This window comes from Dermacentor albipictus, chromosome 8, assembly GCF_038994185.2.
Source record: "Dermacentor albipictus isolate Rhodes 1998 colony chromosome 8, USDA_Dalb.pri_finalv2, whole genome shotgun sequence".
NCBI lineage: Eukaryota > Metazoa > Arthropoda > Arachnida > Ixodida > Ixodidae > Dermacentor > Dermacentor albipictus.
In genome coordinates, this window is record NC_091828.1 from 62958769 (window position 1) to 63102947 (window position 144179).

At 46.4% G+C, this 144179-nt stretch overlaps 2 protein-coding genes across 20 annotated transcripts in view; both read right to left on the reverse strand.

Annotated features, from left to right (window-relative positions):
* Positions 1 to 648: 648 nt before the first annotated feature.
* Positions 649 to 61562, reverse strand: LOC135921781 (uncharacterized). Of its 16 annotated transcripts, none has more exons than XR_010570623.1 (12): positions 61470 to 61562; positions 55616 to 56015; positions 46846 to 46964; positions 40699 to 41084; positions 31654 to 31689; positions 24895 to 25004; positions 20146 to 20163; positions 18298 to 18339; positions 12901 to 12933; positions 12406 to 12548; positions 10498 to 10700; positions 3116 to 3239 (listed from the first exon to the last, which is right to left on the reverse strand). XR_010570623.1 is itself a non-coding variant. In XM_065456097.2 (10 exons), exons 2-10 carry the CDS (start codon positions 55974 to 55976, stop codon positions 3133 to 3135), a joined length of 1212 nt encoding a protein of 403 aa, XP_065312169.1. In that variant the 5' UTR covers positions 55977 to 56015; positions 61470 to 61562; the 3' UTR covers positions 2181 to 3132. The 16 variants fall into 16 exon arrangements, 4 of the variants coding, with proteins under 4 accessions (XP_065312169.1, XP_065312170.1, XP_065312171.1 ...); XR_010570626.1 differs by having other exon boundaries at positions 10498 to 10693; positions 12406 to 12558; XR_010570625.1 differs by having other exon boundaries at positions 12406 to 12558.
* Positions 61563 to 91790: 30228 nt separating this feature from the next.
* LOC135921776 (uncharacterized) overlaps positions 91791 to 144179 on the reverse strand; it is a 67531-nt gene continuing 15142 nt past the window's right edge. Inside the window, exons 5-14 of one of the 4 annotated variants that reach the window (XM_065456079.2) lie at positions 141286 to 141392; positions 121816 to 121934; positions 119249 to 120566; positions 111544 to 111799; positions 109961 to 110114; positions 107365 to 107477; positions 104941 to 105079; positions 97519 to 97710; positions 95968 to 96096; positions 91791 to 92980 (exon numbers count right to left, since the gene is read on the reverse strand). In XM_065456079.2, the coding sequence (XP_065312151.2) occupies positions 92753 to 92980; positions 95968 to 96096; positions 97519 to 97710; positions 104941 to 105079; positions 107365 to 107477; positions 109961 to 110114; positions 111544 to 111799; positions 119249 to 120566; positions 121816 to 121934; positions 141286 to 141392 (2755 nt within the window). In that variant the 3' untranslated portion in view covers positions 91791 to 92752. Of the gene's footprint in view, positions 92981 to 95967; positions 96097 to 97432; positions 97711 to 104940; positions 105080 to 107364; positions 107478 to 109960; positions 110115 to 111543; positions 111800 to 119248; positions 120567 to 121815; positions 121935 to 141285; positions 141393 to 144179 lie in introns of all 4 variants that reach the window. The other 3 variants (XR_010570617.2, XM_065456080.2, XM_070523494.1) reach the window with 3 other exon arrangements.

Here is a 144179-nt window from a genome sequence, read left to right on the forward strand (position 1 = left end):
ATCAGCTGTGCTACTTACAAAAATGGTACACGGACGAGTAAACACTGATTATCAATGTAACTCGAATTGATCTTTTAGTTCAAGATCTCATTAGGAGGCATGCCGTGGTGGTGTACTTCGCATGCGTTCGCGTAACGTGCCCCCAATGCGTGTTACACGGATTTTCGCATCCGGGATCTAATTCCCAATCACGTGCTTATCAGCGCCACGGCATAGTGACTGAACTTCAGCGATGCGTCAGCCTGATGGTGCACAGAGTGGAAATTTATGCGTTACATTCAAAAGCGTCATACCGGCTTGAAGGAACAGTAGTGCATTACAAGCGCTGAAATAATGTAAGCGACATTTAAAAGGCAAATATATTTTTTGCGTATAGCAAAAGTACCAGTCACGAACACTGAGATTGCATGAAATGCTGCTGCACATGCTAGTACGGCGTTAAGATGTAAATGCCAACTTTCCTAATGTGCATGTGTGAACTCTAGTACTTTTGATATACTTTTGTCATTTGAGATCAAGCAATGGGGTATAAATCGACATGTCATTGTTATATTTATTGCACGTGTTTATTCACTACTTAGGAAATTCAATGAGATCAACATTACATATTGCCATTGCATTTTGGATTTTCCTCAATCATATGCACAGATGAAAGTAGAAGCTGGAGGGATACGTGATTTCTTCATCGGGTAAGGCGCACGTGCATGTGATAGCGGAAAAAGTTGCCTCATGTAGCTTGAACATTACAATGGTGTTCGGCTTGTTACCCTGAAAAGAAACCGCAAGAGAGATGACACAATGTACATCATCATGGTGGTGATTGTCATTTAATTATCACCTTTTTGTGTAGAACAGTAGCAGCTGCATTTCTTAATGTGTACTCTGCGTGATAATTTGTATATGGCAACGCACTCTCCCGGTTATGAATATAGCACCAAGCCGCAATCTTGCGAAACATTCCCGAGGGTGTTTATTATAATTACCTCAAGCGTGAACTGCTTCCGACACTCTTTCTTCGTAAGAATACGCGCAGCATGTCGAGAAAGAGTTTCAGTGAATGGTGTGAGGAATGTAGGCGGATTTCGATCCTACGTAATAACGCAATACTTGTTTAGCGTTGCCTTTTGGGGCGTATTTCGTAGACACAGCAGAACCGTGACTTCAGCATGTGCCGAATGAATGTGTTCTCTACCACAAAATACTGATAAGAACCAGTAATTGCTGCTCTATGCTTTCAATACGATTGCTGAAAAAGTTTTAAAGAATGCGGCAAATCTTGACTTCTTTTTTTGCCTGCGATAGCTTCCTTCGATCCGCACCGGAGGAGGGATCCCTAAAGACGAGTACCCTGCTATTGACTAGGCTGTCGATAAATTTCATCTCAATCTGTCAGGCCACACATTTACCGTCATAAATGACATTCGCGCCACACGCTGGCTTTCTCCGCTCAAAGATCCCACAGGCCGCCTTCGTCATGGAGCTCTCAGCCTACAGGAATACTCGTTTTCGGTCGTGTACATGTCCACTAAGTTTCATAGGGACGCCGATTACCTGCTTCGGCATCCCGGGCAACTCCGCGACGTCATCGACCCACCCACTCACGTCTGCGTCTTCTATGTTTGTCAGCTCCCATCCCGCGAATTGGTTTCACGTCCCAACATTCAGCGCTTGAGCTCTCCAACATCCAAACCCTGTCTCTACGTGAGTTGCCATCACGATGGCTGCACACACGACTGCTCTAAACGCGTTCTCGTTGTGTGGAGATATTTGCGATGACCTGCCCTCTGTATGATGAGGCAACAGCCGGAAATCTAAGTGTCAACTGCACTTATGATGAAGTCAGGCGTTGCTCTGTCTGGCCTGACCTCTATCACTTCACCGAATGGTACATCGGTAGCTGGGATCCATGACATGAAAGAAAACGGCCAGCAATGTTTCTGAATCATCTCTTTCATCCAAGTAACATTCCACCATCCATTATTTCGCATTCAACACGACCTCCTTTCTTGTATTCCCACCTCAAGATCGTGAACAAGTGGGGCGTCATCGCGACTACCTACTTTCATCCGTGCACTTTCAACTGCCTACTTTCATCCCAACCAGCAGCCCTATAGATGTCGATGCCTTTTTATGATGACGTCATCTTTCACAATGGCACTTGTCGACGGCCCCTGCGTGGTGCCATGAAGGACAATCTTTGTTGATGCTTTAACAACCACAAGCTGATAACCACTGACCACATACAAACAGACATACACGGGGCATGAACTGAACTGTAACCGATATTCTGTCAGTATACACTTTCGCCGGCCATCACAACAAATGCTACAGTGGCCAGCGCTGGCTCTATTTAAGCTAAAGTGGGAGTTTTGTGACAAGAAAAAGCAACTACTCTGGCAAACGTGAAATCAACGTTAAATATTGTAAGGAATATGAAACTGCAGGAAAATGACGCTTCCCGCCAGTGGTAGCCTATATGCCGCATCTTCTGCATCAAGCACGCGATGCTATAACATGGTGCAATAGCGAGAGCCACCCTTGCATCAAAATTTTTGTGTATTCGTGTATGCATACTAGATGAAGATCTAGGAGTGCAAGCCACTGCCACACAAGACCATGACATTTGATGTGCACCTTTCATTCAACTGCAAGCATCACTAATCCCCCAATGCAACAGTAAGCAGCTTATTGTACACCCCAGCATGCCGCTTTATGGAATCAGGGATGCGAATATAATACCTTGCATCGATAGAAGTGTGATTAGGTGCCATGTTATTATTAACAGAACAAGTTCGCGCACCTTAAGACACGCTACAGGCTACGCTTTAAGGGCGATTCTTTTTTTTTGTTGTAGCTTGGGATCGGTTTGGCAGACAGGGCCTTGCTCAAAAGCTTTGTGTAAAATCCTAAAGGTAGGCGCTTTAACTTTGTGAGGTAGCGAGATGAATTATATATGCAATGCCACCTTGCAAAAAAATACATTTGCTAAGACGTGATATTTTTCACTGCCCCTTTCTTCAAGACTACCTACTTACGCAAGGAATAATTTCTGATCAGTCTATCATTAGACACCATTACATTACACAGAGCGGTGTTGTATTATTTTTCGTCCGTAGGAGCTGGTCACCAGGATCAAGTCAAGAACACCGGTTTTCTTTTCATGTGTCGATAATATGTGGTTGATTCCGTAATGAAACAGGCAACGAAGCAGAAACATATACATAGCAGAAATGGTTCATCTGTAAGGAACACAAAAACAGAGTTAAACAAGATATGTCTATGTGAATAAGCTACTACGAAACCTACATAGACACCGAAATGCATCATATGAAACGTGTTTCATCAACATCAACCACAACATCATTGGCGCCAATAAACGTTGAGCGAATTTTTTCCTTCCTACCATGCATATGCAAAGTTTCGTAAAAGTCTTCGCACAGTAGTCGATGGCGCCAGCTAGACCAAACTGCCGGTTAAGCTGCACAAAGTTGGGCAGGCTGCCAAGGAAGGCTCTCCGGATTTCGCATAACCCTTAAACTCGTAAGTAGTGGATAACTGGAGTAGCGTACGAAACGTTTGGGACTATTTCAACCTAGCTCATGCATTATCGTCCGGAACTATAGCTACCGTTCACTGCTACATATGTATGCACTTACCCGTTTTGCTCTGGAATCATTCGTCAACATAATGTAGCAAAGTTGCGCTGTTGACTGTTTGAGGACGACACTTGTACTTTTCTGTTTCTGGAAACAAATGATTGCCTCACCTAGATTGGTGATGACAAAGTCGTTTTCACTTCAGAGAATTTCGTTTCGTCCTATCCTCGGCGTGTTACACAACTTTGGCCCATTTGGCGATGTGCCATGACTTCACCCTCATTTACCCTCGTGACTTTGAAATCCCTACAGATTTTTATAAAACACGGTTATGGGCCTGGTCGGCGTAGTCTATAAATTGTAATAACATTGATCTCCACTTTCCCCTTACTAGAGCTTCTCTAAATGCTTCATACGCTATTAAATGATTCGCAATGCCGTGAATTATTTGTCATGTATATATATATATATATATATATATATATATATATATATATATATATATATATATATATATATATATATATATATATATATATATACACTTGCTGGCAGTGGCTGTTCTCTACTTAACCTATAAGTTCACACTTTTCTTTTGCGGCCCTTTCAAAATGACTATTAAAATTTCTAAGCATAAAGGCCTGCTGTTCTTATGAGCCACGTTTCTTATATGTGGAAGCTTGTACGTTTCTTATCTTGGTGCCACAGCACTGCAAAAAGATGCACGACAATGTGCACAGCCAATGAACGTTTGAAAGTCAATGTGAAACAACGCCTTATTGAAACAGTTCCTTCTTTGGCGCGTACTGCACATTTAGCAGTTTCTCATCTCTGTAATGAATTTGTGTACACCGTTCATGTTTACGTCATTTATATCATTATGTTTATCGTAATTTGGGCAGTATCGGGCAGTATTGGGCAGTATCCGACTACGCTGAAAAAAGTAAGCTTTATTCGGCATATTAATGCATCTTTCGCACTTACAGGTCACATTTACGCGGTGAGTTTTTGCGGTTTTGTGACGGCGCGTTACAAACAGCTAAAGTGGGCGAAGCCAGAATCCTTTTAACCAATAGCAGACGGCTAACAGGAAATATGCATCGAATGAGAAATATGTATTTTTTTTCCTTCGTCTTTTCGTACATAACCATTGTTCAGGCGTTATATCAGATGGGTAGTAATCACCGTTTTTGTGGCGTCGCGTAACGCACCAGCGATGTTGGGGTGGCCCGACGTATCTTTTCCCAATCGTGAAGGCCTAATTTCAGAATTGGAATAGAAAAGTTTGGAATAATTTTACGCTATAGCGTCCGAGGTTAAGTGATGAAATTGTGAAATTTGCAGGAGCAATTTGGAATCAGCCTACGCAAGACAAGCGTAATCGGAGATCGCTGGGAGAGGTCCTTGTCATGCAGTGGAAGATGCAGGATGATGATGCACCTCACGCCATGTTGATGTTTACAACCTTCGAACGTTGCAACTTTGTGCAATCCAATATCCCCACACAACGCGCCACACCGTTCACAAGTTATGTCAAAATGAACGCACTAAATAAGGCGCTTGCATACCATCGGACGTCGACGCAGCAGTGTCATGAGAAAGAATACGGTGCATGGTCCTTGTCGTTGAAATCATGGTGTAATGCAAGCCACTTGGACAAAGTATATGCCACCTAAGTAAACACATTTGATACTGCGATACAGCATTAAAACGCATCCCTCCTGGAGGTTTGGGCAACATTGCACAAACACATTGACACATACCCCATGGGCCAAAAATGGGGCAGCGGAAAAACAGAAAAATAACAAAATCAAAGGAACCACTCACTATCATGCGGTATTCCAACATAAGAGATGTGTGGCCTCAATTTTACAAACAATTGAAGTTACAGCAACATATTTTTACGGCCTTTATGTCTTAATTCAATGTTTTCTTGAACAGGGCAGAGGTCCAGTCACTGGCACTCTTCCTACAGCAAAGGATATTTACTGTCATCTAAGTGTAACCCTGGAGACGTATATTCAGCTGCCAAAGAGTGTCGTAAGCTGCACAAAGGAAAATTTAAATCAAAGAAGCCGTTGAATATTCTGCGCTCTTCGATTGAGACATCTGTTTGATTGAATGCTTGGCGTGAGCTGATATTAAACCTAAATAATTTATTACGGGATTATTATCCTAAATCAGAGCACAGGGAGCCTGGCTGAGTTCATCTTGTGGACATTTCTTTTGTTATTTCGTTGTTATATAATTTTGCTTCTTCGTTACTACCAGGCGAGGTACCAACCGACCACCAACAGTTGTGCAACCGCGGTGGGCTAGCTAAAGAAAACTCTGTTTCAAAGAGAACAAGTGTGAGAGTGGAACGTACTACCTTCCTTTCAACACTTTTTATATCCCTGTTCTTGAGAAATGGGTTCCATATTTATAATTCGTTACACTTCGTGAGTGGGTATGTTCCAAGACATGTGGAAGAAAAGATACCAAAGGAAAAGGACGCAACCCTAACAGCTTTTCCAACTATTTTTCAAGCTAGCGACTACGAATAACTCTTTGAATATGGAGACCGGTGATGCAGTAAAACGTTAAGGCGGCACTTCACATAATGTCACCTGACAAAAAACATACAAAACTTGCCCACCTACATTTACTAATATAACAGGTATCATGGGTAGCTTGAAATATGTTCTTCGCATTTGACATCATTGTTTTTTTCCTTATCTTGACAAGCTGGTGTTAATACTCATGATGGGCTTCCATCTTCTAGCTGATCAATGAACCTGCGTGATCTTTTAGTGTGTATGCAACACTATTTCGATAAAGATTACTCGCAGTATCGCACTATTTATTTATTTATTTATTTTATTTACAAATACTGCAGGCCCTATTCGGGTCCAAGCAGGAGTGGTTACATCAATAGTAACAAACAAGGCTAGAAATAATAACAAAAAAAACAGAATACAGAACAATAATAAAGATATATAGAATATAATATACAGGAACATCAGCCTTTGAAATTTAGACCTATGAACATGAATACGATATAGGAACAACAGTTGTAGTTTGCAACTCAACAACAAGTACTGACAAACCATGTACACACAACAGGTCACTCAATTCAGCATGTTCACCTAATTTATTACAAAACACAGACAATGATTAATTAATTTCTTTCCCTATGTGCATGCTATTAATCAAAAGAAAAACCATTCGCAAGATGAACAAACGATTGTGTGGTATTAGCACTAACTATTTCTTGTGGTAATTTATTCCACAATGAAATAGCATGAGGAAACAGGGAGTATTGATGCATGCTAAGGTGACTGAATGGTTGCCTAACTCTTTTGTTGTGTTGTGTACGGGCAAAGCGTATTGGCGGCTCGGTTATGTGACGTTCGCGCTGTATGTTAAAGTGACCATGGTAAAGCTGATAAATAAATTTTAATCTGGATACCATTCTGCGATGATCGAGTTTTTTCAGCTTCGCTTTGTCTCGAAGAACTGACACGCTGGAGAAGCGCGAATAGGTAGAATAAATGAACCTCAATGCCATGTTCTGCACCCTTTCTATTTTTTTAATTAAATATTGCTGATACGGACTCCAGATTAGGTCCGCATATTCTAATTTTGGCCTAATGAGAGCTTTGTATGCTGTTAACTTTACAGCAGGTGACGCATGACGTAGTTTTCGTTTTAAAAATGCCAGCTTTTTCAGTGCGTTACTGCAAACATTATCTATATGAGGTTCCCAACTCAAATTACTTGTGAGTGTAACACCCAAATACTTCACCTGGTTAGTTTTTTTAATATAGGCATTTTTAATGGTGTAAGCAAATTGTAAAGGTTCTTTTTTGTTACTAAATGTTATGCTTGCCGTTTTCGAAGTATTGAGTTTCAAGCCCCATTTATCACACCATGCACTGATTGATTGCAATGCATCATTTAGTCTGACTTGATCAGCGTGTTGATTTATGCTGGAATAAAGGACACAATCGTCCGCAAACAGTCGGATCTTTACAGGAGGTTGCACTGAAAAATAGATGTCGTTGATATAGACCAGAAACAACAATGGACCGAGCACCGACCCCTGTGGTACTCCTGAGTGTACATCTAGTGTATCAGAGATGCAGTCGTTAACGGCCACGTATTGTTTCCTTGAAGCTAAGTAACCTGCTATCCAGCGAACAATGTTGTCTTCAATACCAATAGCATGCAGTTTCGTTACTAAATCATCATGTGGAACAACGTCGAACGCTTTTGAAAAGTCTAAAAACACTGCGTCAATCTGACCCTTCAAATTTAGGGAATTTACGAAATCATCGGTTATCTCGGCTAGCTGAGTTGCAGTGGACAGACCGGACCTAAAGCCATGTTGATTGTCATGAAGCAGTTGGTTATTTTCTAGATGTATCATAATCGCCTTAAATATAATATGTTCTAACATCTTACAAATTGTGGATGTTAGGGAAACTGGTCTGTAGTTGTTTAATTCTAATGGTGATCCAGTCTTGTGAATTGGGACTATCCTTGCGGAGCGCCAGTCATCGGGTATCACACAAGATTCTAACGAGACTGTATATATTTTATACAAATACTCTGCTACCCAGGTCGCATATCTGTTAAGAAACACGTTTGATATTTCGTCAGGACCGGGTGATTTTTTTATATCCAGTGTACGCAAAAGGTGAAGAATGCCCTCTTTGCTTAAGTTTACTTCAGGCATCGGTTCAAGAAGTGCATAAAATGGCAAATGTGCGTGTGACGCCGTCAGCGTGAAAACGGACTGGAAGAATGCGTTGAATTTTTCAGAAATTATGGAGGGGTCATCGATGATTACGCCCGATTCTTTTATTTCTGTGATACCGCTTTTATCTTTAGACAAATAACGCCAAAATTTTTTGGGTTGTTCTAACATGAAAGAGGACAGAGTGCAGGAAAAAAATTGGTTTCTTGCTGCGTGCACTTTTTCCTGAAATGTTTGTACAAGACTTGGAAGCTGCTGTTTGTCACCACGTTTGCGACAGCGTTTAATCTTGCGTTTTAGATGAATCAAATCACGATTCATCCATGGGTAGTCCCTGTTGACACGTTTCTTTTTTAAAGGCGCATAACTGCGCTCACAATGAAATATCATTTCTTTAAAACATGACCATAGCTCCTTGACATCTCTTATTTCATTAAAATATGGGAACATGGATTCCATATAGCTGACTACTGCATTGTCATCCGCGTGCGTGTAGTCCCTGATAAAAATGTCAGAAGGCTTGACGGGTGATCGTGAGCCAGAAATAGGACATGTTAACACGAGTAACTTATGATCAGATATCCCATCTCTGATACTAACAGAGCAGTTTGGGAGCGAACTGCTTGCAAACGCAAGGTCAAGAATAGAAGAAGAATTGGAAATCCTGGTAGTTTCGGAAACAAGTTGGTTTAAGGAAAAGGTAAACGCAGTTAGTAGTAGAGGCTCAGCATTTTTAGAATCCTTGCCGTCGTGGGAAAGACTGGACCAATTAATGCCGGGTAAGTTGAAATCGCCAGTGATAAGGATGTTTGAGCGTGAATTGGTATTTCGCAGCAAGTAATCATATAGTGCTTCTATATACTCAGGGGGAGCATTCGGAGGACGATAGACACCACCCAAAGTTATATTCTTATCGAAAAATTTCAATTTGCACCATATGCTTTCGTGATTGTTGATACCATCTAAGCGAGTAAATTTAATGTTGTTTTTTATCGCAATTGCAACTCCGCCACCACGTGATCCTCTGTCTCTACGTATTAGTGTGTAGGAAGATGGAACTATTTCACTATTTTGCACATCTGAATGTAGCCAGGTTTCTGTAATCACTAAAACATGTGGCTGATAAGTCAAAATTACATCTTCAAGTAACTGTACCTTATTAAGAACGCTGCGTGCATTGAGTGAAACAAGCCGGAGCGTCTTGCTAGACACTTGTCATTTCTTAGCTCTCTGACGGGTGGTCGCACGAGTGGACTGAGAAGGCAACTGTTGGGATTTCGCAGACGCAGTGGATTGGGATAACTCTACTCTGCAATTTCTAAGTGTGTCCCATACATACAGCTTGCCATCGGCTTTCAGCTTATCAAAAACTAGTGAAACTTTAGAACCACTGTCCTTTGCTTCAGCGGCAGACCGCCATAATTTCGCACGTATATCGCGAATCTTTTTAGAAAAGTCCTCCGAAATGGCTATTTCCGTACCTTTTAATTTGAAGCACGAAGACAGAACCTTAGTTTTGTCGATGTAGTTATAAAACCTCAGAATGATAGGACGCGGACGCTGTGTGTTTTTGGCGCCAATTCTGTGGATGCGCTCTATGGAATTGATTTCAACACCCAGGACGTTCTTGAAAATTTCTTCGTTTACTTTCCGTTCCAGTTCTTTTGAGTCTTCTCCCTCTTTTTCTTTTACGCCATAAACCAAAATGTTGTTGCGCCGACTTCTATTTTCGAGGTCTTCGACCTTTGCAGTTAACTCAAGAACTAGTTTGGTAGCGTTTCTGCAAGCTTCATCACACTTTTCCAACCTTTGCTCGCTTTTCTCGATTCGGCAAAGTTCTTGCTCAATAGTTGTAATCTTAGCTTGAATACCTTCGACCGTTGATTCAACCTGTTTCAAGTTTGTAGTCAGTGCGACTAGAGTCTTATTTGGCTTGGTTTGCTCTTTCAAAATTTTTTTCAATAATTCACTGTTTAAGTGCGTTTCGGACTCAGAATCAGAAGGACCAGGGTTTAGTTCTACATCGCCGGAGGTTACTAGCAACAATCTGACCACATGCACGCAATCAAACAATAAACAGAGCAAACACTGGGGGCTTGGCAACACCGTCAATGTGACTGAATCGTCTCTAATAGAAGAAATTAAATATTTGTCACCAACCTGGACAAAAAGAATTGGGATAAGCATCCGTCTGCCAGCGGTGTCACCAAGCCCACTGAAAGAATCTTCCAACAGGCTCCGGTATTTATACTTGAATTCGCCAGTGTTCGATGATGTCACCGAGTTGATGAGATGACACGCCTGGTGCACATAGGGCGTCGGATCTTGAAGGTTGCTTGACGATGCCGCGATGATCCTGTCAGCTGGCGCATGCTCGTCAGAGGAAGCAATTTCCACGGCAGCACTATGACAGTATCTATGCTACATTTATAAGTATTTAACTCTCATGCACAAGGAAAGATGAAAATTTGACACTTAATCGAATTGGTTGTACTAACTACAGCATAGAACCCACACACTGGGCCCTATAACGTAAAACTATTCCAATATGTTTCTATTCCAATTTCCTGACGTCAAATTTGCGTAACCAGCGACGCAAGCACCGGGCGGTCACCCACAGGGTTGTCTGAACAGACCAATCAAATGCTCTCCTCGTTCATAGGAGGTCACTTTTGTTTGCTTGAAAAACGAATAACATTGCTTACACTGAGCGGCTTGTCGTATCTAATTGGCTGACAAAAGGCGAGGAGAACGCTCAGGTGGACAGGAATTCACTGGGGCAGAGCCAGTGCACTGAAAATCGATAACAGGATGAAGAGGGTGGTGGCGGTGTCTGCGATTGGTCGGCTTTCCCTTTCTCAGCTTGTGGTGGCTGGTCGAAAATCACGGCGGCATGTAACGGAAGCTTAAGAAAGACGCTAAAACTGACCTTCAGCAAAGTAGAGTTGGCAGAATGAGGTAGTAAACGTGCCGAAAGTGCTTGAAAACGTTACACGGTCCCGCAGGAACTTTTATTATACGCAAATACACCCATGCTCTCTGGCAGGTGCAAACAGCCAGCGTCTCAGCGATCGGCGGCAGCCATCTTTTATTGCTTTCGAAATGGGGCAGCCTGCGGCTATTCCGAAAAAAGTTCAGTTTTGTTCGACATATTGATGCATCTTTATCGCGTACACGTCACTTTGACGCGGTGAGTTCGTGCGGTTTTCTGACGTCGCGCGACAGGCAGGTGAAGTGGGTGCAGCCCGAAAACTTTTTACCAATAGCCGAGGGCTAATGGCGAAAAGGTGTCGAATCAGAAATAACTGTTTTTCTTTTTTCTGTCAAATCATGCGTAGTCAGTGTGTGCACATCATGTCAGATGGGGAGGTATTGCGGTTTTCGTGACGTCGCGTGACAGACAGGTGAAGTGGGGGGGGGGGGGGTCGGAAAAAGTTTTTCGCCAATCGCGGAGGGCTGATAGCAAAATTGGAATAGAAAAGTTTGGAATAGTTTTACGTTATAGCGCCCACTATATGCAATAATGTAAATGTATACGGTATAGTAAAACCGGCCAAATGTTTACGGGCTCTTCAGCAACGAAAGAAAGAGAGAAGCCGTTATAACAAGAATAGTGGTAGCGTTAGTTTGCTATCCTACAACAGCTACCGTGGAATGAAAAAGAGAGAAAAAAAACGGGAAAAAAAACTCTTGCAGCATAATTTTTTAACGAAGATGGACGAGCGCCTAGAAAGATCAATACCCCTCCTGTGATTGTAGAGGCATTGAGCTAGCACCATTTTAACAGTGGCTTGATACATTCGCAAAATTACAAAGATTTCAGGAATGAGACAATGGTCAGCTTCGTCACAGTCCACAGAAACACCTTAAACAAAAAAATATTGCGCTCATCTCGCCACAGGACAACGTCACAAGCGTATTGCGCTTTCCCCCTTACAGCCTGCAGAACCTTATAGAGGTCAATATAATTAAGCACTTACGAGTCTATTATAACCTTACAATAACAGTCCATTGACTTGGCCGCATAGAAGCTACTCGTGCACAAAGAAAGGAGGCACGTGGTCTTACCTCGACTCAATATGCCGACAAGGAATGTGCGCGCTTGCGTTGGATATCAATACCACCAATAGAAGGGCTCCAACATTTCCAAGTAGAACAATGAAATGCAAGTAGAAATGGATCTTGACACAATAGGTGCTTCCTCCACGTATCTGAAATGAACTGATTCAGCGCTAGGCAGCGTGGATGTTGAAACTGTAACGTTAGCCATGTTTTCTGTGCTGAAATGAGAAAGCGCGCATACAAAGCACTCCGGACACACTGTCGCAAAACTTACACCTAATATGAGAGAGAAATGCCATTGTTGTGCTGGAAGGTGCCACTACTGTCACAATTCGCTATGGAAAGGTAAACCTTTACACTTCCCGCACTCCTCCCACCAGTTGTTAACCGATATACTTTTTGCTCATTTTGTACGATCCATACCAGCTTAAGAACAAAACACAGGAACGGGAACTACGTCATCGAAGTATAAGGGATTGGCAATTGCTCGCATTTACTTACTCGTAGTGCTTGGTTTTCTTGTAGGCTCGATGACTTCAATAAAGCAGAATGCAAATCAGTCTTTGAAGGCCACGGGTGAGAAATTTCAATGCACGACTCAATCTCTAGTGTACATATGGTGCTCTGTGTTTCTGTGTGTTTCACCCTAGCGTGTCTATTTAGCGCTCTTAAATCGTGTTTCCCGAAATGTTGAGTTCATTTTTGCCATGTTTTGGCGCAATTAAGCCGAACAAAATTATTGCTGATGCCTGTAATCTGTTATTCGTGTAATCAGAAGAGCCTGCAAGAATGTTCCCGTTTTTAGGTTCAGTTCCCGGGGAAGAAGAAATTACTTGAGAGAATGGACGTACACGAAATTGACGGGTGCAAGGAGGGATGCAAGACAGATGCTCGCTACCCTCAAAATATGTACTAACACGCCGGACAATCAATCTCAATTGTCGTGATTGAGCCAAGTATTGTTCGCGTAACATTGACAAACAAACCCTTATCTCAGCCACCCCTACCTCCCCCCCCCCTAAAAAAAACATAACTACTAAGTTTTATGCCGAATTGAGCAAACTAGCACAGCCGAAAAAAAAAAACCGAGGCCATGCATGGCACTTATCACACTCATCGTCACTCTATAGGGGCCTGTTTTGCAAGCGCCTCCGACCTACCCAGAGCTTCGCCAAACTCCCACAACTGTGAAATTCCTTCGCTATAAACGTAAGCTTTTCAAGCGCGTAACTATATTTTAGCATCATATTTCTATAATAACCATTATATTCTAAGCATGTGCCCGCATGCGGCGCCGTGGCTGTACCATCGTTGGTGTCTGTATAAGCGTCTGCCTGTCCATTCCAACAGCCTCGTAGCACCGGTCTGCCGGCTTTCGTTTGCTTTAACTCATAAGTCATAACCAGCTGCGCATTCTCATCGATGCTCTGGCCATGCGGCCACTTCGGGGCTTCAAGATAGGCTGCGTTGCTGGCTTTGACATTTCATACTGAGCGTGGCAGCTCAGGCCGCCATTCGCTACGTAGGCCTTTTTCCGCCTTCTCCACACCGCCGCAGAACCATCGAAGAACTAGGCTTAAGAACTTCGCTGTGAAAGTATCAACTTGATATTCGGGCAGATTTTTAGCAGATGAAATGACAAAGACGATAGAGCAGCTAACAAGGACAGTGCTTACTCGCAACTGTGTATCTATTGCTAAGTGGTTCTACAAACGGCATCCAATAAATAACTGAAAGCGGCCAAATTTAGTATGTCATTTTATATCTTGCGTGAATTTGTTACGTTCTGTACAGCGGTTCTGCAAAAGCTGTACTTCAATATTAGTATATTTTTTCAGATTCATATGTAGCATGTTTATTTACTTCGGATCATATGTGCTATTAAATTTAGTTGACATAACTGTGATATCATTCTTCGTTGCCGAGTTACAGATTTCTAAACTTGACAGTTTCGCTTTCTGAAATTTTAGAAATTTTGACACAATTTAGTGAAACATTGGCGATCTAAATCATGCATCCTAAACCAGCATTCACTACATATTCAGTTTTTCTTTCAAATGGAACAAAACCTCTTAAGATTTGGTTTAGTTGTTACCGAGAAATATTAATCCTCCTTTTATGTGCATTTACAGAGGAGCACCCGAGCTAAAACTTCCTCTTAAGCGTCCTCCGATTTTTTGTTCGAATGAACGTTCTAATGCTCGCACATTAAAGAAAACATACGCTACAAGAAGCAGAAAGAGCCGCGTAGTTATGTGGCATAACTGCTAATCAGCAGACTACTTGCATTCAACAGTCTAAAAGCACGCAGTTGTCTAGCGGTGTAGGAAAGTTTTCATTTTCACAGGCCTTCATGCATCACTGCATGCAGGCTCGGCTGCGTACATATGCTTAGAATGATAAACACAAAAGCGCCCACCCCAAACAACCGTGGAAGTGCGAGCGAGTACAACACAAATCATAATGCATAGATAACAAGGCAACATCGTGTCGAATGGTGCCAACCGTATGCAACTGAAGAATCCGAGCAGCTATATTTGATGCGTAGGCGATCGGTAGCGCTGGATGCCAAAAGACATTTGAATAGCTGGTCTTATGCCTTTTCGGTTTCCCATAGCATTCGCGTCTCTATGAAGCGGCCTCACTCTCAAGTGAGAAAAAGCACTCCGGAACGCAACTTCTTGGGAAACAATATTTCCATTGTTTACCATTACGTCAGCAAATAAAAAGCTATCATATTTATCTGTAAATGTAACGGTACGCATTTACTGTAAGTCCTTGTGATAACAAAGCGTGTCCTAACAAAGTAAGAACTATAACTGACTGATCGTAATTCCCCTCTTTCTTGTCTGCTTCTGTTTGCCTCTGTTTACATTGCTGTTGCTGTTTGCTTACTTGTTAATGCTTATTTTAAGGCATTTTTGTACTTTATTTTTTTCTGTGTATATCCTGCTGATCACTAATTGTGACAATATTTGACAGTGACCTACGTTGTTGGGTTCGATGTTCCGCCCTCCCACCCACCTTTATTTAATGCCCCTTTCAGGGGTTTTAAGGGCCAATAAATGATGCTGGTGATGATATATTTTGTGTAAAAACATGAATTTCAATTTACGTCATAGTCAAGCCTAATTTTTCTATAACTCTATAGCAAAAACATTTACTACATCATAAATATTTACCCATCATTTACAACACATTAGGCCACAATCTGGCCTATAGTATGGCTATTACAAGGCCTATTGATTAGTTAAGAAAGTCCGAGAACACCTTAACGCTCATGATCTTTCAATGCGAAGCCAATAATGTCCAGTTGTACGTAGCTGAGAGGTTCTTCAAGTTACGCACTCTACGTGGCCATACCAATGTAGTGAGACGCTTTGCCAAAGCCGCCTAGAAAGCACAAGGCCCGTGCACTTCGATCCGTGACGTCATGATACCTCGGCCGACTGCCATAGAATCTAGTGGAGACGCTGCCGAGTAGGCCGCTGTGATTTTCATGCCACCGCTTTCGCCATGCCGGGCTTGGCAATGGACATTTCTGTCCAACTAGCACGATGGCTCCTCGCGGATAACGTATGAAAACCACGATATAATTATGAGACATGCCGTAGAGATGAACTAGTCCATGATAATTTTGAGTTCCTGCAATTCATTTCCCTTGTTAAAAATCAATGGCCAAGCTTTTTCGCATTCTGCTCCCATCAGGATGCGGCCGCCGCAACGTGATCGCACTCATGTCTCTGAGTTCAGCAGCGGAACTCCAGAGCATCTGGGACACACCCCTAGAACCTGGTTTTCCAAATTATTACCCGCGAAACTCGAAAACCGCGTGCCTCATAATTATGGCGTGGCATTGGCCACGTAAAGCCCCTGTATTGATTTTTAACTTAAGGTTCCCAAGGCGCACGACTATTATCGCCGGAACAAATGACTCGGCGTTACGAATGATGGAAGGTGAAAATAAAACGGGTCGCTCAAAAATACGACCGCGATTACGATTTTCAGGCAGATTTCATGTTCACGTTTAATAATGCGAGAGCATTATATGGCTCATGAAGCAGAAAATCTGGCGGAATGGCCGGAGAGAGTACAAAAAGTCACGTGGTTTCCGCCAATCAACGGGGGGCGCGCGCCGCGTGAGCCACTGGCTTCTTTGAAGAACCACCAGATGGCGCAGACGCGGCGGCGGTGGCGGCGACAGTGCGGGGGAAAGAAAGAAAAGAACCAGAGAGCTCGCCTTCGCGCATTGCGCTCGCTCCAATCGTCTCCCAGTGAATGGTATGGTTGCATAAGCTGAATTGCAAGGAAGCGGCAACTGTGTAGCCAGTCTATATAAAGCGCCGCTTATCGCGGCACTACCAGGCAGTGCGGTGATTTCGGTGAGTTCTGCCGTGAGCTCCAATGGACGAACATTCGGCTTCTCAGACAGTAGCTGCTCTTGGCTCCTTTGGACGTCCACGCAAGTACGCTAAAGAGGCCGAGGCGTCATCAGAGAGACGTCGCAGTGCTATCGCATTCATCCACGTAAGAATACCCAAGTGCCCTTGATTTTTTTCGCATTTTTTAAACGTAATAGCAGACGATCACAAGTCTATTTTCTCTGCATCATCTGCCACTGACGCCTACCAACGAGCGTTGCTGCATGCTTGCTTGGCGCAAGCGTGCATAAAGCGTGTTCGTTGTCAGAAGCTTGCGTTCGACTACAGGGTTGAGCAATGCAAGAAATCACATCTATAACGCTCATTCCTATGTGTTGCTGGGATCGTTGGTTCATACTTATTACGTTGTGTATATACGCGAAGCATTGCGAACGGAAGGATAGTAAAATACAGTCTTTTGAATGCATCGTATTAAGGCCTTCAACGGCACACTCACGATACAGTGACGCCTTTAGCACCGCGACGACGGCAAAGACGAACTATTATTTACAACAGCTTTGGAGAAAGCGCGATCTTTTTTGGGGAAGATGCGGAGGAGAACATAGCCGATGCGCTTCTGACATTTCATCGCCTTCACCTTCAACACTAGAACATTTACCATTCCGGTAACTGCATAAAGCAGCACAGGCGTATTGCCCATGAAAGCGTACTAAAGTTATCACCATGGGATGAATGTGATGACGTAACTTCGGCTACTCCTCCTACAATGTATTTCAAGGTATAGTTCGACACCTATATCATGTTAGCGACATGTGAGTTTGAGAGAAAAGCTTCTTGCTTAATGCGCGCTGACCAAGTCATTCACAACGTCAATTTTTAGGGCAGGCGTTCTGGAATTCGTGGCACGTAGGTTGATTGTAGGCTCAGGTTTTTTATGCCGAGACTATTGTCGTACACTAACCGCAGATTCTAGGCCATGTTTCCAGCTACCTAATAAACTACGTCTGCTTTTTCATGAATCTTATGTTTTCAAGCCTTATATGCTCAGAGTTAACGGGGTTTGGAGGATTCAGGTTCGGTTTCATGGTTCACTCGACTTCCTTTTGTACGGACAAGAGCCATCATGCGCACTGAAAATGTCGTTCACATATAAGTCCGACATATCCGATTGAGAACTAGTGCCTGAAGCAGCCCCATATGCGAAAGACTCACCATCAGGCCCGTTACGTTACGACCACAGCTCAGGGTCGCAAAAAGCAGCCACATGGTAGTGGCCTGCATGGGGAAAGCATTTCCACCTGGCTTTTCTATGTGACTGTGGATCCCGCCAGACAGCCCTGGCCCATCCTCCAAACTTATTGCCCTATGATGTCCCCTACCGCATCATAGATTCCGTCTCCACTGCCAACTATGTAGTTGAACCTGTGACAGCATAGCATGACCTGCGGCATTGTGGTGGCAACACGCTCCATTTCAGCAGGCGTAAACAGTATTAGGACCCCATCATTCTACCTACACCGTGAATCGCCAGGACGGCTGAGCTTCGGTCCCAGGGCCACTGTAACAATGAAGAAGATGCGCCTTTGGTCTGTTGCTGCACGCGATACTGCCGCGCCACTTGGCAGTCGTGGCACTCTGCATGTATTCACCGGCTTCATTCATGCGTTGAAATATAATTTTATGTAGCACGTACTGAGCAACAGAGAGTTGTATCAGCAGTTTTTCATGTTGGCCTAAAATTTTCTCATAGAAACCTCTAATCTAATTGCAATATTTGAGAAGTTGAATTATTTATTACGACTAATGATGGAATTAGGCGGAATATAAAAACAATATCTGAGTATGTCCAAGCGACGGTAAACAAGATTACCTTGGTTCCGTCCAGCTAGGCAGAATTTGCATATTTCTAAAGTGTCGCTCAAGTTATGCGTGACACCCTATATATATAAACACAGCCAAAAACACAGCAGTGTTATTGACTGAAGTACCACAATGTCCCGAATAATAAATAGCTCTACCTATTCGTTTCTTCAGAATTGACATCACAAAGACCCCGTAGCACGTGTCCCAACAGAAACTTTGTCGTCTATGGTCTATCAGGCCTGTAGAAGCTGAAATAATACTAGAGACATGTAAGGGAACTAGTGAAATATGCTCAATAAACCTGCCTATCAATATTATTCACCAAATTTATTCGTGGTTTTAGCTGCTTGCACGGTCACTGAACGTGTGTCGTGTGATTAGTGCCCCCAGTTCATGCTCATCAAAACGATTTGTGGCCCGCTCTTACTAGGCCGCCGCTTTTTTATACTTCTAGTAGCACAGAAGTTCGCAATGTCGATCTATCTTAAGTAAGCATACATTCAGGATTTAAATTATTAACAAGCTACTGGTGATCACGGCTTTCATTTCCTCTCCGCACACAACACCATCTGCAACACCCTGGTTTGTAGTCCGCACCAATATGCTGAAAAGTCGAAGCGCGAACAAAAATCTTGCAACAGTGGCATTCAAATTCAAAAAACAAACATTGCTTCTGGGTCAAAACGCAATTTACTTCGATTGAAATTTCTGTGGCGAAAGTAGTTCTGAATCTCAATTGTATCCACTTTGATGCGTATATTTTCACTTGACCACCTTAGTGTGCTAGCGACCTGTAAACATAGGCCAAAATAGTACATGTGTCATGTTAAGGCACTTATTTTAGGCCCTCTGCTCAGCACAGAGCCGAAAATAATATTTTATAAGGTAGTGCATGCTAGGGACAGTTCTATGAAAAGATTGCAGGGTTATTCCATTTCTTGTGATAAATTTCCCCAAAAAAGCTATGTTTTACGCGTCCTTACCTAGGTGGTTAAAAAGGAAGTTCTTTTAACTTTCCTAATGAAAGGAAAATGTTCAGACTGCGCAAAAATGCAAATTTTGAAAAACGTGCGCCAGATGGTTTATTAACGGCAGATTGTGCTTCCCACGAGGATTTTCGCCGTATTGTGAAATTCAAACGCAAAGGATTGTGGCCCCTGAAAATATAGTGTGAAAATACTGTGCAACTAATGCTTTACACGTGGACTTCTTCTTGCAATGTTTTTAAAGAAATGGATACCGGTGTAGCGCCACGCGGTTGGGAAACTTGACGTGGAATGACCCCATTATATATATATATATATATATATATATATATATATATATATATATATATATATATATATATATGGACCTATGGAGGGTTGGTCATGTTAACACACAACGCAAACTAATATCCGCCGCTTTGTGGTAGTCCACTGGATAACACCTCAGCGCCACTATTTTAACTAGCCAAAATGCACTTCAGGTAAGAACTAGTGATATTAAACCTTGTACTTACAGAAGTGTTTCTGCGTCACTGAAAGTGGGGAAACAATTTAGTAACATATTTAATGAAATGGGTTTGCGTAAAGTCAACAGTGCAAGGTCACCCGTGTCGCACACGTGAGGTTTACGGAAGGCAAGTGCTGGCGTGAACAGTTACTTTGGAGCTACGCGTCAGTAATAAGCACTTGCTTGCTTAGTGCATTTACTATAATAAATGACTGAACCAAAATGTAATGGAAATGCGTCTCATTTGATAACACAAATAAGACATACATAGAAGTCAAGTGCGACGAAATTGTTAAGCACCTAAACGGAGCAGTTTCGGATATCGTATAGAAGGAACAGAACTGTAAAACACATTCCGAGCTGCGTCCTTCGCATGAGTTCCGCGATTAGAAGCCGTCACGGTGCGCTTCAAATCTTGGAGACCACGTGCTCGCATCGGCGTCACATCCGCTCACTACCATATACACCCGTTGTCTTCTAATATGCATTTGAAGGCTAAGATAGTCGAAAACTAGTCAGGCTAAGGTAGCCACCTGCCGGGCAGTTTTGCCAAGATTGCATAAACAGAATATATGACCTATTTCTAACCAGTTTAGCCAAAGTAGGATTTCATTGCAATAGAAATCTGTGTGTGTGTGTTTGTGTGTGTGTGTTTGTGTGTGTGTGTTTGTGTGTGTGCGTGTGTGTGTGTGCACGAATGCAAGCTCGTGTCCGCGCGCCTAGCGCCTGTGCCGCACCTCGCGAGGAATGGCGATTTGCATCCACAAAGACGCGCGACAGCGCGCGTTCACTGGGCTCACTTGCAGACACCTTGGTAGGCGCCGTTTCGTACTTTGCTATTGCCAAGGTTTCAAAACCTCCTGAAGGCGGCCTCCTCACGGCGACCCTTCAGGAGGCCGCGATGGCTGTGGAGAGATTTTCGGCAGTGAGTGGGATGCATTGAATGTCCGAGAAGTCCGAGGTGATGCGGGTACACGGAGGATGAATCTACAAGTTGACCGGTGCTATCGACCTCTATCTAGAGGACGAGAAGATCACGGAAAGCAATAAGACTAGGCTTCTGGGTTTCTGGATCCAGAGCAACCTAAAAGCCTCCCACACCATCCAAACCCTAAGGTCCGCTACCTACCAGATCTCGTGGATTATCAACCGAATAACAACAATCCGCAAGGGAATGCGCGAAGAGGACACGCTTCGCTTTGTCCAAGCTTAGGTGATCGACAAACGTATAGCATGCCGTGTCACCACCACTCGCTAAACAAACGCGACCATCGTCAGAGGCGCGTACAAAACGGCCCTGGGTCTCCCTGTCACCGCCTCAAACGAGACGTCAGTGGCCCTCGGGATCTACAACACTTTCGCTGAGCTGTCGGACGCGGTTATGGCTTCGCAAAAAGCCAGATGATAGAACACGGCGCTGGGCAGAGCCGTCCGCCACCGGACCGGAACGGCAACGGAGCTCCGTTCCCTCGATGGGCTACGATCACTCCCACCTGAGCTCAGAGGTGTGAAGACGATTTGAAGACGAACCCCATACCGAAGCACATGAGCCATGAACTCCACGAAGGACAACGCGAGGCTCCCGTTGACCGACAGCGCCGACTATTGAAGGTTGACCCGTACGTAACGAAGGTGGATGTTTTGGCGTACCCTGTAGGGGGCCTCTTCGCGGTAGCCGCCGTGAATGGGAGAGACAACTCCTTGACTCTCGCGGCCTCCGTCGGGGCAGAGACCCCAGCTGCGGCTGAGACCATAGCTGCGGCACTAGTAATAAAATAACAAGACAGGGTAGGTAGGAAAGTTCATATCATTACCGACTCGCAAGAGGCCTGCCGTAACTCTTATAACACACGAACACCGCTGCTCGCGGCTCAAATTCTAGGCCCGAGGCTGCAAGGATCACTTCAAATCACGTGGACGCCGGGCCACGCGGGACTGCAGGGCAACAAAAGGGCGAACGCCTTTGCTCGAGTGTTAATCAACCGAGTGGGGCAAAACCAATCGTCTCATCAATCCCTTCACCTTCGTGCCTGTGCCATCCAATTGCTGTGACCGACTCGAGATCCAGCGACTCAACCGCAGGATTTATCCTTCCCCTAAAAGAGAGATCAGCACTCAAGAGGCAGTAGCTCTCAGACTTATTCAGACCAACACATTCCCAAACCGACGCAGATGCAGCAAAATGTGCCCACATACATATCGCGACATCAGCCCCTGGTGCGGCGACGCACGCCCTACAGTCGTTCACATCTCGTGGGGGTGCGGGGACAAACCTGAACACTTAACGACGCCTAGCGCGTCATTTGAGCAGCGGGAGGTACAGCTGACCGGCGATACCCTGGCGGGACAGGAATATCTCGTCCAGCAAGTACGTCGAGCAGCCATGGCCAGTGGATTCCTGGAATGAGGACACCACCCACTCAACCTCAAGAGTAACGACCTCGATGGTCCAAATAAATAGTGCGTTGCTCTTGAGGTCGAGTGGGTGATGTCCTCATTGCAGGAATCCACTGACCATGGCTGCTCGAGGTACTTGCTGGAGGAGACACTCTTGTCCCGCCAGGATATTGCCGGTCAGCTGTACCTCCTCCTGCTCAAGTGACGTGCTAGGCGTGGTTAAATGTAGAGGTGTGTCCTCGCACCCCCACGATATGCAAACGAGTATATGTATATATATATATATATAGCATCCCGTACTCAGCGGAATCGAAGCCGTGCCACTCGCGGACTTAACAGCGGAGCCATTGGAGGCAGCATGCAGTTACTGCATAGCAACGGGAGAGGATCCCGGCTGTGTTTTCACCAGCCAGCTCTACGATTACCGAAACCTTTCAAATTTCTCCCATGCTGGGAAAAATGGAATACACGTGGCACCTTGCAAGTGGCCCGATGCTTTAGCAAGGTGCGTCACAAGTGCACTGGGTGCCGCTTGTCAATGAACGTCTTTCACGCCAACAATTTAGTGAGCCGCGCCATGGATAAATGCATTGGGTATGTCTCGCTCTTCAATGAAGCGTTCGCCAACTTTGGTCACAGAATATAGGGCACTGGTTGTGAACCCAGTGAGGGAACAATTCTCAGCCGTTGCAGGCACTGCTAGGAGGTCCCGCGTGGACTTTTCGACAACGCCACTAGATGGCATAGCGTGTCCTGAAAGAAAGTGCGAGAGAGGAGCCCACATGCTGCATGATGCGTTTCTCAGCACACGCACCAGCGCGCCAAGCATTTCATACATTATTCGCAGGCTTCGCGACGGTACTAGTAGATGGCGCACTGTTCATATTGATGGCCAAAAGAGCGTCATGTGCTGCAGTGTACGAGTCATACGTAAGGAATTCGGGCGGTGGCAATACGCGGTGTTGTTTCAATACGAAGCGCGTTGTCGTATACAGACATCGTGACATGGGTTCCGCCGGATTTTCCTATTTCCATAGGTTGTGTATGCGACACCCGTAGTTTCTTTGGTGACGTAAACAAGTCTCGTTGTTCATAATAGACGCAAAATGTTGTTTGGTTTTTGGCATAGCCAAAAACCAAGCTCCACGCATGAGGCTTAATTACAGCCTTAGTCGCAAATTACCGGTGCAAGCGCGCACTGGCGTTTCATTCGGGTTTTAGGCACATCTTACAGTTTACGTACCTGTAAGAAAAAAATACAGCACCCAACAAAATGAAATTTGCTGATAACGGGGGAGTCATTATGAATGATTTGCACACAGTTAAATGTGCGTAGGTGATGTACGTAATTTGATAAGAGTTCCTTCAGCAAGTCTTCGAAGGCGCTATAGGCTGTGTCAGATGCAAATAACGTTTGAAAATATGGAGTCTTTTGCGTGATAACTAATTCTGTATCTTTGTATAAAAAAGCGGCGTCAATAGAAACCGGACTGTGATTCGGCAAGGCTGCATATACCTGCTTTTTTTTTCAAGGAGCCATTCTCGCATTGTGATTTGTCCCACAACGTCCGCCTCTTCAATAAGCAAAATCAGCAGGCTGAATTGTACTATGCTCATCAGGAAAATTGTGAAAATCTCTAAGAAAGCACTGGAAATCACGGCAAGTTGAAAAGTAAGGAATGCACACGTAGTTATCAACACTATAACTTTTCGCTAGTATATACAGCCTGTTGACCTGAAGTACCAATTTAGACGCAAATATTTCACGATGAGTAATGTTCTTGTTTCTTCTTCTTCTTGAAGAGCTTCACCCATCACTGTCCAACGTCCTAGATGTCGCGTTAAATCTGTGTTTTCGAGATGCTTCACTAGATGTATCTAATAATTACCAATTGAGTACATCTACTCACTTTCGAAAGAAATTTGGCCATCCTTAATGGATAAATAATTTCGTTGTCCCACGAAGTTACTGTAATACGTCTATGGCGGTAACGTGTCGAAATGGCAGATCGGTCACGGTACCCTGTTCATCCTTATGTACTTTTACTTCATTTCTGGGCACTCACTTAAGGCAAAAGTCAAATATTCGGTATTCCAGGAAACGCAGCTACCGATCCAGATAGACTCAATGTCTCCCTGTATAGTCGGTCTCGTGAGCAGTTTATTAAACAAGTGCAGTGTTCCACAGTGCCATGTATTTGGAACCGGATTGCACTCTTAACCCACTCTCTGCATGATGCACAATGTTTGTGACGGCAAGGCTTTCTCACAGTACTAAACATATTTTTCCTTGTCACCTGCAGCGTTGACGCTGTTGCTCTTTGCCATAAAAAAAGGCACACGATTTCACTTCACTTACTGCCTTCCGCGAAGAGAAATGCCAAGATAACCAGGAGAGCAACGGAGATTAGCAGGAGGATGAGGCTCAGACAGGTGACCGCACATTTATCACTCGTGTCTGGGAGTTGACTGTGGGAGAAAAAGCGAAACAGATCGAGTGAATGGGACGCCATATCACGGTGAAGTTCATAGCTTAGCAAATAATGATTCGCGATCTCATAACATTACCAAAAAAGAACGTCGCACATTTCGGTTACTAGTTTCTGAGCTTACAAACTTGAATGTTGGCCTGCTGGGGGACCTGAGGCACCTATTTATCTTTATTGATTTACATAGTCTAATGACCGTACTGGGCATTACATAGGGTGTAGCCAATAATAATCTCATGATCTGTAGCAAATCAACGCATAAACTAGAGCAGTTAACAGTTTGTCCAATCACATAAGCATATTTCAAAAAATCTCCCTCCTCACCTTTCCTTGAGAGTCTTTGTTTGCGCTTGTGTTATGCTACAGGGGACTGCTACACCAAAAAAATCGCCGCCCGACTACTCTGCACAGATGGTTAACCAGTGAAGCTGAATCGTGCGGCCCTGCTGTTTATGAATGGGTTATTCCCTACGGTTGATTAAATGATGACTTTGTAGGCCGCCGCATCCTCGGTACGCAGTTGCTGCTTGCACTCGGCTGCACGAGCCTGTTGTGCCCGGGCTGCAGCTCGGCACGGCCTAGGCGAGCTCGTTCCTGGTTCTGCTCGAGGCGTTCCTTATCGAAAGGTGCCTGCTGCTAAGGAGTACGTATGACACGTGGCATACCCATTTCGGAGTCGGAGAGAAACTGCTGCGCGCGCGCTCAGCTGCGACAGAGAGCAACGACGTCAGTGCTGGCGTAGCTAATCCAACAGCACCTAGATAGCACAAGACCTTTTCACTCAGATCCATGACGTCACGCTGCCTGGCCCGAATGCCCTAGAATTTATTGGCGATGTTTCGGAGTAGGCAACAGTGAGTTTGACTTAACTGCTTTCATCATAGCAACCTTGTAAAAGGAAATTTCGGGCCAGGCGTAATGAAGCCATGGACCGGAGTAAACAGGCCTAGTGCAATCTAGGTGGCGTTGCCTAATGGCGCGTCTCTTTTTCTCCGCCTTTATTTTTCGCACATGCGCATGTAGTTGCGCAGGAGGAGTTTTCAGGGTACAGGTGACCTACAGACAGACAGACCAATCAGCTAACCACATAAAGCTTCGCCGTAAAAATTGTTCGTTGATCTGAAGGAAATGCGCCGGCATAAACTTTTCGTAAACCTTATTTCAAAGAATTTATTGCTCCAATGAGCAGAAGGCGTTAGCAATCCGCCTCTGCGGCCTTTTCGGATCGACGTTTCGCTATTTGCTCTTGTCATGTGCGCCGCATTAAAACAGCTTCAGCTCGTCGTAATTAGGTACCTGCATGACGCTTAGCCCTTCTCGGCTTGCCTTCAGCCTGAAGCATATCAGTGTCCTGCTGACACAAAGCCTGCTTAGCTTCAGCCTGCACTGCTATCCGACGTTGGCATTCCTTCTACGATTGGGCAGCCCACTTTCAGCGCTTTTCTTCAGCTCCTGCAGTCAAACTAGCCTCAATGGCTTCCTATGATTCGGCCTGTCGTCACCTACACATCGGCTCGGCCTTCTTTTGGCGACGTTTCTCCGGGCAACTTTCCATGTTGTACGTTGACAGCACTGCACCCATCTTAAATTGCGCTGAAAGACCCGCAGCTCCGCAAGTCATGTCTGAACTTGTCGAACGCCACAGGCCATTTGCCAAGTAGGCCGCGCCGGTGGTACCGAGAGCCCCGGTACCACCGGTACCAGATCTATCTTTGGAATCAAATAACACTGAAGAGTGGACAATATCCTGGAGGGACCCACGAAAGTGTCTATAAACATGCTCCATACTATAAGCAGCGGCAACTTAGAAAGACATTGTTTTTTTTAATATAATGAGAAGTAGCAAAATAACCATTGACAATAATTTAAAGGAGGTAATTATTAAAGCAGATAATTAGGTGGATGACCAGTGGACCTCTAAAATTAGTGGAAACAAAACTTGTGGCAAAGACTTTTATTGCATCCCCCATTGTCTCTTAGTAAGGACGGTCGCAATGGCTTTGTGGAAGCTGTGGTATACACTGATCGGTATGGTCGCAACTGCAGACACACTCCATACAAACAAACTACAAATTGCAGCGGTTCGACCTGCCGTGGTGGCCAAATTGAAACGAGCCAAGTGTGTCAACGCGCTGCATTTACCGCGAGAAATTCATAGGGGGGTTCTATGCCAATTGTGGATGCGTGCGTCCGTGGTGTGATGATTTCAATATTGGGCTTCTGTGCTCGACGTCCTTTGTTGGAATCCTGCCATTGCACAGTGATAATACTGTTTATTTCATTATTTCTTACGCAGTACTTCGCTGAAATTGGCCAGTCTACAAAGTCGCGAAGTCGTTTGAAGCCAGAAGGAAGAAGTTTACACATATCCATGTCCCTCCCATAATTCTCATGCTAGATCGACCGTTCCCATTGCCGCACCCATAGGCACTTGCGCCACAGTTCCCTATAGCAATTATTGTAAGAAACCATGTATTCCGTGGTTCCTTGTCTGTTCTCTTGCTGTGCCAGGTGTAAACACAAGCCTAACAGGTTTGCTTGGCCCCCTTATCGAACACGCGGGAGCTTTGAGGCACGGAAATTGAAATACCTATGAGACGGTAGGCACATCCAGCTTCACTGTAATTGCTGCTTTTTCATGAAACCGCTGTTTTATGCATTGAAGTACAAAAGTAATTGGAACACAATTCGTGTCGACAGACAATTTGCAAATTAATATTTCGGAACTGGTGCTGCCCACAGTATTAGTTTCAAGTGCATACGCCATGCAAACTCTGCGGCTATAGTTCATACACCGAAATATGGGGCGCATACTAAATAATGAGAACTTAATTAGCGTAATCACGTTAACTATTCAATTGAACACTTTGATTTCTCGTAGATGTAGTGGTCGCCTTATCGAATAATTTAGATCAAGGGTTAGACTTGTGCTGTTTGATATAGGCAATGTTTAAAAAATCTTGTGCAGCTAAAAGAAAACACCCATTTAATCCGAAGGAGCACTTTTTAGGGACGAGGAAAAAAAAGAAAAACTGGATTTATATACAAATTTTTCGGAATCCTAAACAATTTAAGAGCACGGATGTATGTAGTAACCACACCGGTTTCGGTGCAACACACGCTTCACGGCCGAGCAAGGCGAAAGCTGTCAGCAACATGAAGGCGACAGAAACTTTAACAGTTCTGCTTGACTGAAGCTGCTCGTAGCCACTGCAGCGGTAAAGGAATCAACTGTGTAGGTTCCCCTATTTCGGCACAGAAACGTTTCTGTCTGTTCTGTTCACTGCTGCTCCCAATGTCACCCTAAAATTATTCTTTCCCTAGACTACGGACACTAAGTGCTTTGTGACGTCAAATTTAAGCTTCATGAGATTACACAAAAAACCATCCAAAAACGAAAAATTGTAAATATTTTCCAAACAGTGAAAACGTAGTAATAGCTACTAATCCAATTATGATTGTACGCTATTTTTAGTGAGCGGTTTGCCTTCTCTAGACCGATAGAATATTTTCCTCTCACAATGAAGCAACTTCTATTTTGGCAATCCATTTTTTAATGCTTAGCTTCGTAATTTAAGACAAATACGAGGTAGCTGCTTGGGTCCATGAAACTTACTTCTGGAAAAATATTGTAAGGAATTGTATTTTGTGTGATGCCGAAGGTCTTAAATTTTGGAGAACGAAATCGTAGTTATTCGAGTTCCGTTGATCCGACAGGTGGCACGGAATGACCGCAGAGCGATATCACATTACTAGGCACAGCACGCGCCCAGTGGTAGCCTGTTAAGAGTTTCCACATCCGATTTCATACCATAAACTGTTGTGAAATGATTGATGTTTCTCTGAGCGTTTACCAGTGCATTCTTCATTCCCCTCACCATCATCAGCACATCTTTATTTGCACTGCAGGACGAAGGCCTCTCGCTGCGATTTACAATTACCCTTTTCCTGCGCCAACCGATTCAAACTTGCGCTTGCGAATTTCTTAATTTCATCACCACACCTATTTTCCTGCCGTTCTTGACTCCACTACCCTTCTTCTCTTGGCACCCGTTCTATACCTCTAATTCCTCTATGACTACTAGTATCTTTACTGAAACTGCCTTTTCGTATTTAATGAAAGACATATGGAGCGGCTGATTGACGTGGATGTGATCCATTGTAGAGATTACCCATCCTACACATTACGTGGCCTGCCCAGCTGCACTTTTTCTCTCAATGTGAATTCTAATATTCGCTGTCCTTGCTTGCTCTCTGATCCACACCGCTCTCGTCCTGTCTCTTAACATTACTCCTAACATTTTTCGGTATACCGCTCTATGCCTGTTCCTGATCTTATTATAGAGCTGCTTTCTCTCCAAATTTCTGCCCCGTGCCTTAGTACTGCTAGAATTCAGTGACTGTAAATTTTTTTTCGCAATGACAGTCGTAAAGTCCCAGTTAGGATCTGGCAATGCTTGCCGTATGCACTCCAAGCTATCTTTATTCTTCGGTAAATATTCTTCTCGTGATCAGGGTCCCCTGAGAGTTATTGACTTCCATAAACTTACTTCAGCACAGACTCTAGAGGCTGACTGGTGATCCTCAACTCTTGTTCCCTTTCCAGGCTATTGACCATTATCTTTATCTTCTGCATATTAATCTTCAACCCCACTTTTACACTTTCTCTGCTAAGGTCTTAAATCATTTGTTGTAATTCATCGGCAGTGTTGCTGAACAGTACAATGTCACTTCCAAACCAAACGTTGCTGAAAAATTCACCGTTGATCCTCATGACTAAGCCTTCCAAGTTTAACAGCTTGAATACTTCTTCCAAACACGCAGTGAATATCATTGTAAAGATTGTGTGGCCTTGTCCGGCCGCATTCTTTATAGGTGTCTTTCTAGTTGTGTATAATTAAGGTAGCTGTGGAATTTTTTTAGATATTTTACAAGATATTTACGTAAGCTTCCTATACTTATTAATTACCCATTGCCTCTATGACTACTAGTACCTCTACTGAAACAAATGCCTTTTCGTATTAAATGAAAGCCATATGGAGAGGCTGACATGGATGTGATCTATTGTGCAGTATTCCTTCCTGAAGCCACCCGGTTCTCTTGCTTGACCGATGTGTTGCCTTCCATTGGAAATTGTCTTGGCGAATATTTTATACAATACCGGTATTAAGCTAATGGACCAATAATTTTTAAATATCTTCAGTTGCCTATTTATCACTATGTCACGCAAAGGTGCCCAGAATGAATATGTACGCTGTCTTATGAATTAGAAGATAGCAAATCTAGGGGTCCTACATTTATTCGTCAAACTATCAGTAATGAATCTTTCATTTTCTAATCATTTCTCTCTCTCTCTCTGTCTATATATATATATATATATATATATATATATATATATATATATATATATATATATATGTGGACATATATAATGGTGGGGGGGGGGGCATGTCAGTGGAAATAAAACAGAAGGGACCCAATTTTATTAGCAAAACTCTAAGAAACCAACAACTAATGACGAAGTACCGCATAGCAGAAAATACGTGTAGCGCTTCATCGCACTAAAACAATAAAAAATTGAAATAATAGCGGATGACGAAACAAATGGCCGCAAGTGGGAGAGAAGCCACCGTCTACACATTATTTGTGTGATGCCCTTAACAATTCAGGTATTGAGGCGTGTATATATATATATATATATATATATATATATATATATATATATATATATATATATATATATATATATATATATATATATATATATATATATATATATATATGTATATATATATACACACATATCAATCACGTGACTGGATTCCTATTCGTCACATGCTGGCATACACTTTTTGCACTTTGAACTTCCTGATGCTAGTATATCAAAACAAAAACGCCCTGATTCGGGAAATACCGAAAAATGGCTACAAGCGTGCGGCAGGCTCGGACCGAGCACTTCGCAGCCGCGAACTCACTGCTATCATTCAAGCATCAGGAATCACGAATGGGAAGAGCCACTACTAAAGGGCTCTGTATTGTCGGCTGCTGCCCTGTCAGAATGGTGTTGCGACTACACTCTACTGATGGGTCCCCTCACTGTAGTCACTTATTTATGGTTTCACAACAGCAGCAAATAGAACCTCATAATCAATGGTCTGCCGACGTCGCTTATTCAATGTTGTTCATTTACTGAGGCAGCTAGCAATTTTTAATATTTGACGAAATTCAATGCAGGCTCTTTGTTCTCTGGGGAGATAACAAAACGCACAGGTAGCTCCCTCAGGTGACGTCAGTCATCACCAAATGCCTGGAAGGATTGACATTTCGGTGGCTTTGATTTTGCAAGACTGTCGCTAATGCACACACGCAAGTTCCAACAGCAACTGTAGTGAAACAGGCCACAAAGATTTATCTCAATAATTTGCCATGTGAAAGTTTGTGTAGCGGAACTTGACAAACGTCACTGTAATTAGTATTTCTTCGGATTTACTCGGTTTCGGCCAGTGATAAGCAGAGACCCCCTACCCTGAAAGTAGCATGGAGGTACTCTAAAGTCGTTTTAACATTAATACCGTTAATAATATTAAGCACAATAGCACGTAAGGCTATTGCGTAAGGCTAATACTCACTGCTCTATGCTCACGAATTGTACTTCCAGCTTGTCTCTGAAAAAAAAAGTGAGAAAAGAAACTTCTTCAGGAAATAAGTTTTAATTAAACCATTCACAATGCAAGTAAAGATGCAAGTTTGCAATTGCATGATGCTGCAACCGCAATTATATTCCCAATAATAATCGGCAACTTTCCGAGTAGTAAACAAAACATTTTGTGCCATATGCGACGCAAAAAAAAACAGGAATGGCGCCCCTCTGCATGCTGATAATAGTAGGCTCAAATTTCAGTAATGGCCACCACCAAATTTATAAGTGGGTGTTTTTGCAGGCCAAAGGACACGCCAATTTTTATTGATGCTTTGTTTTTGGAGAGTAGTGGGAAGACGGTAGTATGCTGTCAGTTACCCAAGCGACCCGACCTTGCAACGTGTAGGATCAACGAGAAAAAATTAAAGATCTCACTCTCTGTGGCAAACGTTGAAGCAACGCTTTCGTGGGCGAGCAAGGTAGAATTACCCGCCACGACAACAGACGCTCCGCAAATTTCAGCGATGAGCGCCTCGATCAGCCACCACGGTTGACATCGCAGAGAAACCGTAAGATTTGTTCACGCATTGAACCTGTCGAATCGTACGACACGATTTTTTGGCGAGATAGAAATGGTTCACAGCGCCATATTACTGTGAGGGGCAGGCACAGAATCTTGGTGACGAGCGCACCCCATCACTTCTATCGTTTACCACCGACCGGCTACTACTGCACCGATCTTGATAAGGCTTGGTGCGCTTTGAAGCAAAAGATAATGCATAGTGTCGCGTAGTAGTGACGGCAAAGGACACATTAGCAGTACTGTGAACGACGACACTAACTCTTTATTCGGCGAGCCTGTGCCCACACAAGCAAGTTAGACTCAAAGCACAAGGGTAGCGGCGAACACAGTCGGCGATCGTGGAAAATCTGATCTGCCGGTCAAGAGCGTCGGCTTTTATGCGCGAGCCATCAGACATTTCAGAGTAGTCGCTGGTGCCCGAGTGTCTTCCACAAAATTCTACGCAATTCACGTCGCACATGCAATCAGATTACACAAGATTCTGTGACGACACCGGGTAGAAACATCGATAACGTTCGACAAACCTCCGATAAATGAGAACGTGTCCCGCACTGAGCGATAACGTTTGTTATACGAGAGAAAACCGGTCCGCCGAAAAAGATAAATAAGTACAGCTGTCACTAGTGGGAGTAGCAAGGAATGCTTTTATTCAAGGTGCCAGTTGTGTTTGTTTCTTTTTTAATTCCAAAATAAAAATATATTGGCTATCAAGTTTCCAATTCCATAGCTCTGCAATAAGGATATCACAATCGAGTAAACGGCCCCTAATAATACACCTAAATCGATAATTTTGAAGCGTCATACAGCGCTTTCACATATTTCAATTATTTCTGAGCAACACTTCTTCAAAACCATCGCAGACATTATGGCAGCTCATGTGAGCTATAATTTCATATATCAAATTTTTCTGCTTTAGAACCTCCAACGGAGGCAGTTTACACGACAGCGTGTTTGTTTTCATGCAGAGTTAGAGATTTGTAAATTTCATGCTTTTCTTTTTTGGAAACTTACCATCATTCTGGTACTTATACGAGAAATTCCCGGAAAATATGACTTCGTCTTCATAGTCACTCTAACATAGCACTCTATTTTATATATCAAATGTTATTCAAATTGGTTGAGCGGTTGTACTTAAAACAATTTTTGCGTTCTCCACGGTAGCGATTAAAAAAATTCTCTCACCTGCTACAAATGTTACGATATGTATATTAGGTGATCGGAGAAAGCAATTATATAAATAATCGCCGCAGCATTTCGCAAAAATATCAATTAAGGAGATTAGTTCGTGAGAATAATATTGTTCTATTGGATTTGTCCGTCGACCTAAAGCACGCATCAATATAGATGTGCAGGGTGTCTCAGCTAAGTTTACCCACAGTTTAAATATATGCGAATGCCACGTAACTGGACAGAACCAAGGTAGGGTTGTTAGCCGTCGCTTGGAGATGTATTTTTTTCATGCCGCCTAATTTGATAATTGGTCTTAATTAATTAATCAACTTCTGAAGTGCTATAATCAGATGAAAAGTGTCAATGAGAAAGTTGTAGAGATATATTTCAGAGCGATCCAGGCAGCAAGTAGCACCTGCCACGTACTAAACCCGGACCTTGCATCTTTGCAGCATTTCCCAGTGAGCGGATCAACACGGATCTAGCGTCGCCGTGACTGCTGAATCCTCTTCTGACGGCGCAGCTGTGAGGCATATCTGCGAAAGATTGCTTAAGAAGAGGGTGACTTCACTGGTGGCCTAAGACGGACCTATCGCCCGAACGGCTGATCGCGCTGTCATCACAGGAGCTGGTGCGCGCAGCGGCTATTCCGGCAAACGACGTACCTTGGCTTTGCTATAAGAGCCCTGTCTGGATGGAGCCAGCATCACTTCAGAGCGATCCAGGCAGCAAGTAGCACCTGCCACGTACTAAACCCGGACCTTGCATCTTTGCAGCATTTCCCAGTGAGCGGATCAACACGGATCTAGCGTCGCCGTGACTGCTGAATCCTCTTCTGACGGCGCAGCTGTGAGGCATATCTGCGAAAGATTGCTTAAGAAGAGGGTGACTTCACTGGTGGCCTAAGACGGACCTATCGCCCGAACGGCTGATCGCGCTGTCATCACAGGAGCTGGTGCGCGCAGCGGCTATTCCGGCAAACGACGCACCTTGGCTTTGCTATAAGAGCCCTGTCTGGATGGAGCCAGCATCACTTCAGAGCGATCCAGGCAGCAAGTAGCACCTGCCACGTACTAAACCCGGACCTTGCATCTTTGCAGCATTTCCCAGTGAGCGGATCAACACGGATCTAGCGTCGCCGTGACTGCTGAATCCTCTTCTGACGGCGCAGCTGTGAGGCATATCTGCGAAAGATTGCTTAAGAAGAGGGTGACTTCACTGGTGGCCTAAGACGGACCTATCGCCCGAACGGCTGATCGCGCTGTCATCACAGGAGCTGGTGCGCGCAGCGGCTATTCCGGCAAACGACGCACCTTGGCTTTGCTATAAGAGCCCTGTCTGGATGGAGCCAGCATCACTTCAGAGCGATCCAGGCAGCAAGTAGCACCTGCCACGTACTAAACCCGGACCTTGCATCTTTGCAGGTACGTAAGCGTTCAAACGTTCATCTCGAGTTCAAATTATAGCTGCTGGATCGCCCTGCATTGTTGCATTGTTGCTCTGTTGTAGGGAAATTGTAATGGGTGAAAATCCGCTGAAATCATTTGGACAGGTTCTTGCGGACAAACCGCCGGGTACCATTAAAGAACTAGCTAAAGTCTTGCTTGACATAACCTCAAAGCTGGAAAGTATCACAACAAGCATCAGAGCTGACATAAGAAGCTTAGTAGCAGACAACAAACAGTCCCAGAGGGACATGCAGGACATTAAGACATCCATGGATGTAATGAATAGGACATTTGAGCAACTAAGGACTGACGTACACAACGTGCACCGCGAACTATCAGAAGTGAAACACCAGCAGGCTAGTATTATTGGCGATGTGCACCAGTTGCAGGGGGAAGTGAGGGAAATGCGACAGGAAATAATCGAGCTCAAGCAGTACAGTCGTCGAAACAACTTGGAAATAAGAAATGTTCCAGTGTCGGCAGACGAATCGCTGCCAGACATGATGCAAAACATAGCGACTTGCTTGAAGATGGAACTTCGTACCGAAGATATCGATGTAGTGCATCGAGTTCCGACCAAAAACAAGGCTCAACAGAATATTTTGGTAAGGTTTACATCCATTGCAGTCCGAGACAAAATGATAAAGAATGCCAAGAAAGAGAGATTGTCTACATCAGCCCTTGGCTTCCAAAAGAATGAGCCTATATTCAATAATGAACACCTCTGCCAAGAGAATAAGATTCTTCTCGCAAAAGCTCGCCAAGCGAGAAGAGAGAAAAATTGGAAGTATGTATGGGTATCCCAGGCCAAAATTCTAATGCGGAAAACCGAGAATTCTCGTGTCTTGCACATCATTTCTGAAGACGACCTGAAAAAGGTAGTTTAGAGCCTCTAGTGCTAAGTCTTGCTTGCCACACCAATCATGGCGTTCTCAATCCGTGATGTTGAACGGGAATTCCACAAAACCCAGGGTATATCGATACTTCACTGTAACATTCGAAGTTTTCGAAGAAACAAAGATACATTGTGTTCCTTTTTAGCACAGCATAATTTTACCTTTGATGTAATTGGCTTAACGGAAACTTGGTTAAAAGAAGGTGAGCACATCTCAATTCCGGGATACAGTCTTGTAAGCAATCCCAGGAATACAGTATCTCGTGGGGGTGGAGTGGCTCTACTAACCACGCAGACAGTACCCTTTAGGATAATCACCAATACTGAAATAAGTAACAATACGGTTGAATCTCTCTTTGTTCTTTTAGATTCACGCATAGTTGTTGGTACAATATACCGGCCACCAAACTCGAGTCTGCCCGTTTTTTATCAATCGTTGGAATCTATCCTTTCCACCCTAAGCAGTAAGAGCTATGGTACCATCACTATTGTTGGCGACTTTAACATTGATATCAGCAAAGACACGAATTGTGAATACACGCACCTACTGGATTCATACAACTTCAAAAATACAATCCAAGAGCCTACTAGGTTGTCACCAAGGGCATCCACAACTATAGACCATGTATTGTGTAACAGTGATAACATACGTTCTGGCGTATACGATACGAGTCTCACGGACCACTGCCCTATTTTTGCGTTATTACACAGCGCAAATAATACCATTGCAAAAAAGACTACCTTGGCAAATCGCAGGATTAATTACAAAATACTGCGACAAAAAATTAAAGAAAAGGAATTTCATGATGAATTTAGCAGTGACTCTCATATCGAATGCGCAAACTTTACAAATGCATTAGCCCACATGATATCTCAGAGTACCACATATAAACAAAACAAATACGAGGAACCTTTGTGCCCATGGATGAATAACACCATACTTACAGCAATAAAAGAAAAGGACTGGTGGTACCAAAAATGGAAAAAACATAGAGATAACACCTATTATTTGCAAAATTATCGAATATCTCGTAACCACGTAGTAGCTGTTATCCGGAGGCGGAAAAAAGAATACAACGCATTCCTAATAAAACAAGCACAAGGCAATACCAAAAAAATGTGGGAAATTATAAAAGCAGTAATTGATAAACCAAATAAAAAACCAATCGCTCCTGAACATGTCGATGCCAAGTGCGCCGACACTTTTAATGCGTATTTTACTAGCATTGGCCCAAAACTAGCGGAGCGTATTCCAGTTACTGAAAGCAATGTCGATTGCTCCATCATCCATGCATGTTTTTCCTTGGTTCAAGTGGACGAGCATACCATAACCTCAATAATATTAGGCATGCCTTGCTACAAAGCTACTGGCCACGATGGCATTACTGTAAAAGCATTGAAAGACAATATGGATATCCTTGTGCCAGTACTCACTAAAATAATTAATAACTGTATAACTCGAGGCACATACCCTGATATATTAAAGATAGCAAGAGTTTCTCCTATATATAAAAATGGTGACGTCAATGACCCTGGAAGCTATCGGCCTATCTCTGTGCTTAGCATAATAAATACTGTATTTGAAAAGGTAATCGCGGCTCAACTGAAGCACTACCTAAACGAAAACAACCTTCTAACAGATTGCCAACATGGATTTAGAGCCAATCGATCAACGTCTTCAGCAGTGTTAGAATTAACCCAGAGTATAAACACAGCCCTACACAAAAACGAGATTGCCGTAGGATTATTTTTAGATTTAAAGAAAGCATTTGACACGGTCTGTCATTCCATACTTCTAAAAAAATTACGAACTTATGGTTTTATCGAAATGACAATGGACCTCTTTTCAAGCTACCTAAATGGTCGAAAACAATATGTAAAATTTGGCTCCTTTGTTTCCCAGTATACTACTATAGTCACAGGAGTTCCGCAAGGATCAGTATTGGGGCCCATACTGTTCTCGCTGTATGTAAACGACCTCCCAACAATACTAAAGTCACCAAAATGTATCATGTACGCTGACGATACCACGCTATTATTTTCAGGTAAATCTCCTGGAATATTGCAGAACACTATAAACAGCGAGTTATCCAACATATCAACTTGGTTTGCTTGTAATAAATTAACACTTAACAGAGATAAGACAAAATACATAGTATTCAACTCCCGTTATTCCAGGGGTGACACAATTGGCATGCAAATTCACCTTCTAGGTGGAACAATAGAACAGCTCGATCACATAAAATATTTAGGGGTATTATTGGACTGCAACTTGAACTGGAGACCACATATATCTAGTATATGCGCGAAATTAGCTTCGGCTTGCTATTTATTAATAAAATGCAGGGAATATCTTGACCCTAGCGTACTTAAAGTTGTTTACTTTTCCATATTTCACTGTCACATCACATATTGTTCTGAATCATGGTCAAGCACATATAAAACATACATAGATCCCGTTTTTCGGTTACAGAAAAGGGCCTTGCGCATTATGACATACACAAGCCCACATGATAATACTGACATGCTGTTCTGTCGTCTCGGTATATTACCTTTATCTCTAGCATGCGAAATGAAAGTTGCAATTTTGATTAACAATATCTTACATGGGAATCACTCATTATCACCAAGCCTGTTTGTTACACCTAATCGCAATACAAGGGGTGCAACAAATATAAATTTTAACCTACCAATCGCTCGTAACACGTATGGCCAACGACTACTTGAGTTTCATGGTGCTAAAATTTGGAATACAGTACCTCTTGAGGTAAAAATGGCCAACAACATCGTGTCTACTGTTAAAAAGCTATACCTATCAAAAAGTACGTGATTTTTTGTCAGTCTGGTTCTCCACCTGTTTCATACTGTGCTGAATCTTTTCAGAAAGCCTAAACACTTCAACACAGACCCTTGCAAATGTGTCACTTCTACGTATAATATGCTATCTCGGTTTTTTCATTGTGTATGTGCATGTATTCTCCTGACAGTTCTGTTTTATTACCATTGATTGATATGCACTGTTTTTCTTTTGTAATGTTTTTGATTGCATGTATCCACCTAACTATATTAGGTTGTATCATTAAAAAACTAGATAAGCGCATGACATTGTAGCTGCTACTACAAATATGACTATGGGCCTACACTAGCCTTTGGCTACAGGCCCAACAGTTCCTTTGTACAAATTATTATCAATGAAAAATAAACTGAATTGAATTGAATTGAAATTGAACATGAAAAACTTCCGATACAGCTTCCTGTTGCTCAATAGATGCAGCATAAAAGTGTGTTTCCGAGCGCGAAAGAAGCCCACGAATACACGCAAAGTTCCACGACCGGCCACTCGCGCAGGAATTTCTGTTGGTATACGACTTGTATACCGATAGCCACTAGGCATTGCTAATATTAAGGCTCCCAAGTTTAAAAGAAAACACATTCTTATACAAGTAGCGCTATGCTGACTTTAGTAAGTACGTACAATGAATAATGCATACCGACACTCAAGCAGCATCAATCCCCTAATACATGAAATTTAAATGTCTGACATATGATGCAGGCTTAACAAAGACGAGACCAATCATCAAAGGCGGCAGGAATATTTCTATAAACATTGACGACGGCTACGGCAATAGTGCGAGGCCATTTAAAACTGCCTCAAGTTTCGCAATTTCCTACCCAATTGACCATCTTACACAGAACGCGAATGGCCGCACGTCAGCTTCAATTGCCGGATTCAAATAATTCACCAAAACAGGTAAGTTCGTTAGCGACTCCTGCTGCAACTTGAACGTGAGCTCTCCAAGGCTAACTGTGAACCCTACAAGAAGGAACAGGTCAGTTGATTATCGAATCTGGGCGCCTATAACGTAACACTATTCCAAGCTTTTCTATTCCAATTCTGCAATCAGCCCTCGGCCATTGGTGAAAAACTTTTTGGGCCACCCCCAATTCACCTCTCAGTCACGCCACGTCACGCAAACCGCGATAGCTCCCGACCTGATAGGACGTGTACATTCTGATTATGCATGATTGCACCGAACAAAAGAGATATACTTATTTCTGATTCGACGTCTTTTCATCATCAGGCCTGGGCTATTGGTCAAAAGTTTTCGGACTGCACCCACTTCATCTGCCTGACACGCGACGCCACAAAACCGCGCAAACTCACCGCGTCAAAGTGACGTGTGCGCGTTAAAGGCGCAATAATATGCCAAACAAAGCTGATTTTCGTTTCTGAATAGCCGCAGGCTGCCCCGCTCCGATAGGAATAAAAATGGCTGTCGTCGATCACTCGGGCACTGGCCACCCGCACCTGCCGGAACGCATTGGTTTATTTGCGTACAATAAAACCTTTAGCGCGGCCGTGTAACGCTCTCCAGCACTTTTGGCACGCTTATGACTTCGCTCGGCATACTCGTCTTTGGTGAGGATACGTTTTAGCGTCATTCTTAAGCTTCCGTTGCACGCCGCCGCGATTTTCGACTAGCCACCTCAAGCTAAATAAGGGAACGCGGACCAATTGCAGAAGCCGCCACCACCCTCTTGATCCGGTGATCGATTTTCAGTGCAGTGGCTCGGCCCCATCGAACCCCTCTCCACTTGAGCGTGCTCCTCACCTCTTGTCAGCCAATCGGATAAGACAAGCCACTGAGTGTAGGCCGCATTATTCGTTTTGTAAGCAAACAAAAGTGACCTCCTATGAATGAGGAGAGAGTTTGATGGTTCTGTTCAGACAACCCTGCGGGTCACAGCCCAATGCTTACGTCGGTGGTCGCGCAAATTTGACGTCAGGAGATTGGAATAAAAACAGATTGGAATATCTTTGCGTGATAGGGCCACTGCTCTCGAGAACCGATTCATAAAATAAGGTAAGCAACGTCGACAAGAAAAAAAATCACCGTTTGCACATGCTGCGGTAAAATTTACTCGTCGCACATTTACCCAGAGGCATTGGTGGGCTCTGACGAGACGTCTCCCGTCGATTGCCGGTCGTACTCGCGTCTCTGCTTCTTCCTCTTCCGTTTCTGCCGATCCTTCGCGATACGCACAGCCTGTATCGCTTGGAGCACCTGCTCCGCCTGCTCCCGCGTTCCTATCGTGGGCGGAGGTGACGGAGGTGCCGCAACGGTCTCGACGGCCAGAGATCTTGCAGTTTCACCAGAGGTCATATCCCATGTCGCGGCGGCCAGAGGCCCCGCAGTTTGGCCGCCTTCCAGATGGCCCACAGTTACGCCGCTGGCCGAAAGACCTGCCGTTGGGCCAGCGACCAAAGGCAGCGCTGTTGTACTGGTGGCCACTGACTTCGCTCGTGAACCTCGTGAAGTCATCTGCGAAGAAAGCGTGGGTCTATATTTAGCATGTAAGAAAAATTTTGTACTTCGGCCAACATGGACATCATAATTCCACTTCAATGAAATGCACAGTAGTATTTGCACTTTTCGTAGAAGTATAACAAAGCACATGTGGACTGCTACCATGACGAAATTCATAAAAAAGAGGAAGTTCATTTTTTTCTTGATAACTGAGCATAAAAGAATCGTTCAAAATTAGTCATTGCATGTTTTCAGAAAGCGTCTAGGGACATAAAGTGGACGCCGTCGCTTTGGAATGATCACTTATAGGTCCGCCAGGTCTCCAAAATATACAGAATTTAGCTCATTTATCTCACGCTGTAGTCTTCACAACGGCCAGTGAAACACGCGCCATTTTACTTGACGTATTGGGACATTTTGAAAATGCTCTATGACACCTACCGCAGCACCCGTTCTATTTTCCGTGTACAGAAAATTTAGTTTTACTAGAAAGACTACGGCATATTATGTCTTCATTTACACTAGTGAGTACATCGGCTCCACTCGGTTCCTGCACAAGAGAAATAGCTCTGTAGCGCTGTGACGATACTTTGGTACAGCGCCTGCATTCCCGTTCACCACTAGCCAGGTTGAACTTTCTACAGTTGGCGATCGTTCATGCACATATTGGGGCCAAACCTTGAAAGAAGGGCATTTCTTCTCGTGGAATAGATGTCCTAATAAAATATTTTTCATTTACTGTGTTTAGTAACATTAGCTTGCATAACCCGCTGCGTGATCACTCACTGTTCCCCAAAACCACTTTGTTGTTAGGCCGATAGCAGAATGATGATGCTTCCGTGTAACCTCTGTACAATGTCCTAGAAAAAAATAATTATACCTAACATTTTTGTCTCAGCCACAATGATGGCCATTCCTTCTTAGATGTGGCGTTTACCATTTCATGGATCACTGTGTAGGTTGCGAAAGGTATAGCCATTCGAACTTTTATCCTTGCGAAAAGTTTGATGTTTACCATATGACCCATCCACTTAGTGTTCTGAAATGCTACACTGACATTTAGTAATAAAAGAAGAATTAATTTATTTGCATTACTCGTTGAATGTTTCTTCACGTAAGAGTATTATTTGTCTCAGGTAATAGAAAACATGAAGGTTCGCTCTCTTTAAGGGCATGATATCCAAATTTCATTGAGCGTAGCATGAGTGTGCTAGTAACGACATGTGAGAGAATGAGCGAATTGCTAAATGCAACTTAAGGCAACGTGACCCAGCCTGAATGAAAACATGGTTGATCTTGATCATAAGTAATTATTTTTGTATCTCTGAAAGGCAGTGACAGTTTAACATAAGGAATGGGTGAACGTTAGTACAGTATGGTGTACGTGCACTTTTCCAGTCTTATAGTAGAATTAGAGGTACAAGATAAAAGCTAGTGGTCACTTGTAAGCGAATATGCTACCAGTAATGGTATTGACGATAATCTCAACATTTAAATGTACCGACGGACAAGTAGGAAAAAATTGGGGCTTGTACAGTGACATTTAGCTATGATTGGCAAAACCACAATACAATTCCATTTTTTTTTTTACTTCACACACTTTTTAGGAAAGATTTTAAAATGACATAACAAGAGATGAATAATATCCCCGGGCTAAAAACCAAAGGGGTCCATTCACCAAACTAAATACTTATAATGATTACCTTTTAGTTACAAACATTACGGCACATGTTTTGGGGATGCACGATTCTGATGCGTCTCCTGTAATCCGGCTTCGCCGCGTGACCTGCGTGATGCCCGCGGCGGTCGATGTCGTTGGGGCGCAGTGCGAGCAATGGCGCGAGTGTTGAGCTGCTAACGTGCCGAGAGGCGGGGTTACTCGGGCCCCGAGAGACAAGATGTTCCTCTTGATTTCGGGACAGCAAGCGGGCCGGACGTGCCGTGCCGCGCGTGCGCCGATCCATGCTTCTGCGAGACCGTCTCGCGTGGCCGCCTTCGAACGCGCCACCATTCGCGTGACAGTACGCGCGAACGACCAGGCGTTGGGATCCAGCATGGGGCGAACATATTCGCTCGCTATCCGGTCGCGGTGAGCCGGACTTCTAGATTATTCGCGCTCCCATCGGCATATTTTGTGGATAGCAACTCGGCTAGCAGGCATTGATCTATGAAAGGTGCAATAAATGCCCTTGTGATTGTTTGCACTACTGTGTTGTCGTTCCTTTATCCCAAGAGCATGAGAGTCATTACCGCCACGGCAGTAGCCACCAAGGGCCGCTCCGTGGCGTCACTAGCTCCGCCCTCACCGCGAGCCACCGCGAGTGGGGCGCCACCGCTAAAACTGGGCGTGGGTGTGAGAAACCCACAACGTTTACAATGGAAAGTTTGATAGAATCATCACAAAATTAACCTACACGTTTCCACATTTCAAAATAACTGTACTAAAATTATTCGTTCAGTTTTTGATCGCCTCATGCAGGACGCATTCTCAGAGAGAGATAAAATTTTATTGTGTCCTCGTAACATTGGTAATATTCATGGTAAAATTGGTTAAATTTTATAGTGGTGCAGGGGGTTACGAGACTGACCCCCTGTCCCCGCTTCCTCAGACAGCGGCAAGTCCGTTCTCTCTGGCGGCGTTTTCGGCCGTATTCTATGAGGATCACTTTCGGCGACGTGCCCTGCAGTGTTGGCTTAGCGGGTTTGACGTCACGCTGCTAAGTCAGAAGGCGTGGCCTAAAATTCCTACCGTGGCAATTGCCTTCTGGTGGCAGAAAGAACGAGAAGAACGCTGGCGCACCATGTATTGAGTACACGTGAAGTACTCAATACATGGTGCGCCAGCGTTCTTCTCGTTCTTACGTCCTGGTGGTCAAAATTTATTCGGAGTCCATCACTACAGCAAGTGTCTTGATCATATTGTCGGTTCGCGTCGGAAAAACTTAAAATTAATTTTTTGTTTTAACTTTTGGCGATACTACACGGCGCGTTGTAAAATTTTCAGTGCGTTCGCCAGTCCAGCCAGTCAGCACACGTTGGCAGTGATATCACCGAAAGTGACCGTCCGACAATACGTTGTACAGCACTGTGACGCGGGGCTCGTAGTGGAACTCTCCTGCGACGTAGAAGGGTGGCCTAAAATAGAGCTTTCTGATATGGCGCGATAAGCTCCGTCTCGCGCCTGCTGCTGAAGCAACCATGCCCCAAATCTGGAGCAAGGTCCCTAGAGAAAGCCAAATTCCAAGGTAGTGCCACTCCACATTTCCTTCTCGTTTTCTCTTCGATCGCCTTCCTGTCGCTCTGTAGAAGTGCCCCCAAGGAGGCTGAAAATCATAATCAGGGCATACGGAAAACTATAAATATTCCTTATTTACTTTCACATCGGTAATACATACTTCTTTCATAAAAGAGTTACTTCACATGCATATCAATTATTCGTTTAGTGTCTAGTACAAGGTCTAATATGTAAATACGCACAATCTGCGCTTTCTAACTGCCAACGCTCTGCAGGCTTTATTTTACACCACAAGCCATGGCGTCTTGCTTGCTCCCTCGCGTGCGTGCTTCCTCGATGCAAATTTACTCTTTTTATCTGCTCTATATCCCGACGGCAAGAAATAAATGGTGAAATCTCTCATCGCTTAGTCTCATCTCATGCTCAGGGCAGGACATTATGTATGTTTTGTCATTGTAATAAAAATCACCTCTTTGTTTCGATGCTTCTAGGCCTATAATCGATGCTTCTAGGCCTATATGGAGGAGGCTGAGGTGTAAAAGTTGTTTGGTTTGAAATTAGCAGATGACGCCACTTTGGCGTCATCTGCTAATTGGCGATCTTTGGTGCTGGTGTTGCATTGACGATGCAGAATGCTTTAGTAGCGTAATGGTTGATTGCATCACAATTTTATAATTCCACTCTTGTACGGTACGCGATGACGGTGCAATAGGATGGATCAGTGGGCTAGTTGGTAACACATAATAATAAAAACTTATAGCGCTAAAAACACGAAAGACGTGGAGAAAAAAACACTCCACACGCGCTCGTGTTTTTATCGCGCTAAGTTTTTTATTATTATGCGATGACGTTGGCGACGAAACGCCAACTATACGCCGAGCCACTGACGGGGCGTGGGGGAGGACATTCAGAGGGGCATTTGCCCCTCTTGTAGGGTAAGCAAACCTCAAGCATTTCCTGAGAAAAAGTTTACTGCAAATCAAACGAAGCCCCATCATTCAAGTGGCCTATAGATTACAGCTCCGAAACATTTGTTTCTGTGATTTATTGTACCACCGCCGGTGTCTGGCAGCATGTTCGCACCAGTGGTTCGCACCGACGACCTGGTCATAGAACAGTTTCATGGCTCTGACGCCGGCTGCGTTTTGTTCTAGAAAAGATTACCGGAACTTCACTTAATTTCATAGGCGTCGTGTAGCAGAGCCAAGGCTGCGAGATATGGGAACGCAGGTGCTAGCGCAAGGTGAAAATAATTCGCATGTCTGGTTGTACGCCCCATTTACGTAGTGATGCGCAACGAATGACGCATTGTGGACCCTTCTAATGCGATGGACGTCGGTATCATGCGACAAAACGTGGACAACATCTCGATGTGTTCGCCTTCCTCTGGCCCAGGCGTCGGTAGCTTCCACAGAGCTTCACGGAGGTTCTGATTCAAAACTGTACAGCGCTGTCTGCCTTCTTATGCCGCTGCTGCTGTGTTAGACTATAACACACTGTCCTTCTTCTCGGCTATGACTACGTAAATGAAGGACAACAGAGAGTAAGCACGAGAGTGAGGAGGATGGCGCAATGAACAGAGAGTGCCGATACCTAGGAAACGTGTTTCATCTGGGGACCTTATTCGTGAGTTGTGCACACGGTTAATGGGGATTTTAACCGTAAAGCGCGACGGCAGCTTCATATGACGTCACGCTTTACGTCGTACGACACAAAGCCACGTTACAAGGCAGTGCGTGCGCTATGACGTAAACTGAGCAAATATTTTGTCTCCAATTATATCAAATTACATGACAATTTTGAAAAGAAAACGTACAAATAGACTTAATGATTCACTTCAACTTAACCAATATAAACAATTGCCCTAAACTTTGTGACTTGAAGGTTAACGATTCAATAAGTTTAAACAGAAAAAAGTGCTTTGATTTTTTTGGAAATAGCGCCCGCCTCGGTACATACTTCATTTTTACTGACGTAATTTGCGAGAATTTTGCAGGAAGTTTTAAAAAAAGTTGTCTAATTAAAAATATAACATGCTGTATATACTTCCATAACGGGCTGTAAACATAAACGAAATCTGTGATCAACTGTGGGGCGACTAGCCAGTAGAACAACATCACCGTTAGAATAAGGCGCATCTTAAGAAAAGTCATGTCCTATACTCCCAGAATGAGAAGCGCCAATAAAAAAAAAAGGTTAATGCCCCTACTTTAGCTCTCGTCTTTGTCTGACATCGTCGCCATTTTGGCCAGTTCGTTTCGATCTGAGGACGCATCACTTGACGAGATTGATCACATAGTGACGAGATCTGTGCTGCCACGGCTTTGCGCTCTCGCGCAAATAGCAGATGCACTGCTCTCCGTCCTGAGGCTTCCCTGTCGTCCCATTCTATGAGTACAGTCCAAGCACCGGCAATTCATAGTCGGCGAATATAATGAGGAGGACGTGCGAAACCAGTATAGGAGGATTCGTAGGCTTTAAAGTTTCAACAAACGGGCTCCAGCGTTTCCCCGGGTCTAACGTTTTAAAAACACTACATACCTGGTTCATCACCCGGCTCCATAGATGATTAGGAATTAGGCCAGAAAATGGAAGTGCTGGCATGCCGCTGCCGCTGCCAGGGTGGGACCTGGTCGTTAACGATGCCTTCCCGATGTGTGCTGTCAAAACAAAGACAGGTAAATCAGGCCCAGCATTCTCGCAGGCCCCCCTTGCCTTCAGAATTATTGATGCAAACGATAAAAAAAGCTAGGCGATAACGTACCATCACGGAAGAAATATTCGCCACATACCACACAGAAGAAGCGAAATGATTTTAGTTGAGTAGTTTGCTGAGCGAGTTGGTGCTTGGTGAATGCATAGCGGTTTCTAGCAAACACGGCCGCGAGCACAAGAAGTAGAAACGTACAGGACAACGCTGGACTTACAACTGAAGTTTATTGTGAGTACATTCCACAAATCTCCTCCACGCATGCGTATACACCCAAGAACAAATACAAGATAGGTAGTCAAATAACAAAAGATATACACGTACAGAAAAGACAAGTCACAGCCCTTCCCGACAAAGGCAACAACACTTGGAATAATATGATAAATTTCGAAATTGAAGTTCTTTATTATTGATATGAACCAAAGGTTCACTCACACATGTATGCCTCCTGACTTTTTCATGTGGAACACTTCGCTATTTTTTCTCTCCAGTTTACTGCCTCCTCTCCCCACTATCAATACACTATCAAAAACTGGTCGGCAATTGTGCTTTTTGCGCTGAAAAGGCAAGTTACCTTCTGTACCTGTAGGTAGCAAATAGCGATGCTCACGTATGGTTGTGTATCGCACACCTCTCTCATGCGGACTGTCCTATATTGGCCAGATAGGTCGTTGCATTAATGACCGCATGCGTGAGCGTCGCTATTTGCTGCCTACAGGAACAGGAGAGAACTTGCCTTTGCATTGCGAAAATCACGATTGCCGGCCAGTTTTTTGATAGTGCACCGATAGTGGGGAGAGAGCAGTGCAAACTGGCGAGAAAAAGTAGCGAAGCGGTCCACATGAAAAAGTTGGGTGCGCATACGTGTGCGAGTGAACCTTCAGTTCATCTTAATGATAAAGAACTTCAATTTCTAAATTTATCATGTTAATCCAAGTGTTGTTGCCTTTCTCGGGAAGGGGTGTGACTTGGCTTTTGTGTACGCGTATATTTTTTGTTGATATTTGACTACAGACCTTGATTTGTTCTTGGGAGTATACGCATGTGTGGCGGAGAGTAGTGGAATGTATTCACAATAAACTTCAGCTGTAAGTCTAGCGTTGCGCTGTCTGTTTCTACTTCTTGTGCTGGCGTCCGTACTTGCTGGAAACTGTTATACGTTCACCAAGCATAATGCTATTGGGTCTGACCTATTTACCCCGTTCGGTTGCAGTACGGTGACAGAAAATTTTGTTGAAGGACAGCAATTCGCAGTTATAGGTAGCCGGTAAATTTTTACGTTATTTCTGACATCGTGTCCCAGTGCTAAACATGACATATGTCGGAGCAAAATGTACAGAAGCATGTTGCAGGCAACAGCGTCGCCACATGCCACATTAAAGCATGTATTACGTATGTCCGAGCTAACGTTAGTCAATCTATTGAGCGAAAGGAGAAAACGCATTAAGAAAACGCGGTGGTAAGCACAGTTCCAAGACCTAGGATTTCCATCGTGAGGCCTCGGACGGCCGAACACCGCATGTCTTAGAGTCGTATCCAGCGATGTCTTTTTTATTTTTTTTTTTCGAAGGACAGCTTCGCTAATCCTAGCTGAGACACCCTATGTAATACGCCATCTGGCATTCAGTTATTGTGGGCCTTGCAACATAAAACATAATTGATAAAACGGAAACACGCAAGCATGTTTTTCGCTTAATACAACTTACAAAATCTACAAGATGTCTTCATACCTTAAAACTATGAAGATACGCGCCATTCCGGAAGGTACTGCGTTTAATGCCGACTGCAAATAACGTTTGTAGCGGTCGGCTGTGCTCCTTTGGTTCATCTGAGTGCCTGTTGCGTAATTTCTCCTTTTTGTTTCTCCGCTACCGCAATGCATCCATGTGTCAGTAGTTGCGCTTCCTCATTTGCAAACATTTTCTAAAGAAATTTTATGTTCCAGGCGATTTAGTTATGCTTTCGGTACTCAGCGCTTGTTCTGCTTAATACTTTTTGCCAGCGTGCAAAGGGGAGTGTAATACGAGGGTCGCATTTCTTTCCTACGTTGTCTCTTCATTGCATTGTCTCTCCTATTTTTTCCCTTCGTTGATCCCAGAAATGTTTAAGAAGACAGTTTGTGATTCTCTATGTTACCGAATATTATTGACTAGCCTATGCACACACGTTCGGAGAAGCAACGCGTGACCTGCGACCAAAGGAATGCGGTGTTGAATGTGTATGCAAAGCGCCATACACTATTAGCACATCAAAATGGATGCAATTACGTAAAGGTATGCTTAGTGTTTATGGTTTTCAGGAACTCGCAATCCTTCGTATGTGAAGCTGGCTGTGCGTCATATGTGTAATCATGCAAAAAGAAAATAAGCAGAGAAGTCCCCGGAGAGCAATTTCTGTGCAACGACTTCCCTGGCAAAAGCTTGCACTCAGCGAGTGCTGTACAGCAGGCGGAACAATACCACGCCATAGTAAGCCAAGGCTCCATATTGACGCGGACTGCCCGTTCCGTCCTATTTCAACACCGTGGCAGTCCATCACAAGCTGTGACTGATCAGGAAAAGCACTTGTGTCGGGTGCATCGCGTACATTTGAGGCACGAGCTTGCTATCATAAGTCGACTTTTACAGCGGCAGTTTCATTTTAAATAATAAAACACTAGGCACGAAACACGAGAACAAGAAGGCGCCAACACGAACACTTTCTAACCGAAGCTTTATTCAGGAATGTGCCATATAATATGAGAAAACTGAAAGTAGCATGTCACCAAACGTACCGTACTTTGCATGGCAGCGCGTGCTTGTGCGCGCCGTATCTTGAAACTAATTTGCACATGGCTCGTACTTTTGTGCGCGCTGCGTTCTGCCACTCTTGCGTTGAAGCGATGGAATGCAAAACGTCTCTTCGCTCACTACTGCTGCCGCGCTTGCTCACACCAACGTTTTGACAGCGAGTGTCCGCGCTCATGCAGTGTAAGGTGTTTGTGTTTGCCTGTGCGCGCTGACACCGTGCTTGGTAATTCACTTAGTGAGCGAATGTTTTCCAATTTAGAGGGCCGATAAAACTACTATCTTTACTTCATAGAGCTGTCTACTAATTTGCTTTCGCAATCAATGGCTCCCCTTTCGGGGGAAACTGCAATTTTTCGTTCAACGTGACGCACTTCTAATGGTGGCATTGTGCGTTGGTGCTTTGGATAATTAGCCGAAGTTACGAGCATGGTGGGTGACCTTGCAGGCAGAGCGTGTTGCATTGTAGTAGTTCAAATAAATCAACCATATCATGCGGCTGACAAAAAACTGCAATGCGGGAGTCTTCGCAGCACCTTCTTTGCAAAATGACGCACCAAGGAACACTGTGCTTTCTCTTTAATTATTTGCAAATGAAAATGGTACTGTAGATTTTAAAGTACACTGAGCGCTAATGGGTTACCCGAGAAAGCGTAAGTGTGTGGTTGGAGACTAATACGCAGAAACGGGGGGGGAGGGGGGTTATAAGGTTGAATAACCTGGTAAGGTAACACGAATTCATGATAGCCAGTCAGGCTGTAAAGTCTGTCCAGAGGTACACTTATCTAGGAGAATTGCACACATAGGAACCTGATCATGAGAAGGAAATTTACAGATGAATAAAGATGGGTTCGAATGAATGCGGCAGGCTTTACCAAATTGTGCCGAAGCTGACTACTATTTTTAAAGAACGTGTACAAACATTGCATTTACCGGTGCTAACATCTGGAGCACAAATTTGGAGGATAACAAAGCCCGACGAAAAGTTCACAACCACGCCAAGATGGATGGAACAGAAAATGTTAGGCATGGGGTAATTGGTGGTCACTTCGAGATGCCTTCGTCCGGCAGTGAGCACAAAATTGGTTGATTATACTTGCCATAATAGCACATGAAATGTGTCCCGCTTACAATGAATGTCTTGGAGCGTATTCGGTGGGGCTAGCTATACAAAGGTTACAGCACCGAGTGTTTGCTTTGAGAGGTTCTTTAGCTTTATGCGTTTAAGAAGGTGACACACCACGACGGTGAAATGGTGACAACTGGACGACAACGGATTAGAAAGAAAACGATGCTAAAAAAATGGCTGTGGCTTAGCTAAGGTTAAGCCCAGGATGCGAAGCATACTAGCCTTTATTTTAGTTGTTGAACCACTGTTTAGCCTGGTGAACTGCTGTTGCTTGGCTATATTTGGTTCGGCTAGACGAAGAAACAACTCATGCAGGCGAGCGCACGAGCTGAGACCCGGCTATGTAGCTACGCGGCCGCAAGCGAGCGCACGAGTTGAGCTTCCGAATGGGAGCGCGGGGACGCGTTCCAGACAACCGGACTGGCCCCTGCGAGAGACGCGCGCCCATCATTGCGCCGGGGAGGCGTTCCTGACAACACACCACGCTTCTGCTGGAGACGCTCGCCCATTATCGTGCCGAGGAGGCCTTTTGCAACTGTTATGACGTCATATGGTAGCTACGCGGCCGTGCGCGGCGCAGCAAGGAAGAGCGTGGTTGTGCGGCTAGTATGCTTCGCATAAAATAAGGTGATCGCGTTGCGCGTCGGTACCAGTATCGGTGAAGCTTCTGGTGGAGATTGCGATCAACGATGTTTTCTTATATTCACATTTGCAAGCGCAAAGCACATGACCAAGTTGGCTAGATATTAAGCCTAAAACATCTCAATCTACTTGAACATTTGGCACTCCAACATGCTGACACCACGCGTGATCACAATGAAATGACAGTTTGTCGTCGACGTGAGCCCGACAATGAGATAACGACAGGATAAATACGACAGACGACGACGATAAAACGACCATGACATCATGACAACTATGGTACAACGAGTGGATAAAGACGATGCTACGGTGACGCTATCATATTCACAATATCAATCAGGTGATAGGGAAATCTGCGGAATATAACCAACCCTTATATATAGCTTTCATTGATTACGAGAAAGCGTTTGATTCTGTCGAAACCTCAGCAGTCATGGAGGCATTACGGAATCAGGGTGTAGACGAGCCGTACGTAAAAATACTGAAAGATATCTATAGCGGCTCCACAGCCACCGTAGTCCTCCATAAAGCAAGCAACAAAATCCCAATAAAGAAAGGCGTTAGGCAGGGAGATACGATATCTCCAAAACTATTCACAGCATGTTTACAGGAGGTATTCAGAGACCTGGATTGGGAAGAATTGGGGATGAAAGTTAATGGAGAGTACCTTAGTAACTTGCGATTCACTGATGATATTGCCTTGCTTAGTAACTCAGGGGACCAATTGCAATGCATGCTCACTGACCTGGAGAGGCAAAGAAGAAGAGTGGGTCTAAAAATTAATCTGCAGAAACTAAAGCAATGTTTAACAGTCTCGGAAGAGAACAGCAAGTTACAATAGGCAGCGAGGTACTGGAAGTCGTAAGGGAATACACCTACTTGGGGCAGGTAGTGACGGCGGATCCGGATCATGAGACGGAAATAATCAGGAGGATAAGAATGGGCTGGGGTGCGTTTGGCAGGCATTCTCAGATCATGAACAGCAGGTTACCATTATCCCTCAAGATAAATGTGTATAATAGCTGTGTCTTACCAGTACTCATCTACGGCGCAGAAACCTGGAGGCTAACGAAAAGAGTTCTACTCAAATTGAGGACGACGCAACGAGTTATGGAAAGAAGAATGATAGGTGTAACGTTAAGGGATAAAAAAATAGCAGATTGGGTCAGGGAACAAACGCGAGTTAATGACATCTTAGTTGAAATCAAGAAAAAGAAATGGGCATAGGCAGGACATGTAATGAGGAGGGAAGACAACCGATGGTCATTAAGGGTTACGGACTGGATTCCAAGGGAAGGGAAGCGTAGCAGGGGGCGGCAGAAAGTTAGGTGGGCGGATGAGATTAAGAAGTTTGCAGGGACGGCGTGGCCCCAATTAGTACATGACCGGGGTTGTTGGAGAAATATGGGAGAGGCCTTTGCCCTGCAGTGGGCGTAACCAGGCTGATGATGATGACGGTGACGCAGCATGAACGACGCTGGATTGACGACGACAAAATGATGGCGACTGCGCGACAACGGCCGCATAATGGCGAATGCATGACCGCGGCCGCATGAGTGCGGTGCCGTGACGTGAGCGCTGACGATGACTTGACGACGGCGAAATGATGGCGACGGAATGGCGGCGACTGCATGACAAGGAAGGCATGATAAAGACTGAAGGACGACGATGGAGCAAGGACCGTGGCAACACAACAAACAAACGTGACGTCATAATGACGAAAGCATGGCGACAATGGAATGAAGACAATGGATTGACGATGATTGCGCGACGACGCAATGGCTACAGTGACATAATGGCGGAGGCATGACAACGATGGAATGCCAACGCTAAAGTGATAAAGATGCCGTCGGGATGATGATATGGCAACAAAGGAATCACGATGGAACGGTTACGAAGACTAATTCAGGCCGTCGGAGTGACGATGACTCCATGTCCATAACACAGGGATATTACGCAATATGAGACGGCGATATGGCAAAGATGTAACGATGGTAAAGGAATGATGACAATGAAATTCGAAGGCAACGAAATGATGAAGGAATCTCAACGGTTACGTGACAACGAAGATGCGTTTCTGGTTGAGCTCACGTCTGCGTTTACTTATATCGCCGCAGCCCCGAGCCGGATCGGCAAACGCTACTACCGGTAGAAGTTTCCGCGATACTTGGCACTGGTCACTCATGCGAAATTGCAGCCACTAGGGGTCAGGAAAGAGCGGCAAAGTGGCAGAGAGAGGCAATAAAGGTTTCGTTTCAAAATGTCTGGGAGGAGATTTCCTCTATGGATAAAATCATAGAGGGGACTGTCAGAGAACGTGCGGAATTTGCTTAAGTTAGCCAACCTTGCTAGCGTTGGCAACGCTCACCTATTCGTAATCACCGTGGCATTCTCTTGCGCCCAATAGTCCACTAAGTGGTCAATTACTCTCACGGACAAAAAAAACCACGCCGTATACAAAGATAGCCAAGGAGCACTACACTCGCAAACACTTGGATAAGCTTTAGGTAGATGCCACCTCAAGCCCGCCCCACCCCCCCAAAATACCTAAAGCTATACAGTTCCTTCTTGGCGCAGGAACCGTAGCAACCTTGCAGGACCTATAGGTTTTAGAGGTCATTTTGGCCCCACTGGCCTTCGCCGCAAGAAAGCACATATACGGCAGATTGTGTTTCACAGTTACAAAACGTGCAGTATAATTTTTTAATGGCTTTGATACCTTCTGTAGACTAAGGTATATAAGTTCATGTCACTCACGCGCAGAGTGAAGTCTGAATTCGAGCAATAGCTGGCGTGGCCGCATTGAAAGAAAAAGTGCGAAAAAATGCAAAGTGAGGACCATATGCACAGATGTGTGTACCCTTGCCAACTGCCTGTATTTTGCACTTTCTTTTAAAGTAGGGGAATGCAAGGCTCATTTCGAGCGAGGTATCTATGTGTTGCATGTGTTGAACCGAAAAACAAGGCGGTGCTATTAGCTTTCTACATGGCCCATAGTATATAATAATACAATATTTGGATAGCTAAGCCAAATTATCAACTAAAAGCAGCAGGCCTGTATCTCACAAAGCAAATCACCGAGCAATACATTTAGGCATTACCCGGTCAACAAACCAATTTCGCGTTACCAGGGTGCCTCGGAGATCTTGGAGGTCGGGCTATAGTAATCGCTACTGTTTCCTTTAGTTCACACTCCTGTATAGAGTGGGCACACATCAATTAAGGATGCGCCAACGGACTGCTGTGAAGCACAGAGGACTGGTTCTTGCTGCAGCAAAATCGAGTAAAATAGACTACTCCGAATGTTCATCAAGGGGCAACGCTATATTTTCTTGCTTTATTTGTAACAAGTGGCAAACTACATATTCCCAATCGTATAAAATATGCGTTACGTAGCCGGGTGTGCTACAGTACTTTCACGATGATGAACGTAAGATTTCGTGGACTTAGAAAAAGTTCCTGTGATAATGCACAACTCATGTGATACATTATTACTTGAAGCCAATATTAGCCTTCATTTTTCTTTTAGTATTTTGCAGTGTCCTCCCAGTAGGGCCGCAGTTACTTTCTTTTGATACGCTCTCCTTTCATGGTCGCGCAACATTGGCTTCTATACCTTAGCTTATGCGCAGGATTTTCGCAGTAGTTACGGCAAACGATTCTTAAGGTGCGTCCGCACCAAAAATTCATTTCTTTACAGTGTGTCGTGTTAGCATGTTTTCTACAGCGATGTTGTTTCGCAATCTGATATGCAAGTTGTTTATTTGAGGTTCTGCGCGCGCACCTAGCCAGCTGCTAGAGCAATCATATGAAAAGACCCAAATGATATTTTAATAAGATAGCGTTACGAGTGGCATGTTACAAAAGCAAAAGTACCCGTGAAACGCCTGGGAAATAATTTTGTGGAGGAAGATAAATGTGCTATTATGAGCACTCTCTTTTGCGGAGACTGCTCAACTGTTTGAGCGGCAGCTTGTGAATTTCAGGTTACCGTTCTCCATTGTTTGAAGCCAAATGTTGGCACGTTTCTATGGACAAGCTTACCTCGACTTCGCGTTAGTGATCTAGTTGACGGTCCGAGCGATCGGCTTTTCCCCATAGTGTGCCCCACATCGTGGGGTTTCTGAGCAGCTTGAAGTAATGTTGCCGACTTTGATTTCATGGACGTCGCGTGTGTTGAGTTAGGCATCGACACTTGAACGGCAGACTCCGGTGCTGGTGAATCGCGCGGTGATTTCGACGGCATCGGTTTTGTGGGCACAGCTCGTGCAGACGGTGCTTCTGTTATCTGCGGCACTACTTCTGGCTTCGGGGATGGCGCAACAGGGGACGTTGCTGCTGGTCCCGGCATTGACGCTGGCTCGGTATCTTGCGGTGCTGCTCTCGGCCTTCGGAGAGCCGCCATAGTTCACGATGTCCAACTTTTCGGAGAATTCGACGTAGACTGCGAATACGATCAACGACAAAAGCACGGCAAGTACTTAGAGAATATTAGTGCTCAATTATGCCTCACTGCACTGAGAAAGGTCAGTTTCGCTTTTCGTTATATGCCGATACCGAGAATAACACCCTAAGGTTTTCATATAAGTTTATTGCGCAAACTTTTGAACAACAAGAATGGTATCCCATGCTCCCATGGTTATGAGGGGGACAATGTGAATTTCTTGCATGAAAACAAAATATGAATTCCGGACGTAAGCGTGTGGGTATTGTTTCGCAGAAACTACAATGCGCTCCGTGGTGTGTGAGCGTTTTTTTTTCTTTGGTGCTCGGTTAATATTTGATATGAAGCAACAATATGGGTACAAAAACGCAAATTCCCCAAGTGTCACATAAATTGCGAATATTATATTCTTCGCTAGACGCGAAACTTGCTTGTTGCGGGCGTTTGCAGCAATGCTGAATGTGTTGACGCAAAGAAAGCGCCTTATTAGGATGAGCCTTTAGCTTTACATAAAAGGGGGAGGGGATTTCAATGTATAGGCTGATCATCACGATTTCCTTTTAACGCAAATCAGATTCGCCGAGTTCCACAGCAGTTCTCCGGAAGCTGTGGCGGCAAAGACCACATGTGACGGCGTGGTCGACAAGAAATGCGAGCCAGAAAACAGCCAGAAACGCAGGCTGCGTCAGAGCTTCGAAGCAGTAACGTATGGCTAGGACATTAGTGAGAACACGTGGCCGGACGGGTGGACGTGCCCCCAATGAACTGAAGCCCGCCATCAAAGCGTCCTGCATAGCAACACTGTGATGACCATACTAACAAGCTGTCCCAACCCAAACCCGTACACTGGCGTTGGTAAAGCCGGCGTGCAATGTAGCAACATGCGCTGGTCATATCGAAGAGTATAGAAATACAGAGATTGTATTTTTTGAGGAGTTGAAAGGCTAGGCTATCGGAAATTAATTGCACAGGTCGTGGCGAAACAAAGTAGAAGGCTCAGATAGCGCACAGGAATGGCTCTGCATATAAAGAAGCGTTCGAAAAGAATTCGCTGTTGTGTAGCCTTTCAAGTCCTCAGTAGGTTCCGGGCAGTGACGAACAATTACTCTACAAGTTCCTAAATGTGTGAGAGTTTCGTTACGCTGCTTCGCTGTCTTTGATATTAAAGTTGCTCACTTTGCCTTACATATGCGAAGTCAACGTCTCTTTATTTGTTTATTTGGCGAGGCCTCTGTGCGTCTGCTTTTTATTTCATCTTCTGCATAAAAATTTTTGCCTGGACCATTTATCATAAACTGAGCCAGGTTGAACTATATTGTGCTTATGAGGTTCGCGCTGCCGTCGTTAAGTTTTTTTTTATTCGAATATATATGGGGCGAGTATTTTCACGACGCATGAATATGTCATGTTAACTGGGGATGAAACATTACGAAGCACTGGCATAATTTCTACCGGCTGTACGAACCGTTTCTTCTTTAACATTTATCCCGACACTACAAGTAGCCATTGGTTATTTTTTCCTTTATTTATATTCGTGCATTCCAAACACAAAATAAATGAAGGAACAGAAGCTTGATGTGGGCGAGTTCGCTTTGCGTACTTGAAGAAAAGAGCGCTGCGAAGGCGCGGACTGAAAGATGAAACATGTACGACGGACAAGGCGCTACTTCCAACTAAATGTTTTTTTTTCTTTTTTTTTTAAGAAACAGGATTTCAGTGATGCTTACCGAAAAAGAGATAGCTTTTCTAATGAGAAAGGGAGCTCGTGATGTCACAATGGGTCATTCTAGGTTGTATTTATTTAAAATCCTGTTTCTTAAAAAAAAAACATTTAGTTGGAAGTAGCGCCTTGTCCGTCGTACATGTTTCTTTTTTTAGTCCGCGTCTTCGTAGCGCTCTTTTCTTCAAGTAAATGAAGGAAAGCTATTGTCATCGCGATAGTTGCGTTATGAAGCCCACTGCTGGAAACGGCGCCCTTGGACCGAGTTTCATAAAGATAAGGAAGGTTCATTTAGCCTCATGCGATAGGTTTCTGTTGTGCTTGCGTCGCCTGCTGCCGCAAAAATCAGGGTGGCACCTCAAAAGAGGAACACTTCATGCATCCCTCAAACATTTTCGAAGCTTAGCTGTCGTTGGCTAAAAGCGTAACCAGCGCTTTGGGCTCGGTTGCTATGGCTTGGCTTTTTACTTGCTACGTTGCCGCAGAGACCCACCGCCATCGCCCACATGTGCGATGGCTGCTTCGGAGGCTATGACTTGCCCTTGTCGTCTGCTTGATGTTGCTCTCTCTGTTTCGGCGACGGTTGGGCGTCTGATACACGCACGAAGAGATGACGGAAAATTATTTGTAGGGTCACTGTCAGCTTTCGAAGTGGACCTTTTGCTGGCTACGCTACGAACTAGAGGAGACATTGGTGCAAGCGGGTTAGTGGCGATTCCACGGAGAAAATGCAATTACGTGCTACGGTTCCTCGCCGCTGCCCTGGAGCTTCCAAAGCTCTGTCGGATGCGAAGCGTTCATCGAATAGGCGTAGATCTCTGTCGCCGCTACTGTCAAGAAGTTACTCTCTCAATTACTGTAGATTGCCGGTAAAATGGCTGGATCAGCTCTCCTGTGACTCTAGCTGTCAAAGCAAATGCCAAGGAGCGATTTGTATGGCGAGATCAAATTTTGCGAGCTATCGCCAGCGTCCGTAGCACACAGATCCGAATTCAGCAGCCAATAGGCTTCAACTCAGCAGCTTCAGCGCATTATTTGGTCACCTGATAAGACTGAAGATGGAGGACTGGACGAGTGCATGGATCGTTGGGTTGGTTGCCCTGTTTATTGTAAATGCGCTGAAACCCAAAGCACACAAAAATGTCGACATTACTTGGCGTATATAGAAACAAAATAGCAAAATCTCCGCACCTGCGAGCACGCGCACACAGCTTTGACTGTCTTGCCCCAGAAAGGTTTTCTTCGGGGTAGCTCTCCTGCTTATCATGTCTGCGTATGCCACACTGGGGTTGTCCATTCAGTTGTCCTAATGGAACTGATAATAAATCCTAAGATGAATACATCTAATCTTTCAATTCAGTGACCACAAAATCCGAGGTTTCCCGTCGGTCTCATCTAGTGGCCTGTTGTGGTACGAGGCGAGTAGCGCCGCTGTCGGCGCCTCTCCTCGAGGTAGCGCTATATTACGCCTTTTATCTGCCCTTGGCGCAGTTTCTGGTTGCTGTCCAGCAGTACAGATCTCGAACCGCTATGTGACCACCACGTAATTTCATAGCACTGCATGCTGGGAGCTCGAGCGCAACGATATGCATCGCTTTCAATGCCCCCACCTTTGGGGGAAACTGATGGCTTTTTAAGAACAGATAAGTTCCGTGCTGGAGAGGTTCTCCCTTCGCTCTCAGCCGCAAAAGAAAAAAAGAGATTTCTACAAGTTTGTGGTAGATCAACGCACTTGTTGGAATCGTAGTTAAACGAAGCTTTGCTTCAACTAGGTAAATTAATTGCTACGCAGAGAAACAACTAATGCGCGCTATCTTATTTTCGATAGCGAATTGAACAATCCTCGAGGCGCTTTCGCGCCGTCGCCACCGCAACTATACGGTCGTCGTATATTCGGCTGCGCATGCGCGGCTTGCGCGCTGACCGTCATGAGGTCTGCAGAGGCGCGAGTGACGTGGAGTGCGCTTGAACGAAAAAGCGACAAAGCTAAGTGGACACGCCATCACGCTGCTCGACTTCACTTCGCGGTTCCTCGATTTGCGAAGCAAGGCGATAGAGTTTAATTACACGAAAGAAGGAAACTATGCAGAATAAAACCTGAGCAACTCTAATATGAGATGCAGCGAAGCTGTATAACCAAATTCTCATGTTTTTGCGGAATTACTACGTGATACGTTGCAAAAGGTTCGCTATATCGAAGAGCTTGTAAACATTTCTTAAGGTCCAGTTGCAATGCTTTGCTGTATCTGAGTATTTTCAATCGCTTTTCGCAAGGCTACCGAAGCTCATCATGACAGCGCTACGAAAAACCTGGCAACTTGCAGGACACTGTTCTTGCTTCAGAGTAGGAACGATGCATTGCGTACAGGTATTAGAACGAATGTCCGAGGAGCTACAGCGCCGCGCTAACCCGCGTATTATCAAAGGTTCCTTCACTTCAAGCTCGTCCATCGCTCAACCGAGTTGAGATCCTCGCTGCCTCTCGACTGGAAAAGACCCTACGCTCCTCAAGGATTGGCCTGGATCTTCAATGAAGAGTTATGACAACATCTGCCGAGTGGCGACGCAGCCACCGGCTTACTGGAGTCGAGGTGGAAGGCTTAGTGGAGGAATGTGGTGGGATGCGGGGTATATCACCCTATTGCGGCAAATGTTTCCGGTTTGGGCAAGACTGCCATTTCTTTTACCTGGAATTGCAGGCAAGTTCGTGTTCTAGCCCCATAGCAGAAGTTTTCTCTCATTTCGGCTCACATGAAGGCGAACGTTCCTGTTCTGCACAGTATGTTGCAACATAGCTAATACGTCCTTGCAACGGAAGACGCAGATACCTCCATGACATGACCAAATTGACCTACATGATCGCGGATCGACCAGACTACGGGATCCCCCTAACGTTCATTACATAATATCCGGGATTGGCCCAGATTATTCGTATTGGCACATGCACCTTTATATCTTTTTCGTGTGACCATGTTTCGCCGTCTAAGAAGTGTTATCGCTCAGTGCGGGACGCGCCTGCTTGTATCGGAAGATATTCGAATGTTAGCGATGGTTCTTTCTGCGGTGTGTTGTCACCGAGGCTTGTGTAATGTCATTGCATGTACAGCGCCTATTGTATAGAACTTTCTGGTAGATACGCGGACACCAGCAATTACTCTGGAACCTTCGATGACTGATATATAAAAGCCGAGAGGCTTGACCGGTATACAAGAATTCGGCGATCGCCGACCATGTTCGCCGCTACTGCTGTGTTTCGAGTGTAACTTGCTTTTTTGGGCACAAGCCGCCCAATAGAAAGTCACTTTCGTCATTCATAGTTTTACAGATGCATTATTCACTGTCACAACTACGTGACATCTTGATCGTTAACATTCGAGAAACTTCCGATAAATGCGTGCACGTCCCGCGCTAAGCGATAACATTTGTTAGCCGGTGAAAAGCGAACGCCCGAAAGGGATAAACAAGTACACGTGTCAATATGCTGTCTCCAGGATTTGCCTGCATTAGGGTAGCATTTCATTTTTACTGATTGCTGTTAGCCGCAGGAAAGTTACATGTATGATCTTTTCCACTCCTAAGTCTGAAAAAGTGGCGTCGCTGGCATTCTGCAATAAATATACCTAGGGTTGGCGATCGAGTTTCATAGAAATGGAAGACTGCGAAATTACGATATATCACTGGCATTCTGTAGAAGTGGCTGAAGATTTGGAGATGGAGAGAAAAAATATCCTTACTTGCACCTTTGGAACGTCGGTCAGCTGGCGCTGGCGTCCTTGTCTTCTTCCACGGTGCGCGACCACTTGGCGGATGAATATGATATGCCTTTAAAACCTGGCACGTACCCGGAATAGGGGATGGGCAAGGAATAGGGTGGTTGAACTTGCATCAAACAATTGAAATCATAATTATTTGGTGCTGAGCGAAATAAAATGTTCACCTTTTCATGCCTTTTCCTCATAAACAAAGAACTCAATGCTGCTACCTCAGTTCTGCTGGTGCCAAGATTTTACGAGTTCAATATCAATAAACTGAATCTGAAACTGAAACTGATAAACCATTGACTGTGAAAGTTTCATGCGGTTGACTGGTACATAATATTTTCAAACCCAGGCCGTCCAGCAGATCTCGGCGGCCCTCGAAAGGCAACGACCGAGCGAAACCGGAGGGAGGCTGCCACCCCAAAGGAGGGGCAGGCGCGGTCGACCAAAGGGAATAGTGCGGCCGCGGCCGAAGTAGAGGCGCCACACGCCGCGAAGACGTCATGGCCGCGTCACGGTAACGCCTCCCTAACAGGGGAAGGCTAACCGTTCTGCAGGTGTTCAGAACAAAGTTTCGCCACCACCACCACCACCACTGTGTATCAGCTGACTGGCTCACGGAATGGTTGCATGTGGCACTTTTCAGAGCATTTACCAGTGACTAACCCTAGAATCTTCTGCAGCAATGTACACTTGAGTGGACAGATATGCCTATTGATAGAAAATTAGTTCTACGAATCTTGCAGAACAATATTTTTCATTCCCCTATTTATTTTGAACCGGGCCTCAGTACGGCATAAAATTAGAGTCTAAACTTCGTTTATATTCGAATTTCAATTACAGGTCTAGCAGTCAGCCCAAAGGCTTGCTACTGCCTTGACATGAGCGCAGGAAGGCATGTGTCACTGGCATGGATTTTATTTAAGGGGTTAGTGTGTTTACCACATTCACGCATTCAAAGGAAAGCTCAAAGAAAGTAGGCCGAAATTCCTGAACAGACGCATCAAATATTTGGGGCGCGTCTTTTTAAAATACAATCACAAGATTCAGGCAGTTCTCACGAAGCACTTGTGCCCTGCCCACTTTCTCAAATTTGCATGGATGCCCTCTTCATAGTCTGAAAGGGAAAGTGGAACGATCTAGGGATTTTTTTTTTTGGTGCTATACATTGCATACAGAGTAAGGTCGTGGTGAAACATGTGCATCACCATCGCAATGGATCCAGCCTTGAAATGATGTTAACGGTCTCAGAAAGAGGATGTGCACATAAATGTAGAGGGAATAACAACATTGAGTGAGAAAGAAATAGTGCTAATGATCATAAGTTCACTTCTGTAGCAGCAACACAGTGATATGACTCTAACAAACAGACATCGTAGATAACCCTTCACCTAGACCACCCTGTTTTGTGGCTCCGAAGGTATACTACGGTTCAGTTTGAGAAGCGTATGCTCAAACAGCGATTTGTATCAGTTCTCGAGACATTTCTATTTGTTGATGTCAAATGTACAGATGCACGATAAAAAAAATACGGCAGAACTTGTCGAACGATGACTGTCGACGGTAATGCGATTCGCATTCGATCTATGTGTCGACACACCGCATTTCTGGAATATAATCTTAACTAATATCTGTAGTGGTGACCTAAGAGTTCCATTCCTTCGGCTGTAGGCGACACATCGGGATATCGTACCACTTTGCTTATGGTCCTCGCTTACCGATTTCTCCCATATGTGCCCGCTGGGATGACAACTCTTTTGGGGCGAACGCAGTGACGAATATCTACATAAATATATATGTATATACATAGTCCCTCGTATGGCTCGAGAGTTACGCTAAAGTTCACTGTGACGAACATGTTCTCCAGTAGCTTTCTATACCACACCTCTACTTAATCTGTTTGTGTAAATAATAAAGACACTTGATTAAAGATACCAATCTTTCCCATACCGGAAAGGGGGTGCAAGCGAAGCTTGTCCTGCGTTCACCTGGCCTTCGTAACGGTTAAGTGACCGACAGATATCGGCGCTGGATGGTTTCGGCCTCCCGCTCCCCCAGCTCGAGATATTCTCCTTGTTGTCGGATTGCCTGGGCTCGGGCGGCAAGTGTATAGTCTGGCGTTATCGGCGCGCGGGCGAGGGTCGCTCGGCAGTTGCGTCGTCGTCAACCCACCTTTGCCATCCGACCCTCGTCATAACGCCATCATCACGCGATCCTCATCACGTGGTTCTCGTCGTATCGTCTTCTTTACGCTGTCGTTTTATTATTGTCATCGCTTCAAAACGCCATCCCATTGACGTCCTTTTATCGTCGTCATACCACTTTCGCTTTCCATCAACGGCGTAAACCTTTCTTCATTGTGCTGTAATCATTTTATCGTCATTCATAGGTGATTTGCCTCTCTTGTCGTGCGCTCGTCGTCAGACAGTTCCTATCACGTCTTCATTGTCATATCATCATCGTAATGCCACCGACGTCACGCCATCGTCATCAGTCCACCTTTGTCCTCCGACTTACGTCATGCCGTCGTCATCCCGCCATCGCCGTAGAACGAATTTAGTAATACACTTATTAAAAATTCAATTTTAAGGTTTTACATGCCAAAATCACTTTCTGAATATGAGGCACGCCGTAGTGGAGGACTCCGGAAATTTCGACCACCTGGGGTTCTTTAACGTGCACCTAAATCTAAGTACACGGGTTTTTTCGCATTTCGCCCCCATCGAAATGCGGCCGCCGAGGCCGGGATTCGATCCCGCGACCTCGTGCTCAGCAGCCCAGCACCATAGCCACTCAGCAACCACGGCGGGTAGTAATACACTTATCGTCAAGCTATTGTTGTGATGGACTTATCACCATCCGATTGTCCCCATGCTGCTGTCACATCATCGTCGTCATACAGTCGTTGTCATGCATGCGTTGAGTGAGTGAGTGAGGAAACTTCTATTGTAGGTCCGGCGAGGACGCGAACTCGTCGGGCACCCGGCTAGTCCCACGTCGGGACCGGCAGGTCTAGCCCACCGGCCCAGTCGCGGGCACGCCGGACAGCCAGGATTTGCTTTTCTAGAGCGGGGCTACGCAGAAGCGAGTCCCACTCCTCCGTGATGCGTTGTCATAAAATCGTCGGGATGACGCAATGCTTGTGCCGTCGTCGTCTTTCCATTCTTGTCAATCCATCGTCGTCATGCTGTCAACTCAGCAGCATCATCACCTTAAAATTGTGTGCTAATTGACGTAATGCCGTCGTCGCCATACCACCTTCTTTGATACATCGGCATCATTCCTGGTCGGTCATCTTATCGTAATCAGGCTGTCGTCATTCAACTGTAATTATGGCTAATCTGTGATTATCGCTTCATCGTCACGCGGACACTATTATGCATCGGTTGTCATACCGTTGTCGTCATGCTACCGCGGTCATCGTCATTTCTCGCTACTTCATCGGGTTATCGTCATACCTTCGTCATCGCGCCATCATTGTCATACGGCCGTCGTCATCTCCTTGTCCTCATGTCGTCCTCGTCATGTTTTTATCCTTATACCACCGTCATAACTTAGGAATCGACATCTCATAGCTGTCATGCTCTCGCTATTACATCGATATCATTTCTTCGTCATTGCACCGTAACTGCGTCGGAGCCATCAAGTCGTTTTCGTGCCTCCATGCTCATGGGCGTCCTTGGCGAGCGAGCTGTGTAAAAACGTGGCGCGATATTGGAGTGGGTGGGGAATTGACAAAGCAATAAAAGTCTCGGAATTGCCGCTACACAGGTTAAATAAACTTGACTTCAGGAATATGGTCTCTCGCTCTGCTCGAAGGATATTCGCATTGACATCGACAGTCACCGTGGCATGAGTTGTGCCGTAATTTTATCTATCTATCTATCTATCTATCTATCTATCTATCTATCTATCTATCTATCTATCTATCTATCTATCTATCTATCTATCTATCTATCTATCTATCTATCTATCTATCTATCTATCTATCTATCTATCTATCTATCTATCTATCTATCTATCTATCTATCTATCTATCTATCTATCTATCTATCTATCTATCTATCTATCTATCTATCTATCTATTTATCTATCTATTTATCTATCTATCTATCTATCTATCTATCTATCTATCTATCTATCTATCTATCTATCTATCTATCTATCTATCTATCTATCTATTTGTCTATCTATTTATCCATTCATCCATTTATGCTAGTTTGCAAGGGAAAGGAAGATGGTGCAGAAATGCCCCAGAAGCAGGACAGAAGAGGAAAATAAAAGTAAATTTTCCTAATATCTTCACCTCCCCATGCCCTCCCCACCAAATCGCAGGACACACAATAAAATTATTTCGTCCACCTCCTAATATCTTCATTTCGCTTTCGAATCTTACGTGTCCGAATATATGAGTCACCTTCACTTCACTGCTGACGTTTTCTGCGATGCAACGCTTCGAATAACAACTAAACATCTCAAAGAAAGCCAATTCAAATGAAAAGTCATGCCCTTGACGCTGCACGGATCAAGTTTACCAGGAACGTAATAATATTGCTTGCGCCGCTCCATTCATTGTGGGCTCGCCCACTGGCTTTGATATCATTATCATCACCCCGTGATAATGATGATGATGATGATGATGATGAAGAAGAAGGAGAAGTAGAAGAAGAAGAAGAAGCAAGGTGCTGTTCGAAATGGAGCGTCGCGTTTCCTGGTCAGATCCACTGATTCAACCCAGCGAGCTGCACGAGCCGCCCGACGAACAGCTCGGCCCACGAGGACCCGACGAAGACGCCGCCCCGTCGTCAGTGGCTGGTTCTACGGACGTGGCTGAGGTACCTTCGCCCGAGGCCGCATCACCGGAGAGCGCTTTGCCGGTCACCGCTGGAGGTGAGCGGAAAGAACGCCTCGGCGCCGAGGTGGTGTCCCCCGGTTCCCACGCAAAGTCGCCGTCGTTCCTTGAGCCACTACCTTTGCCGGCACCCGTGCCATACAGCTCAAGCTCACGGAACATCGTCGCATACGCCGGCAGCGCCTTTGTCATGGTCGCCCTCACGGTGTCCATGCTGGCATTCATCTTCGCCGACCACGCCAGTGCTCAAAAGCGACGGATATCAACGGGAGAACTGCGCATCCTTAGTGACGAGGCCCTCAACTTGCCGCCTACTACGACCGCGAGTAAACCTACGCTGGCGACTAGGGACGATGAGTTGATGAATACCACTGTAGCGCCTACGGCGGTAGCGGACACTCACAGAGAAGGTATGATCAGGGACGCCCACAGTGACAGGTCGAAGTCGATCACTCATTGGCGCGGCAGGCGGCAGCGTGGAAGATACGACACGGATGGTCACCACTTCTCTGGAGTGAAGGGCCAGACCATCGCTGGTGGTCGCCGTTTTGTGCCAGTCACACCGCTGCATGCGGAGTACAGGGACAACCAGCAGGTTGATGCATAAACGTTGCATGCCAGTGGGCAAGAGGAGAGTAACCGAAGCAGTTCCTCAAACCAGCTGCCCGAAAGTGTGCAATCATACTGCCGCCATACTCTTTTGCTGATGACTGAATTACAGCATTTATTCGTATGCTCGCTTATTGCCTGTCATTTCACATTCGAGGCACATGCACGAACCTTACTCAAAGGAGATCGAACAGCTTGAAAGACTTTCTCGTGGTGACGACAAAGAGAGAGAGAGAGAGTATTAAGAAGCAGTCTTTATTGCATATCAACTGCAATTGTATGAGAGACTCAGTTTCCGCAGAAAATAGAAAAGCGCGAATTTTTCATGGCACTATGTTCGTATATGCGAAAATCTGATTCATGTGTCAGCGTGCCTTCTGTATTTGTGCATTGCAGGGAAACGCGATAGGTATCGAATATTTCGTAGACTGCCGACCGCAATTGGATGTGACAAGTTCGCGCTTTTATGTTTTGTGGCCTAGTGATTTCTCAATATCTTGCAGTTGAATGTGCAATAAAATAGGTTGTTAGCACTGTGTGTATAGAGTACATGGGGTGGCGTATTAGCGGGGATCCCCTTTGTTGCGCTTTGACATGTAGCCAACATCTTAGATGAAAGCAATCAATTATGCCCTTCTTTGGCAACGCTACGTGAAGTGAAATAACATTAATAAAACATATGGAGTTCTCATACAACATAATTACTGCAACTCAGGTGTCTGTGGGTGGTTTCAAAGAGAGAGCGTAAACGTTGTTTTCAAATTAATAAGACTAGAGTCCGGTGTATCTTTAGTGGGTCTGGGCATCCGCCGCAGACGCGGTTCCGAGACTTTGTCTCGAAGCGGCTTCCTCGGCTCGCTGGACGGCCCAGAGTTGTGCTGTCAGGTTTGAGCTGAGCAGTGCGGTCTTCCAGCGCGAGCGGAGGCTGACTGTGGAAGAGAGGGTGGGGTCGGCTCTGCCCGTCTTGTTAATTCCTGACGCTCCCATAACATGTGATTAAGTGTGGCAACCTCGCCATGCGATGTGCATCTATTTGTAGTGTACATGTCTGGATGCATGGCGTGCATGAGTCTGGGGTTTCTGTAAGAACCCGTTTGTAATTATCTGAAGTGTACTGCTTGCGTCCTGTCGAACCTAGGAAAGCGGGGATTGTTATTCGGCCTGTGACTTTGTTTTGCCCGCAAGTGCTAAGGCCCAACTGGTGGCCTTTATTTTCGCGAAGTGAAATAAAAAAGAGGAAGAAATAGAAATTGGCATAGCAATAAGAAAGGATATTCGTCAAAAGTTGAAAATAAAACCAGGTAATGAAATAAACTTGAGCATGTCATGTTTGACTCGACGAGTTGGTACTTATGTTGATTCCAATCAAAACGCCGCTTACATTGAAGTAGTCGCTCCAATGTGTCATTACCGCGACAACCAGCAGACACGCTTTTTTGCGGACATTGTTGCAAGAGTTACGATGTACGATACATCAATATCCAGGCGCGTCGCAAAGTTAGCTTAGCGCTAGTAGCGACATCTTGCTTTCTTAAACGAAACAATGCCTGGTAACGCATTTTTTGTGTCATCGTTACCACTGAAGGCAAAGCAAAGCGGTCTATATCATTTATGTGTGAGAACCAGTGTTAGGTGAATCTTTCCTTTTGTTGTTGTTTACTAAAATGTCCCCACTTCCCTTCTTCGTCTTGCCTTCTGTTTAGTTCGACGCTCCTTGCTGAATGAACGCTGTGGTTTCATTTCCTCCGAGTCTGACACAAGACGCGTGCGCCGTAAGGCGTTAGGGAAGCTTTCTACGGCCAGTTGTAAGCGTGCATAAATTAGTTTTGCTTTCGCGTTTCCCGTTTACAACAAAAAAATGAGAATAAAGGTTTACGCTTTTTCCGGGAACTTCGGTTTATTGGAAAATGGTTGCTGAAATCATTTTCACCAGTAACCGATACGGCCATCAGCGCGCACCAAAGAGCACACATGTGCTCTCACGTAAGCAGCTTGGTGAGGTCGACATCGTGTGCCAGCCTGCCGCACAATAAACATTTCTTGCATGGGTTTAGCCGCACCAGGACAAAAAATAAAATTAGGAAGGAAGGATCGTACGTACAATATGGTCGAACGGGCCCTGGACCCTGGTCCTTACAGTCTTCGTTTTACGGCGGATGTGCTCTATTGTGTTTACCGTATTATATATTGAAGCACTGTACCAAGGCAATATTATAAGTATCATTGCACTTCTTTTTCGTGTTGTGTCTGCGCTGTCGATGTTCTGTCTGGCCTTCTAAAAATTGGTGAAAGGCTTAGCAGAAAAAAGAAAACCGTCAAGAGCTAGGCTGCATCCAATGCCGAAAACATTGTTGCGAACAAAGCCAACTGCGAGGGTGGGAAGTGAGCGCCTTGCTTTCGTCTCGTACTGGCACTCCCTTCCGCTGGTCTCGTCATGGGATCGACAAGGGCGCCGACGATACGGCTTCCTCCTCGAAGGTACATTGCCATCTGGAAGTGCCACGCCATGCAAATTGCGTTTCCCGCGCGGTCCTGCTAACATGGACATACCTCGAGACAACTAGCATGCGAGAAAACACTAGGACGGTCTTCAAAGCAGATTGCGACGCAGACCACGTCCGATGTAGCTTCCTTTCGGCGCAGGCAGTCAAAGACACTTGCGGCCACTTACGCACCGAGAGCTAAATAGTTTTCTCGTGGTTGTATTAGGATGCTTTTTCATTTATCGCATCACCAAAACAGCCACAATGTTAAGGAATCAGGATGAGCTAAACTTGATTATTACATCTGTCCGACTATGTCCTTCATATTTCGCGAAAACAAATTGGAATGAACGAGAACAAGAATTTAGGAATATATTTGATGCAGTTTTACTGTGGACATGCTCGAGTTCCTGTAGCGCTCAGCAGCTGACCTCGACGTTTGGCGGGTTCTCATGATTTGCTATGGCCGATTGGGCTGACTTAGAGAAAGATTACGTCATAATACTTATCTACATGCTGAAGAATTGTAAGGATGTGGGAACAAGCCTACAGATTGATTAGAAAAACCACAGTAAGTCTACCACAGAAATATTCGCATATTTACCGAACGCATTGGTCATTAATTCTTCCGGGATTGATATGGCGGCCATGGGTACAACCTCAATAGGTACCATGCGGGCGATAAAAGACACCGTGACACGGGGCTACAAAATTTTAACTCTACTTGGTGATGCTTCATACGTAGTCACACTACGGCACAACCGCGTTTCGACCCACCTCAATGCGGACACCCCAGCCAGAAATCGTACATACAGTTACATCAGCAAGAGAAGTATGATGCCACTATTCCGCCATTATGCCGCCACGGCTGGTAAACAAGTGTTTGGTTGATTTATTGCACATTCCGGGCTGGGTCGGAAAGAGATGACGGTGAAGAGCGCTGACAAGGAAAACCTTGGTGTTGTTTGATGGTTCGTCACGTGGCATGGCATATTACGTTATAACAGAGATTGGTAGAGGTTAATAATGACTAGTAAGGAGTAATAATGATTACTAATGCCTTGTAATGGCTACTGACTCCGAAATGACCAATGCGTGTAACGACGGCTTGTAATGACCGCAAATATTGAGAAATGACTAGAAAGGTCTCGTAATGACTATGAAATGACCAATATGTCCACCGACAACTTATAACAACAACAATTAATTACAAATGACTCAAAATGCTTAGCAATGATCAGTAATGACTAATAATGACTGAAATGACTTGTAATCTGTACTAATGACAACGAAATGGCCAATAAATACACGAACGAATTGTAGCTCCTACAATTCATTCGAAATGGCAAGAAATGCTTATTGATGACCAGTAATTCCTAATAATGACTGAAATGAGTTGCAATGACTAGTGATGATTATGGTATGGTGAACGTGTCTAACAAGTGCTTCTAATGACCACAACTGATTACAAATGACTAAAATTTGCTAGAGAACTAGGCAATGCACCACCACCTCCAAGGGCTGCATTTCTTTGTTTTCCAAAAAGTTGCGACCAGAGGCCACAGGGGACGAAAGATGACGTGGCTGCGGTGAACTGGAAGATGGGAGACGTGTTAGCGGTGAACGCGACTGGTGTCCACGCGGCAGTGGCGAGCGTCTGTACCACGTGTTCCTAGCAGAGCTGTCGGTGCTCTTGGACTCGGCGGTGGGCCAAACATTGTGGGAATTTCCATTAAAACGGCTCAGTTTGTTCGGCGTGCGAGGTGTTGAGGACCACGAGTTGCGACAGTATCGGGCGACAAAACCAATGCGGCGACAGGTGAAACATAGCGGCCGGTCGTCCGCAGTTCTCCACTTAGTCGGGTTACGATAACGTGGAGAGAAGCGTCGGTGTGGATGGAAAATAATAGAAGGGCGTTAGTTAGCTCTGGAATTGGCGACACCACAGACAGAATGTAATCCAATGTTTTTAAGTTCCTGGCAAACGATGCCTTGTACGAGGGGAACCAAAAATTGGTAATATCAGGGCTAAGCAAACAGAAAGCTGCGGGCGCGATCGCCTCCAGTTCACGTTGAACGATTCGCACCACGTCCTCGGATGGCGACGCATGCTACTGTTCGGGTTGGTCTTCACACGTCGACGTTGAGGCAGTATTCGGAAGTCTGGCGAATGGTTTCAAGACGCGTCGGCTTTTTGCCTGCTCGAATTGTCGGCGCTCTTTAATGATGGCATCAACTGTAGAAGGGCTTCTGCACATGAACAGATTAAAGGCGTCGTCAGCAATGCCCTTAAGCACGTGCCCGACCTTTCAGCTTCTATCATATCGTGATCGTCTTTACGACAAAGTGCCAGCACCTCCTGAATGTACGAGACACAGGACTCCGTAGGGGATTAGTCACGGGAGGCCAGTTCCTGCTTTGCGGTAATATTACGGCCGCCTTATTTGCCGAACAACATCGTAAACTTCTGTTTGCATTGGTCCCATCTGGTGAGCTCCTCTTCGTGGTTTTTGTACCACACCTTTGCCATGCCTCATAGGTAGAAGAGAACAAAAGGATGGCTTGCATAAGCGTAGGGTCCCATCTGTTGATTACACTCACGCGTTCATACATAGCCGCCCACTCTCCAACGTCGGCGCCATCGGTCCCGTAGAAAGTTCCAGGATCCTTGGGTTGCACAACCACAACCGAAGGCAACAGCGACGTAAGTGGCAGCGGTGACGTTGGAGGCGGAAACGACGTTGATCCCGTGTGCTTACCGTCATTCATGGTGCGAACGGTGATGCGACGTCCACTGCGGAGCTGCGTTTCCAGCCGTGGTAGCCCGCACCAATATGTTACCGGTATGTTAGGAAAACATAAAGACTTTATTTACAATATATATACAGGATGATTCAGCGTAGACAAGATGGCTGACCACGAACAACACCCAGCAGCCAGCAACTCGCAATCTTCTCCCTCTCTCTTCTTTCATCCTTCCGTAACGATAGATCTTTATTGCTGCACTGTAGCCCGGCATACGAAAGCAGTGTTCTCTATCTTTGCGATTTGCGCATTTTTGCCATGATACCTTCGATAGCTGGCGCATTCGCCGGGAAAGCAAGGTGTCACGTATCATAACAACATATCACTTTAAAACAGATTTTTTTCTTTCCACACATCATCACAGTACTAGCTGGCTTGTAGTTTTCGACAATGGGCAAGTTGTAGGCAATGTTTTACATCAATGCCCGAAAAAGAACATCATGAGCTTCGGCTTATATCAAGACGAAATAAATTGTTGGTTTTCAGGAAAAGCATTTCTTAAAGATATAAACAACTGCAATGACAATAAAAACATTTGCTTGCTTTTCTAGACAGTAAACTAAATTAATATGAATGGGCTCCGGCTCGGTATGTTGAAATAAAGTGGTCGTTTTGCTATGTTTCGATGTTTCTAAAGAAACAACGAATTCACAGTTAATTACAACGCCCAATATTACCATATCTAGCATAAAATTATGTCACCCAGGTTTCAGCCACATTTTGTGATGGATTGTTTGAGCAGAGAAATGAGTGATTATATTGGAAATCTCGTAGCAACACCAAATTAATGATGCTGGAAGACATAGCGCCGCACCTGCTCCATATTCAACATTGGTTGTCTTCTGTGCTCGGGTGCTAGGCTTCTCTTTACAAAGAACTACATCCGGCAAAACTCCTTTCAGAGGACGGTCTACTTCATTGATATTTGCATTAAAGCAAAGGAGTGGGACATCGTATGGCCACCGCCCAAGCACGTCATGTGTAAGCTGGGCACTGTAGCCCAGTTATCACCCCTCGTGCTGCCCTTAATTGAGTTTGTACAAAACTATGCTCCCCTCCGCAAACGCTGCGCCATCTGGCAGTGCGCGAACCAAGTCTCCCTACTGTTGGCGCATGAGTTCGGCGGAGTCCTGTAAAGCAGCGAAAGGTTCACGCAAGAGAAAAATTGTCACCCACCTTCAACGAAAATCCATACGTTTTTTTGTTTTTTTTAATCTTCCTTCTTTCAGAGGAACCCGTGTGTGTCTCCTATGTAGCTTCGTTTTTAGTAGGGGTACATGGTAACCTTTTCCTACTTTGGCGTGGTCTTTCATACTGCCACGTGGTAGTGACGGTGAAGCAGGCAGCAAAACTGTGATTAACGAAACGAGCGTTTTAATTGGCGAAAAGAACAACGGTAGCGGCGAATACGATCGGCGGTCGTCGAAATTTGATCAACGGGCCAAGCGCGTCGGCTTTTATACATCAATCGTCGAATGTTCCAGAATAATCACTGGGACCGGCGCGCCTTCCTCAAAGTTCTACATTATTCGCGTCGCGCACACGTGCAATCAGATTACACAAGGTTCGGTCTCAGACAGTGGATGGAACCATCGATAACATTCCAGAAACTTCCTACACTTGCAAGCGCGTCCTGCGCTGTCCGATAACATTTGTTGGGTGGTGAAACGTGTCGTCCGATGGAGACAAGTACACGTGTCAAATACGCGCCTCTTAAAAAAGCATCGACCCGATGCTGCAAACAAACGAAAGTAATAAAGAAAAGCACTCATAGCAACGAAAAACAACAAAATAAGGAAGTTCGCCAGCGTCCGTAAAAGGGTTTAAGAAGCACCTTGTGCACCACTTCAGATGGTGCGCGGCGCCGCTGTGAATGCGAAATGCCGTCTGGCACGACCTCATAGTCCAGTGCGCCAATACGTCGGATGACCTTGTAGGGTCCGAAATAGCGTCGCAGTAGTTTCTCACTGAGTCCTCGTCGGCGTATCGGGGTTCGTATCCAAACACGGTCGCCGGGCTGGTACTCGACGAAGCGTCGTCCGAGGTTGTAGTGTCGGCGGTCGGTCCTCTTCTGGTTCTTGATCCGCAGGCGGGCGAGCTGTCGGGCTTCTTCGGAGCGCTGAAGATAAGTAGCGACGTCAAGATTATCCTCGTCAGTGACGTGCGGCAGCATGGCGTCGAGCGTCGTCGTTCGGTTCGTGCCGTAAACCAGCTTGAACGGCGTGATCTGTGTCGTTTCTTGCACCGCCGTGTTGTAAGCCAATGTTACCTGCGGCAGGACGGCATCCCAGTTCTTGTGCTCGACGTCAACGTACATTGCTAGCATGTCGGGGAGGGTCTTATTAAGGCGCTCCCTAAGACCATTCGTCTGTGCGTGGTAGGCCCTCGTCCTCCTGTGCCTCGTCTGACTGTATTGCAGAATGGCTTGGGTGAGCTCCGCTGTAAAGGCCGTTCCTCTGTCGGTGATGAGAACTTCTGGGGCGCCATGTCGCAGCAGGAAGTTTTCTACAAAGAATTTCGCCACTTCGGCTTTACGAGTAGGTTGTTTTGAAACGAGAACGAAGACAATCCTCGCTTAAATGCCCCAGGGCCAACGTCGGTGTGCCCTTCCAAATACTCGACGAGGTTTTTCAACTCTGGGTCTGCTCGCTGCTGTTCAGCGAAGTCTTCCGCGCTTAAAATGCCAAGGAAGGCATCGTCATGTTCGTCATCTTGCGGCGGCGAGTCAATGGGGGCATGTGATAGGGGGGCGTGTGGACTTATAGGTTACAGTGATATCATATTCTTGCAGTGTTAGGCTCCAGCGCGCCAGACGTCCTGAAGGATCCTTTAAATTCGCTAACCAACACAAGGCATCACGGTCGCTCACGACTTTGAATGGCCTGCCATATAGGCAAGGGCGAAATTTCGCTGTAGCCCAAACGACGGCGAGGCATTCCTTTTCGTTTGTAGAATGGCCTTCCGCTTTTGACAACGGCCGGCTAGCGTAAGCTATTACGTGTTCATGTCCATCTTTTCTCTGAACTAGGACGGCACCGAGGCCTAGGCTACTGTCGTCAAAGTGGATTTCAGTATCGGCGTCCTCGTCCAACTGCGCAAGTACGGGCGGCGACTGCATGCGTCATTTGAGTTATTGAAATGCGTCGGCGTGCGGTGTTTCCCACTTGAACTCTACGTCACATTTTGTTAGCTGTCTCAGCGGCCCAGTGATGCGTGAAAAGTCTTTGACAAAGCGCCTGTAGTAGGCACACATGCCAAGGAATCTACGCACTGCCTTCTTGTCGATGGGCTGCGGGAACTTGGCCATGGCCGCTGTCTTCTGCGGGTAGGGGCGGACTACAGACTTGCTGATGACGTGGCCTAAGAACAGAAGCTCATCGTAAGCTAAGCGGCACTTTTATGGCTTCATAGAGAGCCCTGATGACTTGATGGCCTCTGGTACTATCTCAAGCCGCCTAAGGTGATCGTCGAAGGTTCTGGCGAAGACGACGACGTCATCCAAGTAAACAAGACAGGTCTGCCACTTCAATCCTGCTAACACCGTGTCCATGACGCGCTGGAACGTTTCAGGCGCCGAGCACAGTCCGAATGGCCTGACCTTGAACTCGTAGAGGCCGTCTGGCGTGACGAAGGCGGTTTTTCGTGATCTCTCTCGTCGGCTTCTATTTCCCAGTAGCCAGACTTGAGATCCATTGACGAGAAGAATTTTGCGTTGCAGAGCCGATCTAATGCGTCGTCTATCCGTGGTAGGGGGTATACATCCTTCTTTGTGACCTTGTTCAGCCGATGATAATAGACGCAGAAACGTAAGGTTCCGTCCTTTTTCCTCACCAAGACAACAGAGGATCCCACGGGCTTTTCGACGGCTGGATGATGTCGTCGCGCAGCATCTCGTCGACTTGCTCTCTTATAGTTTCACGTTCTCGCAGCGAAACTCGGTAAGGGCTCTGGCGGAGTGGTCGAGCGAACTCCTCGGTGATTATGCGATGCTTTGCGACTGGTGTTTGTCGAATCCTCAATGACGTCGAAAAGCAGCCTTTGTATCGTCGGAGTAGACTTCTGAGCTGTTGTTGCTTAATTATGGGGGTACTTGGATTAATGTCGTAGTCTGGTTCGGGAACTATGATGGTCGGGGTAGATGCGGAGGAATCCGAGAGGACAAACGCATTACTGGTTTCCAGAATTTCCTCGGTGCACCCGATCGTCCTGCCCTTGTTGATGTGGTTGAACTCCTGGCTGAAGTTTGTTAGCAACACTTCAGTTTTCCCTCCATGCAGTCGAGCAAACCCTCTTGCGACGCAAATTTGACGGTCTAGCAGTAGACCTTGGTCACCCTCGATGACGCCATCTACGTCGGCAGCTGTTTTGGTGCCAACGGAAATGACAATGCCGGAGCGAGGCGGAATACTGCTTTGATATCCGAGCACGCTTAAGGCAGAGTGACCACGAGAGCTCTCCGGCTGTATCACTCGATCTTCCGACAGCGTTATCGGCTTCCACTTCAGGTCGATGATTGCGCCGTGTTGGTTCAGGAAGTCCATGCCGAGAAAGACGTCTCGTGAACACTGCTGTAGGATAAAGAAGGTGGCAGGATAAGTCCTCTCATGAAAGGCAGTTCTTGCCGTGCGGATTCCAGTCGGCGTGATGAGATGTTCTCCAGTGGTCAGAATTTGAGAGCCTTCCCATGCAGTCTTAACTTTCTTCAACTGTGCGGCGATGGGTCCATTTATGACGGAGTAATCGGCTCCTCTGTCTACTAAGGCGGCGACTGCGTGGCTGTCGAGAAGCACGTAGAGGTCGGTGGTTTTTTGTCTTGCGTTACACTTAGCCGTCGGATCACGGCTGCGTCGCGTTGGCCTGTGGCTGATACGTGGTGCCGTCAGGTCATCTTTCGTCAGCGTATTCTTTGCTTCCAGACTTCGTCGCGACGGCGGCGTGTCGTTATGTTGTCGAGGTATTTTCTTTGGCGTCGTCGGCGGCGGAGGATCTTCGTCAGTTCGATGAACAGCAACCGCACCTCCATCGGTTGCTGCTTTTAGTTTTCTGGATATGGGCTCGCAGACTGGCCCCGGGCGGGGCTAGTGTATGGTCGGCGCTGCGGCGGCAGGTAGTGGCCTGGTGACGGCCTGGTCGGCGAGGGCTCCACAAAGTGGTGGCGAGGTAGCTGGTGATTTCGCGAGGTCGTTCACGAAGCTGTGGTCGCGGCGCGTTGACGGCGAACCCTCGCCGTCCCATCTCCCGGTATGCACATCGGTGGTCGACGTGACCAGCTTCTCTGCAGTGGTAACAGAGCGGGCGGTGGTCAGGAGTGCGCCAAATGTCCGTCTTCCTCGCGTAGCGGCGCTGGGCGACGGGCGAGTGTGCTGGTGGTGGCGGATGACGGAATTCTGGCATTTTACGGCCCTGGCGTGGTCGTGGAGGGGGGCCTTGATGGCGGACGACGGCGGCGCAGGTCATCGCTTCCTCATCTTCGCTGAAGCTCATCTTCGACGATTTCGGAGATTGAGGCTACTTGAGGCTACTTGAGGCTGCGACCTGGGGTACAACCTCTGCAGCTCTTCCCGTACGACCACTCTGATAGTCTCGCGCAGATCGTCGGTGGCGAGTGATTGAATTCCGGCGTAATTCCTAGAGGTCGTGTGGTGGTTGGATCGCCGGTTCCACGTGTCGAGTGTCTTCTCGATGCTGGTGGCCTCACGAAGGAACTCTTCTACGCTCTTCTGTGGGCTGCGTATCATTGCGCCGAAAAGTTCTTCCTTCACACCCCGCATGAGAAAGCGCATGTTATCCTCCGAGGGCATATCCGGGTCGACGTGGCGGAACAGACGGTTCATTTCTTTCGTGAATATGGCAACGTTCTCGTTAGGCAGCTGCGCTCGGGCGTCCAGCATGGCTTCGGCCTTTTCCTTGCGCACGATGCTCGTAAAGGAGCGCAGGAAGCCGCTACGGAATAGGTCCCATATTGTCAAGGTCGACTCCCGGTTCTCATACCACGTTCTGGCGGCGTCTTCTAAGGCAAAGTATACATGCCGCAGCTTGTCGTCGGAATCCCAGTTGTTGAAGGTCGCGATCCTTTCGTAGGTCTTCAGCCAGGATTTCGGGTCTTCAGTCGCTGCTCCATGGGAGGTCGATGGGTGCCGAGGTTCTTGTAGGATAACGGGGGATGCTGGGGCAGCCACTGGGGTTGTTTTGACCACGAGTTTCTTTGTCGTCTCAGGTAGAAGTCCAGGCTCTGGGGGCAGTCCTTGCAGTTTGCGGCTAGCACGCTGGTCTTGGGCGATGTTGGTTTTGTCCTCTCGGTCTTCGGGCTTGGATAGCGGCTATGCGGGGGCGTTCGGTGCATGAATGCGCTAGCACCTCCACCAGATGTCACGTGGTAGTAACGGTTAAGAAGGCAGCAAAACTATGATTAACGAAACGAGTGTTTTATTGGGCGCACTTGTGCGCTCAAAAACAGGCTACACTCAAAGAACAACGGTAGCGGTGAAAACGATCGGCGGTCGTCGAACTTAGAACAACGGGTCAAGTGCGTCTGCTTTTATAAATCAAACGTCGAATGTTCCAGACTAATCGCTGGGACCCGCGCGCCTTCTACAAAGTTCTACATTATTCGCGTCGCGCATACATGCAATCATATTACACAAGGTTCGGTCACAGACAGTGGATGGAACCATCGATAAAATTCTAGAAACTTCCGACACATGCAAGCGCGTCCTGCACTGTGCGATAACGTTTGTTAGGCGGTGAAACGTGTCAATATTGAGGCAGTCAGTACACGTTTCAATATTGAGGCAGTCAGCGCTAACACTGAGCATTGTTCTCTAACTACCTGCGGGCACTCATGGTGTAGTGATAAACCGCTGGGCTGATTTTCTTGATGAACTCGCGTGTGATGGGTTTGAATCATTCCAGCACAGAAATATAAGCGCATTTCATTGTTGAAGAGCAGAGTAAAGAGGATAGGTAGTCTTACCTGGCCTTATTGGGCTAGTAATGTTTGGCTAATCCGCGAAATGTGCGTCCCAACTCCCTTCGGTGCAAAAGTCAGTAAGCGAACCACAAGTCTGTACCACCGATATAGATAGTACCGCAAACAATAGCTCCAAACTATAGGTACTGTTTTCGGACCTGTTTAACAAATTTAAAACGAATCGTATGTTTGCACATCCATGTTTAAACAGCCATCTGAAGAGATTTCTTCCCTGAAAAAGATTTTCAGAAACAATGTTTGCAGGAATATATCAGGTTTTGTGGCATCCCAAAATTTTCTACTTTGTAGTTTACCCAGTGTCTGAAATAAATTATGGGGTTTTACATGCAAAAACCACTTTCTGATTATCAGGCACGCCGTAGTGGAGGAATCCGGAAATTTTGACCGTCCGGGGTTCTTTACCGTGCACCTAAATCTAAGTACACGGGTGTTTTCGCATTTCGCACCCATCGAAATGCGGCCGCCGTGGCCGGTTTGGCTTACCCGGTGTCTTGCAAGACAGCTCGAGCGTTTCACTGGATTGTCCCTAAGAAACAACCTCCCCCTATTCCCCCTCCTCACTTAGTGCCAGAAAAACTCTTAGATTGACTGTGCAGCTACGTTACCACAATAGTTAGGTTCATTATTGACTGCACCTATTCACCTCTATACCACGTTTGTAACAATGCCATTCATATAAAGTCTGTATTTCCTAACAAAATAATATATCAATGCCAGGAACATATTCTACCATGACACGCCAACTACATCGTTTGCGATGCCCAACTTGAATTGTCAAAGTGGTCCGACCTAATTTCTTACTTCGAAGTTTTGTCATGTAGGCTTGGATGCCGAAATTCAAGTTTGGGCGAGTTCGTTCATTGGAAAAACAGCGAGAGGGGTAACAGAAAGCTGTATGGATTAGGCTCATTAGTGCAATTTAGCATTGTAGGGCTGGGGTCAGTCCTTTGGGGGCAAGGTAGCTGCTTATAGATCGAATCCAAAGTAAACATGAATCAACGTTCATACCGGTGTCAGTAGGCTGCTGGCTTGTGCAACAATATACACCTCCCCCCCCCCTCCGCTACATCCCAGCTTCACTGTGCAGCGATCATCGTTCAGAATGTAGTGGCGGCTAAACGAAGTGGGAATCTGTGCGTCAATGTTTTAATAGATTGTTCTTTCGCCTTTCGCGTAGATTTCTCGGTGATTTGTGTTCGCGTACAAGCACTGACAGACCCTTACAAACAGAGAGAGTACACCTTAATCTTCCCTCTGACAAAAGATGGTAGGCGACTGCTGCCGGTACTGACGTTCATGGCCTCTCGTAACTGCAATGATCGGAGTCATTGAACATCCGGCAGAAACCACTGAGACCTCTGGAAATTGCCGCCAGGCGCGTCATTTGAGCAGTTCCAGAGTTATAGATATATAGTATTGCTTTTAACAAAGCACGCGTTCGATAAAATTTTCTTTAACGGGTAAGCAATTTTCTACGTACTGCATCCGCAGCCCATCGTTCTTGAGATGTGGTAATAGTAATTTGTCACTACAGGCTGCATAAAAAGACGCGCAATAGAGAAGCAGGAGTGCGCATTGGAGCAGCGTCCGAGGTTTGTAAGATGGCTGCCGGAAATTTGATAACTTTAACTTCTGGAGCTTGACAGGACGCGTACGGCAGACTTGTCATCAGGGACTGCCGTCAGGCGTCGTTGGCTGCATCTCTCCACAGGCTCCCATGGTTCGCAGTGTTTTCCCCTCGCCGGTTGGTGGACATGATTCTCCTAAGCATGTTGCAATAAAGGCAACAGAACGCAATGGCCCATGAGCAATCTAATAGAACACTGATGAACAGCTTAAACTGTCCTTTAAGGGCTATTGCATAACGGACAAGCACACGACACAGCGCAGCTGAGTTTATGTAATGAAGGAACGGGTCAGCTAATGGAAGGCACCTGTTTTCAAGTGAGCATCAGGTGCCACACATACACGACTTGTCATTGCATACAATGTGTTTTTTCTTTATTTACGTATCAACGGTCAGCCCCCGCCCACGCCCCTCCCCCCCCCCCCCCCAAGCAAGAAAAACCGATCACCCGTTTGCGTCGAACGCTTTTCAGTTGCTATTTTAGGAATCCAGAAGGAAATAAGGTTGCGTTAGGCAACTTGCATCACGTGTTCTTCCTCGTGTTTTAATGAAGATGATCACGACATTAATGACGACGGCAAAGCAATGTACGACAAAGCTCGAAGTTCCGGAAATAGCAGCGGAGGTGGAGGGATCACGAGCACTCTGCAACAGCCGGTGAGTTCTCTCGCTAAGCGAATAGGGAATAGCGGCCTCTCAATCTGGGCCGCTATTCCCTACATAAATGAAAAGTCATTCTGCTGGTTAGCGTGTCAGTGTGCACAACAAAATCTGGCGAAGAAAAAGAACGCAGTTACAGAGTCGCTTCCATTGAAAACCACAGAACAAGTAAAACGTTAATATCTTCATAGGTTGAATTATCAACGCAGTCGCTAAGCCCATTACCAACGTGTGGTCTGGAGAACTTGCCATTGAATGAACCGACGAATAACGAAGCCTCTATTTGTGCTAGATGCCCATGACCAGAAGTAAAAAACATTTGCAAAATACATCATATAGTACTGAAGAACACTACTAGCAGACATTAAAAAATCTTGTGTGCACAGTAAATTGATATAGTATGTCTCGAATAGTGTTATATATGTAAGTGCTACATAAATGATGGGTTGCAATGAAATCCACGTTCGCGTGTGTTCGTCCAGTGTACCAAATTATCTATTACATCTATTGCTTTTCTGCGATATAACGTTGAAAACTTGGTACATGTGTTTCTTTTAACGCGACAGGGTTAAGGAGCTCTTGTCGAAAAAAGCAGGTGTCGTCGGTGTCAGCGTCGGCGGTGTTGGCCGTGAGCGTAAAAATCCGGAAGGCAAGTCATAAAAAAACTTTGCCGCGCGTTCGACTTATGCTCAAATACGCGTGCGGTTTGATTGTACGTACCGCACACTCAAAATTACACCCTTCGGATAGCATCTTGCCACACAACGATAATCGTCATCTGTCTTGTCCGCATTTCCTTTCTTTAATGCTGCGAGCCCGGTATACTTCCAAGTCATGAGCGGCAGGCGCGTTATCAGCATGACACATCATTTCCGACAGGAAAGTAGCGAGCGCAGGGTTTTCAACAAAAGAAACGCAAGCAAGAAAGACGACGATTTTTGTTGTGTGGCAAGACACGACGCAAAGGGTGTACATTTGAGTGTCATGTGTCTGCTTGTACGATAGGACTTAAGCACAAGTGCGCTTATTTACCGATCAGTAAGTACTAGTGGGCACTAGCAAGCAGCTATTGATGCCCTTTATATTTCGAGTTTATCAGTGTGGAAGCATTCTTCGGTGAGTACCCCAGCTCCGTCGTGCGAAGAGTGTAATTAATGCCTTGTATCTGCACAAAAATGCGTACTTTGCGGAGTTAAGACATTTAGTCGTTATAATAGTGTAAATGTAGATAATTGGTAGCTTTATAAGCGATTAGAGACAATTTAAACCGATAAGAGAAATTGATTAGAGAGAATACCGATAGAGGTACATTGGGCTCCATGGAAAATGCGTGTGGAAGAGAACTGCGATTGCCCTATTCAAATGCACGTGAAACTCAAGAATGCTTACTTTAGTCAACGACTGTACCGATTTGAGTAAAATTTGTTGCACTTGAAAGAAAAAGTGATATTTTATGGAGTCGGGGAGCATATTTGTGATTTAGCTTTTACTAGAAAGACTAAAAAAAAAGGCAGTACGGTAAACTGAATCTGGTAGAGCCTTAAATCGGACAAATTGTAAATAGGAATTTGCAGTGTGTGTGAAGCTGTTACAATGTTTACGATGGTTTTACAAGTTAATTGGTGCAGCTTACATAATTGAGATGTGTCAATACATCTATTGCTTCTCTGAGATATAGCGTTGAAAACTTGCTACATGAGTTTCTTTTAACGCGACAGCGTTAAGGAGCTCGTGTCGCAGAGAAGCCGGTGTCGGTGGTGTCGGCGTCAGCGGCGTTGACCGTGAGCGAAAAATCCCGGAATTCAATTTCTTAATTTAAAAAAAAACCTTGCAAAATGGGCTGGGTGTGAGACGGAAACGCTACCTATCACCCATGAGATCGATGATTGAAAGCGGGACAAAAACGCCTCTAGTGAATGCGGTGTTGCCTTAGAAACGTGCGTAGAAAGTTATACTGCGGTGTATATTGGTAATTATGAGCATGCAGATTACGGAATTCGCAGTTAAACGAGTAGCGAAGTACGTTTCCGCTATATTTCTTCTGCGCTTGGCGCACACGCAGAGCATCTTGCGGCAAACACAGAGAACCCCCTCCTCGCAATTTACGGCACTGCCCCGACAGGTGGCGAGCCCCTAGCCCGCTTCTCCCCTTTATCTCGTTTGAGCTCATTGGGGCCGTTCAGAACGTTCGGATATCTAGAACATTTCCGGACATGCTGCACGTGTGGGCTGGTTTGCAGATGGCTACTCCTGTGAACGCAATTTGGACCAACCGCAGTACGTGTATAAATCTCGCGTTCCGTAACAAGGGCACGGTTAAAGAGGTCCAGTACTGCAGTTGACATTTCACAGACCATACGGCGATGCTTCTTGCGGTCGCGCTGGAGAAACCGGCAGAAGAGCAAGAAGTTGAAGGGGAGCAAGAACAAGGAATGGAACGCGGACTAGAGGATGTACTAATTGACGAATTCAGAGGGGATGCCAGTGCGGATGATGCTGATACGGCTGCTGTTGACGCTATCGCAATCATAGTGTGATGAAAGTGCTCTTGAAGACAGGGGACGGCATTCATCCAGGTGTGTCATGCCACAAGAGCGATTTGAAGGAGTCCACAATGACTTAGACTGCGACGAGTGAAAATGCCAGAGTTGTGTGTGTGTATGTGTGAGCTGAGTGACCAAGATACTCAGTTCGTGTGAACGCTAAAGGAACAGGGGAGCAAGAAACGTTGTAGTGTGCACAAATAGTGCGGTAGATTGTGAGAAGCACTTGTTAGAACAAATAATTAGAAAAAGGTTGTGCTGTGGACTTAGAAGTGTTGCATATGAAAACTATGTCTTTGTGTGACTCAAGAGCATGCCGAGAAAATGAGTGGGCGGTGCGGACGGGGTGCGATAACGCTATCGCGTTCCACTCTTGAAGGCGATGCTTAAGCGTCCTCCAATTTTTTTTCAGCTCGACAAATTTCAACAATAATTGTAAAAAAAATGTTCATGGCCTAAATAATCTGTTTCAAGCAGGCACTATAGATTTTAAACTTTTCCTTTAAACTGCACAGTTTAACAGAAACTTTTTAGCTTTATCCGGCACAGTGGTATATTCGATGCTGAAATGGTTTACGTCGAAGTTCACCCGCGCTTTGGTGGCGCTGTAGCTGTGGCGTGTTCCGCTGCAGAGAACGAGGTCGCGGTTTCCATTACCGACAGCCGCGGTCGCATTTAGATAGCGGGACAAATCACAACGTAGTTGGACGAATTGCAACAACGCCCCTGTCGTTTTAAGAACCTCAGGTGGTTGAAATCTGGAGCCCTCCACCACGACGTCTCCTCTCTGCTTCGGAACATCAGAACAGCACAAATGAACCTTTGTATTTGCCAGAGACAAAGATAGGTTCACCTATCGAAATTAAGGCCAGCCTTTCTGAGAAGAGAAAGAGACAGAGAAGAAGAAGAAGACCGCGTGTGAAGGACGAACTCCGAATGAGCTCCGGGTCTTGGAACACCTCACAGCTGATCTTTTGTTTCTACAACGTGCTTACCACCACCAGTCGACGGCTCTTAACGGGTGAAATCTTTTGAGACCAAGATCTGCCAGATCCGGTGAGACCTCGGCCCTTGGACATTTCGAGGCGAGCAGGCCGCAGCGCTAGGCCTAACGTTGGCGCCGCGATTACGGCGCGACAGCATCGCGTGCCGCACATGCCCACTGCACTGCTACCGTGACGATGGCTGCCCGAGACCCCCTGCCTGCTGCAGCATTAGATGAAACCACAACAGCCGCCGCTATGGATCAAGAACCGACTCAAGACAACGAAGACGGGACTTGGTTTCTCGTGGCCCGCAAGCGCAAGAAACAGGTCCAAGCTACGTCGAGCTTACCACCCAACACCGAACCCGCACAGCAGGACCACCTACATCTGACATTGCGCAATAAGAGCTCGCAGCTGCCCCCGCTACCGATCGACGACTTGAAAGTGGTCTTCCGACCGAGAGATGGACTGAATCTCGGTGAGTGGCCGCAGCACTCTATAGCCAGAGCTATAGGCACAGCGGCTCAATTAAACGAGAGCACGCTCCACCAGCTAACCATCCGCATACGCCGAGAGCAGAACGTCGCAGTGGTCAGCACACCGGACGAAGAACTAGCGGCAAGACTGCAGCTGATCAAGTCTATATGCCTGGAAAATAAGCAGTACGAGGTTCAGGCCTATGTGGCTGCTCCGGATGCTTCCTGCAAAGGAGTCATCTCCGGCATCGAAAAGAACACAACCCCGACAACGCTGATGACAAATATCCGATCACCGATGGCTCAGGTCCTGCATGCAAGAATGATGGGAAATTCAGCCACGGCCATCATCACGTTCTCTGGCATTCGGGTTCCCCGGTACATCTACTATTACGGAGCAGAATACCGGTGCTACATTCATAAACCCCGACAGCAGCTGTGCACCGTGTGCCTCTCCACGGGTCATCGAGCAGATGTTTGCCCTACCCCGGATAAACCCCGGTGTGCTGCGTGCGGAACTTCCAACCCTTCCGAAGGACATGATTGCACGCTGAAATGTTTTCATTGTGGTGGTGAACACCCCGCCACTGACTCTCGATGTCCTGTAAGGCAACGCAAACCCTTTAACAAAAGCCACGTGTTCCGAGAGCAGCAGAAAATGGCGGAGCAACAACTCCAGCAAGACAAGAAGTCTAGCAAGGTAACGACATTCAACGGTGCGGCACCTGCGACTACTGATGCAACACGTGGTCGTCCTCGCTACCGATCCCGGGGACACAGCCAGTCCCAAAGTCGCAGTAGGTCCAGGGTCCGCATGCCGTCCAAGGACCAGAAACAACCACGCGGTCGAAGCCGATCTGGGAGCCGCAGCCTGACGCAGCAGAAACAGCCACCGAAGGAACCTCAGGCCGCGTGGGCGAAAACGCCCGACCATCTCCCCAGGAAGGCGACAGCGGTGAGTTGGTCAGCGCAGTTTCCCCCTCTTTCCTCCACCCTTCCTTCACCTCCGTCCGCACAGCAAACAAACAAACAAAACAAACTGTCTCCCACAGCGACGCTTTCACTCACCCAGACACACACACTCGCACCTGAGAAACTTCCTCACAATTCCTGCACCAAACAAGAAGTGTGCGAAATGATAGAGGAAATGGCAACTGTTTTAAGAGCGGAGATGCAAAAAATGAAGGAAGAGATCATGGCTGATGTCAAGCACATGCTACAGCAGGTCATACAACAAGCCATGACTGACATGAAACAATTCATCAGTGCAACTTTTAGCTCAACTTTCAACCAGCAAAACGACTCACTTCCACATGACACTAACGCCACTAGAGAACCAAGAAGGTCGCACCCTTATACCCGTCCGGCTCGTACAACAACACCTGCCCTCACCAGCGAGGCGGTATCAACCAATCATGGCCAGCAAACGTAAGAGGCGCACTACCACCACCTTCCGCGTGTGGCAATGGAATTGCAGAGGGTACCGAAGGAAGAAGGGTTCCCTCACACAGTTCCTAGCCACACGTCCTCACCCACCAGACGTTATAGCACTTCAAGAAGTACATTGCACTCCCACACTCACTGGATACAATACATACACCGACAAGCATGACACCACCAAACAACCACTAGCTGCCACCCTTGTGTCCAAACAAATCACAGTGATCGAGCACACGCTCGACAGCTCCCACATCCCGCATGTGCTCTTAGAAATTGTACCTAGGAATCGATATGGTACCAGCTTGTTTTTGCTTAATATCTACAGTGCACCCAAATCGCGACGAGACGACTTCGGACAGCTTTTTTCGGCCGCCAGTAAACAAGCGAAAAAATTGATTATTTTGGGAGATTTCAATGCGTCCCACCCAGCCTGGGGGTACCAAACAGAAACTCCAAAAGGCCGCCGTCTAGCACACGCCATGAACCTTCATCAATTCACTCTGCTGACAGAACCTGACAAACCAACCAGAATGGGTAACAGTGTAAGCAGGGATACCTGCCCTGACCTAACTATGGTCAAGGGGTTGACTAAATGCTCCTGGAACAACCTAATGGAGAATCTGGGCAGTGACCACAGCATTCTAGCCACAGATGTCCAACTGGCGGCCACACGCACCCCAGAACGTTCAATTAAAATAACGAACTGGGACACTTTCCGGCGCAACAGAACCAAATCTGAACAACATCTGGGATGTTGGGATGTTGGGAATCTCTGGGATGCTCGAAGAGGCCTGACGAAACGATGGAAGAGGCAGAGGCACAACCGTAGGCTGAAACAAAGAATCGCCCGGATCACAGCAGAAGCTGAAGAATACGCCACCAGCCTCACTAATAGCAATTGGCACAACCTCTGCGACCGCCTTAATGGCACACTAAGTAGTTCAAAAACGTGGTCTCTCCTCAGAGCACTACTCGACCCAACGCACACAAAAACGCACACAACGAACACAGTCCGCACTATCATCCACAAAGAACAAATGAATGATGACGCGCTCCTCCAAACACTGCAACAAAGATACATTGCTACAGGCCACCGACCGGAGTACAAAGAGTATCCACACGAGGAAGAAACACAATTGGACGGCAACATTACAGAGACAGAAGTGAGGGCAGCCCTACACGGCATAAGACGAAACACGGCGCCCGGAGCAGACGGCATTCACTATGCACTGCTACGCAACCTCGACGACCAGTCCATACGGCAACTCACTGCATACTACAACGACAATTGGCAAAACGGAACGCTTCCACAGGAATGGCGACACGCCGATATCACCTTAATTCCGAAACCCGGGAAACCACTGTCCCTCCAAAATCTCAGACCCATTTCCTTGACTTCGTGTATTGGCAAACTCTTCGAGCACGTAGTGCTAAATCGCCTCCAGCCTCACCTCGAAGCGAACCAATTCTTTCCCAATACCTTATTCGGCTATCGACCAGGTCTGTCTGCGCAGGACATACTCCTACAACTTAAGGAGGATGTTGTGGATGGTCCAAGTAAAGCTCAAACAAGAGCCATTCTGGCGTTGGACCTCAAAGGAGCCTTCGATAACGTCTCACATGACCTCATTCTAAACAACCTTGCATCCTCCCGATGCGGAAAGCGCATCTATGATTATGTCCGAGCCTTTTTATCTGACCGAACAGCCACCATCGGCCTAGGTGACATTCGGTCGGACATCATAAAACTTTCCGGCAGAGGGACTCCCCAGGGTTCGGTTCTCTCACCCACCCTGTTCAATGTGGCGATGGCAAAGCTACCACCGCTCCTCAACAAACTTCCGAACGTGCAGCACGCCCTGTACGCCGATGATATTACAATCTGGGTGACCACAGGGTCAGACGGCGCCATTCAAGATGCACTACAGGAAGCCGTAAATATAGTTCAGGATTATGCAACAGCCGGAGGACTCACATGCGCAGCTGAGAAGTCGGAGCTCCTGCTTGTACTGAAAAAACGGAACAAGGCCGATATTCCACCAGCCATCACATTGCATCTCAATGGCAACGTTATTCCAAGGGTAGACAGGCTACGTGTGCTAGGACTTCACATACAACAGAACGGGAAGGCCACACATACCCTACACGTGCTCCGCCAACAAGTTACCCAAATAACGCACATGATAAAACGCATTACAAACCGCCGACAAGGACTGAAAGAAAAAGACGTACTCCGAATCATGCAAGCCCTCATAATTAGCCGATTAACCTACCACCTCCCCTATCATAATCTGACTCAGACTGAGATGCACCAGATGGACACCCTCCTCCGTGCGGCACTAAAGGCAGCGCTGGGACTACCCCAACATGCGTCTACGCAGCTCCTACTACGGCTGGGGGTGCACAACACCATCCGCGAACTAGTTGAAGGTCATCTTAACAGCCAATTGCAACGTCTGCAACGAACAATGCAAGGTTGCCACATTCTATCCCGGCTAGGATACCAAATACCAAGAACACCACAACAGGAAAACCGCACACTTCTTCCGCTTAGCATTCGCAACAAAATTCACGTGGCCCCAATTCCCCGGAATATGCACCCTGACCGTCATAAAGGTCGACGAAAGGCAAGAGCACAAGCCCTGGCTCGCCTATTTGGCGATGACAAATCAAACACTTCAGTCCTATACACCGACGTGGCCCGCTACCCACAGAAACGCGCCCTATGTCTGGTCGTACTAGATAGTGCAGACATTCTGAGAGCTTCGGCCACGCTCAACACTGTGGACAGTGGCACGGCGGAAGAGGCTGCTATTGCCCTAGCCATCGTACACGCTTCAACCATGCCGGCGCCGGATGGACCTATCACAGTGGTCACAGATTCTCAGACCGCCTGCAGGACTTTGGCACAAGGGAAGGTGACACCCTACACACACCGCATCCTTACATCATTACACCCCACAGCGTTACACAGGGTGCGTATCGTCTGGACACCTGGACACGCCTCTCTCCATGGTAATGAACGCGCTAATGCGGTAGCCCGAGAGCTCGCTAACCGGGCGCCATTGGAAGAGCTGTCCAACCCAGACGACGCACCGACAGAACCAATGACCTACACTGAAACTCTACAATATTACAGAGACACCAGGAGACACTTCCCTCCACCACATAATTCCCTTAATCGAGAAGATGCCGTCGCGTGGCGACAACTTCAAACTAATTCATTTCCCTGCCTCTTTTATCTTCACCTCTTCCACCCCACACACTATCCCTCATACTGTCCCTATTGTGGAGCAAAACCCACAGTATATCATTGCACCTGGGAATGCCCACACCCTCCGGGCTACTCCCCTATTCCTTCACCTTCCCCTTCCTCCTGGGAGACTGCGCTGACCAGCTCAGACCCGCAAGAGCAGCGACGGCTGATCCGGCGGGCACGCGGAGTGGCGCGAGCCAATGGGGCCCTGAAATAAGGGCTCCACCCTGCGAGGAAGTCGCCCAAACTGATGATAAATAAATGTTTTCTCTCTCTCTCTCTCTTTCTGAGACACTTTTATATTGTTCCTGTTCATGTAGCTTCTGTACAACACTATGCTACTCCATCTGTCAGCCCCCTTCTTGATTTTAGCTATGCCTAAACAAATTCTTTGTGGAGTTTTAGAAAGTGTCATACAGTCGCTATCACATGTGCTTTCAAGTGCCCCGACGTCACTGTAGGTTACACCAGGTATATATCTCGGAAGGAAGAATAACGTGGAAAGTACACTTTGTGACAAGCTTTTCACGTTTCTGGCCTAATAATTAGGAGCGTCGCCAATAAATACTGGACTCTCGCCCTCCCACCCCCTTTCACGCGATGGTAGGTTGATCGTAGTTGGTTTCTCCGGCGTTCTTGGTGGACCAAACAAGGTACACCTTGTTTATATTTGCAGAAAATATGGGACACAATATGTGCAATGTGTAGGTAAAGTTGGAATGATGCGGACTAATGAGTGCCTTTGCAGTAAATGCAAACAAGGAGCTCTAAAAGTGCATAATGATTAACGGACAACGCCGTTGTTATGCCGCTGCCCTGGTAGAACTGTGTGTGTGTGTGTGTGTGTGTGCGTGTGCGTGCGTGTGTGCTTGTGCGTGTGTGTGTGCGAGCGTGTGTGTGTGTGTGTGTGTGTGTGTGTGTGTGTGTGTGTGTGTGTGTGTGTGCGTGCGTGCGTGCGTGCGTGTTGTCCCCCAACACACTGACGGCTGAGGTTGTGAGAAGTCGCCAATTTTCTAGACGTACGAGCTAGCCGCGCTACCAGTTTACATATACACCTTTTTAGTAATGGCTACCCGTCTGGCCTGAACCAGACCTATATGTAATGCCGCCATGTCACCCGATCACGCAGTTTCTTTCTTTGCAGTCGAAAGTCTGCGGCGAAACGCGAAAAAAAAATACCGCAAGTGTGGTAAAAGGGAGCAACAAATACACCATGAAATTCAGTCATCTTTATAATTCACTCTTGACCGTGCACACAACGCGCAAGAATCACAACGATAGAACTTGTAGCATTATTTTAAGCTGGCGGGAAATCTGCGTTTTGGTGGACAAACACCGATAACACGCGAAGAAACGCCCTCTGTAGCCAACGCGGTAATGATAGAGGAGGCAGCTCTGTCCAGCTCAACCCTCGAGGACCAGCAAGCTCTCGTGGAAATAGCCAGGACGCGGCGGCCTTAGCCAACAGAATCCCGGAATAAGAATCCGACCGCCCTCCCCCTAACTTCCTTACATCTTTCCTGTCAATCAAACGTTTTCAACACCACCAAGACACAAATAACACTTACGCGCTGGGTCATCAGTTCGTGTTAATATCATATTACGCAATAAAACAACTTAACAATACAAGCTGAAGAGATGTTACGCGGTTTACCGCGCAAGGTATGCGCAAAAATGAACAAAACAGTTCGCAGCAAACGTTTCACGCCGAGTCAATATGGCGCCCGTAGCCCTCTAACACCAACGTGTTCATGGTGACGCGCCTGCCGTAGCTGGTCACGGAGCTGGACATACGTGGCGATGCGGTGTGAACGTGCAGGCGATAAACTTTCTCCAGGAAGCGCCGGCTGTTACGGACGTAGCGAGAGCCGACGATAAGCGACGCCAGAAATTTGGGGTGCATGGCTATACGTGGCAAAAAAAAAAAGCATTGGTCACTGCCATCCGCAACGTCGTGTCTTGTCCCGTTTCAAACAACCCTGGCTTAACCATTTACCCCAACCTTATAAGCGACCGCTGCGCACACTTCTGACCACCATTCGTACCGACGTGAGCGTACGATGCCTTCCAGCGAGCCCATCGTACATCTGAAATTATAATGTCCATCGCAAGTATCGATCGCTATCGCCCCCCACTTTTCACTATCACTATGCTTGCTAAGTGTATGCCCACAAGCCTGGCCCATATACCGGATTCCTTGACTCCGACTAGACCATCTACAAGCCGAGCCTATGTGACGTGGCACCACAAGGTCGAGCATCACGTGACAGACTACACGTAAAACCACCACGCGATGCCTCACTATAGGCCTACCTCCAAGCTTACTGCTGCACCCTCAAAACCCGCCGAACACCTATCACGCTACCCAAACCAGCGTTCATTCCCGAGCCTAATACTACAAGGTAAACCATCACGTGACAGACTACGCGTAAAACCACCAGAAGATGCCTCGCTATAGGCCTACCGCCGTCCTCACCGCTGCACTCTCTAAACGCACCGATACCACTTCGCCCACGCGTCGACAGCGACGCCTACCACCGCGTGATGCACTCCTTTGCGTCCGGTGCCGCTATGTAAAAGGGGTTCAGGAAGGTTCGAATTTTGTTGAGAAACTGCGTCCTTTCGTTGGTGCCGTTGATGTTGAACTGGTAGCACTTCGTGCTGCCCTTGAAGCGGCTGTACCTCCAGACGTCGTACTCCACTTCGTACGCGGCCACGGTGAAGTTTACGCGAAAGAAGGTCTGCTTGGCGGTGCAAACCTGTGGAGAGAAAAAAGAACAAAAACAAATTCATCTGTAACGGGCCATACTCGTTTAATATAATCAAAACTCTCCCAACTTGGCAGGTCTAAATTATAAAAAAAGATTGTTGAGAAAAAAGGAAGTCAAAGACAAAGACTAGACGACTGAAAAGGATGCCGCTGCAGCTTGTCTTCTGTTTGATTATGTATGGGCAACGTGCCGTGTCTTTGGACGTGACTGCAAAACGTTGTGAAATCAAAGCTCCTGTGACATTCTACACAGGTCTCCATCATCATCAGCCTATCTAATGTTCACTGCAGGACGAAGGCCTCTGCCTGCGATCTCCAATTACCCCTGTCCTGCGCCGGCCGATTGCCACTAGCGTGCGCGAGTTGCCTAATTTCATTACCCTACCTAGATTTCTGCCATCCTCGACTGCGCTTCCCTTCTCTTGGCACCCATTCTGTAACCATAATGGTTCACCGGTTATCTATCCTACGCATTACATGACCTGCCCATCGGCTATACCTGTTTGCTCTCTGATCCACACCACTCTCTTCCGGTCTATTAGCGTTACGCGTAACATTCTTCGTTCGATCGCTCTTTGCGCGGTCCTTAACCTGTTCTCGAGCGTGCTTTTCAGTCTCCAACTTTCTGCCCCATGTGTCAGCACCGGTATAGAATGCACTGATTGTACACCTTTCTTTTTTAATGATAATGACAAGCTTCCAGTCAGGATCTGACAATGCCTGCTGTATGCGCTCCGAACTATTTGTATTCTTCGGTAGGTTTCCTGCTCACGATCAGGGTCTTCTGTGAGTGCACAAACCATAGTCACAGACACACAACTAGTCACGAATGGTACGCACGGAGAACGACTGTTTGCCCGAGTGCGTCGCCGAACGGAACCTGAGCAGCACCGACAGTGTGTCTGTTTGTCTTATTTGTGGTGTGCCACAGTGCAGTTAGCCCCAAGACCCGGGCTTTACTAGTACGTAAACGTAAGTAACGTGTTAGTGGTGAGGACTAGACGTGCATTTGCAGTGGCGTAGAGTGTAGTACGTGCGCGAATCGATAATAAATGCATTACGCAAACAAAAAGGCTTTTTGTTTATTTTACAGCGAAGCTGTTAGCCTCTAGTTGGTCGGCATCCTTTCGTGGGCTCGTTCTGCACGTACTCACCCTAAAAGTGTACCGCCGCCTAGCGTCCGCGGCCGCTGGGACAGACCTCAAATGAGGCAGCTGGAAAAGTGCTTTGTCTTTGAGTTCTCGCGTAAAAAAAAATAGTTTTCTCGCAAATTCGAATTACAATAGTCATAATTCGCCTATATGAAGCTGTATGAACGAAAGGCTATCACGACAGGCAAACGGCGAACTTAGAACGCGTTTTCTCAGCGCAAGAGCTTCACAACCATCCTCTTTTCTTTTTCTGCTTTTATTTTACGACTCCAGGTGGTGTGTAAGTCGTACTTTCCGAATGGTCTGACGCAATTTACTTCGGAAAGAATTCTGTTAGTTCAATATAGGCACTTGCATTTGACGGAGGGCATAGAAGAATAATTTGGACGTATACGCTGCACTTCCGAGCACGTGCGTCCGCAAGTGACGTACTACGTGCGTCACTCGTGGGGAAGGGGGGGGGATGGCGCTTGCGTAGAGTCGTCTGTAAAGTCCGGCAACAGCTTCGCTGTACCTCCTACACTTTCACGGGGCGGAATGAAGGCGGATTGTTTTATTTCGGCTCACTGCTAGTCTCAGAGGAGACCTTATAAGCAGGAGTGCATGTAGATACGAGTTAACACACACGTGGTAACATGCGTTAGACAAGTGCATGTGCGGAACAACTAGACGGCACAAATGGATCCCCGGTGTAAGCGCGGTTGAAAAGGCGCAGAAAATTGGACGCAAACGGCCCGTTTCCCGCCTGCACTTCGTCACGATCGGTAGAAAAAGAAATAGTGCGGTTCACACACAGCAGAGTACCACATGCGGTGTGGCGCCAAAGTCAATCGCGATGGGTGCTTAGACTTGCAAGCGCCACAGCTAAGATCCAAGTGATTTTCTATTTCTTTTTTATTGGACTCATTGGTTGTACGTTAACTCTGCTATGACTTAGTTGACTTTTCACATGTCCGCGTAAAGCAAATGAAAATGCCATCCGTATACACTGTACAAAGCTGTCGAAACGATTTGCTTTCGCATCACCTACACGTCCCATCCTTATGCCCATAGCTAGGGCGGATGTCAGCTGACCGTATATTACGGTGATTTCACGGATCACGATCTGTCTATCGCTAGTTATCTGTCTATCTGTCTAGTTGCACAGCTTGAAGAAAGCAGGTGTTCAAACGCATGCCCAATCAACACGGATCTTAAGCTAGGCTAGCAAACACACGCTCGACGTTTATTTAATCTATAAGCACCTTACAGAGCCCTCGTACGTGGGGCGTTGTGTAAGGGCGTCGGTGCAGTGCATACATATATAAAGATAACTATACGCTAACACCTTACCGAAGTAAGGTGTTAACGAAGTAACAAGTAACGAAGTAACAATGAGGTGACATTTGAGGTGACAATGACGTGACATTTGTGTTTTTTTGTAGGTTTTGTGTTTTATGAGGTGAGGTTTTTTAGTGTTTCGATTGTGGTATGTCGACATGCTTAGCGCTTGCCGCAGTATCCTCGGGCGCTCTACGTGTCATAATAGATGATTGAGACAAGGGTGTTCAAGAATCGAAACGTATTTTTTTTTTCACGGGTTTAAGAAAGTACCTTGGTGCACCTAAAAAGCACTTTCGAATCTTCACGTGCCAAAGCAACTCATTCACTGTTGTTTGCTGCACCTCACCCCCCCCCCCCCCCCTTCTCAGTAAATTCAGGACCCTTAGGTTATATAAATAAATAAATAAATAAATAAATAAATAAATAAATAAATAGATAAAATAATAAATAAATAAATAAACAAAAAATAAAAAAATAAATTGTGACATAAATGGCGTCCTACCTTTGCCTTCATGCCTGTCACAGTGTCGAAGACTAGCGTGCGTCCAAGCTTCTTGTCGTATCCGATTCTCACGAAGTAGTTAGGGTCGTATCTCGAGTTGTTGCGGATGGTCGCAGAAACGTTGCAAGCCTTTGGGTGCGTTGACAGAGGCGGGGAAGAATGCAAGAACTTGTTGAGTACGTGAGGTAGCCGCAGAGCCCAAGTGGGCAATTGGGTAGCGTATAAAAGCAAAAGTGCCTGCAGTTGTCGTAATCCTAATTCGCCTATATGAAGCTATATGAACCGATCGCGGAAGCCTAACGGCGATCTTGGAATAATACGTTTTTACAACGCAGGAGATTCATAAATTTCGGCTTTTCTTTTTGTCTGCTTTTATTTCATGTTTTAGCATTACCTTGCTTACTTTTCTCGAAGAAACGTGTTTCTGACAGACTTTGCAAGAGACGAAATTCTTTTTTTTTTCGTAACTGCGTTTTTTTGTACATCTTCCATTCTTCTGTAATTATTGTGACCTGCGTGTTTATTTTTCAGTTCCTACTTGCTCACTGTATGCCTTGCAATTGTGCTTTCATCTTCACCGCCTGACATGTTGCTCTTTCTTTCTTCTTTTAGTTCCCTTGTTCTTATTTTCAACTTCCTCTTCTATGCCCTCCTTCTCAAGGAGTAGGCAAGCATCTGTGCGCTTCTCGGTGACACTTGCTCACAGCTTGCTCCTTCCCCATTTCTCTCTGTATGTGTGTACGGTGTTTTTCATATCACGTAACAACAATGAGAATATTTCACTTTATTCCTGAATATTTACCCGTTTAGCGCTTCTTTGTGTGCGTGCACGTTATTTGACCTCGGCACGCAAGTGGTAAAAAAAGATATGTCAAAAAATATCTACTTAGTGATATGTTCCACTGCGCTGACATGCGTAGAGAAATTGAACTGGAAAATATTTCCACCGTGCCCCTGGCCGTAAGACCGACGCGTCGCTAAGGCACTGCGTACACCGCAATGGTTACTCGCCGTTGCAGTGTATATACTTATGTACACAACATTTGACTTTTTTTTCTTGCTCTGTATATCGCATGAGTATTGACAGGTGCCCGCCACCATATATTATGCCTTTAGTCCCAGGCTCGTAGGCATACCGGTAGTCTAAAGTAAATGAAAAAAAAAAATTAAAATCGAATTGAATTTTACATGCTGTGCGCTATATAGCATTTCACCTGTTAAATTTGCAGGCAACCAGACGGCTAACTACCTTTTATCAGCCATTCATTCGCCTTTAGCCTTTGCACCCGGGATAGCGTATGTATACCAAATATTTCATCCAATAACTAACTAACCAACTGACTTCCCAACCATCTAACTACACAAACCGACTAACTAGCTACCTAACTAGCAAACTAGCTAAGCACAATCTGGGATGCAAATTGCGTTGGCGACGCGGTACGTCTGCAGGAAGAACAGCAACAACCCGTTAATCTGTTGTAGCTCGAGGTTAGCACTCGTCTCCAGTGGCGACTTGATTTTTGGAAAGATGGAGCGAGTGGCAGAGCTCACTTTGCCGGGGCTGATGTCCGGAGGCACGCCCGGGTCCACGCACGGGTTGAAAAGGCCGAAGTTGCCGATGGCCGCGACGTTCGGGTCAAGCTGGCTCGGCCGATACCAACGCGCCCTCATCGTGAACGAGAGGGAGAGCGTGGACCTTATGCCCTTGTCCCACATCATCTGAAGCAGCCTGCCAGAGTCGTTCTGAGCGACGAGGGCAGAGACGAGAGAGAGAGAAATAAAATCGACTAGTGGTTCTTTAATGTAAAGAACGGTTTCAATATAGATACACACACGCACATATATATATATATATATATATATATATATATATATATATATATATATATATATATATATATATATATATATATATATAGTTTAAGCACGCAATATATGCTAGATAAGTCAAGGTGCTCTCAGAAGTGCACTTTAATTAGGTGAACCAACCAAAAAAAAAAGAAAGGGTCAACCGAAGCGTTGACGCTAAAGAAGACCAGGTCTATGTACGTGCTGATTAAAATGGTTCTATTTTTACATGTTTATAATGTACCTCTCTATTCTGTCTCTTTCAGCTCCATGGTTCAGTCATTTCGTATCGTATTTGTATCGTACTTTGCGCTCAATTATGCGGACCTCGTCTTTTCTTTGGTCAACACTTGGTTGACCCTTTCTTTTTTTTTTAAAGCAAGATGCCACGCAGGCTGATCCCGGAAATGGTGCTGTCTGCGGTGAAATATAGTTAATTTTGTGGTATATTGGCGCTAAATACGCATGTGCCGTTAATTTTACCTACTCTGTGACTAATTCTCGCTTGTCTCGTTGAGACCTGCGTTTGGTCACCTTTTGCAACTCACTACGACACCGTAGAGGTGCGAAAATGCCGTTATCTCCGCATGTGTTTCCAAGATACCCACATCCGAGATACGCTAACCCGTGTCATGTCGGCAAACAAGATCCCGTCTTCAAAAACAAGGGTAAGGCGAAAGCGTCAGTGCGCTCCCAGCGTCTCGACATGAGGATTTGTGGTCTTAGGGATGAAATAGTAGATGGCATAGAATGAGGAATTGACTCCCGTCTTGCTAAATGCATATGCTCTCGTTGAGACGATGGAGAGAGCTTGTCCGTGAAGGCGATACGTTTGCGGAATATCGGAATACTGCTGTCCTCGATTTAAGCAGCAGCTATAGTGACGTAATTTGGGGATGTTTAATTTAATCAGAACGTACAACACTATCCAACAAAATGGTCATCATTGCATATTAAATTATTCACCGATTTGAAATGAAAAAATACCATTATTGTATCCGAACAAAGCAGATACAAAAGCCAGTAACAAGAACAGCTACGATTAACAGAATTCAACGTGTACTGTCGACAGGTTGAGCAGGCCACCGGCGCATGACTGATCAGCACCGTTGTTTATACTGATGTACCTGCCGCAACAGAGAAGCAAAGATTAGTGCTGCCGTCTTTCGTGTATTCGTGTTTTGCTCCTGCCTCTCTCGTTTCCGATCGTATCTCGAAAATTACTTTGCATCTACTTTTCCCACATGAACCTACATGATACGGCTAACAGCTCGTATTCTTAAGAAGTCGATGGCTTCTGGCTTGGCTTACTAGAGTGAACGGAGCTTGGAAAGTCTCGAAAACTGTTGATACGATGTAGAGATCACTTTAGTGTAGAATGAGCTGTCTGACGCTCCGAATCGTACGTGCAAATAAGTGAGAGGACAACTTTTCTGAAGATACGTGTGGTAGTACAGGTCGAGTTTTGCGCTATGTAAACGCTAAACCAATGTTTCCCAACCTAGAGAGTCTTTAATAGCAATTGTACTTAACTATGGGTTGCAGTTACTCGTCACAAAACGGGCAGCGTGATTCAGGGCTAGCTCTAATGCGGCAGTTCAAGAAGTGTGAGGATCCCAAGAAGGGCAGGCATTATTTAGCATGGGACGCACGTTATTAAACATAAAGTAGCTCTTTAATAATAGTGGTGCTTAATGAAAAATTCACCGACGATTACCATACTCCGTAATGTGAAACTAGAGTGCAGCCTTATGCGTGTTTTAATTTCGTGATATATTGGCTGGCGCTAACAATCTCTCTCATGCCGCACGTTACAAACGGAGGCAAGTGTGGCGCGACTTCCTCGCTAATCGGGAGATCGGGACAAGCACCACGTGGGTGACGCGTTGGCGCGACCAACAGCAGCCGCCGCAGGCAGACTTCCACTCATCCAGCGCTTTTTTTCCGTATGTGGTGTTGGTGGCGTCATCGGCAAACAGGCGCCGCGCGCTACTCTGGTGCCATCTTGTAGCCATCGTCGCAGCAGAGTCCGTCTTGCGCGGCACTACACTTGTCTTCTCACTCTTTCGCCATACCCTCCTACTCCGCTTTCCACCTCATGATTCCGCTGCACCCTCCTCCACCGCTTTCCTTCTCGCGCTCTTCTCGTTGAACCCCCACTGCTCTCCGCGTTTTCTCGGTTACGAGGGACGCCGACGCCGCCGATCGCAGCAGGAACGTGCGCATATTAGCTGCGCTCTAAAATTACGTTTAATAAAGTTAACAGTGTTAAAAGCTTGCGATGTGTTCCACGTGCTCTACCCACGTTCCATCTTCTGAGAAGTATACGCCATAATATACTTGTAGTTTCACTCTGTCCTAAGTGACACATTGGAATGCTCTCTCACCTGACAGTGGGTTGCACTATCAAGCCGCCACCTACAAAAAGTACATTGATGAATGTTTCTTGTGATAAAAGTCTCATCGCTCATATAATGCCCGTTAAGTGGGTCAATTGAAGGGCAAACCAAAAACACAGACACAAATAACTTCTTGACGTTAACGAATTCACTGGATTAGAGAGCGTTTTCAAGAAAAAGCTAATATAGTGACACAGAGGACATTAAAGAAGCTTGTCCCTCGCACACCAACTTATGCATAACAGGTCACAGTATTGGTCTGGTGCGATTAAGGCCAAGTTGCATAACGCAGACGTCTTTATGGATGGATGGATGGGTGGAATGAGCATCCCCTTTGGAAAGGGGTGGTAAGTTGCGCCACCAAGCTCTTGCTGTTATACTGCCTAATGTCCTACCTAGGTTAAACAATAAAAAAGATGAGAGAGAGAGAAATTTATTTACAGAAAGGCAGACAGGTCGGCCTGAGCTACAACTTGCTCTAGCCTGCTAGTCTACTCTGGGGAAAAGGGACGGGGAGGGAAAGGGCTGAGGAATGATGGTGTTATAAGGAAGAGATGCATATATGCAAATTCACAGAGTTGTGGTATCTCTAAAGCCATGCGTCCAGCACAGTGCCTTGGAGAATAGCTATAGCGGCTCTTGTTACCAGGGCTACACTGGTTGCATTTGGCCAAGGACCTAAAAGAAACTCGTCCGATAGCGGTCTCTCATGGATATTTGCTATAGAAGAGACAAGTTGCTGTCTTTCTTGCGCGTACGCGGCACACACGCAGAATATATGTTCAAGTGTTTCTGCCACCAAAAAGCATTCAGTTTGGGCTAGTATCACAGGCACCTATCATATTTCTATAACGGTTGGTGAATGCGACACCAAGGCGAATCCGGTGCACCATGCTCGTGTGGCTTCTTTTGAACTTGTGAGGCATACGAAATCTCATTTTTTCTTGGTCCCATTTGTGTAATCGCTTGTGTCGTCGATCTGATTGGGTCGAGTGTTCCAACGTAGAGTTGCGGTTTACGCGACGAAGTAGGGCGTTTGTATCTGTTCGTGAGGACGGAATGCGTACTGCACAAGCATTACCCAAAGCAGTTTTCGCTTCAGCGTCTGCCTGTTCGTTCCCCTTCACGCCACAGTGGGAGGGTATCCACTGAAAGGTGGCATTGTGGCCATTTCTAGTTGCGTGGTCGAGACTTTCTGTAATTTCTATAGCCACAGAATAATACGGACCCCGTCTGAGGACACAGTCAATCGTTTGAAGAGCTGGCTTGCAATCGCAGAATATCGTCCATTCGTCAGGAGGCTCCTCCGAGAGAAATCAAAGTGTCTCCCGGAAAACAACAAGTTCTGCGGCAGTTGATGTTGAGCTATGGTCTAGTTTAAACCGCCGAACGATGATCATATGCGGAATGACGAAGCCTGCAGTGGAGGCATATGGTGTGACAGAGCCATCGGTATACTTGTGTGCAGTATCTCCGTACTCTGTAGAAATGTGCAACAGGGTGAGTTGCCTGATGCAACGAATAGCTTTAGTAATTCCAGGGATCTGCAATGTAACGACAGGTTTAGGCAGAACCCATGGTGGCATATAAAAAAGATAACAAACGCTATAAACTACCCCAACCAAATTTTCTGAACCCCTATTTGAAACTGTGGTTTCGTACGTCTCCGTTTTTTGTCGTTTCCCTACTTTTCTTCCACCAATCCTTCAATCGTCTCTTACTAATACCTATTGCGAATGTGTTTACTTTTCAACTGCTGTCGCTGAACCCAAGTGCTTCAAAGACGCCAGTGGCCCCTAAATCGACCGCTGGGTAGACGTCTTCACATTCTAATAATACATGCCCCATAATCTCCCTAGCTTTACCGCAGCAAGCACATGCTTCTTCCGTCTTATATCTCGCTTTATAAGTGCGTGTTCTAAGGCGTCCCGATCTCACTTCGAAAAGTAATGAGCTTCCCTTTGAGTTACCACAAATTGTTTCTTTCCTGATTTCATTTTTTCCTCTTCAGTAGTTACTCATGGCAGGTTTCTTTACCGTTGCCGCCACCCATGAGATTATTTCAGTCTCTCCTCATTTCCGCTTGAACTTCTTTGTTTCTGTGTTGCTCACCTTGCAGGCCACGTACTTGCTGGTAAGCTTCCTAGTTATTTTCCTCCAATGTGAATCAATGTTTTTCCTGTGCAGATACCTGAACACTTTCCCAGCCCATTTACTTTCTTCTATGTTCCTCAGCCGCTCTTCATACTCAACTTTACTGCGAGCTTCCCTCACTTCAAAACTAGTCCAGCTCATATAACCCTGCGCAGATTCATTTGCAGGTGTCCCCTGTGAGCGCCCGATGCGAGGCGACCCACTGACCTTTGGTCCCCGTTGAGTCCCGATCGTACCCCTGATTTAAAGCAAACTACTGATATCCAAAAGTAAGTCCAGGAACCATTTCACCTTTCCACATACCATAATGAAGCACTCTGTGCTTCATTATGGCTGCATTTCTCTTCCCCTTCACTGTTGTTTCTTCCTGTGTTTCCATATATCTATTGCCTTCGTTTATGCATATACCGAGGCATTTATATTCTGTTACCCGAGGTATTTCCTGACCCTGTATCTCCACTGTCTGTTTACGGTTTTCATTGAGTACCATAACACCTGATTTTCTAACACTAAATTTCAAACCTAAATTGTTGCCTTCCTGCCCACAGATATTAGCCAGACCTTGCAAATCACTTTGCTTATTAGCTAGCAACACAATGGCGTCCGCATAAGATAAACCTGGGAGCTGCTGCTCTATCACTGTACCCGCCTGTTTGTCTGAGAAATTAAACCCGATATTACTTCCTTCTAGCGCCCTCTCCATCCTCACCATGTACATGATAAACAGCAGCGGAGATAAAGGGCACCCCTGCCTGAGTCCCTTGTTGGTATGAACTTTGTCCTCGCTCCTCATCCTTTCCGATTGAGCGCAAATGGTATTTTCTAGGTAAGTCTCTCTCAAAAGCTGTACACAACAGTCACCTAAGCCTTCCCCTTCCAGAATATCCCAAAAGATGTTGCGGTCTACGTTGTCGTTGGCTCCTGTGATGTTTAAAAAGGCTACATATAAAGGTCTGCTTTCTACTTTTGATATTTCGATACACTGAGTAAGAACAAATAGGTTATCTAAACGCCTACCTATTGTGAAGCCATTCTGAAGTACTCCCAATATGCCACTATTCTATGCCTATGCTTGAAGCTTTAATTTGATTGCCTGCATTGCTACCCCGTATATTGCCGATGTAATGGTCAACGGTCTATACGAATGAATTCTATCTTTCTGCCCCTTACCTTTATAAATTAAATTCATTCTACTTTGTTAACAACTGTCTGGTACTCGTCAATCTTTTAATGTTTTTTGCCACTGCTTTCACTAGAGCTTCCTTACTTTTTGGTCCTAGTTCATTAGTCAGCTAACGCGAACCTCGTCTAGCCCCGTGGCTGTGCGCTTAGGAATTTTCTCTTCCGCTTTCTTCCAGTGGAAATTTGTCAGCACCAGCTCCTTTTCTATTGGGGTCTCTCTTATGCTCTTTTTTTCTTCAAATACAACCTTGTCATTGCCTTAGAAAGATTCGGCTGCGATTTTTCAAATGTAATTGATTGCGGCTTCTCCTTCGAGTCTGTTTTCATCTTCGTCTAGGATATGTTGTTGTATTGTTGTTGACTTCTTGCCTAATAGTTTTATGTGGTTCCAAGATATTCGAGGTGCGCCCTTCTTTTTCTCACGTATTTCTGACAACGAACATTCACTTGCGCTTTTTAATTTTGTTGGCACCAGTATTTGAACGATAGACTTTTTCTCCCGGTATATTTCCCATTTACTGGTTACTTGATCCTGCGGCAACTGCGTCTTCTTTGCCTGCCTGTGCTCTCGAGACGCTTTCTGTCGTTTCTGTCGTCATCAGACAGTAATCGATGTCGATTGCCGGTTTCCCAGTTCCCACATCATCTGCCCTTCACACTTAGACCCTGTGTTCACGATAACGAGGTTATGTTGTTTACAAAGATCTAGCATTGACTTCCCGTTGCTGTCGGTATAGCCATCTGAATCCTGTATGTGGGCGTTCATGTCGCCTAACAGAACAATTTCAGCACCATTCCCGAAACCCTTAATATCAGCGCTTGTGCATTCCACTAACTCTTTATTCTTCCCTGTTCAATTATTTGCGGTCCACAAATACGTAACACCCAGCCAAGTTTTTCTCCCATTCACTGTACCTGATAACGAAAGATGCTCTTGACATTTTCAATTTACTCTTTTCCATTTGGCTCCCTCATGGATGAGCATTCCGACTCCCCCTCCTTTGCTTTCCGATTCAGTTCTGTTGCACCTTTCCCAAACATAATTTTCAATAACTGGCGGCTCGTATGAGTCTCTAAGGTGCGTTTCTGCAAGGTATATACCCCTATTTGTTCTCTATGTAGGTGCCGCCACCTAGTGACTCCGCGTTCAACGAAAGAGCTCAGAACCGGTGCTCCCGATGCTAAAGGGGCCCGCGTCACCCGATTTCAGAGGACATGGGCGAATACTATATAACAAAATGGGCTCCAATAACGCTGTGAAGGTGGTCGGCAGGCGAAGCTGTGTTGTAACCTGATCCGATAGACCAGTATGATGTAACCTTGAACTCGTTCCTGCCAAGCCTGGGTGCGCGACGCAGTTTCTAATGTAAAATGTAGAAGTATCACTTACCACGGACTGGAAGTAGCGCGCCGTTACGTTTGCGGGGAAATTGTATATCGAGGTAGGCATAATGCGGCATTCCGGCAGGGTGTGATCGCTGATGGAGAGGTGGCTTATGGCAATGAATATGTGCGGAGTGAATACGGTCCTGCGAAGAAAGCATGAAGAAGAACATAAAGCTTCACTTATTATCGAACGGTTTTCATAGAGCCTTCTCAGAGCCGGCAAAATTATAGTGCTGCGACACCTTTGAAAGTTCATTGTTATCGTCAACCAGTCTGTTGCAATTGTCAGAAAAAGTACTTGTTTCATCAGATTGCATGGATGCATATACTTGCATCAGAACCTACACGTATATAGGTAGAGTACATTTTTTTACAGCGAAGCCGTATATGGCTGGCCGATTCATCCGTCCGTCTGTCGCCTGTATGCCGAAAACTCCTCCTGTGCAACCCCATGCGCATGCGCGAAAAAATAAGAGGCAGCGCCAGTAGTGACGTCGTTGCTCTTCGTCGCAGCCGAGCGAGCGCGCAGCAGTTTCTCTCCGACTCCGAAATGGATAGGCCAGGCGCCATAGATACTCCTGAGGAGCAGGCAGCCTTCGATCAGCAACGATGCGAGTAGAACCTGGAATGAGCTCGTATACGCCGTGCCGATTCTGCTGCCTGGGCACAAGAACAGGCTCGTAGAGCCGAGCGCAAGCAACAACTGCATACCGAGAATCTTGCAGCCTACCAAGCCGTCATACAACGAGCCGTCAGGATTAACTCAGTGATAAAGACTGGGGCGTCAAGTTTCAGCTTCGCTGCCTAATCATCTGTACGGAGTGCTTGGGCGCTGATTTTTCTTTTAGTTCATTCAAATAAAATCGTATTTTGTTTTTTAAACCTATAGATACAAGTCTAATGTCATATGGCAGTTCCTCGCCTCAACTTCTCATTCTGGACTGGCGCGTCATCTGGAGACACTTAAAACGCACAACAGGTTCACCTTTCGTTGTCGGTGGCGACGCACCAGTGCTTCTTAGGCAAAGCGTCAATTTTCTCCGAAACCAGTGGCAACAAAATTAGAATTGAGATATGCTGTCGCCTGGACCTAGTTTATGTTACACCAGGTTATTTGAGCTTATCGTTCCTTGTTCAGCTTCGAAAATGACAGGAGGGGACACATAGTCTGAAAAAGTTATACGTCTTGACAACACCGCAACAGTACTCTGTCAGATCAGGCTGGTATGGTTGGATAAATTGAAATATACTAGCCTGAAAAAACGTACCCGAAAGAAATTTGCAAGCTAAAATTACAGTTGAGCGCTAAGTGATGCCAAACATTGTTGATTGGCAGTAGAAGGTTCTAACGTACGTACCTTTGTAATTTTCTGAAGTGAAATGTGCACCACAGATTGTGAAGGGGAAATTATCATATAGCATCGCATGGTTGAGAAGCTGACTATATATGCAATTTCCCAATTTTCTATTGTTAGAGCATGTACAATTATACATTTGTATATTGCTTTACACATTTACTCAATGCACATTAATAAACTGATTGTGGTTACGACCATCTCTTGACCAATGACATCACTGGTGGTTTCCATGGTGTATTCACTGGTTAGGGCGGGGCAAGCCCAATGTATGTCATTGCTGACGTGAATGCGCACTTATGCAGGAACGCAGGCACACTGTGCCTAGTAAACGAGAGTGGATGTGTCAAGAGATAAGTGATTGCACACAGTTTCATCAGCGATCGAACTACCGAGTCTAAAGGTCAGATTGAGCGCTATCTGGGCGTCTACTGGTAACGGCTGTGCACCCCAAATGTAGTCCTGGTTCACTGTTTAAAACACTTTATGAGGCGGCACTTCCAATGGGATGGGCCTTCGTCAGCGGTCAGATACCCGGCGCGAAAAACATATCTACATTTGACAAAAAAATTATTCGCATTAAACAAAGAATCTTAAGACGCGAGCGCACTAGTGTATTGCCTTTTCTTTCATCTATGTCGTTTCGCCCTTATATTACATTTCTAGTACGGCAATATGACGCTCATGAAGCGCCTCTCAAGTGGCCTAATCGGAAATTTCGGTTATGAACTAGCTAGAGGTTGTAACAATTCCAGGAGGGGGGGGATAGATATAGCCATAATTTTTCAGAAGGGTTCGATAATAGTGGAGACAAAAGCAAATTCATCAACATGCATAATCAATTTAATTTGGTGTATATATGTGGAACTCAATAGACCCCTTGCATAATGCCGACAATCAAGTGCCAACATTGGCTCTCCGCCTCCATCATGAAGGGCATAGGCGTGCGGCCGTACGAACGCAGGATGGGCCTAAAAACACCATTTTTTTCATGCTAACACATTAAAAATAACGGCATAACACTCGTCCTCGGAATAGTTTTCGAATACATCGAGGGGACGCCGTTCACTCACTTGAATAGATCCAGTAGTTCCGGCCACTGATTCTCGGGCAGCGGCATGCCCAGTACGGTGGAAGGCTGGATGACCGAGAAGTTGGCCTTCTTCTGCCAGTACTCATCCAGGCTCTGCGTATAGTGCAACGGGGTTCAACAGCGCTTTCTTCTGTCATTGAAGCCTGCTCAGCTGTGTCATTGCTCACGCTACAACGTGTTGGCCGCCATTCGATTCAACGTTCCTTACTATCACGCTTCGACTCTGGAAACCTGAGAAGAGTTGAGAGCCGATTGGAGCTGGTACACATTTTTGAAGGACTACAGAATCGGCGTACGACGGACGAAGCACGCTGAAGAAACACAACGCGGGAATTGACTCGCCAATGAATTTTTATTGGGAATGCATTGAGTAGATGCACACGAACAATACGCGTGCGCCAGGCAGTGCGAAAAACAAGCAAATGAAGTATAGCCCCACATTAACCCTGTCAACGTATGCAAAACCTCAGCGGAAAACTCAGCGGCAGTGCCCACAGGCTCTCCTGGTTTGATTGATGGGGCTTAAAGTAACCCCTCCTGCCCCCCCCCCCCCCCCCCCCCCGCGAATCTGCTCAATGGGCCGCGAGACACGCTGGGGTGGATGCCTCCGGAATACTTTGGACCACCCGAGCAATGAGAAACGTTTGATTACTTCAAACTGGTATAAGCTATTCTTCCAGAACTTCCCTTTCATGTATTTAGCCAGGCATGGTTAGGTCAGTGGCAATGAAATAAACGTAGAACTCCACCTTTCCCAACTCTCGCGTCGCGACTGCAGTGCCGAAAGGTCCTTGTGACGTCAAGAACTTAGAACTATTTTATCGTATTCGGGTCCACTTTCGTTCAGGAGAGGTTTTAGAAACCTGCTAGGTACAATGTTTAAAACTGTAAAGTGCTATGCAAGCTTGTTTATCGATAGATGGTTAACTGGACTCGAGCAAACGCTGTCAAAATCAGTGACGCCACGGGGAGATGGTGCGGTAATGCCAATGCAGGGACGCCACCCGTCTTTCGCGTTTGCCTCACTTGACGATGATGATGATGATGATGATTCCCCTTTGAAACTGGGCGGTGACAACTAGTCACCCAGCCTGCTTTATGTAATAAGGTATGCTATACGTGCATGCTTCTCATTCTAGCATTTTTTGTCTGCAGCGCCCTAATCTTTTTTTTTTACCTTCCTGAAAAATTCTTAACTACGTTCTGGCCAACCAGGAGCGTCATCTCGCGATAAGAGTGACCTCTATGCTGTTGAATAAGTGTCATTTACTAATACCGCTTGACATATTTCACCTTGTTTAGGTGTAGCGGAGCTCAGAGCCAGTGCTCCCGAAGATAAACGGGCCCGCATCACCCAATCTCAGAAGACATGTATCGCCGACTACTAACAGAAAAAAAAAAGAGTGGCTCTGCATCAGCTGGCCGACCCCCTCCACAGCGTGGATTGGAGTCCAATTTTTGTTTAGTAATCGTCCATGTCCTCCGAGACTGTCGCTTCAGTGTGCGTCGATCGCGGTACGCGGGTGTTTTCAGCGACCGCCCTTGTCGGAATGCAGTCGCCTTGGCGGGCGATCGAAACCGAGATCTCGGGCTTCAGCAGCAGAATGCCGTAGTCACTGAGTCACCGCGGCGGCTCTTAACGTTGTCATTCTTCTTGCAATATCTTCAGCCTCTCTCATAGTGACATGCCGACAAGGCTATCTTAGCTTTGTCCCGACGACAGAAGACTCGATTTCTCCTCGTCGGGTGGAAATTGTTCATCTTATTTTTGCAACGCACAGCGCCATCATTTCATGCGTGGCCATGACTCCACGTCTGAGACGTGAAGGATGCTGTATAGGGGGTGTAGTCTGTTGCTACACAGCTTCTGCTCATGGCGGAAGTAAGAAATCTCGAGAACAAGCGGTATAAAGGACGGTATACGAACGATGGACACCAGCAATCTCGGGTTTTCTCGAGTGCGGTGTGAATGCGAGTCTCAGGATTGCTGGCACCCTCAGTGTTCAGATTCCGAGGCATCAGCCGCGGGTAGGACAACTCACATGAGAAGCGTGCAACTGACGCCACGACCGCTGATTGGACGTCGGCGCTAGCGGCCTCATTCTTTTGCCTTTCTTGTGTACTGCGCCCCATTCCTGTGCTGCTGCCCGACTCTGACGAAACAGCGCGAACACGACGCACACAAGAGGGCAAGACGCAGACAAAACAACAAAAAAAAAACAGGAGGAGCGCTGTAGTAACGAACGGTTGCTTTATTGTTTCGCGTTTTACTGCTTCGTGTGCCTTGTTTAAACCAGCACAAGTTATCACAATCCTGCTGCCTTAGTCTGCCGAACAACCCAACAGCTCGCGTTCCATGTACACTTATATACCTTCTGCGTAGACCCATCATATACACAGCCTCAATCGTGTGGCTATGGGACTAAGCCGTCGCGAAACAGTGACGGTTGGGCCGAACTTCGTGGAAGTAGGTCTCGTTTTAGGTCGTTTTTATTTTCTGTTATTTCTTTTTTTTTGGCGGGGGGGAGGGTTGTTGTCTGGCGGGGGGGGGGGGGGGGGGGGTACGCGTGACTCACTTTGATGACGGTTAGCGCATCCTTGATGTCGTTTCTCGTTATGTGCGGGGGCCTCATGTTTGCGACGCCGTACTGGTACATCTTCTCCTTCCAAGTGTAGTCGAGGTTTCGTCGAAACTCGGGCGTCTGGTACTCCCTCAACAGGTGCCCTTTGCTGAAACAAAACGTGAAAGAAAGAAAAAAAATTATATTGGGAGAAGATATATCGTTGTAGTGTCGTATAAGTCGACTCATAATGTCAAAATGATTATTAAATGTTGGCATGTGACTGCTCTTCTTCTCTTCACCGCTGAGCAGTACATCATGATGTAGCGACCATCCCTCACTTCGCCCTGCCTCGCCGCGTGGTTCATTGCCCCTGGCTCCGGCAATCCAGTAGCCTCGCGGTGGGGGTCATTGCCGCGTGCTCTTTCTTTACAAAGACTTTCGCCACTAATAATAGAATTATTGAAACGGCAGGCAACCACAACGACATGGCACTGTTGCCAGATCACAGCAGCGAGTAACGCGATGCGATAAGGACGTATTAACTGCGTAGTTGCAGTGAACAAGCCGCTTTTATGTTAGGTTAGGTCATTTGTCGCCGGTAGGAACCGAGCCTACACCCTAAGCATATACGCGTGCGCTGCACTACATTGACTGTTCGGTTCGGCTCCCACCAGCGACAAGTTATCTTTTCGCCTACTTTCATTTTTCTGTCCTGCTTATTTTACACATATCAATTTCGACCCCAGGTAATGACCCCTATGCTTTCCTTATATATATATATATATATATATATATATATATATATATATATATATATATATATATATATATATATATATATATATATATATATATATATATATATATATCAGCGCAACTCTATATGTGTGTTTATTTCTCGTTAAATTGGTTGGCAAATGTGTCCCGTACGGCACATTGCACACCGAGCCAGTGTGGCGCGACTGTCTCTCTAATTGGGAGATCGCGACAGGCAGCGCGCGGTGACGCGTGGGTGCGATTCGCAGCAGCTGCCGCAGACACATCTCCCAGACGACGCGCGCAACTATGGCGCCATCTCGTAGCCGTCGTCGCCGCAGTGCCCGTCTTGCGCGGCACTACGCTTTTCTTCTCACGTTTTCACCACATCCTCTCATTCCGCGTTCCTCCTCGCGCTCTCTTCGCTATCGTCGTCTTTCATCCGCAGCTGTGCTCCGTGTTCGCTCTTTCGCCTTTCGCTGCGCTCTTCTTTCGCCCGGTTACCCGTCGCGGTTGCTCAGTGGCTGTGGTGTTCTTCTGCTGAACACGAGGTCGCATCCCGGCCACGGCGGCTGCATTTCGATGGAGGCGAAATGCGAAAACACCCGTGTACTTAGATTTAGGCACACGTTAAAGAACCCCAGGTGGTGAAAATTTCCGGAGTCCTCCACTACGACGTGCCTCATAATCAGAGGGTGGTTTGGGCAGGTAAAACCCCATAATTTAATTTTTCTTCGTTCGCACGGTTACGTCTACGACGCTCGCCGAAGGTACAGGTGTCTAATGCTGTTCTCTAAAACACTCAGACGGGAGGAAACTCGATTGGGTGCAACACTCACTCAAGGGCGAAGGAGATGCCCAGCAGGATTTCGATGAACAAGAACTGGCGGCGCGCGAAGTGACCCAAGTCAATGTCGAAAGGAACGGGCCCGGGCGTTGGAGTCTTGTTGACAAACGGGTGATCCCCATTTTTGTAGACGGACTCGTAGAAGATGAACGTGCAGATGCCGTCGGCGGGCAGGTCTGCTACGGCTTCAATGTACGCCTCGCTGCTGGTGGTGCAAACCAGCGGGTGCTCGAGCTTTCTGGGCTTCTCTGAAACACGGAGCGAAAAGTTCAGCATATCTAAGAACAGTCTGACCTCCCCCACTGAACGCTCCGACTCCTGGATAGCGATTACAAATTATGAGGCGGCTATACCAAGTAAGTGTAGTAACTTTAGCGGCCGTGCAGATTTGTAAGGATTCGTTAACTAAATTAACAAGCACGGTGTCACGCGCGCGCAATCTCACTCGATGCGCGCGGACACTTGCTGTCGAAGCGCTGGCGTTATGAGTGCCAGCAGCAGCGAGGGCATTGTCCTTCGTGCTGCCTCGCGCTTCAAGACGAAAGTAAGCGGCGAGAACACACCGCGCACGAAGCCATCAGCCCACGGCGCGCCTAGACTCTGCGCTGTAAAATAATTTACACATGAAAAAGTGAAAAAGGGTGTAAATGTGTCAGTAGCTCACACCCTTAGGAAGTTGGTTATATAAATCACACCCTAAGGTTGTGAGTTATAGACACATTTACACCCCCTTTCACTTTTAAGGGTGCAAATTATTTTACACTATGTACCCACCGTAGATCGCTTTCAAAATAGGGGCCGCGCGGCCGCGTACAGTTGCGTCAGACGCAGCTGCCGCCGGTGTTGAACGCACTCCTGCTTCTTCGCGCCAAAATTTTGCGCGCTGTACAAGTCAGCACGCTTCCTCCCCTTCTTCCTCCCATGCGCGCCCGAGGTTGAGCCACCATGCTTCTCGGTTAACCCTCGCGCGCTTTCACTCACCCTCGTGCACCATCAGCATAAGGCGCGCGGCCGCGATGTTATAGCACGCGGACTTTATACGGAACATCACGGCGATGGCGGAAATTTGCCTGGCGTGCCCATATAATTGCAATAAAACGTAAAGCCCCTGTATTTGCTAAGCGCCAAGAGAAAAAAAAATGTTTGGTTAAACGCTACGAGGCGCGCTACATTTAGCGGCGGTGTGACATCACGCCCAGACCGCTAGTGCGCTTTCCGACGCACACGAACCGGGCTTGCGCGCCTTGTGTTTTTTTTTTACCACGTCTCGCGAAGAATGGCGGTTTGCATCTACAAGAGATGCGCGCCAGCACGCGCCATCTTGCCTTTCGAGACATGGTCTCGTACTTCGTTATTGACAGAGTGCGCGCTGAAGTTATCTTCCGGTTGTGTTAACTCCACGGCGACATCAAAGCCGCTTGCTACATTTGGAGGATCCCAGGTGCTTTACAAGAAAGTCGATGCCAGCGCCGCCACTCGACAGTGGTCACACTGCGACTCATTGGCACTCCGTGACAATTCTTATGAAACATAAGAAAATAGCGCCGTCGTCAGCCGACAGGCGGCGCTAGCTCTGCTCAACACGACACGCGGAAAAGGACAAAGGGAAGCAGAGAGAGCTAGGAAAGAGTGAAAGGGTGATTATCGCCAGCGACTCAAACCTGGCTAAGTGCTCAAAAGCAATTGTGGAGAGGGTGAAAGGCGATAAAAGAGTGGCGGTAGGGGCATTTCCAGGGCGGACAGTGGGTTCTGTCAAGGAGCGAGCAAAAGGAAAGCTCGCGGAAAATGCCTGCGTGCGCAACCTTGTCGCAGCAGCAGGTGGCTAAATGACATCATAAACAGGGTAGGGAAAGGACTAGCCCAGCGCTTGGCAAAGGGGGTGGACGACTTGCGCCAGCTATCCCGTCAGGTGCAGATGGGGTGTGCGCGGTGCCGGAAGTGCCTCTACGTGACAGTCACGTACAAAGAGCCGTAGTGGCTGCTATGAGGCAATATGGAAAATGAGCCGAGAGAAAGGCTCCGAGGTTGTCGAAGTAAACAGGGAAGTGAGAAGGTGTGGTTGTTTTAAACGAGACGGGATCCACTTCAATTACAGGCCGGCACGAGAAGTGGGCTGGTGACTTGGGGGTCATGCGGCTTCTTTTTTAGGGGACCCGCGGGTGCTCACGACGCCTGAGTAGGTAGCAATGAAGAAAGTCCCCTAGGGGAACCTCAGAAGAGCATTGTCGTCGGTAACAGAAAAAGGAGGAAAGGAAGAAAGAGAGCTCGCCATGCAATAGGCTACATAAACATGCAGGGCGGCAGAAGAAAGGAAAAGTGGGCAGAGATTGAGGACCAGTTAAATAGAGAACAAATAGGGCTGTATGCGGTTACAGAAACGCACCTTAGAGACTCAGAAAAGCCACCAGTTATTGAGAATTATGTTTGGAAAGAGTGCAAGAGATCTTGGTCGGAAAGAAAGGGAGGCAGAGTTGGAATGCTCAAGCATGAGGGAGCCAAATGGAAAAGAGTAAATTCAAAATGTCAAAAGCATCTTTGGTTATCAGGTACAATGAGTGGGAAAAAAAATCTTGGCAGGGCGTTGCGTATTTGTGGACCGGAAATAATTGCATGGAGAAGAATAATGTGTTAGTGCAATGCATAAGCGCTGATAATAAGGGTTTAGGGAATGGTGCGGAAATTGCCCTATTAGGTGACATGAATGCCCACATACAAGATTTTTATGACTGTACCGACAACAACCGGAAGTCAATGCTAGGCCTTTGTGAGCAACATAACCTCGTTATCACGAGTACAGGACGTAACTGTGAAAAGCAGATCACGTGGGAAGTGGGAAACCGGCAATCGACCATTCATTACAGTCTGATGAAAGAAAAAATTCTTGATAAGTTGAGAGAAATGGTCACTGATGAGGAAGGGTATAGCAGCATAAGGAGTGACCATAAACGCATCATTTCGTAAATGGTAAATGTAGTTGGGAAAGAGAGCAAGGAGCGCAAAATGGCCAGTCCGAATTTGAACCTTAAGAAACTGCATTTTTAGTCACTAGAGTAGAGGCAGAACTCATTTTACGGTAGTGCTCTTACCGCCCCAAAATTTTCTATGGGGCTGTGACCCAGTCAAGCCGTTCTGACAAACAGCTTGTTGTCAGTGCTTCTTTCTGTATCATTGACAGAAGGAAAATAAAGATTGATTGATTGATAGCACAAAAATTATCGTTGAGCTGGATTACTTGGACATACCCCTGGAACTTGTACAAGAGGTAAACGTTCAGAATTACGTATCTGCTTACTGTTCCTATTCAAAATTTTGGTGTGTAACTTTAGGGCGCAAATTAAAGTTTACCCCACAAAGTCCGTAATTTCTCGGGCCATATACATTTGGAAGAAATCTTGCTCCAGAATTGTGATGACCGCTTTTTGTGATGATAAGCGGACGGGTAAAAATACTTTTAGTTCCTCTTACTATAACAACAAATAGCCTTGTTATGCATTGGAGTGGATAAATAACCGAATAAGTGGAACTCGGATGTATTCTGTCGCACATTTATTGAATGAGTACCACGAAATTGGTTTTAACCTCTGTATTCGTTTCAAGTGGATATGGTTTGCGATCTCAAAATTTATATAAAGACCGTAAATATATTGTCACGTGGTAATGACGGCCGAGGACACAGCAATAAAGCCGAATGGCGAAACTGAATTCATTGGGCGAAGCTGTGCCCACAAAAACCAGGTTACTCAAAGCTCAACGAAAACAGCGAACGCAGTCACCGATCGTCGAAAACCAAACCAGCGGGCCAAGCGCATCGGCTTTTATAAATCAGTCGTTGAATGTTGCAGAGTAATCGCTGCGCGCGCGTGCCTTCCGCGAACGTCTCCACTATTCGCCTCGCGCATACATGCAATCAAGCTACACAAGGTTCGGTGACAGCCAGCAGATGCCACCATCGATAACATTCCAGAAACTTCCGATACATGCAGGCGCGTCCTGCGCTGTGTAATAACATTAGTTAAGCGGTGAAACGTGGTTTCCCGATAAAGAAGCACACGTGTCAATACCCTCCCCTCTTGAAAAACATCAACCCGATGCTGCAAACGAACGAATGTAATAAACAAATACGCCGGTAGCCAAGAATCAAAATAAGGAAGTTTGTCAGTATCCGTAAAAGGGTCTAAGTGGCACCACGGGGGCCACTTCAGATCGAGCGCGGCACCACAGTCAATGCGAAATGCTATCTGGCACGGCCTCATATTCCAGTTCGCGAATACGTCGGATGAGCTTGTCGGAAGCTCAACGAAAGCGGCGAACACAGTCGGTGATCGTCGAAAATCTTATCAGGGGGTCAGAAGCTACGTCGGAGTTCAATCACTGGGCACCCAGGCCCTGCGCGTGACTATCACAGCGGCCGTGCGGAAAGAGCTTAAGAAGTTGTTCCCTTCATCAAAGCCTCAAGTGACTTCGATTGCTGACGTTGCAGGCGAGCACATACAACGGTCACTCGGAGTCTCTCAATCGTTGCAGCATCAGCCAGAAGTGATCACGTACGCTGCCGTAGGCGGCCACCCCGTTTTCTCTCCGCATCCGCGCCAGGGCCCGGTAACACCGCGGTTCTGTCGTCCGCCGATGCTGCCGCATGCACGCTAACCTGTCGCCGCGCCCAGCAGGCCAAGAAGACCTACGTTTGGCGCGCCCCCACCCCTGTTCACTGTTACCACTGCGGAGAAGCGGGCCAAGTATACCGTTGAGGCCCATACTGCGAGAGGGGTCTACAAGGGTTCGCGGTCAGCGCGCCACGTCGACAGCTTGGCGAGGGGCCACGCGACATCGCTGACTGCATTGCCAGAACGCAGTGGAAACCCCGACGACCTTCACGTTCGCAGTCTCCAGGATGGTACCTGTTGCCTCAGCGCTGACCATACATTTGTCCAGCCTGAGGCCAGACCATGAGCGACTATCCGAAAAAGAAAAAAAAAACAGCAACCGATCGAGGTCCGGTTTCTGTACGTCACAATGAAGAAGATACTCCGCCACCGACGATGAGGCTTCAAGATCTATTTCGACGACGCAGCAACGACACGCCGTCATCCAGACGAAGCCTGGAAGCCAAGGATACGCCGACAAAAGACGACGTGAGCGGCCTCGGGTCAACGCGACACAGCCGTTATACCTTACTGCAACCGTATACCTTACTGCAGCCGTTATACCTTACTGCGGCCGTAATACCATACTGCAAAAGAAGACAAAGAATCTCGACGTGCTTCTCGACGGCCACGATGCCAGTGCGCTTGTAGACACTGGAGCCGACTACTAGCTCCGTCATCTCTGGATTATTTACCCCCAATCTAAAGTCAGGACTGCATGGGACAGTCCTCAATTTCAGACAGCTGGACGATGCCTCTTAACGCTGACGGGAATCGCATGAGAAGAATTACACTCATGTATTTCTTGAAGGAACATGGCGCAATCATCGACCTGAGGTCGAAGTCGTTAGCGCCGTCTACAGGCCAAGTGATACCGATGGAGAGGGCTTCCAGTGAGCGTGCCTTGAGTGCACTTGAGGACCAAATGAGCATCCCAACTCACTCCACCATCGTCATTTCTGTCGGCAGGGAAATACCCTCATACGTAGAAGGCGTCGTCGAGAGCGACTATTCTCTGCTGCTCGGCCGTGAAATTTCCGTCGCAAGAGAGATCACTCGACTGCACAGATTCAAAGGGAAAGTCATGCTGACAAATTTCAGCCAGGATTTCAAGCACATCAATGAGAGCGTGACAATATCATACATATAGGAAATTGTGGAAGCCAGCAATGCGTTTGTCCTTTCGGATTCTGCCACACCTACCCCGACGAATACGGTTCCTGACCCAGACTCCTATATAAATCTAAGTCTCTCTGTGAGTAAGCGACGTAAGACAAAAATCTAAGTCTCTCAGTAAGTAAGCGACGTAAGACAAAACCAACAAGGCCGGTGGAATTACATCTGATCGAGCCTCCTTGATACTATTTTAGCAGAATAGGATGGATCGTTTGGGCCATTGCCAACGTCAACATCTGGAAAGAAGTGGACCGTGGTGGCGGCCGACTACCTTAACCTCGAAGCCAAAACGAAAGCTCTGCATAAAGGTAATGCAGCCGAAGCGGCGAAATTCTTCGTTGAGAACATCCTGCTGCAGCATGGTACTCCAGAAACTCTCATCATCGACAGAGGAACGACCTGCACTGCAGAGCTGACCCAAACCATATTGCAATACAACCCGACAAGCCACAGGAGAGCGACTGCCTACTACCCCTAGGTGAATGATCTTATGGGGCGGATGAACAAGACCCTCACCGGTATTCTTGTGGGGTGCGATCTTGTACGCGTTCCAAAATAGAACGGAGGCGGTCCGTTCCACCGAGCCGCACACGGTTGGTCAGTTTGAACGGTGAAGAACGCCATGACGTCAATTGTGAAGTGATATCTGCTGCCAATCATTCCGTGTTATCTGCTATCGGACGAACGCAACGGAACGGACCGCCAATTTCACGACGGAAAAAACGGACCGCCTCCGTTCGAGTTTGGAACGCGTACAAGATCGCACCCGTGATGTACGTGGACGTCCAGTACAAGACGTGGGATGCAGTCCTGCCGTACGTAACTGTCCCTTACAACGCGGGGGTGCAATAAACAACACATATCATGGGGCGCAAGATGGTTTAAGGCAGAAACCGCACGGCTCGACGCCGTGCTGCTGGGCGTCCCTGACAAACATAATATCGATGTCGCCGCGTGTGAGCGCGCCGAAGAAGCTCGGCAGCTCGCCAGCCTTCACATGAAAAACCAGAATACCGACAGCCCGCACTACAATCTTCGACGACAGGACGTGGAATACAAGCCAGGTGACCTTGTTTGCATTTGGACTGCGATTCGATGACGATGACTTAGCGAGAAGCGTTTACGAGGCTATTCCGGACCTTGCAAGATAATCCGACGTATCGGCGCATTTGACTATGGGGTCATGCTACACGGCATTTCGCAATCACAGTGACGCCACGCATTACCTGAATTCGTCAAAGTGGAGCGTCCTATGCCTTCCTTTGCCAGCTGATGAACCTCGAGACTTACTTTTCTTCTTATTTTTTTTTACTACGCGTAGTTTCCTTTTGGCTTTCATGTTTGTAGCATCGAGATGATTTGTTTAAGAGGGCGGTATTGACACGTGTACTTGTTTGTCGGGCGAGCGCATTCACCATCTAACAAATGTTATCGCTCAGCGCATGAACGCGCCTGCAGGTCGAAGTTTCTCGAATGACATCGATGGTTCTGCCCGTTGTCTTTTGTCGCCGAACCTTACGTAGCCTGAGTGCATGTCTGTGTGATGCGAACTGTGGACTATTTTGTGAAAGACACGCGGGCCAGCGGCGATTACTCTTGACTTCGATGGCTCCTGTCGAAAATCCGACGCGCTTGACCACCTAGACCAGCCGATCAGCTATCGTTCTTTGAGTGTAGCCTGTTTTTGAGGGCACAGGTTCGCCCAATAAAGTGCAATTTTAGTCTTTCATAGTTTTGCGCCGTTCTTCATCTCTACTACGTCTCTCTCTGTCTCTCTCTCTCTCAATATATATATATATATATATATATATATATATATATATATATATATATATATATATATATATATATCTGCGAAGACGGCACTATGGTACGTACGCCGTGACGTAAAATTTGTTGGCTCTTGCGTCGGTCCCGGTGGAGGTCGCGTAGTAGACGGTTTCGTGGTTTTTGGCCTTGGTGCGGTTGGGGTGGCTTTTTGCGTAGATGGTCGCAATGGTGGTGGTCGAGTAACCTTCGCTTGCGTGGTTTGTGGCGTTGGTGCTTTTCGGGTGGCCTTCGGTGTCGATGCTTTCTGTGGTGGCGGAGGGGCAATCATTGGTTTCGTGGCTTGCGGCGTTGGCGCTCCTTGGGTGACTTTTGGCGTCGATAGATGCGGTGGGGGGGCAGTCTTCGGTTTTGTAGTTTGAGGCGTTGGCGCGACTCGGGTGGCCTTTGACGTCGATGGTCGCGATGTTCGGGTAACCTTCGCTTTCGTGGTCTGTGGCGTTGGTGCTTTTCGGGTGGCCTTCGGTGTCGATGCTTTCTGTGGTGGTGGTGGGGTAATCTTTGGTTTCGTGGCTGGCGGCGTTGGCGCTCTTTGGGTGACTTTTGGCGTCGATAGATGCGGTGGGGGGGCAGTCTTCTGTTTTGTAGTTTGAGGCGTTGGTGCGACTCGGGTGGCCTTTGGCGTCGATGGTCGCAATGGTCGGGTAACCTTCGCTGTCGTGGTCTGCGGCGTTGGTGCTTTTCGGGTGGCCTTCGGTGTCGATGCTTTCTGTGGTGGCGGTGGGGTAATCTTTGGTTTCGTGGCTGGCGGCGTTGGCGCTCCTTGAGTGACTTTTGGCGTCGATAGATGCGGTGGGGGGGTAGTCTTTGGTTTTGTAGTTTGAGGCGTTGGTGCGACTCGGGTGGCTTTTGGCGTCGATGGTCGCAATGGCCGGGTAACCTTCGTTTTCGTGGTCTGCGGCGTTGGAGGTTTTCGGGTGGCCTTTGGTGTCGATGCTTTCTGTGGTGGCGGTGGGACAATCTTCGGTTTCGTGGCTTGCGGTGTTGGCGCTCCTTGGGTGACTTTTGGCGTCGATGGTTGCGGTGGGGCAATCTTCGGTTTTGTGGTTTGAGGCGCTGGCGCGACTCGGGTGGCCTTTGGCGTCGATGGTCGCAATGGTCGGGTAACCTTCGCTTTCGTGGTTTGCGGCGTTGGCGCTCCTCGGTTTGGCGTCAGTGGTTGCAGTGGTGGTGGTCGGGTAACCATTGGTGTGAAAGGAAGTTGTGGCTGGGGAACTAGTGTGGTCTTCGGCGTTCGTAGACTTGGGGACGGTTGCACACCCGGTATGTGTGGGGCCGGAGGTACGGTGGGCGAGCGACGATGGTTGGTCTCTGAATCTCGCTGGCCCACAGGCGGCTGTCTTGGGGCAGATCTCACAGCAGTTGGTCTCTGGAGAGGAGGCCAATTTTGAGGAGAAATTGTAAATCACCATCATGACAATGAAAGGTATGTTTATAATCAGTGTATTTATTTATGGGCACCGAAGGGCGAAGTGCACTCCCATAGGCATCATACTTTGGTCATGCACCAGCTCACATCGTATCTTTACTGCCTCCAAATAATCTTAATTCAACCACTGCATCCGGATCACGTACCTGCGCGACATAGCCTGCCTTTTGTTGCTACACAATTTGTCATTCTAACTTACCACCTAATACTTGTCCTCATTTTGACATGCCCTTGGTTAATCTAGTTTTCCCCGAATGTAAGCCAGAATATTGGATACTCCCACTTGCTCCCTAATGCACGCCGCTGTTTTCCTATGAAAAATTATTGTCATTAAATTTTGGACACATATTGTCACTTAGTACGACTCGCAGAAAATATGGGATCTGTTATAATACGGATATATAATAACAATATTACGCAGCCTTCTGTCTCAGGCTTAAACGTGAATGCTCGCAAACTGACGCAGTAATGCAGCAATTTCATATCTACATTGACCGCATGGTATCAATCACACTACGAAAATGTTGCGGAAGGTATAATAAAGTAAAAAAAAATTACATTTATTGTGAACGCTTCACAGTTACCAAATATGTTATTAGATCACATACGGTGAATAACCCTCAATGCGCCGTTTTTGAAAACATAACTATCCTTCAATTGGGTTATCAAAACCATTTCTGACGTAGGAAAGGGAAATTTCGATGATGGAATATTTTGCAGTCCTAAGAATTTCTAATGGTTGTGATGCTTTCTCTTCATTGAATCACAGTATTTCCATGCTATTTGCATATGTATGCTTCAGTGCGAAGTACCCGTTTGCTTCAGTACCCGTTTCCGATATTTGTGCGTGTCTATAGTAGACGAGTTATTTCCTTTTACCTGTCATAGTTCTCATCACATATCTCGCATAGAAAAAGATGCGGTCCTTGCGGGCGGCTAATCTGATTACACGTCCTCCTAGCGAGACGTAGGTGTGGGCTTCGTGACAAAGCTTATAGTTTAACATAGAACAACTTCAGCTGTGTACTTGTACTCTGGATCGAAAGCGGAATGCCTACTGGGCCGTCTTTTTTTTTTCTACTTTCACCAAATGGGCAGTGCACAATGACACCAACCAGGTATTTCAGTTTTTACTGATGTGTTCAAAAGCTGTCGGGATTTAGGTGTACCGCTTTATGAGCAAACTCACCGGCTCTCGTGGAATGCTCTTGGTCGCTCCACCGCTGCTCGACCCTCCCGAAGGTACAACACGGCCGTAAGTACCTGTCTCATCACTACGGTCTCCGTCGTCATCTAGGTCGCTGTCGCCTGCATAAAAGGAAAAGCAGGAACATCCAGCACAAATTGAGTCACCCAATTGTGATTTACGAATGCACTCCCATATTCGCATGCACAAAGCCTTCTAGGGAAATTATGGATAGGTTTGCCTTAATGTATGGAGTTTGAGGGGCATGCACTTGTGAGGACAAAATATTCTTTACATGCCAGTGAGGTAAGGTGCCCGCCAGCGACATCTGAAGGATGTCGCCTGCTGTTCACTTGGCACCAGGTCTGTCCCCTTGATAGGATCTTACAATTTGAATCATTTACAAACTAACTTACGCATCTTCACCATAAGGTTTGTCTAGCCTGTCTCTGAATATAACCCTTTCTAAAGCGAAAATTGCGGCAGAACGCATGTGACGATGAATATCGACGGTAACGCGTTAGAATTAAATTATTATAGAGACACAACGTACGGCACGCCTGAAACGGCCAGTGTCGGAGGCATTTACTGCGGCGGGACTGCTATTTCACATTGCCATAAGAACAATCGGCGCGCGCGCCGACTGCGACGCCCATGCACGACGTCTGAAATTCATGGCGCGCTGGTGTGCGGCAAACGCTAAGCAGTGCATCATGCGGCAACCGGACTCCTGCCTCACGCTTCTTTATGGATATGTTCCGCCATCTAGTAGCGCTACCGAGAAGTCCACGCGTGGCCTCCAAGACCAGAAGAGGGGCGCACCGATTCCTGAGAACTATGAGAATCGTTCCCTCACTTGTCACGCACTGAGAAAGAGAGAGAGAGAGAGAGATGCCGTGACCAGACCTTGAGTGTTGGCGGTGTCGTCGGCCAGTTGGACTAGTAATCTATGCAGTGGTGCTCCTATTTGGCACTTCCCACTGCCCACACTGCACTTTCACGCGGCGCTTCCGCAGTGTCTCCACAAGGTGCGGGTTAAATTGCGTTGAGGAAAGGAGAACAATTAAAATTGAAAGACGGGGTAATTTTAGGGGAATTCAGAGTGATGTAGTGCATCAAGAAATCTGGATATCTTGACACCACTTGCAGATGCCATAGGAACATGAAGTTCTTAATAAATGATGCCTCGCCGTGCTGACAAGACGGAGCAAGAGTAAGTAAGAATGAATTTAATAAAAAATGACTATCCTTAATTTAAATAAGGTCGAATGCGAATCTGTATTCACGTCGCCCTTTACTGTGCCACCGTCAAGTGATATTTTATTTAACGGCCGGGCCCTCCCCGAGATGACGCCGAGAACCTGAGTTCTTATTTGAGACTGGAGCTGGTTGCCTGTGACAACAACATACCGCAGCAAATATGCGCAGTTAGATGAGGCAGCTGCGTGCTGTCACAAAAATCCGGAGACCACTTAGCACATCCTCTTGGAAAGCAGAGGGATTTAGTCAGTGACACCCGTAGATAACGTTCACCTCCCAGAAGCGCTTCGATTGAAATGGACCGGAAGGCACTAACCGGCCAGCAGTCGGGATAAGCAAATGGCGTTCATTTTATTGGTGGGAAAGAAAAGCAGGGAGGAGATTGATACGGCCGGATACGTTGCAGGCATAGGTACCGGGAAAAGGTAGATAAAGAAATTTTGCGAAGTAGCAGAAAAATTAGAGATGTCTACAAAAATGCTACGATGGAAAGTATGTAGAGCACGCATAACTAACTCAAGGAGGAGAGGTGACTATGTGTCATCGCCCCGTCTCATATGGATGTCAAGAAATCATCATCATCATCGGTCGTATGTGCAGTACGCCCGCGCCACACCCCGTGGTGAAAAAATAAGAGGTCAAGCGCATTGACGCCTCCTCAGCTGGGACTGAGGAGAGCTTAGTGGGGGAAGCTCGTCTGAGCGCACGTGTGGGCAGCCGTGCACGGGCGCGCAGGCCTTGGCGTATCCCTAGCGGCAGCGCGGTAACTCACAGTGTGTGAGAGGTTCGTAGCGGCAACATACCGCCATGTTGCAGGAGAGCTGTGTCGGTGCTGAAGATAACAAAGGCAAGCACACCGAGGTTGCGGTAGCTAGATGGGCCGATGAGAGTGCCGACGTGCAAATTATCGCCAAGCAACGCACCAGCCACGCCGAGAAGGCGGCCGAAGCTCACGACACCCATCTCGTCCAAACTCGAAATTCGTACGGGAATGCCAGGAACGTCAGGTCGTAGAGCACCCCTTGCAGGCCCTCCATGGAGGCGAATGAAGTCGCCGAACGCATACACGTAGCTGCAGACACCTCTGAAGGGAGTCTACGGCGTTGTAGTCAACTAGGTAGGGTCTTCTAATTGTGTGGAACGTATGATACAAGTATACACGAAGTAAATACAAGATAAACTAGATGGAGAGACAGAGTATATATATGTGTATATTGACACGTGTATTTATATTTATCGGGCGACCATGTTTCGCCGCCTAACAAATCTTATCGCACAGCGCGGGACGCGCTTGCATGTATCCGAAGTTTCTGGAAAGTTATCGATGCTTCTATCCACAGTCTGTTGTCGCCGAACCTTGTGTTATCAGATTTATTCGCCTGACGCGAATGATGTAGAACTTTATGGAAGGCACGCGGGTCCCAACGATTAGTCTGGAACATTCGACGATTGTGTATAAAAGCCGACGCGCTTGAACCGCTGATCAGATATTCGACGATCGCCGACCGTGTTCGCCGCTATCGTTGTGCTATAAGTGTAGCCTGTTTTGTGGGCACAGTTTCGCCAAATAAAAGTTAGTTTTGTCTATCACAGTATTGCTACTGTGTTCTTAACGTCACCAGCACGTGACATCTGGTGGAGGTGCTTTTGGTCCATGTACCGGACGCCCCCGACAAGCCGTGATCCAAGCCCGGAACGCAAAGACAACACCAACGCAGTCCCGGACCAACGAGCAAGCCGCCGTCTTCAACAACTGCCCCCGGAGCACGGACTCTTGCCTGAGACGACCAAGAAGATCGCCACCAAGTCCACCCCAATGGCAGCCCCGGCATCGCCCATCGTGCTACAGCAGCCCAGGGAGCCTCCAACGTTCCGTGGTTCAACTTTCGAGGACCCGGAAGGCTGGCTTGAGACGTACGAGAGAGTCGCTACGTTTAACAACTGGAACAGCGACGACAAACTGCGATATGCCTTCTTCGCATTGGAAGACGCGGCCAGGACGTGGTTCGAGAACCGAGAAGCCACCATAACGACCTGGGAACTTTTCCGAAGCGGCTTCCTGCAGACATTCGCAAGCGTCATAGGCCGAGAACGAGCGCAAGCGCTATTGGAAACCCGGGTGCAGCTACCTAATGAGACGACCGCGATCTACACGGAAGAAATGAGCCGTCTCTTCCGCCACGCCGAATCTGAAATGCCCGAGGAGAAGAAAGTCCGCCTGCTGATGCGTGGTGTGAAGGAAGAACTTTTTGCCGGAATGGTACGAAGCCCACCGAAGACCGTCGACGAGTTTCTTCGCGAGGCCACCAGCATCGAGAAGACACTCGAGATGCGAAACCGACAATTCGACCGCCGCACGACCTCGACAAACTACGCCGGAGTTCAGTCACTGGCCGCCGGCGACCTACGCGAGAATATCCGAGCTGTCGTGCGGGAGGAGCTACAGAAGCTGTTCCCATCATCACAGCCTCAAGTGGCTTCGATTACCGACGCCGTGCGTGAGGAACTCCAACAACAACTTGGAGTAGCCCCTGAATCGCCGCAGCCTGAGCCACAAGCGATGACCTACGCCGCCGTCGCACGCCTTCAAGGTCCTCCTCCGCGACCGCGCCAGGGCCCTGTAAAGCAGCAATTCCGTCGACCACCGCCGCCGCCGCCGCCAGCACGCCCACCCGTCGCCCAGCGCGGCTACCCGAGGAAGACCGACGTCTGGCGCGCTCCTGACCACCGCCCGCTCTGCTACCACTGCGGAGAAGCGGGTCACGTCTACCGACGGTGCCCATACCGGGAGATGGGACTGCGAGGTTTCGCCGTCAACGCTCCGCGGCCGCAGCAAGGTGAACGCCCTCGTGATATCACCGACTACCTCGCCGCTACTCAGTGGAGCTCTCGACGACCGTCGCGTTCGCCATCACCAGGCCGCTACCTGTCGCCGCAGCCCCGACCATACACTGGCCCAGCCCGGGGCCGGTCAGCGAGCCCATATCCGGAAAACTAAAAGCAGCAACCGATGGAGGTGCGGTTGCTGTTCGTCGAACTGACGAAGATCCTCCGCCGCCGACGAAGACACCGAAGAAACTACATCGACGACATAACGACACGCCGCAGTCCCGACGAAATCAGGAAGCCAAGACTACACCGATGAAAGACGACTTGACGACGCGACGTTCCAGCTTCAGGTCAACGCGACGCAGCCGTGATCCGACGCCAAGACCCAACTGCAACGCCAGACAAAGAACCACCGACCTCGACGTACTTCTCGACGGCCACGCAGTCACTGCCTTAGTCGACACAGGGGCCGATTACTCCGTAATGAGCGGACACATCGCCGCCAAGTTGAAGAAGGTTAAGACTGCATGGGAGGGCCCCCAAATTCGGACCGCTGGAGGACACCTCATTACGCTGACTGGAATCTGCACGGCAAGAATTACCGTTCATGACCGGACTTACCCTGCTACCTTCGTTGTCCTCCAACAGTGTTCACGAGACGTCATTCTCGGCATGGACTTCCTGAATCAACATGGCGCAGTCATCGACCTGAAGTCGAAATTGATAACGCTGTCACAAGATCAAGCGATACCGCCGGAGAGCTGTCGTAGTCACCACGCCTTGAGTGTGCTCGAAGATCAAGTGAGCATTGCACCGCGCTCCAGCATTATTATCTCCGTCGGCACCGAAACACCCGTTGACGTAGAAGGCGTCATCGAAGGCGACCAACGTCTACTAATCGACCGTGAAATTTGCGTCGCAAGAGGGATCGCTCGACTGCACGGAGGAAACACGAAGGTGTTGCTACAAACTTCAGCCAGGAGTTCAAGCACATCAACAAGGGCACGACGGTCGCATACATCGAGGAAATTCAGGAAACCAGCGATGCGTTTGTCTTCTCGGATTCTGTCGCATCTACCCCGACGACCGTAGTTCCCGAGCCAGACTTCGACATAAATCCAAGTCTCCCCGTGATTAAGAAGCAACAGCTCAGAAGTCTGCTTCGACGATACAAAGACTGCTTTTCGACGTCTTCGAGGATTCGACAAACCCCAGTCGCAAAGCATCGCATATTAACCGAAGAGTGCGCTCGACCACTCCGCCAGAGCCCTTACCGAGTTTCGACGCGAGAACGCGAAGCTATAAGACACCAAGTCGACGAAATGCTGCGCGACGACATCATCCATCCGTCGAAAAGCCCGTGGGCGTCTCCAGTTGTTTTAGTGAAGAAAAAGGACGGAACCATACGTTTCTGCGTCGATTATCGTCGATTGAACAAAATCATGAAGAAAAACGTATACCCCCTCCCACGGATAGACGACGCATTGGATCGGCTCTGCAATGCTAAATACTTCTCATCGATGGACCTCAAGTCTTGCTACTGGCAAATAGAAGTCGACGAAAGGGATCGCGAAAAGACCGCCTTCATCACGCCAGACGGCCTCTACAAGTTCAAGGTTATGCCATTCGGACTGTGTTCGGCGCCTGCAACGTTCCAACGCGTCATGGACACAGTATTAGCAGGACTGAAGTGGCATACCTGTCTCGTTTACTTGGTTGACGTCGTCGTCTTCACCGGAAATTTCGACGATCACCTCAAGCGGCTTGCGACAGTACTAGAAGCCATCAAGTCGTCAGGGCTTACTCTGAAGCCGGAAAAATGCCGCTTCGCTTACGATGAGCTTCTGTTCCTAGGCCACGTAATCAGCAAATCTGGTGTCCGTCCAGACCCGCAAAAGACAGCTGCAATCGCACAGTTCCCGCAACCCATCAATAAGAAGGCAGTGCGTAGGTTCCTTGGCATGTGTGCCTACTATAGGCGCTTTGTCAAGGACTTTTCACGCATCGCGGAGCCGCTAACACATCTAACGAAATGTGATGTCGAGTTCAAGTGGGAAACACCGCAGGCTGACTCATTTGAAGAACTCAAACGGTGCATGCAGTCGCCGCCGGTACTTGCGCACTTCGACGAGTACGCCGATACAGAAATCCATACTGACGCCAGTAGCCTCGGTGCCGTTCCAGTCAAGAGGAGAAACGGAGTCGAACAGGTGGAACCTTACGCTCGCCGGTCACTGTCGAAAGCGGAAGGCAACTATTCTACGACCGAAAAGGAATGCCTCGCCATCGCTTGGGCTACAGCTGAATTTCGCCCTTATCTTTATGGCAGGCCATTCAAAGTCGTCAGTGACCATCACGCGTTGTGTTGGCTAGCGAATATAAAGGATCCTTCAGGGCGACTCGTGCGGTGGAGCCTCAGACTACAAGAATACGACATCACTGTCACCTACAAGTCCGGACGAAAACATTCCGATGCCGATTGCCTATCACGCGCCCCAATTGACCCGCCGCCGCAAGACGACGAGAATGACGACGCCTTCCTCGGAATGATAAGCGCGGAAGACTTCGCTGCACAGCAACGGGCAGACGCGGAGCTAAAAGGCCTCGTCGAATATTTGGAAGGGCACACCGACGTGGTCCCCAGGGCATTTAAGCGCGCATTATCTTCCTTCACGCTTCAAAACAATCTACTCGTGAAGAAGAACTTCTCCCCAGTCCGCGCCAACTACCTTCTTGTTGTCCCGTCAGGACTTCGCCTAGAAGTATTGCACGCCCTACATGACGATCCGACCGCTGGACACCTAGGATTTTCCCGGACACTATCAAGGTTACAAGAAAAGTATTATTGGCCGCACCTGACCGCCGACTTCGCCCGTTATGTCAGAACATGCCGAGGCTGTCAGCGACGCAAGACACCGCCGACAAGGCCAGCCGGACTACTACAGCCAATTGAGCCTCCTTGCCGACCATTCCAGCAGATCGGGATGGACTTGTTGGGACCATTTCCGACGTCAACAACCGGAAATAAGTGGATCGTCGTGGCGACGGACTACCTCACCCGCTTCGCTGAAACTAAAGCACTGCCGAAAGGTAGCGCAGCCGAAGTGGCGAAATTCTTTGTCGAAAACATCCTGCTGCGTCATGGTGCCCCAGAAGTCCTCATCACCGACAGAGGAACGGCCTTTACAGCGGAGCTCACCCAAGCCATTCTGAACTACAGTCAGACAAGGCACAGGAGGACAACGGCCTACCACCCGCAAACGAATGGTCTTACGGAGCGGCTGAATAAAACCCTCGCCGACATGCTAGCGATGTACGTGGACGTCGAACACAAGACGTGGGATGCCGTCCTGCCGTACGTAAGATTCGCTTACAACACGGCGGTGCAAGAAACAACACAGGTCACGCCGTTTAAGCTGGTTTACGGCAGGAATCCGACGACGACGCTCGACGCCATGCTGCCCCACGTCACTGACGAGGAAAATCTCGACGTCGCTAGCTATCTCCAGCGCGCCGAAGAAGCCCGACAGCTCGCCCGCATGCGGATCAAGAACCAGCAGAGGACCGACAGCCGACACTACAACCTCCGACGACGCTTTGTCGAGTACCAGCCCGGTGACCGTGTTTGGGTTTGGACCCCTATACGCCGACGAGGACTGAGCGAGAAGCTTTTGCGTCGCTATCGATCATCCGACGTATTGGTGCACTGGACTACGAGGTCGTGCCAGACGGCATTTCGCTGTCACAGCGGCGCCGCTCACGACCTCAAATTGTCCACGTTGTGCGGCTCAAGCCGTACCACCAGCGTTGACGAACTTTGGGACTTCGCGTAACTGTCTTTTGGACTTTATTTCTTTTCGTTGTTTTGTTACTTATGTTTGATAAGTGTCCCTTTGTGTTTCGCTCTCTTTGTAGCATCGGGACGATACTTTTTAAGAGGGGGGTATTGACACGCGTATTTATATTTATCGGGTGACCAGGTTTCGCCGCCTAACAAATCTTATCGCACAGCGCGGGACGCGCTTGCATGTATCCGAAGTTTCTGGAAAGTTATCGATGCTTCTATCCGCAGCCTGTTGTCGCCGAACCTTGTGTTATCTGATTTATTCGCCTGACGCGAATGATGTAGAACTTTATGGAAGGCACGCAGGTCCCAACGATTAGTCTGGAACATTCGACGATTGTGTATAAAAGCCGATGCGCTTGAACCGCTGATCAGATATTCGACGATCGCCGACCGTGTTCGCCGCTATCGTTGTGCTATAAGTGTAGCCTGTTTTGTGGTCACAGGTTCGCCCAATAAAAGTTAGTTTTGTCTATCACAGTATTGCTACTGTGTTCTTAACGTCACCACCACGTGACAATATACATATATATATATATATATATATATATATATATATATATATATATATATATATATTCAACAGTTCACAGTTTAATCATTTCAACAACCATATGCATCGACCATATCTTCACTAGGATCAATAGTTTATTGCCCTTTTTTTCACCGAAGAGCGGGATATCCTTAGTTATCCAAGTTGGCTTTAATGTTATTTACCAAAGAAGCATATGCCTTGTGGCGCTATCCTCGCGATCTAAGCTGGCGTAAGGTCAACTGAAGAGCGGCACAGACCCATTTGTGCAAATTGAGGTGGCTAAGTTGCCATCTAAGATATTTATTTCCCAGCCGCACACACCCTATCCCACAAGCCCAGTTACACGAGTTGGTCCGGCGGTTGGTTTTGAATGATGGTACCTCCGGACAGCCAGCCCGTTGAGCTACGCAGAATATAAAGTAGCCAGTTTCAGTGACTCAAGCTGGCGGCAAAACGCGTAGGATACATACATACATACATACATACATACATACATACATACATACATACATACATACATACATACATACATACATACATACATACATACATACATACATACATACATACATACATACATACATACATACATTCTTACGTACTTACATACATACATACAGAGACAGACGGACAGACAGCTTACAAAAAGTACGTCAACTATCCTCACTCCAGTATTCTGCATTGCATCTTGACTTGAAACCCCATGCTTGACTTGACGTAATGACCCAATCGTGAATGCCCCGAAGGAAACGCGGTGACGGTCTTCTGCACATTTACGTCAGGCGTCATTTAGATAAAGTCAAGCATGGTTTTGAACTGTTGCAATCCTGAATACGGGGGTAAGATTGCTAAACGCAGTAAAATTAGGGTAGAACGCAATTACAAAAACAGACAAAGTAAGCGAGTTGCCTATGAGGCATACAATGCAGCCGGGCTTCTCTGTCGCTCTCTCTTCTGAATGCGTTGTGCCTTATGGTGGTGCCGTCATAAAATCCGCGCATACCCAGTAGCGCACACTCTGGTACCCAAACTGGCATCAAAGAGGACTATTGAATAGTGGGCACATATTTAGTGGCACATACCAAGGTTAACCTTGGACAGGTTCACTGAAGGGCGGCAGCTAGCCAGTGGTACATAGCCACGCCAACGCTGCATATTTTTAGACAGCATTACATTGGAGATCGCACCACATCTTTGGTGGCATTGATGGATACCTAGCTAGCGAGTAAGAAAAGTTATCTGGCAATCCCAAGAATTATATTCGCATTAGACGCTTAATGTGTTCATTAGTGTTGTAATATATTACTCATTGAGTGTTTGCTTTTAGATCTGTTCGTTGCTGTAGTAATATATTACACATTGAGTGTGTGCTTTTAGATCTGCACAGGGCAATGGGAATTCTTTGGGTTTTCCCCACGAAGCCAAACGACGACGTAGACTGGCGCGGATGATTGACGGGTCAACGAAAAAGCTCCCTTCGAGGCTATAACGAGCGCCACATTCTGTGAAAGCGGTAGCGACCATCAAGCAAGGCTTCTCACATCGCTGCCAGCCGACCGCTATGGAGTCTCCCCTAATTACGGCAAGAAACAAATGTCGACGACTTTCATGGAAACAGCGTGGGCCCCTGTTTACCCATTGCTTCGTCATTGCACCATACGCGGGTTCGGAGTTCGGGCATCTGAGGCTGAGTCCAGCAACGTGGTGCGTACCATGGAGCAGAATGCTGTGAACAATGCGACCCCTCTGATTGGCGTAGACATGGCCATCAAATTCCGTGGTCTAGCTTAGAGCTGTGCACGGGCTCGGGCCAGCCCGAAAGCCCGGACCCAACCCGGCCCGCGGGTCGGGCTTGGGTCATTTGGAGATTCTCTTACTCGGGCTTGGGCAGAGCCCGGACCAGGCTGCCACGTGGGGCCCGGGCCAAGGAAGCCACGTACCCAATCGTTGATCTTCTTGCTAAGAGGTTACTAGCCATCCGGGCCACCTGTTCAAGCAGTGAACGAAACTTCAGCGCTGACGGATTCATAGTGCAGGAGCGCCGCACTTGCCTTAACCCTTCATCAATGGACAACTTGTTCTTGCACAATAGTTTAGAATAACACAATTCTGTGCGTGCGATTCATGTGTATATATTCAAAATTTTGTCATATGGAATGCAAGAGTTCAACATTATAAGGTCATTTAAATAAACTGATTTTCCTGATATTGTTTCCTTTTGTGTCGGCGTTGCCTTATTGCAGGTCGGGTCGGGCCCGGGCCGAGCCTTAACACGGTTAAAGGGACCCTGAAACGTTTTTGAGGATTTTCTACAAACGTACTGAGTCGTTAGAGTAGGTCCTTCTGATCATTAATTGACACATCTAAGTGCTCTGCGTAAAGCGTGTAATTTATTATAAGGTTTTAAAAATGCACATCGCTGCCGATCGCAGCGCACTGCTCGGCGGAATTTTAAGCCGCCCCTCCCCATATGACCGAAATCACCCATATGACGTGAGTGGGGCGAGCTATCCGACTGGCTGACCAGGGCGCGTGATCGATAATTTTTACAACTTTATGGTAAACAAATGATCTTCGTAATAGTTGGAATGTTAGTTAATTTGTTTTTATAAAAAGAAAGTAGCATAAAGAGAATGCACAAGAAGAATTCTTCAGTACACTTAAGCACTTCCGGCACACAGCAAGTGTCGTCTGCTTGTGTTACAACGTACTACATTTTGACGAGAGCTCCGCGGTCAGAGTTGGTCTCAGTCTTTTCGCGAGCACTATGATTCCACTTTGTTGCCTTGTGGACTGCAAACGTAGCGACTGGCAATATGTCAACTGCGACATCATGTCCCTCTACAAGGCAGCGCACGAGCGAAATGGCTGCTGCGCATCGAACTTCCGCTATCCGATCGGCGGCAGGATTTGCGCGTTTGTGGCCGTCACTTTACACCGGAAGATTACAAACGCAACAGCGTTTCGCAAGTCCCGTATTAGGGCAAACGTAAGCGCAAGGGGACAGGGTCTGGTCGCTTGACTGTGTCGTAACGGGACGAGCCGAGATGAGCAGAAGGGCAAATGTGAATGGTCTGCACAGTGCAGCCACCTGGTGGCATAGAGCTCAACCATACACAGTAGCAGCAACGAAGCGTATTCTTCTTTCCTGCTGGTGCGTATTTTTCGCAGGAGCGTAATCATCAACACGTTGTTTTTATAAATGTTTAAAATGTTTTACACTTGGTTAGAACAATATTAGCACTTTGTTTGGCTGGTTAAGCGCTGCGTCAACAAGTGTCTGGACCGTGCAGACCGATCAGGCCGCTCACGTACGTTCACGCCAAAGTTCCTTCATCAGCTTGAGTTTATGCCTCGAGTCATTTGCCGAAATAACCAGCCTGCCTGTGGTTAACGGAATACCAGACACGTTCGGCGCTACGACAGAATGCTCGCAACGCACGCTGCTTCGATAGCTCTCGCTTGGGATCGACAGCTAAGCGGCTAGTGGAGAGGTTTGGCGCGGGCGGGCTCCAAAACCAGTGGAAGTGGACGATGTGACGTCGCATCGTGACGCAGGACCAGTGAAGGCGGAGCTTAGCCCTGCTCGCTCGACGAACGAGTTGAGGGGAAAAAGCATGGCTGGGGAGGAGGGTAACTTCTAATCACTTGTAGCTCGATTAATACGTAACGCTTCACTTAAATTGTGGTGCGAATGTTCTACTTAAGCTGTACCCTACGCGTCTACAAAATTTGTCCGAACCGTTTCAGGGGCCCTTTAACCCGGCCTAAAGCTGAGCGGGATTTGGCCGGGCGAACTCAAGCTTCTTTATCGTTGTGCCGGATCGGGCCGCCTGTAGTAGTGCAGGGCCCGGGCCAGGCGCGGGCTCAGAACTGCAGCCCGTGCACAGCTCTACCGTAGGTACCAAGGGAAAACAGCTATGTTAAATAGGGAGCCATTTGTTACAGTGATGCGTGGGCTGACATGTGCGTGCTAAGACATGTAGTGATATCAGACATGTAAGATGCTCCGAAACGCAGTGTGCTACCTTGTCCGATAATTTGGAAATTGTTAACATGTAAAAATATACCGGTTTCTCGTTTCCTTCAATCTCAAAACTTCAGTTCTTCACCAACAAGCAACTCTCAGTGAAAAAGTCGGACGATGGTGAGGGGGCTCTTAGCTAGCTATGTGCGACGGCCCAGTATAACGCAGGCCAGGTACCATGCTTCTGATCTGATCACAATAGTGCACAGTTGTATTCTCTCTTGGCATTTAGGGCAAAATTCTTATTTCATTGTTGCTCAGAATCATCAGCATCATCATCAGCCTGGCTACGCCCACTGTAGTGCACAGGCCTCTCCAAAACTTCTCCCACTACCCCGGTCATGTTCTAATTCTGGCCATGTTGTCCCTGCAAACCTAATCTCATCCGCCCACCTAACTTTCTGCCGCCTCCTGCTGCGCTTCCCTTCTCTTGGAATCCAGTCCGTAACGCTTAACGACCATCGGTTATCTTCCCTCCTCATTACATGTCCTGCCCATGCCCATTTATTTTTCTTGATTCAAAATAAGATGTTATAAACTGGCGTTGGTTCCCTCATCCAATCTACTCTTTTCTTATCCCTTAAAGTTACACCCACCATTCTTCTTTCTATAGCTCGTTGCATCGTCGTCAATTTAAGTAGAACTTTTTTCGTGAGCCTCCAGGTTTCTGCACCATAGTTGAGTACGTGTAAGACACAGCTGTTATATGCTTTTCTCTCGAGGGATAATGGCAACCTGCTGTTCATGATCTGAGAAAGCCCGCCAAACGCACCCCAGCCCATTGTTATTCTTCTGTATATTTCAGTCTCATGATCTGGATCCACGGTCCCTGTCTGCCCTAAGTATATGTATTCCCTTACAACTTTAAGTGCTTCGCTACCTATCGTAAACTTCTCTTCTCTTCTGAAACTGTGAAACATTAGTTTTCCGTGGATTAATTTTTAGACCCACCCTTCTGCTTTGTTTCTCCAGGTCAGTGAGCTTGCATTGCAATTGGTCCCCTCAGGCAATATCACCAGCGAATCGCACAGTTGCTAAGCTTATTCACTATTACCTCGTATCCCCAATCCTGCTCAGAAACATGTTGGGTCACAACTATGCCGTCCATGGGAGGGCGTGAAAGTAAATTGAGGTTTTATCGGCAACCCTTCTAAACAAAACTTGGTGCCGGCAATAGTCAAGCGACCTGTTTGAGCTGATGAGGCATTATACCATTTGTCTCTTAAAGTCATACAGATCTTTTATAAAAAGGCTATGCGCGCAGCGAACATGATGCTTTTGCAGGGTAGTTGCAAGGCAAGAAGGATATCCACTGCCGCCAATAACATGAGCTTCAGCATTCTAATGAAGAAAGGTTCTTCATGCACCTTTTTATTATTTTTATATATATTTGTGATATAATGTGATTGATAAAATATAATGGCAATGTGATTACCATTATATTTTAATGCAATCACATTCTTGTTTACATCTTGAAAGTAGCGCCTATTTCAATATACTTATAATCGAACTTCAATGATAAGTCAAGGCAGTATCGAAGCCGAGCACGCAGGGAAAGCCGAAGAGGGGGGGGCCCATTAATATACCGAAAGGAAACGCCACGTGATGACAAGTGCGAAAAAGCTTGAAATTGAACCTCTCGGACAGCCGCGGAAGCTACCGATACGGCACACTTCACCTGGCGAACAACTAGCGCTGTCTGCCCAGTCAGGGTTTGTTGCGGCAAGCCATGATTGATATTTTGCTCTACACTACCTTACGAAGCGTCGCTGTCTGAGGAGAAGCGGGTCATGCTCGGAATAAATACTGCCTAAACCAAGATTTTGAAGTTGTTGGCTGCCTGTAATTACGTGCGATGTTAACGATTCTCAAACGAATGGTTGCGCGGTAAAGTGCGACTGCCTGAAATTTTCCATTTAGACAACGGCGTAATGAAAAGAATGCATATTTCCTAATTATTCTCGTGAAACTCAAGTAATTTACGGGAAAGTATGTCCACCTCACCTCGAAATTTGTGTGTTTGAAACACCATGTTCTCGGCGCTCATTACACTTTTATAAAAAATCAAGTATGACCGAATAAACACACCTAGCATCCATGAATAGCATTTAGGCATTTGCCTTGGCTTAGCGTGACTTTTATTTTCTCTAAAACCTAGTTTTCTACGTTATACGGATACTTATGCATGTAACTCTATCGAGCTATTCCCTGTCTTTTCTTCCAAAAATACTGTGGACAGTTCTAACTTATCTCAACCGCTGACCAGATGATGCTTCCAGAAACGCTTTTCAGCCACTTCTAGAAAGTGGGCGTTCCTTACAGTTCTTGCGGGGTATCTTCGATTTATACAGGATTTGCTCAGTCATCCCCGGATATTTGCTTAAGCCGGCTCATGCCTAATCCTGTTACGTGTATTTGCTTCGGTAAGTTTTTTCCTTAGGCAGCCAGCTCGGCCTCAAATATGCAGGAACTGACTGGACTTTGTGGTATTGTACAGATTTCTTTCTCCTGATTTCTTTCTTGCCATATTCGTAATCCTACAAGTACATTTTTATTTGCCTCTTTCGCTTCAATCTTACAGCCTCTTTTCTCGCATTTTACTTTGATGACTCCGGGTCTATATATGTACTTTCAATAAGCGGGTGCTTCGTTGCCAACTTTCCTGCCCTTTTATTTCATTTGGTGGCGTAGGTTTTTATGTGCACACATTTGTGTACTTCAGCGATTTATTTCTTTTCATCAATACTCATGGGCATTTCTACAAATCAATATTTACTCCGCGCTTTCTTTTTTTCAAAAGACGCACAAGACATGTCAGTCCATGCGCGCTACTTAATTGTTGGTCTTACCGCCAGCCTCGGATATTAGTCCGCCTACCGACAATTGATCACCCTAAAGACCTGTCAAAACATGTGATAATAAGGACAGATTGACATTTGCGAGCGTTATCTGTGGCACCATCATTCCTTTGAAAGATACCTTACACCTACTCATAATTACTGCAGCCCCAAAGTACTGTATGCCTCACTGCAGCACTACTGCACTTTAGTTTCATGTTCAAAAGATTTTGGTGCATGTCTGTGTAGGTTTTTTTCTTGCTTCAGCTGCACAGCCAGTTATTCATATTAACTGAATTTGCGTGTGAGTTCCTGTCAGCACCTTTCAAACCTCGGAAGCTACCATATGGCGCGCTTCTGCTGCGCCACTGGACCGTCTTGTACACAGCTCGAAATGATAAACGGATGTTATCACTTTGCACTAAGCATGGGCTCCGGACGCAGGGTAAGGCGATTTTTTGGACGGGTTATGCCTAAACCTCGTGGACCCCTTTCAAGGCCATTGGTGAGTGTTTATCATTCCTCGGTTAATTAAAGGACGCGTCTATTTTGCTGCCCCAGCGTGCCTTGCGGCTTTTTCCGAGACTTGAAAGGTGACTGGCGAAAGATTATTACATGCCATCATTGCGGCTCATTGCGGGTTTGATAAAACTCGAACGCCCGTCTCGGCACCAGCAGCGTCCCATTAGGTGCCACTGACTGGATTTCGCCTAACTTTTCAATGTTCGGCGATATCTTCCTGCCTCTTCCTCGACGTAAATACCCTAATGTCATGTTCGGGTGGTCGTCGTGATTCTCTGAATCCTATCAAGATGATTCCATGGGTACTCTGCGTTAGACTGGGGTATATTTTCCGGCACACCAACAGCCGGCTGCTTTTCAGAGAAGTTATAGGCAAGAAAACGAAAGGTTAAAGGATTATCCGATAACGCGGCCAGACCACCACCATCGGGGACATTATTACTGGGCTCATTTCTCAAATAAAGCAGGGATGAGAGAGCAACTGGGTGATAATCGTCGTCGCTGTTAACGAAGCAAGAGCCTCCCTTCTCTAGCGCGGCTAAGAGAACGGGGGGCGTCAGGTGACCGGCAAAAGTTGATCAAACGACGGTAATGAGACCGCGTTTGGAGTTTCGAACAAGCAGTCGTGCGATTGGTATGGACCGACCAAATGGAGTAAGAACGGCCTTTTTCGACCATGCAAGCAGGATCAGTCTGTTGACAGTGTTGCTATCCTAACAACGGCGCTAAACGATTGGACAAGAAAGACAACACGTTGGCGCCAACTAAGAAGATTGTTTGAAAAAAAGAAGACAGATGCGTAAACGGTTAGCCTGAAGGCTGATGCTCTCTTTCAACGCCCGTCATTTCGCGCTGTTCCGAATTTAGAAAGCGTACCAACTAGCTAAATTTTCAAGCCTTCTGAAAGTTTCTTTAGAATGCTCGAAACCACTATAAGACGATGTCATAACAATGCAGCACGGACAGCAAGTGAACCGAACGGTGCACACACGCGACGAATCAAATATTACCGAACTGAACAATGAATTTATCTTTTCGTTGGCAAGATCCAGATTCACAGAGATGCGAGCCTTGTATTGAAGCAGTGTACAAATATTGCAAGGTATAAAGTCGTCTACTGCCATTGCTATCAATCATATGGCTCTCTCTGAAAACAGGTTCCTTGTACTAAGCTGATAGGTCATCCGTGTACATACCTAAATGCTACTGTTGCGCTTGGTGTAGCAGGTCTACTCTCGCATATTCCGTTGAATAATCTAGCCAACGTTTCATTTTCGCAAGCCATACTTAAAAGGTAAAGAAATGTACTGGGGCAAACAATCAATTCATTATGATAATTCAAGCATAGCTTCACTAATGGAAAAGACAGTTGGACATGGTAGTAGTTGTCTTGTTATTTTTGGTGAAATAATTGTAAACAAAGATCCAACAATTTTTCGTTGATCTAATCTACAATAGGAAAAGAGAATGAGTGCAAGTTACGATGCGTCTGACCTGCCAGCTGACGATCTTGCTCTGTGAATTTCACATTAAATGTGACACTAACTCAACGTTCTTTTTGTGTTAGTATTTGTGAAATGTGAAAGTTCCCCTGCAAGGGAAGCGCCAAACCAATTCCAAACAAGGTTTCGTATGCACCAGCACTGGTACTGCTTTCCCTGCACGGTATCTGGCTACGTTTCCTATGCGGTCCTCTGCATAAATTTGTCCACGCAACTTTAAGACATTAACTCGGTCATTTATTTCCTAACGGCGATTTTCTTCCAAACACTTTTTCGGCGGACTTGAAGAAAGGCGATACAAGCATAAGTTATCGTATGCGGCGCGACGTGCATCTATGGTGTCAACATGAACTTAGGTTACAGATTGGGCTGAAATACCTATTCCGTAACATTTTTGTTTTTCTACCCTCCACTATGAGCGCACGAGTAATCACAATGGTATGAGACAGAACAAGGGCTTCTGCTTCGTTTTGTTTCTTTATTGCTGCTACCACATAAAACATTTGTCAATTTGCGGTTGTGGAGGCCGTTGATATCACATAGAAAATCGTAGAGCTCGCGTTCCCGAAGCTACGTGGGCAAAGTACGGTAAGAGCGTCCTTGCTTAAAGCGCAAGCACTTGTAGATCTACACAAAAATGACAGCATGGCGTGCTGCTTTGAAGATACAAATGAAATGAGTAATAAAAGTGTCGGTCCGAGTTCACACGTGGTTCAAGAAATCAGAACGGCTATAACTGTGAGGAAGTATGCAGAAATAAAGCGTTTTAGCTTTACACGATACATGATACGTTAAGCAATGAGCACATGCGCAACTCCTTAGTGATACCATGGTAGACATGGCTAGAGACCAACATTGGGGCGCACCGTCTTTGCTTACCACGCTACAACATAGTAATAAATTAATGACCCCATAGCTTAGATGCACGGACTAGACTTTCAGAACGCGACACATTGTAAGCGCATCCGGCAAGGTAATGATTTGGCGCCATCTGACGGATGGAAAACAAATCACTATTACTGGCCCTGCTCATGTCATCTCTCTAACCTACTTGCAGCGTGATGGTAAAGTGGTAATCTCAATAATACCTAAGAAAAGTTTCTAATACTTCATCCTCTGCATGAGATGAAATTAAATGATGACGATTTAACCATTTTTTCAGCACAAGACAAGGGTAACTGAAAGCAGGTAATCTTGAGAGTATGGCTACAACCTTTTATATATTTCAGGTAAACACCTGTAGTTTCCATGGTAGCCGAATATATTGTGCGCCCTTGTGAAGGGGATATAACACCCCAGCTGACCCGTTACCGTATCACTCACCACACAATGTTGAAACGTTGTAAGATGAACAGGTAGTCTGAAAGATTCTACTGCTAAGGCAATACGTAAAGCCCGTAGGACTGAAGGAGACGGTATGTGGTACGGCTAAATATTGGCTTGGTAACGTGTTTAAACAATGCAAGGTTTCCTTGGCGTATTTGAGTCATGTTTCATATGATCCCCCTCTGATTATTGCGATATCCTGATGTCCTTAGCGTAAGGTTAAACCACTCTATATAAAATATAAGCAAGATAGATCTCTTTGAGATGGACGCTTGACGTGATGCAAAGGACGTTAGTGCAAATATTTCAATGAAGGCAGTTGTCAGGCCAAGTCACCTTGTCGGAATTTTGCCTCGTGCGCTATTTCTTGTTCAAACACCGTTAAACTCTACAATTAAGGTCTGGCCTTCAAATTCCCCAATCGTCACCTCATCTTAAGCTTCCGTTATGCACTCATGCTCGCAATGCAAGTGCCAGCCTCACAGACCAGTATCATAGCTATGAAAAACCCTATGAGTTTAATCCCGCGTGGTGACTACTGGCATCGTTTTACTTGTCTTCCCTACATGGCGGGGATTCGGCTGATGTTAATGTCGTAGCGTGGCCACGACGGTGGTGCCACTTGACCATGAGAATAACGCGGTACGCACCAGCCTCACAGCGACCAAGGATGGACAGAGCAAAACCCATGTGCAACTTTTAACTGCTAGCTGTGGCAGTAAATTAAAAGCAGTAAGTATAGGCGGATACACACCGAAGCATTAGAGAGCAATGAAAAGGCAAGAACTTACTAAAAAACGCCTGCAGCGAGATCATTATTAGGCACAAGAACACGCCGAGGAGCAGTAAAACGCATGCGAGCAGGAACACCGGGCCCCAGTCGTCATCGTCGCGTTCACTGTAAAGAGGAGGAGGGTAAAACGGCTTTATGATGCACATTTTTTATTCTCCATGCCCAGGAATTTCGCACATTGTCCCTACACGGCAGTCTGTTGTATTTCACAGAATTACACCAGCGTATCCGAGAGCGCAGTAGTTACTGCCCATCGAGTTACGTCTTCTTAAGAGCTCAGTAATAGGAGTGCTTTGGTGAGGGTCGAACGACTGCTTTTACGGAGAACTATGCATTGAATAAGTGCCATAAATTCATATGATAATAAAAGGATTTAGCCTCTCTTCAAGGTAGAAACTTGTTGAAACTAGGAAGATCTTTTGAAAATAACTGTAAGAAAAAGTTCTGCCCATTGAGTTACGCGGGAGAATTTCGGTGAAGCAGAGAAGAACCGAAGGGACAATCCACAAAACTGCTGCCCTTAACTAACGTCTTGTCTATTAAGCATAGGCTCAAACACAAGCTTCCTGGACAATGCAACAACCCTCATTATCACTTTGCCCATGGTCCCTTTATTTGGCGGTATTTGCTTACGTTGCTAGAAATTTTAAACAGCCGGAAAGATAACAAGTCGATGGAAGTAGTATTGAACATAGGATTACCGACCCTGGAACGTTCAAGTGAAAAAAATTCATTTGAAGTTCAATTGAAACATTGAAGTAAGGGTATTTTAGGCAAGTCTAATAAAAGAATACCTGACTCTGAGTTCACTAATTATTATAGCCATTGATATGTTATGGTCGTGCCTCATTTTCTTTTATTAATCTAGTCACTACATCATCCGTTTCTTAAACTGAGCAAGACAATCCAAATCACCAAAGGCAATTTTCTTCCAAGACTTTCAAGGTTGCTCATTGCCTGTGTGCGCCACGCTCTGAGCTAAAAAAGTAACAAAACTGTGACATCAGTCTTGTTGAGTATAAAAAAAGAACAGAAATATTTACAAGCTCAGAGATTACAAGAAAAACCTTACAAGCTCAGAAATTACTCTGACTTGACACAACAGTCATCGCTTTGAACACTGGCAAAAATTTTGAAATGGATATAACAGTAAGTCCTACGTGGTCATAAATCACCCTGACCTTACACAAACTTCACTGTACAGAACACACGGAAATACCTTGAAATCAATTTAATCATAACATAAGCAATCAACAGAGCGTACAAAAGTTATCTGTGCTCCAAGCATAGACCATAAGCTGTAATCTAGAGTATTTTAAGGCTACAATCGTATACCATCGCGTACTTATACAGCGAAGTTATCAAGTGCCTTATATTTTTAGCATCTCTTAGATGAAATATTATAGGCAATAGGTCACTGAAAGCCCTATGTGTTAAAATACATGTATGGCATCGTTTCTAGTAAGGCGAACTATCTCGAACAATTTTTTCGAGCGTGTAGAACGTAGTGGCTTTTTTTACAGCTGTGTAAGAAGGTGTCAGGTAAAATTTGAGCGAAAAAAACAAGTTTCGGACTGACGGGTCTTTGCACCGCGTAGCAAGAAACTGATAACTCCTTTGTATACTCAACATTGTTGCCTATTTCATTTGAACGTTCCTATATTTAAAGAATTTGGGAATTTATATATAACCAGTACTTTGTATTATTTCATATGCTCCCGTTAAAGAGAAGTCTGTAGCGCCGTTTTCTCTTTATATAACCTGTGACGTTCAACCTCAAATATACAGTGTCTGTTTGAAAAGTTGTAGAGAAATACTGGACACTTGCTACGGCCGCATTTTTACTTCGCATTAATTCGCGCCACGGCAAACGAGCATTATGTTTTGCCCCAAAACTGTGCCCTGGCTGGCGCTGCTGAGGAGTCAAACACGCGTTCGTGTGCTCAGCAGGAAAACACTGCCTCTGTTGGGAACTGAAGAACATACGAGCGAAAATGGAATACTCGCTCTAGAAGTACGCACATCCTGCCAGATTCGTTTGCTTCCTTGTATTATTTCGATTCATCACACTCCCGTTTCGAATATACTGTAGAAAGAAGACCACTTCAACTACCTTCATTTACACATACCTTGCGGCAGCCGATACGTTTCCTCATCGCATTACAGAGTTACACCTTTCGCCGTCATTCATGCTGTTCCATTCTCTCTTATAGCCCATTGCCTTAATGAAGTCCACCACTTGTTGCCTGCTTTGCCCATTGCGTTCGTTAAATTCATATCCAGCAACACTGTCATACTCCTGTCTCTAGCGTTGCTCTTACAATATTTGAGCTAGATCGCTGACGATGAGGTACTTCGTTAATTGCGAAAGTTCTTTCTAATACAAGTTTCTGCCCATTGGGTTACTACCGGTAGAATGCACTGAGTGTGTAGTTTTCTTTGAGAGCTCATCGGTAAAATGCCGGTCGTGCTTGTCGGTTGTAGACGATATATTTTCGTTAAGTGAGTCAATACATCAATCATTAGACAATAATGAATAAATGAAAATATCTTTCAGGTGTACAGAAAATGGATGCGAAATATGAGGCATTAGCTCAGTTAACCTACCTACGTGCCCAGTAAAACGATTTACATACGTACAGAACAGGTGTGTCAATATGTTAAATCATTTGACACGTTAGAATATTTCACAGACAGTCTAAGTAAAACCAGCACAAAGCTAAATAAAAATTATTTTTCCTATTGGAGGGCTGTGTCGATATTACGAGCGCTTTAAGGGATCACGTACCGATGTTTATAAGACGCCAATTCTCTTTTTTCTTATTTACGTTGCCCAATTGCGTCCGACAAGTACTAATCATAGACAAATTGTCCATGTGGCCAGAAAAGTGC

Coding starts and splice junctions, on each gene's coding strand:
- LOC135921781 (XM_065456097.2), bottom strand. CDS start 55,976: ATGGCGGCTCTCCGAAGGCCGAGAGCAGCACCGCAAGATACCGAGCCA. Junction 46,965..55,615: donor ATCACTAACGCGAAGTCGAG/GTAAGCTTGTCC, acceptor TTGTTTTGACAG/CACACATCGGGAAGGCATCG. Junction 3,240..12,900: donor AAGAAAACCAAGCACTACGA/GTAAGTAAATGC, acceptor TGTTCCTTACAG/ATGAACCATTTCTGCTATGT.